Source organism: Equus asinus, chromosome 21 (genome assembly GCF_041296235.1).
Source record: "Equus asinus isolate D_3611 breed Donkey chromosome 21, EquAss-T2T_v2, whole genome shotgun sequence".
Lineage (NCBI taxonomy): Eukaryota > Metazoa > Chordata > Mammalia > Perissodactyla > Equidae > Equus > Equus asinus.
In genome coordinates, this window is record NC_091810.1 from 19,687,390 (window position 1) to 19,831,244 (window position 143,855).

A 143,855-nucleotide genomic window follows, 5' to 3' on the forward strand; every position below is an offset into this window, starting at 1 on the left:
CTGGCTACTGTGAATAATGCTGCTTTGAATAGTGGTGTGCAAGTATCTGCTTGAGTCTCTGCTTTCAATTATGTTGAGTATATGCCCAGAAGGAGAATTGCTGGATCATATGGTAATTCTGTTTAACTGTTTGAGGAATTGCCAAACCATTTTCCGCAGTGGCTGTACCATTTTAAGTTCCTACCAGCAAAGCACAAGGGTTCCAATTTCTCCACATCATTGCCAACGCTTGCTATTCTCCTTTTTATTTATTTTTTGATATGTTTGTTTTTTAATACTTGTTCAGCCAGAGGCATTAACATCAACAAGGAGCTCCACTTCTGGGATGGCAGAGGAGGCTCCTAACAGGCTGATCCTCCCTCAGAGAACAGCTGTAAACTCTGGATACAATATGACAGTCGGGACCCAAAGGCTCCAGAAAGTGCACTAAAGCGAGCAGATTTTGAAGCAGGTCAAAACGTGAAAGAAGGGCCAAACACCGAGTAGTTTCCAATTTTTACGGCTTTAGCTTGAAGGCAGGGTGCGATGACAAGTTTTCCCGAATTGGTCAATGAATTCAACACAATCCCAATCAAAATCTCAGCAGGAACTTTTGTAGAAACTAATGGTCTAATTCTCAAGTTTGTGTGGAAATGCAAATGATCTAGAGTCAACCAAAACAATTTTGGAAAAGAACACAGTTGGAACGCTTACACGACCCGGTCTCAAGGCTTGCTATAAAACCACAGCAATCAAGACAGTGTGGTATTGGTGAAGGATGGATGTATGGATCCGTGGAACAGAAGAGAGTCCAAAATAGACGCACACACATATGATCAACTGATTTTCAACAAAGGTGCCAAAACAATGCAATGGAGAAAAAATAGTCATTGCATTCTTTGGCCAAAACAGGTCACAAGAGTAGTCGAGAATCAAGGAATAGGGAAATAGCTCTACCTGTTGATGGAATGGGGATGGGAGGGGCAGCAACATCACATTGCAAGGGGTGTGGAGACAGGCAGACATGAACGACTGGATTCATTTTGGAATCTACCACCCCAGGCAACCCGGATGATCCTTTGGGACCCCTCATCAGACAACAGTGCTTGTCCGCCCAGGGTTCAGCTCAAAGGCCACCTCCTCTGAGAAGCCTTGCCAGATGGCTCTGTCTCGTGGTGACGCCCAATTACCATTTATTACACTGCCCCTGTTCAGCTCCTTCATAGCTCTTCCACAGTCTCCTTCATTTCTTTCTCCATTTGCTCATTGTCTGTCTTCCCCATCAGGACGTGATTCTAGTTTAAGATGGCTTTGAAGTAAGTGAAAATAATTGAGGCTGGAAAGGTAGCCAGAGACCAGGCCATGAAGGACCAGAATGCCCCAGTAAGGAGTTTAGACATTTAGTTGTAGAAAAACAGAGGATGAAGTTTAGCACAAGGACGTGACCCAGTAAAATTGATATATTCTAACAAGACTGCTGAGGCGAGGGCCCTGGAGTAGAAGTCTTTGGGAGGTGGTGTGAAGGGAGAATCGGAGAGGCGGAGCACAGGGCCGAGTGCAGTCCATTGGAGGGCGGCTGTGATGGTCTGAGTGAGTGTGGACGGCCTGGGAGAAGGGGTCAGCGTGGACTGGGAGGCAGGTCCCCGAAGGCTGATAAGGCCGGACCTTCTGACTTTTCAACAGAGTACGGACATTTAGATGTTCTCTGTGGAATCTCATAAGTTTTCATTGTTGGCAGCTAATGAAAATGCTTCAACTGGGCTGTGGCCTGAGCCCCACTGGACGGCCTCTCTGCCAAGCATAATATAATCATGATTTCACAGGCGTAATTATAACTTCACTTGAATGCCTGGAATCCAGGTTGTTGCTCTGAATGGCTTGTGTGTGCAACCCAAGATCCAGCACCCGGGAGACAAGGTCAGGAGGTGGGAGGGCAAGGAGCAGGAGGGGAATGTGAGCCCCCTGGGGAGTCGGAGGCCCAGCTCTCCGCCCTCACTGGGAGGAACCTGGGATTCTAACCCATGACGAGGGGTCAAGGCGCAGCTCTGCCACTTCCTCGCTCTGGGAGCTTGGGCAAGCTGCTGCTTCATTTCAGTGTCTTCCCCTGCAGAACGGGAATAGTAACCCCTGCTTCTCAGAGCTGGTTGGCGGAGAAAACAAGAACATGTAATTACTTATATGGTGACAACCTTGAAGCGCGTGCAGTTCTGTACCCTCTGCCTGAACGAATTCACTTAACACTCTCAGCAATTCTATGAGGTCATCATTATGCATTTCTTTTTCATATGGGGAAACTGAGGCACAAAGAAGTTAAATAACTTGTCCAAGTCTAATGGCTAGAAAGTGGCAGAACAGGATTCAACGCAGGCTTCAAGATCCGCAGTCCCACCTGCTATGCTGTTCTCCTGGATGTGAAGCTTTCTGGCACTTAGTAGGCCCTCAGTGAAGTTATTAATTTGTTCAACTGATAGTTATTATACAGCTCCTGTGTGCCAGGCTGTGGGCTAAGCTCTGGAGGTGGAGCAGTGGATGGGATAGACATGGCTCCTGCCCTCGTTTGATCTTTGTTGAGGGTTTGCTGACTGCCAGGCTCTGTGTTTGGGGTAGAGGACTGCATTAAAATGTAGGTTTTATTATTATCCATGTATGATGAGGCCAACAGATCATGAGATGACCGCCATTGAAAGATAGTTCATTACTCACAGGTTCCAAGAGGAGGAGCATGCCACACTTTGGGGGCCACATGGGTGAGCACAGGCTGGGTCAGGAGGCAGAGGGAGCGAGGGGAAAGCCTGGGCAGGAGGCTTTATCGTGGGTTTTTCAGGAGGAACGGGTGGAGGAGGGTAAGCATTTGGGATTGGATAGTTTGGATAATTTCGGCAGGCTCTGGGCTATAGGGGTGGTCCTTGTTGTCCGGTACCTGGCCTTGCTGTGGGTTAGGGCAGGGGGATTGTGTCCTGAACTTCAGGAGCTTGGTAATAGGAGGCGATGGGGGCATGGACTCAGATCGGTTGGTTTGCATGTCAAAGGTGTGTGTTTGTTGCTATCTCTAAGAATGGGCTAGCCCTGGGAGAGCAGTCCCTCCCGTCACTGAGGCCCCAGATGCCAGAGCATCAAGAATACAGAAAAGAAGAAGTGATAGTTAATACAGAGACACATTCTCTGGTGTGGAACAGACACGGTTCTGCCAGGAGGGGAGGACAGTCATGTAGGTCATAAATGTTAGCGAACACACACAGGAGTTCTTTTCTTGGTCATTCCTTTATCAAACATTTATTCATTCATTCAGCACATATTTACTGAGTGCCTGCTCTGTGCCAGGCACTGATCAAGGTCCTGAAGGTATGGGCGATAGAGCACAGACAAGGCCCCTGCTCCATGAAGCTGACATTCTAGTAGGGGAGACAATGAGTAAGTAAACAAGAAAATAAATGAGGCACGCTCCTACCATGAGATCTTGTACAGAGACAATAAGGCATTGAGATTATTAAATAGTAAGAAATATGTATATATATTGGTCCCTGCCCTCTGTTCCTAATACAGAGCTCCTGAATCCCTTGGAATTTCCTGGGTGAGCGGAGCATCTTTTGTTCCAAGGAGGTGACTCTTGGTGGGCTCCCGGATTGGCACTGGTCACCAGAAAGACCAAGCCATGATAAGAAACTTAGAACTTTCAGCCCTGCCCCCATTTCACAGAGAGGGGAGAGACACTGGAAATTGTGTTAACAATCAGTCATGTCTAAGTGATGACGCCTCCCTAAAAATCCTGAATGTATGGGGTTGGAGGGCTTCCAGGTTGGTAAACACAGCCACACACCAGGAGGGTGGTGCACCCCAACTCCACAGGACAGAAGCTCCTATACTCAGAACCTTCCAGATCTCACCCTATGTGCCTCTTCATCTGGCTGTTCACTGTATCCTTTATCACATCCTTTATGATAAACTTGTAAATGTAAATCAGCCATTCTAGGAAGTTATCAACCCCACGGAGGGGGTCGTGGGAACCCTGATCTCTATCCAGTTGGTCAGAAGTACAAGTGACAACCTGGGATGTGCAATTGGTGTCTGGAGTAGGGGCAGTCTTGTGGGACTGAGCCCTTAGCTTGTGGAGTCTGCACTGACTCTGGTTAGTGCCAGAACCGCATTGAATTGTAGGACACCCAGCTGGTGTTGGAGAATTGGTCAGTGCGGGAAAAACTCCACACACCTGGTCACAGACGTGTTCTGTGCGTAGTGAGTAGTACAAAACAGAGTTGTCCTTTAGTTGGTGTAGAGGACTTTTTCCCTTATAGGGATATAACATAGATTGACTGGGGATGGGCCTTTCAGATAAGGTGGTCAGGGACGGCCTCTCTGAAGAGGTTACACTTGAGTTAATGCTGGAAGGCAAGACAGAGCCAACCATGTGACAATCTGGGGAAGGAAGGAGCGTCCCATTGCACGCAAGTCCAGAGGTCCTGAGCCTGAAAAAGGCTTTGTGTGCTCCATCTCAGGCACCAGAGCAGGGCCTGTATGGCTGGAGCATAGGGAGGGAGGGAGGGAGTAGGGGGAGATGAAATTGGAGAGGTTGGCAGGCACCAGATCTTACAGACTACAATAAGAAGACTGGATTTTATTCTATGGGGACGTCACAAGGCTGTATGTAGGAAGTGACTTGAGCATGTCAAAACATCAGCTTGTGGGGAATGGGTCATCGTGGGGAAAAGAGTGGAGACCAGTTGGGAGGCAGTTAAAGTCACCACGGAGGGATGACAAGTGCCTACAGAGCCCCAGGGACCCCGCTGGGTGATGAAGCCACCACAGTCCTGGTCCTCAGGGGTCACAGTGTTGAGAGCAGACCACGAGGGAACAGACCCTCACAAACCTGGGTCAAAGACCAACAGCTCATCTCCCGCCATGCCGGCTTCATAAGACTTGTCTTCCTAACTGGCCATGGGGTCCCCCAAAGCATCCACCTTTCTCTCTGGAATTGCTCTCTTGCTGGGAGAAACCAGCAGAGCCTCTGGTGAAGTGGCCCCGTGCAGAGCCTTCCTAAGGACTTGCAGACTGGGCTCTGCCTGTCGTGCCAGGGCCCCAGCTCCCTGGGGGAGAGAGCATGCTGTGGAATGTTCTGGGCCCCGAGCTTCCCTCTCCACTGCCGTCTGGTGAACTGTGAACAGGGCTCCAGGACCCTGGGTGTGAGCCTTGGATCCGGGCGGCTCTGCTGGGGTCTCAGTCATTTTTTCTGCCTCCTGCTACACATTCTCGTTGGAGTATCTGGCTCCTCAGTATTTCCCCGGGGCCAGTCAATACTTTAGTGTGGACTCTGCGAGAATGGAAGTCAGACCTGTCTCCAGTGGTCCATGGAACCACAGTCAAGCTGGCTAACACAGGAACTCTATCAGCGGGCAGGGACCAGGCTCCCTGCCTGATTAAACCAACTGGCGTGCCGGGATTTTTGGTTTAAGCAGAGAGTGCAGGACCAAATTGCATTGCAGGCAGAATCTATGGGAAGAATTACAATAAAACAAGAAAAATGAGTGTTTGTTTTGGATCAATTCTTCCTTTGCTTACCTACCTCATTTAAAGTCTCTGAACTTTGGTTAAAAAATGACGAGAAAAACAATAAAAATATCCACAACATCATCCTTAATTATTGCTACTTGTTTCACTAGTGGCTTCCACCATTCTTTTTTTTAAAACATTTTTTATTGAGATATCACTGATGTATTACATTGTGTAAGTTTAAGGCGTACATTGTTGGTTTGATACATTATCTATTGTGGTACTGTAGCGTCAGCTAGCACCTCCGTCATATCACATAATCACTTTCTTTTTTGTAGTGAGAACAATTAAGTGTAACTTTTCCCACATCTGCTGGTTCTCGATGGCTCAAAATAATGGGTGTGCGAAAGAGGCGTAGTTATTCTGGTATCCTCGTCAGTTTAGGCTTAAATTCTTAAGCCACCCTTCTTCAAGAGGAGTAGAAAGATCTCACGACCAGGAACCAGGAAAACCGGATCCAGTTCCACTACCTGCTAGTAACGTGGTCTCGAGCAAGTCACATTTCTCCCAGGTCTCCATTTCCTCATGTACAAAACCCCTACAACACATTTGATCGTCCGTGAAATGCAGCGACATCTCTCCTGGTTCGCCAGCTACCCACCACTTGACCTTGGGCTTGTTCCAAAACCTTTCTGAGCCAGAGTTTCATCATTTGCAAAAAAGCGATTCAAACAGCGTCTTGCAGGTCCCTGGACACACTATTTCTGTAAGGCTATCTTGCTGACAGTGATGCCTGCTTGCTTGAACGGTCTTGACATTTTCTCCTGTATAATTTTCCTCCGCTCCACACTGAAAATCTCGTGATTGACGATGACGCAGTCAGGAAACAAACACAGTTTTTTTGAGCTTGTTTTTCCAAGCGCCGTGGGGTCTATCGGTTTTGGGGAAAAACAGGACTGAACAAGTCCTCCCTCAGCAGTTCTGTGAGGCCAGGAGCCGCCATCGTGTTTCGCATGTGGGATCTGTTGTCTCCTGATCAGAGGCCAAAGTTGTTCGGACAGAAGGGGTCACCCTGGGTTAGCTCCGCGCCCTTTTCAAAGCTGCTTTCCTTCCTGACATCAGGATCTTGGGTGAGACAGGGGGCCCAGTCCTTTACCTGGAAGACCCTGAAGCTGGTCTGGCAACTGGCAGCTCTGGGGCCAAAATGCTGCTCCAGCTGGTTGGCTGGTTAAGAAAAACCACTGTGGGGCAGTTTCCCGTAGCTCTCCCCTGCTCCTCCCCACATGGGGCATGTGGACAGAGTTTGGGTGGTAGTTTTCACTTGCAGCCGGTCGATGAAAGGCTGAGCTAGACAGGACTTGAGAGGGATTCAATAAACGTGGCCTTCACAACCTTTGCCCAAAGTTCCAGCCTCATCTCCAGCCACTGGACTTTTCACAGGCCCCTCCCCCCCAGTGACACCCCCTTTCCTGCCCTCTGATTGACCCATGTGGTCAAGTGGTCTGCCGTGCCTTCTCTCCACTCTCAATGTCTTTCCTTAAGGCACTCCCAGAAGGAGACGGCCTGGCATCCTGGGAGGACACAGCAAGCTCCTGCTCCGGCCTTGTTGATGAAGCTCCTGCTAGCCAGGGGGAGCCTTGTGGCGAGGTCTGGTCTAGAGGGCTTCCCCTGGTTCCCGGGAGCCCTGGGGTCTGTGGGGAGGCCTCTGCTGCCACCACCAGTTTGAGGCAGAAGCTGAATGAGAGGGGGGTCTCCAGCTGCCTTCCTTCTGCTAATTCTTACAGGCCTACTTTCATTTATTTCATGGATAAGACTGAATAAAATTTCATTGATGTGAACAGTTCAAAAACCGTTTGAACATGCCAGAGTTCGCCACTCAGGTGCTCCTGAAAGGATGTTCGTCTCAAACCACATTAGGAGAAACCTATTTCTTCTGGGAATATCAAACCAGCAGGCTGTGTGTGAACAGGGCTCTTTACAATTTGCACAAGGCTCTCCTCTCTACTCCCTGTCAGAGCCATAGTGATCCTGAGAGGCGGGCGGGGTGGGCGTTCCCAACCCCAATTTACAGGTGACTGCTGAGGTTTAGGGAGGTCCCGCGACTTGCCGCTAAGTAGGAAAGCTCAGACCGAGCTGGGGCTTTCTGCTTGCTAGGCCAGGCCTCTTTTAGTTTCATATTTAGAAAGAAGAACTGGGAGCCCTGGGTGGTCGAAAGAGGACCCTAGTTAGAAAAAGCCCAGCTCATGAAGGGTACCAGAATATGCCACCCTAAAATGAGCTAAAGGCCACTGAGAACCAGAAGATGCAGGAAAAGCTTTCAAAACAAGGCAAAAAAGGAAATTCATATTTATAAAGGAAATTTCTATTTGTAAATTTTCTCTCCTATAATAGGAAGAGGAAGACCGAATAACTTTTGTCAGTGGAGAGAGCTGGGACCTAAATCTGCACAAGGCTCTAAACAACCCCCGCTTTCCTGGTCCCCTTCTCATGACTTGCCTCCCCTCCCAGAAGCCCCCAACCCCTTCTCCTTTCTTTAGACTGAGATGCTCTATAAGCCTCGTTCATCTGACACCTCCTTGGGCCCCATTTTTCTTTGTGCACGCCTGTCCATAGGTACGTAATTAAAATTGTTTTTTTTCTTTTAATCTGTCTGTTATCAGTTTCATTTGTGGGCCCCAGCCCATGAACCTAAGATGGGGAGAGGGAAAGAGAATTCTTTTCCTTCCCTACACGCCTCTGCCAGCAGTGCCCAGATGCAGGGCGGCGGTGGGATGGGGGCAGCGAGCAGAGCATCAGAATGGTGCCCTCGTCTTCAGTCTCAGAAAGTTCCTCTCTCCAAGTAACAACTGGGGCTGACTCCTTCGATCGGTCATTGGGTGCTGGGGTGTTGCTACATGCTGTCAAGTTGGCTCCAACTCCTGGTGACCCTATGAATGAGTGCTGTCCACAGTGTCCCATCCTCAACAGCCTTCCTCAGCTCCTGTAGACTTGCGCCTGTGGCTTCCTTTATGGAGTCAGTCCCTCTCATATTTGGTCTTCTTAATTTCCCGCTGCCTTCTACTTTTCCCAGCATTCTTGTCTTTTCCAAAGAACCCTGCCTTCCCATGATGTGCCCAAAGTAGGACAGCCTCAGTTTTACCATTTTTGCCTCCAGCGATAGATAGTTCAGGCTTAATTTGCTCTAGGACCCTCTTGTTCATCACTCTGGCAGTCCGGGACATCCACAGAGCTCTCCCAAACACTGTATTTCAAACGAGTCGATGCTTTTTCTGTCCGCCTTCTTCACCATCCAGCTTTCACACCTGTGTATAGTGAGTGGGAATACAAGCGTGTGCATCATCTTGGCCTTGGTCTCTAATGACACTTCCTTACACTTGACGATCTTTCCTAAAGCTTTCACGGCTGCCCTTCTGAGTCTCAGTCTAGATTTCTTGTCTGCAGTCTCCATTTAGATCGATGACTGAACCAAGGGAACAGAATCTTTCACAATTTCAATGTTTTCCTTGTCTGTGTTAAAGTTGTGTGGTTCTTCTGTAGTCAGGATTTTTGTCTTCTTGGTGGGGTATCGTGTCTGCCATTTTTCCGCCTCAACCTTCTCCTGCATGCTGCAGTTAAAGAGTGTTTGCAAGAGGAGAGAACGCCCGGGAAGTCGGCCTCAAGTGAGGGGGGATCCCTCCTCCCTCCCAGAAAGGAAGCAGGAGGCTGCACGTGTCTCTCACGTGTTAGATAACCATTCAGACCACTTGATGCCCAGTTGGCTGCAGATGACTTAGCATTTTGGAAAAAGCCTTTTAATTCTAAAGAATTAGAGAAAATAGCTCTAATTTTGAGTTATAATTGGAACAGACAAGATGCAGGTTAGCCCCAGTTTCTTCTTATTTATTTCCTTTCGGAAAGTTTCCTAGCACGGAGGATGCTACATGGTGTCATCAAACCTTTGTCTGCAGCTAGATTTGCCTTTAAACTTTGGGATAGAGAGAAGTTTCCTAGAGTCAACAGTGCCCTGACCCCAGAGTGAAATTTGTCCCCAGGTCCCTCTCCGTAGGAAACGGACAGCCCATAAATAGGGCCACGTGTGCATTCTCACGAGGGGGATTTCGGCACAAGACAATAAAAAGCGATCACAGTTTGGGCGAATCTGGAGGATCTCACTCTAACGGGCAGATTAATAGCCTAACAACAACGGAAACAAAACAAATATGCGTCCGCAGCGGAAGGCGCTTGTGACTCTGCCTATGGAAGAAGAAATGAGAGTCAGGAGAAAAGCTGGCCTCCCGAGGCCGGCTGTGGGCTGCCAGATATTTTCTGGCTCCAACAATTCGGCTTCTCGCTAGTTCACAGGAAGTGTCTCTGGAGCCATTTGAACTGTTGTTCCGTTGTTCCAGAATGAGGTGTTTTCGTTTTAGGCTGTGGGTGTTTCATCTAGAATATTTGGCACTTTCTTCCAGGTCCCTATTTTAACGACCCTTTGATTAAAAAAATGTGAATATACAGAGGTACAATGATGGCTTGTTCTCTCAGATCCACATGCTAATGTGGAGTTTGAGATGATTTAGCCACCACTGAATTGATTTCCTTTTGTGAAGATACACTGGTCGTATATGGTATGAAAACCCCTTGCAAGGCAGCGGGGGTGGGTGGAGGGAGGAGGAGAAGTGTAACTTCTCAAAGGAGATGAATTTTCAATTGCTGGTTCCCCGTGAACCCAGTCCATTCACTGAAGCAAGCCGTGCCGTTTCTCCTCGATGGAAAAGCATGGCCCTGACTTAGAGAAGCCGCCTGTCACACCCGTCACATTGTCAACTGAGAGGCCAAAGGACACCATCTTAAACCAGCTCCCTCCCCGGGGGCGGATTTCTTTATATGAGTCGTTTCCAATTGATCTGATGTCACCTGATACGTGGATTTTCCCTCACTGTGCACACTGCCCAGTTAATTAACAACTTTGTAGGGGGCTGGAGTGAGAAACTACCACATTAAATGTGCACTGTAGCTCTAAGATGAATCCCCCTTTTAGGAATGTGATGTATTCATTTAACGTGCACCTTGGAAGTGAAGAAACAAGAGGGTCAACTTCTGCCCCCGTTTCTACAGACTCACAGACTACAGCACTTTACTGACTTTGAAAGACACAAGCTGCATTTTCAAAATACTGTTTTATAAATAACAGTTTGCATAAACAGCGACCATTCTCCCTGCCCCCCGCACCCCCCCTTTGTCTAATCAGCCGAGGCAGGGGTTAGCAAATTACAGCCCACTGGCCAATCAGGCCCATGTCCTGATTTTGTAAATAAAGTTTTATTGGAACCCAGCCACGCCCACTTGTTTGTGTATTATCTGTGGCTGCTTTCCCACTACAACAGCAGAATCGAGTAGTTGCAACATAGGCCACATGGCTTGCGAAGCCTAAAATATTTACTATCTGGCTCTTCACGGTAAAAGTTAGCTGACCCCTGGTCTAAGGTTATAGAAGATGCAAACTGGCCACCCACAGACCCATCGTAGCCTACCCGTATGTTTTGCTGGTGTTTTAAAAAGTGAAGCAACAAGCGGCCGTACAAGCGGCACGGCCCCTGCCGTGGGCGCCTGGCCTGCTTCATGGGGTCGCCTCCTGGCTGGCTCCTATCGGGGCTGGAATCCCATCCCCCGGGTAGCAGATTCAGGAGGGGTGTTGACTCGGAAGTCAGGAGACAGGCTGTGGTCTTGGCTCTCCCTTGAGCTTGCTGTGTGACCTTAAAAAAGCTTCTTCTACTGGCTGGCCTCAGTTTCCCCACTTCTCAGGCAAGGTGTCAGATTACCTGGCCTCTAACTAGCCTTTTCAACTCTAACATGTTCCAGTCTTGCTGTTCCAAGTGTGGTCCTCAGACAGCACCACAGCATCACCCAGAGCTTGTTAGAAATGCGAAATCTCAGGCTCTAATCCAGACCTGCTGAACCAGAGCTCACATTTTAACCAGCTCCCAGGTGATGCTTATGAACACCAGGTCTGAGAAGCATGTCTCTAGAATATTGCCTTCTGAGTGTGATGTTAGCAGCGAATGCTGGTCTCCACTAAATTGGAGGCCTTTGGGGATTTCAATTTCTGAGATGTTTTAGTCCCAGGGCAAGTCAGGTGAGACATAAAATGCATGGTCCTATTAGTATAGGATTTCTCTGGTCTTCCGCCAGGTACTCTCTTAGCACTTTGTGGGACCCATTGTAAGTCTGAGGGTCAAGAGAGCCACTAGCCATTCTTAAAACATGCCCAGCACAAGTGCAGGACAGGCATCACCTGGCTTTGAAAGGGCAGGCTGACTTACCAATTAAAAAAATGTACAGTCACAACTTGTGAGTGTGTGTGAGTGGGTGTGCGTGTGTGTGTGTGCGTGCAGGCACATGTAGCTGGATGCTGAAATGTCTCTCTCAGCGGGGAGGTCATTTTGGGCATTTGCCAGAAGATCTCAGAGATTAGAAATAAGGAAAGCAAGTTTGCTGATGCACTGTAAAAAACATCACAGAATTTTTAAAATATCACTGTTTCTAAGAGTAGAGGAGACTGCAATTGAATCATCTTCCTGGGCTCACTGTTGGGTAATACAAATAACAACAATGATGATAATAGGGGCCGGCTCCGTGGCCGAGTGGTTAAGTTCGCAAGCTCCGCTGCAGTGGCCCAGGGTTCGGATCCTGGGCACGGACATGGCACCGCTTGTCAGGCCACATTGAGGCGGCGTCCCACATCCCACAAGTAGAAGGACCTGCAACTAAGATATACAACTGTGTACAGGGGGGTTTGGGGAGATAAAGCAGGAAAAAAAAATAATGATAATAGCTGGTACTTATTGAGAACTTACCATGAGCTGGGAGCTGTCCTAAATCTTTAACATGTGTGAACCGTTTAATCCTCAGAGCAACCCTATAAGGTAAATACCATTACTATCCTCATAATGGAGAAATATGAACTGAGTGAAATGACTCATCTAAGGCCACACAGTAGAGTCAGGATGTCACTCCAAAGCCCACACTGTCAGTGACAATGTGACGCTGCCAGACGTGTTGGATCTGTTTGGTGAGTGAGTGAGGGAGAGTGGGGCTGAAGTGGCCTGTTAGCGAGGGGGCCGGGGCATCCCGGAAGGAATACAGCTGGGATTCTGCTGGAGCAGGCCTGTGTCAGCAGATCATTGTCTGTTACTCGTCGCTCTGCTCCGATGGACTGTAACTCCTTTAGGGCGGGACCCGTGTCTCCTTTGTCCGCTGTTGTATTTCCAACACCCGGCACAGTCTTGAGCCATAGCAGAAGGTGAGTAACTGCATGGTGAACAGATGAACCAAAGAATGAACTAGTGAGTGGGTGAGCTGCCTATGTTTGGAAGACAAACCACAGAATCTGACATAAGTGCAGTCTGGACAAAGGCCAAATCAATCACACAGTCAGTTGAGACTCTGAACATCTCGAGGAATCAGCAAGGGCTTCCTGGAGGAGGGAGCACTTGTGCCGAGGCTTGAAGCAAAGGTAGCAGAGGGTGGCCTTTCGGGTGAGAACAAGCTCAGAAAGCTCACTGTTTGCAAGCTCTGGCTTAAGATGTCACAGACACCTCCCCTTCAGTGGCGGACCACACAGGCAACAGACAAACACCTTCCTCCTTGGCCTGGCGCTTTGGCCGGAGCATGGTCTTCCCTCCAGCTTCGGCATCAGACGGTCCCTTTGTGTTGGCCAAGGATGCCCTGCTGTCCTCTTCTGCCCCCTCTCCCCTTATCAGCTGAAGATGAACTCCACAGGGCTCTCCTGTCAACCGAAGCACAAACCATGTCCTTGTAGGGCAAAGGCTTGCGATTGCTTGCAACAATATTTCATAATTTATATATTTGATTAAAAACCGGAACCTGTGCCAGCAGCCTGCATAATCTAACATATTGGGATCATTAGCTGCTTGTGTCACTCTTCTATTTTCAAACTTTCCATATTTGAACTCATGGAAGTACATCCTTCACATTTATTAAACTTTTCCCATAAAAACAATTAGCAAGTCTCCATCATCTTGCACAGGATGAAAAAAAAAAAGAAGGCCATAATAAAACCTTTTAGACATTTCCTTTAGGGAATACCATTTTATTTAGGCCTTTAAAAACATTTGTCTTTTCTTGCCAGTAATTAAAAAAATATCAAGACAAATGAGATTTTTAGTGGCATGATAATTACTTCAAGATGAGCTCTGCGACTTGGCCTCCATCCTGGCTCTTTGCTGCGGCCCCTCCTCGGCCTCTCAGGAGCCTGCATTCCCCAGTCCTGGGACGGCCTGAGTCCCTTAGATTCCAAGGGTTGTTTCTCTTCCAGCTTCACAGATGCTCCTCTGCACTTCGCCCCTGTAGTTTATCCACCCTCCTTCTCTTTACAGACCTGAGCCAGCTCCACTTTGCCCAGAAGGCTTTTTCCCTACCTGCACCTCTAACAGGGCCTATCTTTCCTTTTTTTTTTTTTTTTTACAAGAGGCCTATGTTATGTGATTTGGGTGTGGCTGTCTTTTCCAATCCCTTCTCCTGCCCCTCAGAGGTTGGTGGGTGGCACACGCTCAAGGCACTGCCAATTCCAGTACCCCAATCCCCTGGGCACAGTCACTGGTCGAGGGACAGGTACATGACCCATGTTAGTCCAGTCAAAGTCATTCCCAGAAAGCCCCAGAAAGAGACACTCCCTTTTCATTGAGCTCACTACCTCTAAGGGCAAAGGTGACCCTAGCTGCTGCTGATGGCCATGTCTGCCACCATTGGGGTGAGCCTGCCTGAGGTTGAGGCCAACATGGAGGAAAACAGAGATGAGAGATGAGAAAGGAAGAAGATTCTTGACTAGATAATTTGAACTACAGGATCCGGTTGTTCCTGAAGCTGGCACTTCTCTTGAAGTTTCTGACTAGAAAGTAGATTCTAGAATGTAAATTCCCTCTATTTTTTTCTTTTTTTGGTTTAAACTGGTTTGAATTGGACTTCCCTCACTTGCAACGAGAGGGCTGGATAATATTTCTTCCGTCTGTAAGTCCAAATCATTTCTGTTGTCCGAGAGTCAACATTGTACCAAACTCAGACCAAAGAAACACTTTATGCTGATGCTTGCAGTTTCTATTATTATAGAATGGAGGAAATCAGACAAAAAGATCATTTTGCTTCAAACTAGTAGAAGCTGATTGAATGCAAATAGTGGGGGTTGAGAAAAAGGAGCAAACATATTTCTTCTTTTAAGAGCATCATCTTTAGCCTCGGCTTGTCAAAGGCAGAGACGTGTGAATGGCAAATACATATGCCATTGCACAGTCTCGTCTTTCATGTAACTTTCTCATGTTTGAAGCCAAACACTTGGAGCCAAATTCTGATAACCCAGTGAGTCAAACACTCACGTCACTATCACGTGTGTCTCCACGGGACAAACTTGATTAAAAATCCAAATGAACTAGGAGTGTAAAGTCTTCAGAAACGTGTAATTCACTCAGGCTGAAAGGTGAGGCTGGCTCCATGGCCGAATGGTTAGGTTCACGCGCTCCACCAGCAGTCCAGGGTTTCACCGGTTTGGATCCTGGGCATAGAGATAGCACCGCTCAACAGGCCACGCTGAGGCGGTGTCCCCCATAACAGAACCAGAAGGACCTAAAACTAGAATATACAACTATGTGCTGTGGGGCTTTGGGGAGAAGGGAAAAAAAAGATTGGCAATAGATGTTAGCTCAGAGCCAATCTTAAAAGAAAAGACCATTCTTTCCCCCTGTTCTATAAAAAAAAAAAAGAATGGTGGGGACATGTCACAAGGACATAACAGCCAGCTTGAAAGAGATTTCTTTGGCCAAATTTGGGACAATTTAAGCATCAAAATAAATGATAGTAACAGATTACAAATAACGTAATAAAGTAGAAATCTATAACTCCAAACTGATATAAATAAATGAATAAATAAATAGGGAGAAGATAGAACTTTTCTTAACTAATAAACATTAAAGGAATGATTGAATTAGAAAAATCAACATTTGGCAACTATCATAGTAATAATTAATTCAGTCAGGAAACATCAATGGATACTAAAAACCAGTGGTTAGAATTTTGATGAGAAACAGGATATTAACATAGTCTCAAAGTACCTTCCCACAAAATACTGAAGAAATGCAAAGGGAGAAAGAGTAATTTTACAATGGAAAAATCTAGCTTAATCAATTGTCTAAAATTAACATCAACACTAATAGAATAAAAATCTTGTATTATCTGATAGGTTGCCATGCAAACAGCATCACTTCCATAGCATTCCTATGAAAAATGCATAACCTGAAGCTAATTATGAGAGGACAGCAGACAAACCCAATATGATGGACAAGTAAGTGGCCTCAATAAGTGGCCTTTAATCTTCTAAGATGTCAAGATCATAAATGTCAAGCAAAAAAATGAGGAACACTTGCAAATTTAAGAAGACTAAAGAGACAAGATAACTAAATGGAAAGCATAATCCTGGATTGGATTTATAAAAGACATCATTGGGACAGTTGGTGAAACTTGAATGGGATCTGAAGATTAGATGGTAGAATGTTAATTCTTGATTTTGATGGTTGTTTTGTGGTTATATAGGAGAATGTCCTTGTTTGTGGGAATTACACAGGGAAATATGCAGGGGTGACGGGGCATCGTGTCAGCAACAACCTCAAGTAGTTCAGGAAGAGAAGTTCTTTGTTCTCTGCTTATAATTCTTTTTGGTAAATTTGAAATTTTACTGAAAGGAAAAGTAAGCAGGGCTATTTCCTCCAGAGCGTCTCTTTTCGTTAAGGAAGAAGACTTTTCTAAGCAGCTCCGCGGTGGAGAAGCCCCACTGGTCACGATGGAGTCACGTGCCCTTGCTCCTGCTGTCAAAGTAGCTGGGAAAGCGAGTCCACACAGTGGGAAGCGGGCTGTTCCCACAGGAAGAAGGAGGAGGGTGTGGAGAATGGCAGCATGGAGGCAGCCAACGGCGTCTGCCTCCGCCTGAAATTTTTATACTTGATTTAGGCCGTTTTGGAACCCACTGCCATTAGCAACCGTGAATCATCCCAGGGCCCCGGGCTGTTTGTTCTTTCGTTCAGTTGCTAGGCGTTGTACTAGGATGGGGAACCAAAGATAATGAGACTGTCCTCTCAAGAAGTCCGTGGGGCGGCTTTCATGAACTAATCACTATAGCACCATAGAATCAGGGCGGCGACCACTGCGAGTCTGGGGTGTTGTGGGAGCACAGACGAGCCCACAGCACCACAGAGGGGAGGAAGCGCAGGGGAGTCTTCCTAGAGAACGGAGTGACGGGTGTGGCAGCTGTTCTTCTTGCTGACGTGGGGCGGATAAAATCATGTACTAGTTCACATGGCAAAATTTAAAGCATCCATCTTTCTGATTCTATGACAGAACCCCACTCAGCTATGGCAGCCCCGTGGGGAACTCCAGGCAAAGGGCACAGCCTGCACAATGGCGCAGAGGTAGGGAAAGCATGGGGCACATACAGGGACCTGCAAGCTATTTGTCTGGCTGCTGAAAGGGGAGCAGGAAGCAAGGTGAGTTGGGGCCAGGAATATTAAGAGACTTGATTGCAAAGGGCAGAAGTTTCCGCTTTCTTCTGTGTGAGCTACAGGGAGCCCTGAGTGTTCTGAAGAGGAGCATGCACGGTAAGACCTGTGTTTCTGAGCAGTTCATCTGAGCAGTGTGTGCAGAGGGTGAGTTCGCGGTGGGGAGACTCACCAGCAGACTCGTGTCAGGTTAAGCTTGAGAAGTACCTTAGAGGACAGACAGAATTTCAACAGACGGCGTTGGTCTTCACGTAACCGGCACAGAATTAGTAAAAGCACAAGGGCTTGATCAAAGGGAGTTTGCGAATGTCTGGGAGAAAGAGAGAAATGGAAATCTAGAGAAATAAAGGGTTCTGAGGCCGGAAAGACAATTAAGCCACGTTTTGGAAGGATCTGAGTCAGAGTGAGGACTTGGTTCTTAACTTGAGAGACAATGGGGAGCCATGGAGGGTGGGTGAGGAAGACAACACACCCACAGCTTCTCTTTGAGAAGATGGACGTGACAGGGAAACTGAGGCTGGCTGGAGAGAGGAGCTGGAAGCAGAAAGCTATCACGGGAGGAAATAGCAATAACTTTGGTCAAACTTGCAAAGTGCATGAATGGGGCATTGTAGATAAGAGATGATGAGGAAAAAACCTGGGTGGTGAAATTAAAGAAACTTGGCAACCGATGAGAAGTTAAAGAAAGAAGGCAGGCCATTGGTGATGGAGCTCTGAGCTCCTGGGACTCATGTCTTTTACGCCTTTATATCCTCAGTAGAAAAAGAGATGTCTTTTCTTAGAAATTGTGGAAAGGAAACTAATTTGGGGACTGCAAATGCTCAGAGAGGCCATAAAAAGAGGGAAAATCTGGCCCAAAGACCTATTCTATTTGGCTCATTCAATGTTCAGTTGGCAACATATAAAAATGGAGAAGTTTCTCATAAAAATCCCATATTTCTTCAGGTCTGCCACACTGGTCACCTTGTCCCATGTGGCACCCATTGGTTGAATGTAGGTGGCCCTGTTTGGCTGCTCCCCAACACTCCACCTGGTCTCCCTCCCAGCAGGGTTCACTCATTACCTGCCTGGGCTCTGGGGGAGGCTGAGTCGGGTCCCTAGTCCTTCAGCAGCTCGTCAGTTCCCAGGAGGCTGCTTTCTGGTACCATGAAACACACCCACGTTTCCATCAGCGACCAGGGGGCACCTGGAACTGGGGGATGGGGATTCCGCCCCCAGGACCTACACTCCCCGAAGAAATCTGATGAGACACAATTGATGAAGAGGCACACTAGCATTTATAGTGCCTTATGCCAGCATTCAAGGGGCTAAATGGATGCCACGAAATCACTGCTGTGGTATAAATAATTAGATCAGGGCATTTGTGGACTTTGTAAAACTTTTATTGATGTTTATCATGCCAAAAAAGTTTTTATTTAAAATTCAAATTCCATCTGGAAAGAGGCAACAGACGATCGCTGGGATCCCAGCCTGCTCTCAGGGGAGCTCCCACATTCACAAAAAAGCACGCACATTCTACAGCTATGTGATTTGATCACTCACAATTGCATTCTGGGAAACTCCTCCCAGAGATGCCTTGCAGGATGCCAATTGTGTCTTTAGTTGGTAGCTGGGAAACAACAACAACAAAAACAAAATAACTCCATCCTAAGACTTCTCAGAACATTTCTGGCTTTGAAACTGTTGACCCTCAAGGATTCACCACCACCCAGCCTAGAATATATGTGTACGTATATTCCCGGGGAAATCTCTGTTTTTGTTGCTTGCTGGCTGTCACATCAGAGCCTTAGGATGGCCTCAGCACACCGGGCTTTCCTTCTTGGTGGGATCCTGTGGATTCTGGCCGTGGACGGCAGCCCTTCAGGAGCGTCTGGACTTGCTGCAAGTTGGGCACAGAAGCTGGCCCTTGGTGATGATGTACGCCCGGCCGCTCAGTTGCTGCTCGCAGCCCTCGCAGACGAAGTGCTTTCGGTGCCAGGCCAGGTCTTCCACGCGCTGGTAGTCCGCTGAGAATATTATCTGGGGAGGGGAACAGAAGAAATGCACAACTCAGGTTCCGTCCCTCGTGGAGACAGTGCGTCGAGGACAAGCTGAAGGATAGTGGTGCATCACCCCCCACCCCCGCCCCGCCCCATTCTTGTTTTCACCTTTAAATGCTTCAGTGGAGAAATTGGACAAACAACCTAGGCAGTAAGCACAGCATTTGGTGAAGGTCATGGTTGCACCTAGCTTCTCGGATGGGAAAAAGGAATCCTCCACCATAGGCAGCGGTCCTTATCTAGCATCTGTGAGACTCTTTGGGCCAAACCCAGAGCCCAGCTGTGTTCTGAGACAGAATCACATACCCCGCTGAAGACAGCCCAATGATGGCTAAGTGGCCAATGGCCAGTTTTCCAGAGCGAGAGCCCACAGGATCACTTGGGCATTGAATAAAGTGACCCTCTGGGTTATACATATGGTAAGGAACCCCTGAGGCTCAGAAAGAAAAGAATAGCACAGTGGCTAAATGTGCCTTCTGCTTTGGGGATCAAACAGGAACCAGCTATGAGTTTTCACTTAAATACTTACCAGTTGCATGACTTTGTTTAATCGCTTTGTGCCTCAGTTTCCATATCTGTAGAATGGGCATATAAATACCACCCACTCCATCGGGTTTTATGAGTGCTACATGTGTTCCTACCTAGGAAGTACTTAGAATAGTGACTGAGACAACGTCAATGCTATATGATCACCACTGACCTCTCTGAGCCACACTTTTCTCAGATGTAAAATGGAGATCATGATTGTCTCTCCCTCAAGGACTGTTGTGAAATATAAATGGCACATCATACAACAGGTATGTAGCATATTACTGACCCGTTGTAAGTGCCTAATAAAGGATGGTGTGTCGTTACTGTGAGTACACTCCGGTCCTCACAAAACGGAGGTGAGGGGGCGGGCCTGCTGACAGCCCTTTTCCTTCTTAATATCGCGTGATCAGTTATTAGGTAAGAGGACTGAAAGGCCTGAACTTCACATGGAGGCCAACATGTGGAAGGGTGACAGAGGCAGATTCTGGCTCAATACCAAGAAGACATTTCTAACTCTCAAATGGTCCAAAGACGAAGGTAGCGAGTTTTCTGTCACAAAAGGCATGCAGAAAGTAGTTACTATCCTCATTATTATTGTCATTATTAACACACCTTAGAGTTCCTCTAGTCTAAACCCATGGTGGAGAGTTGACCTCTTTCACAGCATCCCTAACTATTGTATTGTAACGTGTACAGTGATGTTAGATTATTACATCATATTACATGATCATCAGACTCACAGCAGCTCCCATTTATTAGTCACTGGGGCAGGCCCAGTGCCAAGCATTTTCACGCACTCTTTCATCTATCCTTGGAGCAACTCCATGGGATGGACACTGTTAACTTTCCCATTTGGTAACTGACAAAACTGAGGCCCAGGCATTAGGTAACCTCATGACTGATAGACACAGTGCAAGGTCTGAACGTGGGCAACCTGCCTCCTAGTGCCCCCACCCACTCCCCGCCCCGGTAAGTTCTCCTGAGTCCTTACTAAGTGCCAGGCATTGCACCCAGGGTATGACTCACAGGGCCTCTGTGTCTGATTCGTCCCAACAACCCCATGAGTGGGAACTAATACACGCCTCATTTTGCGGATGTGAAAACAGAGGCTGGGAGCATGAAGCAAGCCCTGAGCCTCGGTTTTCCTATCTGTGGATCACCTCATCAACGAAGCCACACTCGCCTTGGCCCCTGGATCCTCTCCCCCTGCTGCGGGGCTGCCCACCTACCCCGTGCAGCCCACCCACCCCGTGCAGCCCATCGGCTCTTACCTCATCACAACCGGAGCAGCGGGGCCGCATGCTCTCACAGTAATGGCGGCCACACCAGGGAGCATTGTCCTTCCAGAAGTAGATGAGGTCCACCAGCGGCTCGGCACACTTGACGCACACAAAGCAGGCAGGATGCCACTGCTTGTCATAGCCCGCTCTGTCCGAGTAGACCACGGGGCTGTCGGCAGGGGCCGCTCCCTTGCAGAGCTCGCAGACCTGGAGGGGTGGGGAGAACCCCGAGGATACAGCAGTCAGGTAAGCATAGGACACAGGTTCGAGTCCCGACTCCAGCCTCTGTGCTTCCTGGGTGACCTCCAGCAAGTTACTACCCCTCTCTGTTCCTCAGTTTTCTCATCTGGAAAGTGGGATAATAATAATGCCCACCTAATAGGTCATTATGGGGAATAAAATACTTATTTAATACAGTGATTCGCTAGCTTTTTGGTCTCGGCACCATTTATACTATTAAAAATTAAGAACCCAATGAGTTTTTATTCATATGGATAATAGCTATTGATATCTACCATAAGAGAAATTAAAACCGAGAAAAAAATCTAAATATTTATGAATTCACTTAAAAATAACAATAATAAACCAATAACATGTTAAGATAAATATTTGTTATCAAAAAGAACTATATCTTCCAAAACAGAAAAGCTTTGTGAGAAGCGTGGCACCGTTCTACACTTTTGCACGTCTCTGTAACGACTGGCTCGACAGAGGACGGCGGGACCTCGGAGCTGCTTTGCTGTCGTCTTCTGCATTGTGTTGTTTGCTTTGAAATGTATGAAGAAGACCTGGCCTCACACTGATGGGAAGTTGGACAAGGAAGGGAGGAGTGTTTTAATAGCCTTTCCAGACAACTGTGGTTATCCTTCCTTGATACGACATCAAAGTGCGACAAGCGGTAGTTTCTCAAAAGTTAGTTACCGTGGAATCTGAAACCGTGTCAATCAGCCTTTCATCCTTGTTACATGAAAACCCGTCGTCCGCCTTGCACCGTGAATGGATTTTTACCCACGTGTGATTATTTTGTAATAAATTTTAAATTTTAGATTTACAGAAATATTGTCAAGATAGTACAGAGTTCCCATATACCCCACATCCAGTTTCCTCTCTCCTCAACTTCTTATATTACTCTGGTACATTTGTCACAATTAATTAACAACATTGATAGTTCTTATTGACTAACATCCAAACTTTATTCAGATGGTCTCAGATTTTACCTAATGTCCTTTTTCTGTTCTAGAACCCCATCCAGGACACCACATCGCATTTAGTCATCCTGTCCCCTTAGGCTCCTCCTGGCTGTGACAATTTCTCACACTTTCCTTGTTTTTGCTGACCTTGACAGTTTTGAGGAGGACTGGCCAAGTATTGTGTCCAATGTCCCTCAGCTGGGATTTGTCTGCTGTTTCTATCACGATTACGTTGGGAGGAAAAGCAGAGGTAAAGTGACATTCCCATCACATAAAACTCAAGGTACAGACTCAACCCACAAACTCTCTTGAGTCATTCTGGAGTTACCTCCTCTCCTCAAAACTCTGATGATGATGATGATGATGATGACGACAATGACAATGACAATGGCTATCATTCTGTTAGGGCAGCACTGTCTCAGGATTCTGCACTCATTACTAATACCCCTTACAGAAACCCTAGAGAGTTATTTCCCCTTCTGGAGTGATCTCCCTTTTAGGGAAATCGTTATTTCCCCCCAGACACGGCAAAACCAAGATTCAGAGAGATCCAGTGATGGTGCAGTAGTGCACAGCTCACAGGAGGCAAAGCTGGGATTTGAACATGGGCCAAGCCTGGCCCCAAAGCCAAGGTCCTTTCTCCTATCCACTGTGGCCCTCCAATCAGGTGTCAGCAAACCAGGGCTGTGGCCAAACCCGGCCGCCACTTTTCTTGAGGACCCAGCAGGATTGTAAAACCCAAGAACGGATTTCACAGTTGAAGTCCAATTAAGTGACATGTTTTCTCCCACAAAAGTATTCCATTTTTCTCATTAGTAGACCTGAGTTATGGACTGAATTGTGGCCCCCCGCCCCCCAATTGATATGTTGAAGCCCTAACCCCCAACATGACTGTATCTGGAAATAGGGCCTTTAAGGAGCAGGGAGGTAGTTAAGGTTAAACGAGGCCCCAGAATGGGGCCCTGATCCTATAGGATCCATGTCCTTAAAAGAAGAAGAGAGACTTGAGATCTCTCGCTCTCTCTCTGTCTCTGTCTCTTTCTCGCCCTCCCTCCCACTGTGTGTGCACAGAGGAGATGCTGCGTGAGGACACAGGGAGGCGGCCGTCTACACGCCAAGAGGAGGGGCCTCACCCGAAACCAACCCTGCCAGCACCCTCATCTTGGACTTCCAGCCTCCAGAGCTGTGAGAGACTAGGCGTCTGTTCTTGAGGCTGCCCCGTCTGTGGGATTGTTATTGCAGCCTGAGCCGACCTACACAAGCTGTATTATGAGAACCTGTGCTGAATTCTACTATTTTATTTTGAATTTCAAAAACCAAAAATTTGTGGAAATCTGTTTTCTCTCTTGTTACAAAAAGGACCTACATGATATCACTGATTTCAGCCCTTGGCCCACAATACCTAAAATATTTACCACCTGGCTCTCGACAGCAAATGCCTGCTGACCCCGGCCCTAGATGAGAACTCCCTCTTACTGAGCTCCAGTTCTATGTCAGCCAAAACAGAAATATTTATTGTTCTGCCATGTAGAGATGAGTAGGCATATGTTAAAAGCCTAAACACTTAGTGTCCTTAATTGACATACTTTAATTACAGACTTAGTATACTCTTGTATATAGGGAGGAAATAGACATTAAAATGATGAAAATTAGGGAAAGAAAACCAAATGACAAAGAATGTCCATGTACTGATGCTGGTCCCTAAGCACAGCAGTTGTTGAATGGATGCCCAGGTAAGGAATGTGTTTGGTGAATTGACCCTGACTGCCTGACGACGTTCCTTAGAACACACTAGATGTGTGGTTTCAGTGATGCCCACAGAACGAATGGGGTGAGCCCTTCCCCAAAATGAAAACCCCGTTCCTCTGCACATGACTGAGTCCCAGCTCGCCTGGAATTCATCACAGGATCTAAACCCAAAGTCAGTGATGACTTGCATTCGTGTGTTTTCACCATCTCTTTAGCAAAGCCGGGAAGTGTAAACCATTTGGCAAAGGCTGTGTGAGTACCAAGTGAGTTTTCTGTCTGTCTGCTTTCTAAATCTCACTGAATGAAATTTCCAGCCCTTTTCCTCCCACAGAGAAGGACTTACTGTCGAGCCACCACACCTAGCCGGGCATCACCATGATACATCAGTGGGGCTCGCCACTCCAAATTTCCAGGTGGTGGAAGCGGGGAAAGAGAGAGGGATACCAGTGCACTTGGATGTGTCTGGGGAGCATCGGCGGTACTCGTGACCCACAGAACGAGAGGGATGTGAAGTCAGAAAGCCACGTTAGGGGCCAGCCCGGTGGTGTAGTGGTTACGTTCACATGCTCTGCTTTGGCAGCTCCGGGGTTCACAGGTTCGGATCCTGGGCGTGGACTTAGCACTGCTCATCAAGCCACGCTGAGGTGGCGTCCCATGAAGAACTAAAAAATCGTACAACTAGGATATAGAACTATGTACTGGGGCTTTGGGGAGAAAAAAAAGAGGAAGATTGGCAACAGGTGTTAGCTCAGGGCCAATCTTCCTCACACACACACACACACACACAAGCATAACTTTCAAAAGAAAAAAAGGAGAAAGCCAGTTTAGGGGTGAGCATGGGTGGCTTTGCACCCAGGTTACGGGTTGGGACTTCACTCTGGGGGTGATGGGGGGCAATTACTTGTTCTCGAGGCTAGGATGCTGTGCTCAGGTTTGCACTGTAGGGAGACAAAGCTGGCGGCAGCGTGGAGGAAGGAAGAGAGATTCGTGCTCATAGAGCTTGGTCCTAACATTTCACCCGTCTGAAAGCGCTCTGTCCAGTGCCTCTCAGACGACTGTCTCTTCCCTCATCGTGTCCCCAGCACCCCTGGCTCGTGGACTCATTACACCCAGTAGCCAGCCCTTTTTTAAGCAAACAGGGTCACTGCCACTTCATGAAAACAAGATGTCTGCGTATTGAACCCTGACAACATGTGTCAGGAACCAATTTCCTCTTCTGGCCTCTGAGCTATTTTCAGTGCCCCTTTCCCTGCCATCTCAAAGGATGAGAAATCAGACAGTGTCCTGGCTCTGTCAGCCTGGTGGCCCCTCAGCCTCCAGGGACAGGCTGGCAACCAAGAGTCAAAATGCCCAGCCTGCTGGGTCATTTGATCTTGGCCCTGCCTTTCTCTGTACAAACTTGTTTTCCTACCACAATCCTTGGTATTCAGGTTTACAGTTTCTAAATTGCAGCAAATGGTTGCAAAGGGGGGCTAGCCGTGTGACCTTGGGCAAGTTACCTAACCTCTCTGTGCCTTAGTTTTTTCACCTGTTAAATGGGGATACTAACAATATTACTAATAATAACAACATCGCAGGTTTGTTGTATGGATTAAATGAGACAATGGAATTAATGGCCTTTCTAAGGGCTCAATAATGATTAGCTAAAATCTCCTTTTATTCCTACCTCCACCTCTCCTTATAGATGAGAAACCTGAGGCTCAGAGGGGTTAAGTCACTTTCCCAAGATGACAAAGACATGTTGAAGGCAGGATTTGCTTTTGGTTGGGAGGCCTGGGGTTCGGTTCCATAACACCCCGAGCGTGTCGACTGGCAGGAGGTGATTCTTCTCATCATTCTCTGTTTTTCCATCTCTGTTCTCTCGGTCCGTGCTGGCCTGAGAACCGAGTCGCGCGAGTTTCATCCTCCATGGCCACCCGACTGGGCTATACTAAGGCTTGGGCTTGGCGGGCAGCTCCCCTCTCTCCAACCCCACCCGCTCTGAGCCAGTGGCTCTCAGACTCGAGCCTACCCCAGCATCTCCTGGAGGGCTTGCGAGCAGATCGCTGTATCTCCCCTCCGCCCAGTGCGGATTCAGAAGGTGCGGCCTGGGGCATGGCAATTTGCAAGCTCCCGGGGGATGCTGGGGTAGCCAGGGGACCACTCTTTGAAAATCACTGTCAGAGTGTTTAAAAATGACCTTATATATAAGCTCAGCAAAAATGACCTCATCAGTTCAGTTCAGTTTCAGCAAAAGCCAATTTGAATTCCTGGGATGCTTAAATTCTAGACTATTTTTAAGAAAGCCCAATGTAGTCACTCTCAGGCTACTTCCCCAGGGAAGGAGACAGTGTCGTCAAGAAGTCCTCCGGGACTGTGGTAAAAGGCCGAGAGAACATTTCTCACCAGCATATCCGTTGGTTCTTATTCATACTCCCAACTATCTAAAATCAGAGCTCACTCGAGAGAAGGTTTCCACCACTCGCCACATAACCTAGTTGGCAGACTCTCTTCCCCCCAGGGGAGGACGCGTGGCACCGACCTTTCACAGGCAGAACACAGGTGACATTTCTCCCTGTGCCAGTGAAGTTTGCCCCGTCCCTGTTCAAATGGTGAGAGATTCTTAATTAAAAGGGCCTACATGAAAGAGTTTGAATAGGCTGCACTCTGGGCCTTTGAGACCTGTACACATCCGCTTTGGGAAAGAGCAGGACCATTTCAGACTGAGCTGCCTCGAAAGCTGCGACCCTGCGGGGCTGCGCTTTCCTCAGTCATGCTGAGTGGAAATGATTGTTGGAATTATTGTTGGACATGTATGGTCCTGCCTCAATGACTCACTTCTATAGGACAGACTGTGGTGGAGGGATGCTGCAGATTCTCGAGGTGGATCAGAACAGGCAACACAGCCTCCACTGGGCTCTCTTGTATGCACACCTTGGGACACCTGGGAGTCCTGAGGCCTTCGTGTGGAGACGATGCATAGAGATATTAGAAGGGGCCCAAAGAGCCCCTCTGGGTCCAGCCCCAGCTGTTAGTCTCTTCCCAGCATCAAGGCCAGACGTGCAAGTGAAGGAGCTTCAGAAGATTCCAGCCCCCAGCCTGCGAGCTGCTCCGAATGGTGCCCCATGCACAGGGACAGAGACAAGCTCTCTGGCTGAGCCCGGCCCAGACTGCCGGTTTGTGAGCCAAGCAGATGTTGCTGTTTTAAGCTGCTGCATCTTGGGGTGGTTGGATGTGCCGCACTAGTTAACGGGAACATCCCACGTGGGCGTGCAGAAGGATTAAGACTTCTGAAATGGAAGTAACCAAGACAGAAAGTGTTTTAGGCAACAGCAGATTAAGGACAGTGGCCAAGGATGACAAGGTCAAAAAACTGTCTCTAAGGATGGAGCCATGTTGGCCTTCAGAGCAGGATCGCAGATATGGAGCATCCTGTAAACCAGCAATAATCTCTCCACCGGAGTTGCCAGGAGTTCTCTCCCAATCATGCGGTTCTCTTTTGGAAGGCTCCTATCCCAAGGCCTACCTAGTCTAAACCCAGAGAGCCTTATGAAAAGCTCACTATTACAATACAGTAAATATTAACACAAGGGCCTTGAATTTAGGCACTGGGCTCGTTCCAACACAAATACTCAACAATTTATTTATAAACAGCATCTCCCCATTTCCTCTTATGGTGATTATTCACCATTTTTGCTTTACAGCCTCATATATCCTGGAGGTTTTTTTTTTTTCCTCTTTTCTTTTCTAGCCCAGTGTCAGTTCTGGCATTCTTAACCTCCTGTGTTCTGTGCCCCCACAGTCACCTTCTTGAGGCTCCTTACGATGCAGAAAGGGTAGGCTGGGAGGCAAAGGTTAGGGTCACGGGCTTTGGAATGAGGTCTGTACACAGCTTCATCACTGGTGAGCCCTTGGACCTCTCTGAGCCTCAGTTTCCTCATCTGAAACAAGTGGCAGGCCCAGGCTCATGGGAGATGCTTTACGCATGGTGGTCACTTTTGTTGGCCAACCACTTCGCCTCACATATCTTCTTGGGGCAGGGTGTTGAATATGGGGCTCTCTGCCAAGCGAGGCAAAATAGTAGGCATTTCTAATTGAAACTCCCTCCCTGGGTATCTGCTGAAGGGGGAAGAGGAAGCCAGGAAGCTTCAGAAATCCTCCCCATGTAAGAGAGAACGTCGGCCTGGGGTGTTCTCGAATCTAGCTTTGACCAGTGTGTGGCAAGGCCTGACTTTCTGCAAAAGGACACCGCCGAGTTGGGAAAAGCCGTCTACATGGTCACGTCTGCTGTCACGGCCTCCCACGGCGCCTGGAGCGGGGTGGGGCGGCGGGGGGGGGGGGGGCTCTGGCAACGGGAGCTTCTCTTATTTGGAGTTGCTGTGGGGCCTGGGGTGAGGCAGGTCTGAGTTCCAGTTCTGCCTTAACCACTCACCAGCTAACGACCAGACAATGTCCTCAACTCTGTGCTTGCTTGTGTTTTTTTGGTCTGTGATCCAGAACAGAAAATACATTTTACGGCCTGATCCAGTCCACAAACACACACATACTCACACACACACCCCTGAGACAAAAGTTCCCAGAAAAATATTTACTACCCCTGAAGTACTTTCATTTTCCAATTTTTTAAAATTCTGGTTGGTATTCAATAAATCAATTTACTATCCACTGATAGTTCGGACCTAAAGTTTGAAAGCACTTTTTAGCTTTTCTAAGAACTTCTCTTAATGTCCTAGTCTATAAAAAGGGGAATAATATGCCTTGTGGGATAATTCTTAGGATTAAATAAAATAACAATGTGGGGCCCCTGGCAGAGCCTAGGTAGTCACTGAGTGGCAGGTGACATCATTGTCATCACCACCATAATCCATTAACCTATAATAGCAAAATAAAATTGGATAAAACCTAAGTGATTTGTAAAAAGCTAAAACCATTTTTTAGGTTCCTCTGGCTCTGGGGTCAGCAAACTGCACCCATGGGCCGGATCCAGCCCGCTGTCTGTGTTTGCAAATAAAGCTTTATTGGAACACAGCCACGGTCATCTGTTTAGATACTGTCTATGACTGCGTTCATGCTACAAGGACAGAGGTGAGTAGCTGTGACGGAGACCATACGGCTCACAAAGCCTAAAATATTCACTCTTTTCCTTTTACAGAAAAAGTTTGCCAACCCCTGTTTTAGTCAATGGAATATTATGCAGCCCACTCCAGAAAAAAAAAAAAAAAAAAAAGGATGCTTGTGAAGCTTATGTGGCAACATGGAAAAGTATTTATAGCATAAAAAGTGGGACAAAGGGAATTTTCTATGGAAAAACAAGAATCTCCTTCAATATCATTAAAATATCTCCACCATAAAGGAGGAAGGCAGATGTTGAGAAGCCTGGTAACCATGGAGATTTTTGGGGGCTGCTTCTCTGTCCTCCAGCTCTGATGGGCGTGAGGCATGGGGGTGGGGTGGTGGTTTTGAAGCCCCAGAGAGGGGCTGGCAGGAAAGCCAGCCTGCCAAGCCCACAGCCGAACATCTGCTTGGACAAAGATTTGGAAGTCCTTTGCCCACAAATATGTCCCTTGTTGGGGCTGGAGTCAGGCTGAGCCGCCAGCTGCTGTAAGTTTCCATCTGAGAGGCAGACCTCAGCGGAAGGGTGGGGACCCAGGCCTCCAGTCCCTCCTCCGTGCTTTCTTGGGGGGGGGGTGCGGCAGGGGGTCCACACTGTAATTTGGGACTAAATTAACAAATCTTTACGACTTCAAGGAATGTCCTGACTTCTCTCCATCTATTCCCTCCTTCCAGTCACTCTGTTTGGTGCCATGGCTTGGACTGAAAAAGGTGGGGGGGAGGGGGTGGCTCCTGGCAGGAGTGATAAATACTAAAGGGTGGAGATTATATTAAATGCTATGTTCTGGCTTTGCTTCCCCTTTCTTCAGTTACAAGTTTGGGGTGTAGGGAAGGGCGGAAATGCCTGGGCAAAATGACATGCCCAGGAAATCTGTAGATTTGATTTCTGAGAAAATATCCAGTAAGCTCTGTAAACGCAGGGAAATGGTTTGGCGGAGCTGTTAACAATCAGAGCATTAAAGTCATTGCCAGCACAGTGCAGGCACCCATGGGTTCCACCCAGGTGGGAGAGCTGGGGAGCAGCAGGCCTGGAGAGCAGACATGGGGCTTCACCATTCTGGCATGAAATGGTCTAGGTTGCCGGAGGCAGCAGCTCCCTGGCCATGGAAACCTTAGAAGCTCCCAGGACCAACGGGAACCCACAGTGGGTGGGATTGGGGTGGGGTAGGAAGTCCTTCCTTTGCTCTTGGCAGGCAGACAAAAGGCCCCCAGATTCTTCACTGGGCCGGGCCCAAACACTACCGCTCACCCCAGCAAAGGGAAACGCACACACCCTAGAGCCATACCCGCCCTGCCTGGGCCCCAGCCCAGCACCACTCGGACTCCACATGATGGGGGACGCAGAAGGACCTGGGATGGAATCCCACCTCCCCCTCTCATCAGCAAGCCGCTTAACCTCTTTGTGCCTCCGGTTCCACATCTGTGAAATGGGTAATAACAACCCGACCTCTCTCGTTCGAGGCTTCAAGGAGACGAACGAGCCTGCTGTGCGGTAACAGCTCCCTCCCCTCTTCCCTGTTCCCAGCTTGTCTCCCGCCCCACACACACAGTGGGGCAAGTGACGGAGAAAGGAGGCAAAATCCTTAGGTCTGGGGATCGGCCTCACTGATTTAAAGGGCACGCTTCGGCGTGACAGTGGGTGAGCTGGGACCTGGGATTTCTATGCCATAGTGTTTCCTCCTGAAGAGGGATTTCTCTGAAGGCATTTCCCATGGCATCTGCCTCTCCTAACCTTGGTGTAATAATGATGCCTTGAGAGGATGCTCGAAGCTGGGCGTGTGTTCCTTTCTTGGATGTGCCCCGGCTAACTTTAGGTTGCCCTGCACTGTCAGTGGGACCTGGAGCTTGAAAAGCTGGGGGTGGGATACAGATCTTCAAACTTTACTCGGATCTGTGTAATGGGACAGCCGCGGCCACAAGGACGGGTCGGGCTCAGATGGCGCTGTTCCCGCAGTCTGGCTCTCCTGCCACTCTCTGGTTTCACTCAAAACTCAGCCCATGGGTGGGACTTCCACACAGGCAATTTGGAAAAGGCTTTTGGCCATAATGCTCCTCTGGTCTCGAAGGATAACCTCTTCCTCTGAGGACGGTGAGGTGGAGGGCCCGTGGGGGAGGCTCAGCAGCCCGACCCTGGTCTCTGAGGAAGGACGTCGCAGTAACAGGCTCACAGCAGTGCGATGGGGCCAAGTGAGCTCACAGGAGAACCATCCTACAGCGTCGGCTGAGTGCAGCAGAGACAAGTAGGGGCTCATGGCCTCCGACTGCTGGATGCAGCGTGGCCAGGGACAGGGCTGGTGGGGCGTGGGGCAGGGTATAAAGCAGTGTGTTACATTCTGTGCCTGTGCTTCCAGAACTCCCCATGGACCATGCAAGGAATGCGAGAGTGCTGGGTGGCGTTCTCAAAGCTGGACTCCCTCAGCCAGGAGGCCAAATCTACAAAGTGCCCGTGTTATCATCTCTGGGACCCTCACCATAGACCAAATGGGGGATTCAATTTTGCTGAGCTTATATATGAAATAATTTTTAACACTCTTTAGCAGTGGCTCTCAAAGTATGGCCCCCAGACCAGCGTCAGCATCAACCTGGGACCCACGAGAAATGCAGATTCTCAGGCCCCACCTGCACCACTAAGTCGGGAGCTCTGGGGCGGGACCCAGCCCTCTGGAGTTGGACCAGACTTGCGGGTGATTTTAGTTTGAGAATCACTGCTTTAGCTCTAACTAAAGACTCGGAGAAGTCCAGCCAGAAAGAAACCCACCCAGTTTCATTCACTCTAATGTTTCCCAAACTTCCGCGGCCAAATGACCCTTTTATGGCATAGGATCGGTTAGCTTTCTGAGGAGTGAGCTTTGGGAAGTAGGAAAGAGCACAGGCTTGGGGGCTGACTGAGGTTGGTTTGAATCCCGCAGCCTTTCTTCACGCTGTTCGGTGGTTGGGAGCTTTAAGTCAGACCCTCTGGTACTTAGTGCTGTCCTAGGTCCAAAGAAAGCCCTAAACGGTAGCTGCTGACAACAGTAATAATGATCACTATTCAGATGATAAACAGCGATGGTACCAATATGGTTCCAGTATAATATGTTTCACGTGTCCCTCCTTTCATAAGTCCCCGTTTGGATTTGCAGTGTCAGGCTGAGTCCTATGTCTCCTCCCATATCTGGGCTCTCCAGTTGAATGCCCTGACCACTTCTCATCATCCTCCCCAGGGGACCCAATGTCAGGCTTCGTGTCTGACACTTGGCTCTGGTCTCTGTCCTACGCTGCCCGTTTATGAGAAACAAGAGGAGCACAGGGCGCAGGGTGGCTGGCACCCACATCCACCTAACGTGGCCCCTCATGGGGGTAAGGCAGAGGAGGTCAGGGAGCGTGGCTCACATCCACACCTCACGGCGGGGCTGCTGGGGGCGGGTGGTCCAGGCTATCCAGCTATCTTTACAGGGTTTGCTCCCTGGCTTCAAGGAGACGAAAGGGAGTTAAACAAGAACACTCATGCCTCTTTCTTCCTGGAACAGATAACCAGAAGGGTTTTATAACTCAGCATCACATAGCGGAAAGAGTATCGGATCCAGGTTCTGCCCCTTAGAAACTGTGGGACCTCGGAAAAGTTACCTATTCTCTCTGAATCTCCCATTCCTCACCGGTAAAATGCGGCTGGTGAAATTCACCCCACCAGGCACTGTGTGAATTAAACAAGGACCCCAAAAGAGGGAACGCAGCACTTGGCACAGAGCAGATGCCTAATAAATGTGAACTTGGGATCTCACCATTTTCCTGGGCAAATGGCCATCCAAACTGCCCCCATCTTTCGAGGTTCAATTTAATTCAAACATTCATTTATTCATTCATGCATCACATACTTATTGAACATCTACTGTCTGTATTGATGACAGCAGCTACAGATACAGAGTTGAACAAGACAAGAGCTCAGCATCTAAAGGGGGTGATGGACATGAATCCACTTATTACATCTTTAGTTATCACACTGAGATTGCGGTTAGGGTAGGAGGGAGAAGTGTCTTCTCTCGTCAGCCCAGGCCAACCAACATTGGCTGCCTTTGGATTCTTACCTTATTTTCTGACTAGGATTTGCCACTTACTGTCTGGTCTTGTTTAAAGGCTTCCAAAGCATCAGAACTATTTCCTAAAGTGGACTGTAGACAAGGACCTGGGACCTCAGGCTGCTCTGCCCCACTTCCACCCTGAACGAATACGTGGGGCTGAGTCAAGGATAAAATACGTTCTCAGATCAGCACATCTCTTTTGGGAACAGCAACTGGAAATGTCACAAGGACTTAAAGAGGTCTCCCTCCAAGTCGGAATCACATCATGTTTATTCCTCAAGGACAGGTGGCTAATTTGAGGGTGGACGGAGGTCAGGGTTGGGCAGGAGACTAGTTTATAAAACATGGTAACTGGATCTAGTTTCTTTTTAAGTCCCTAGGACAGGTATTCTTCCTGAGAAATGCGTCTCTTCAACATCATCACCAAATTCATGGTAGAGAAAATAAGTTTTGTTCTTTGGTCTCAGTTCTCAGATAAAACAGTGTGAGGTCATAGTTCATTGGATGGCAATCCCAAATGAACACGCCAACGAGATGGGGGTCGGAGATGCAGGACACAGTTTTGGGGACCAAGTTTGAGTCACCGCAGAGAAGAAAGACCCTAGCCCTCTCTCGATGTAGCGACAGCACTGTTTGGGCTGGCATTTCCCTGGGATGTCTGGCTCATGGTGGGGACTGCCAGTCTCTTCCCAGGAAGACAGGTAATTTGCTTAAGGACTCTGTGTATTGAGACCTTTATCTCCAATGTCAAATAGAGGCAACTGAGGCCACCTGGCTGATGGAGGGTTGGGGAGCAAAAGGTAGAGGAGGAGCTGGGGGCCATGAAGCCTGGCAAACAGCAGCGCCACGTGGCATCAGCCTCAGGCGAGTCCTTTCACCTCCTGAGGGGCTGAGCAAGACAAACCCATCCAGGAGGCTCTCCCCTCCCAGATGGCGGCTTCCCTTGTGTTCTCTCAGCCTCCAGTGGCTCAAGCCCGCACAGCGCATCTTCCACGCTCCTACTAGAGGAAACTTTCTTGGAAGCACAGCTTGGATCCCATGATACCTCCCACCGAAAGCCTGCCACAGCTCCCCCCACCCTCAGAGTAAAGTCCTAAGTCCATGGCACTCTCCAATGTGGGGACAGTGTCCTCTGCTTGTTTGGCTTCTGGGGCGGGGCAGACAGTACAGGCTAATGGATGGACGGGTGGCACGACTCTCCAGGAAGCTGCCCTGCCGACCTCACCAGCCTTGTGCCCCCTCCCCCGAGCTCACCACACTTTCAGCCCCATGGGACTTGGTTCAATCCTCTGATTCCATTGTGCACTCTGGAACTTGGGGCCTTTTTGGCACATGCTCACCTCTTCAAGGCGGCACAGGCCTCCCTGCAAAGTGTGAAGGCCCAGCTGACCCCAGTTATTCTTCAGAGGCCAGCTTGGGCCTCAGCATCTCCTCCAAGCCCACCCTCACCCCCAAGCAAGCTTAGATGCCGTTTCTCTAAGCTGTGATGGTTTGGTTGGCTGTGACCTTGTACTATTTTCCATGGGACTGTACCTGGCACAGAGTAAATGAGCACCACATAGCTGCTGGAGGTATGAATGCATGGGAGAATGCATGGACGGGGCTCTGACCAGGCAGCCCCAGCCCTGGGTGGTTTCAGCCAGACCCCGAGATATGGGAGAGACTCACGTATTCTTTGGATGGGTCTGCGATGCTGCCGTTGGCGGTGGGGGCAGCGGTCTCTGTGCCCTCTGGCTTTTCCTGCTGTTTCCCTTCCTCCTTGGGCAGGCCGCCCTGCCCGGGAAGGGCCACCTCTCCCACGCCGAGGGCCTCGCTCTTATATTGCTTGACAAATTCTTCCATCAGTTTCAACTCATTCTCCAAAAGTCCGCGGCAGCGCGAGGGGTCCTGGTCGTAGATGGGGAGCTGGCGCATGAGCTGGCGGCGGCGGTAATGGGCGCCCTCGGTGCCTGTCACCGGCTGCTTCTCCTTCGGGATGAGATCCATGTACTGCAGGCCCTAGGAGGGGGAGATAAACCAACCGTGATTCTCAAGCAGAGAGCTGAGAATTGGTGAGCTATGGAATTGGTGAACAATTTCAGCTTCTTCAGGTTTTTGCAGAACCCAAGGGTTCTCCAGGATGAAATGTTGTGAATTTTGGTCAACACCCAAGAGAGGCCTAAATAAGCTGTCGCTCTCCCCAAGTTGTGGTCACAGATTCATGTTCTTGATGAGAATGGTGTAATTTAAGCAGATGTTCATTTTAGATTTTTGCTGGCTTTGCAACATGGATTTTGTTTCCTTCAAAACAATACTTTTACTTCATTTACCTCATGGCAGTGCTCCTAATTAAAAAAAAAAGTCAATCTAGTTTAAAATTGCTTTTCTTAGAAAAGCATAATTAAAGCATTATGGGCAGAAGGTATTTCATGGTTTATTAATTTAAAAACATGCAAAGGCACCTTCTAATCGAATCGACAAGGTCTCGAGTCAGTAACATTTCCACATTCATATGACCAGTAACCATCTGAATATTAATACATTCATAGATAACTGTTCAATTTGGCTTTTTTTTTTAATGAACAAAAATCTTATACTTGGTTGAGTCCCAGGGATGGGGAGTTTAGGGGGAGACAAAGGTCAAGGCCACACAGCATGAGAAAAAGAGAAAGGCAAATTGTTTATCCTCCACTACTGTTCTCCAGTTCTGCGTCTGACCTTGACCGTGACCCTGACACCCCCACTAGGCTGTCTGATTCCCACTGCTCGGATGGCTGCTGCCATATTTACCTTCTTCGAACCCGCCTGCCCACATCGCATCACTTGGGGCTGGACTCATCTTGAAACTGTGTTAATCAACATGGAAATCCATACTGCAATTCATAATGAACAGCCCCAATTATTGCCTGATTTTAGGGAGCAGGAGTGAGGAACCTGGGGGGGCCTTCTAGGCCAGGGCCTGGTATTTGCTGAGTTTCACAATAAATGAATTCTGGATAAAGAGACTTTTAAGAAACGGAAGAGACAGGTGACCTGGGTTCCTGCGGGACTCAAATTGAGGGGTGGCCGTGGATGTCCCCTTGGTGGCTCTGCCCTGGATCCTGGGGACACCTTCTGGTATGGTGGGCTTGCAGCATACCCTGTCAATCCCTGTTCATCTGCAGGGTCCCTAAGACTTTTCAAGATACTTTCTCAGATCCAGGACATGGCCTGGGAGGTGGACCGAGTCCTGGGGTGTCAGGAAATTTGAGTTTCTAGCCCCAGCCCTGCTGCTGCTCTCTGCATAAGACTGAGAAGGTACCTGACCCTCTGGGCCTCAGTTTCCTATCTGCGAAGTTCAGGGGAGATGCATGGTCGTTAGGGTCTTGAGCTTTGTGAGAAGTCTGTGGCGCCCTCACTCGATCCTCACCTCATCTAGGAGAGAGAAGAGTGGCAGCACTCGCCAGAGTCTACAGCCTGGAAAGGGGCCAAGGACGGGATGGCTTCTGGTTGGCCAAAGAGGCCACTATCCTCCACCCAAAACTTGGAAGAATGAGAATTCCCAGGGAGCCACACAGCTGACTCCACGTTTGGGAAGGGCCTATCCTTGACTCTGTCTTGGGAAGACCAGTGCGACTGTGGTGCTTCTCCTGATCAGCAGGAACCTGCAGGTGGGTTCCAGCACAAACATGCCGGACAGGGAGGTCTCCAGAACCTAGTCTGGAACTTTATGGTGCCTAAGAATCACTTGGCGACCTTGTGAAGGAGCTCCGAGGGCCCAGCCCCAGACTCTAATTTAGGAGTTTGAAAGGCCTAGAGGTGCGCAGTTTTACAGGTCCTGCGGGTGAGTCTGAAGCAGGACATCCGTGAGTCAGGGCCTCTCTGGGGACAGTGGGTGGGGGAAGGGATGTGACCATCAGAGGATCAAGGATGCAGCAACCCAACAGCCAAGAGGCTAGGCCAGGGCACAGGGCCCTAGGGGGATGGGTTAGGGGACAGCTGTGGGGGCAAATACCCACCCCAGCCCTTCTTATTTCTTGCCTGGGGCCGGCCCCGCTCCCAGGATCTAAGCAAGGATTTTGGAGAAGCAGAAACGAGAGCTTTGCTCACTCCGTCAGAATGGACATCCAGACCTGGCCAACATGTCACTCACTCCGAGTGTTGAAGCAGCCCCAGTGGCATGGCTGATTCAGCTCCTGGGAGAGTCACCACTTCTTCTGTGAAGGGTGCTGACTCCCCCAGGTTGAGTGGTTTATGCAATGGCAGGAATAGCTGACACTTACGTGGTGCTTATTATGTTCCAGGCACTCTTCCCAGTGCTTGACGTTCATTAACCCATTTAATTCTCACAACACCCCTAAGGGGAAGGTACTAATATTACCCCTTGGGAAACTGGGGCACAGAGAAGTTAAGTAACCTCCTGAAGGTCACACAGCTAGTATGTGGTAGAGAAAGCTTTGAACTCAGCAGCTTGGGTCTCAACCCCTTCTATACTACCTCTCTGAAAGATGGATGATTTGCAAAGAGACAAAAATGTCCCAGCATCTCTGGGAGAGTTTCCTTTTGTCATCATTTCAGGGTGAGGGGGCTGTGTAAGTATTGCCTGGCGCCAGGATTCCCCAGTCCCTGGATACGTCTGTGGTTCTGGCCTTCAAGGACCTGTACCGCTCCCTGATCAGCTTTACAAATAAACGCCGTGGCACAAGTCCTGGATTGGGGGCCTTGCCAGCCAGCTGACTGTTGATCCCTGTGTGCACAGTGTCCTTTCACGGCTCTGTCCTGGCTGTGGGTGTCTGTGGCCTGCAGAGAACTGGATTCCTGGCTGGGGCCCTGCAGACAGGGAGTTTTCCTTCCCAGGGACCCAGTGTTCTTGCTGCGGCTCAAAGCCCAAGCTGGGTGCCGGCTCTGCCTTTGCATTTTCGAGGCCACAGCATCCAGCTGCCACTGATGTGTGTTTTGTGATGGCTGGCCTTGCCTGGCTGGCCCGAGACTGCTGCCACCACTCCCTAGCCACACATCTGTGGCAGACATTACTAGTCAACCCTGATGGTCCCAGAATCCACCTCCACATAGCACTTCAGACAGTCACTATCGATTGGCATGGACTTGGGAAGGGGATGATGGGGAGACAGGGTTGGGTCCGCTGTCTGTGCTGCTAGGAGCCTGTCAGAGAATCTCCCAGATCTCTCTCCAGGAAGCTGACTAAGGTCACGTTCCCAAAGCCTTTAGCAAGAGGCCTTTGCTCAGACCAGCTGAAACGATAGGTTTAGGTTTTAATTTTTCCATGAGGACCTTTCTGAGGCATTTGGTGCTTTGCTGTGTGGCTGGGACATCTTGGGGGAAGGGGTTCCTGGAATCGGGTTTTATCAGGAGGGGGATCAGAAGTGCAGAGAAAAAAGTGGAAGGGAAAGGTGCTCGATTTCCAGGGTTGGGCAGTAGAACTCAGAGAGACTCTGGAATCAGGAGACCCAATCCTGATTCTGCTCTTTCTGAGTCTTCTCCAGCCACCGGACAAGGACAGCAAACGGGCTTCATCTTACATGTCAATCCTGGTCAACGGTGGCCACCTGGAGCGCTGTGTTGGGAAGGATTCAGCGGCCCGATGAGGCTCAAGGGGACAGCACTGACTGGTCAGCACTGTCCGCCACGGGTACAGGAACAGAGGTGAGGCACAAGTGAGTGCCACCTACGTAGGCGTCTCAAAGACCTGTTTGCTTGCCTGTAAGATGGGGCTGTGCGGCCTTCAGCACATAGGGAGGGGCGGAGTGTTGCTGAGATACAAACGCAAAATGCTCAACGGAGCCTGGTTCCCTTCGTCTCCTTCTTGCCTCCCCCCAAATCCTGGCTAGCTCTCAAAGACCTGCTCAAGCGCATCCCTATTTTTGGGAGCCGTCCCTAAAAATGCTAACCCAAGACACCTGCTTCTTCCTCCCTTTACTCCCACCTGCCCGGTTTCCCTGGCCTGGCTTGGTAGAGAAGGGCCTGAGTTCATGACCAGGCTCTGCCATTTAAATCAGCTGTGGGGCATCTGGCTCACAGCATCGCCTCTCTGAGCCTCAATTTCCCTCTCTGTAGATGGGGGTAATAGGAGTATGTCCCTAACAGTGTTGGAAAACCAGATGACATCGTGCATGGAGAGCTCTTAGCAGAATGCCTGGCACATAGTTAGTACTCAATAAACATTAGCAATTCGGGTTATTGTGACCAGTCTTTAAAGGCTTAAGAATTTCTCTGGCTTACATTCTGGTTGGGAATGATGACAGATAGCAAGATTCAGTCCCATTTCCAAAATACAATCAGTCCTGATCAGTTAGTAATTAAAAGAAAAAGTCAGGAAGGTGAGTAGCAAGGGCGAGCTGTTGGATCTCAGGATGGTGACTTGCTCGGGCAGGCCAGACGCAGGGCAGACAGAGGGGCCTTTATACCGTGCGGTTTTATGAGGCAGCATTAATCACGGCCTGACGATGCCTCCCTCTGATTAGTCTGGGGCTGAAGCGTTTGGGGTTTTCACCAGCCAGGTCCCGACGCCCACAGCTGGCCTTTTTTACGAGCTGCTTGCTTTAGTTTCCACTGACATCTTGGAGACCCAGTTGATGGCTTCCCCAGACCTGGGCGCTGGAGACAGACCCGCGCTCGGAACCACCCAGCACGTCCCGGCACTGCTGTTGTTCAATGCCACCCTCTGCGGCCGGGATCGGCCCCTGCCTCGCCCCTCCAACCGGCGAAGGCCAATGAACCATTCTGCGTTTCCTGACACGTGAAATAATTCCTACCTCACAGGGCGGCTGAGCTCAGGAATGCCGAAGGCTTCTTTGAAAATACACTTTTCAAAAAGTACAGCTTACAAACAAAGCTTTGCCTCTCTTCACTTTCTCTAGAAGGGATTTTCCCGTTCTTAGGCTACGGCTTAGAACTGTGCTGCTCAAACTCCCTGTGGGGAAGGATCAAGGTTTGGTTGGTTGGGTTTTCCCCCTCTGGCAGAAGCATCTGTGGGCTCACTTCATGTGAAAAGAACACAGCTCATGCCACAGATTTCCACCTGAGTCTGACTGCCGTGGAACTCTGTTCAATGGGTGAGTGCTCTGATCGCACGCTTGCATGACAATCGCTGCAAAACCGTCCCAACATTTATTCTCAGTTTCTGCACCTCTCATTGTGGACCAGTCACAAGGATTTTGCGGAGCGGCGCCAGTCCACAGACCACACATGGAGTGTCCCTGGCCTGGAGGGTGATGTAGCACAAATACTCATCAGGCCGACGGTGGACCCTGCACAGCGTGAGGTGCTGGAGAGGGCAGTGCCCAGGATGGGCATGGCACCCACCCTCGCGGGCCTCCCTTCACTCCAGCGTGGGAGAGAGATGACAATTAAGAAAAGACACACAAGACAGGTGCAGCTTGAGATAAGCTTCTAAAGAAACAAGGGAGAACTGAGAGAGAGAGGATAATGTACCAAGAGGATGGTGGCATCCACCGCAGGTGGGGCCGTTAGAGAACTGCCTGTCAGAAGGACCCAGCCACGAAAAGAGCAGGCAAAGAACACGTCATGTAGAGGGAACAGCAAGTGCAGAGTCCCTGAGAAGGGCAAGAGCTTAGTGTGTACCCGAGCAGGAAGGAGGAAGGTCAGCGCGCTGTAAGGTGCTGAGTGAGGGGGCGCAGTGGGAGCCGTGGGAGGAGCCTGTGGGGACAGGACCACGCAGGACTCCAACAGCTCCCCTTTTCTCCCAGGAGGGATGAATGAGATGCCAGGCTTGCATCTCTAAAATTGTGGGGCTTCTTTTCTCTCATTGACCTGTAGAAGTCAGCTAGGCCCTTGCTGCTCCAGGTGTGGCTGGGGGCCCGCAGCATAAGCATCACCTGGGAGCTTGTCAGGAGTGCAGAATCTCAGGACCGGCCTAAGCCCCCTGGATGCACTTCTGCAAACTCTCCAGATGATCTGCATGCCGGCTGAAATTTGAGGAAAACTGGTCTGTTCCACTGGGTGTTGGAGGTGGCTGCATGTGGCATGATCTGGAGAGTCATTTAAATACTCATGTAAATGAGCTGGTAATTCTGATCCCACAATCCAGACCTTCTGATTTAATCGTCTGGGGGAGGCCTGTGCATGGGGACTTCTTATGGGTCCTTGTAAGTGGGCAGGCAGCGTGGGACCTTGTGCAAGTCCCTTGTTCTCCCTGGGCCTTGTTGTTCTCTGGGTGCCTCTTCCCCAGAGTTGTGTAAAGCCAGTTTGGTTCCCCCTTCTAAGCCCAAGAAGCTTCAGCTGTTGAATTGAAGGCTGTTTCTCTGCTCTTCCATGGGCTCGGGAAGGGCACATCCCAGGCCACTTTGAGGGAAAATGAACATCTTACAGATGAAGATAAGCACTCTGAGAGTCCTGAATGATAAACCATCCTCTGCTCAGAAGTGGGGAGCCCAAAAAGCACCATGGACAGCTCCGTACTAGAGCTGGAAAGGCCCTCAGAATTCATATCAACACCTCTACCCACTTCATAGATGAGGACAACTGAGGCACACTCAGTGTTCACTTCAAGATGACATAGGCTACAGCAGGTTCCAAACCATAGCCATTCCCACCATTTGTGTAACCCTGCCCTCTTCTTACCTTGTCTTTGAAATTCAGGAACTTGTGCCATGGCTAATATTTACAAGGGTAGGAAAACAACCACTTGGTTGGAGGAAGCCGTCTTACCAGTTTCTGGGTGACTCCAGGGGGAGCCCACTCGTAGGTGATGGTGTCAAAGGTGGGATCTTTCCCCGTGGCAATGGGATTAGTCATGATCATCCGATTCCTCTTGTAAATCCGGATGCCATCCCCGCCTTTCACCCGGGCCGTGAGGGTGGAGTACTTTGAGTCCATCAGCAAGCGGCCAATTTTCCGATCGTCTTCCAGGTCGGAGCTCAGGCAGTGGTCCTCTTGGCTGCATTTGCATGACTTGCATATTTTCCTGGGGGGCACAGGGGATCAGGACAAGTGAGATCCAGAAAAGAGAGGCAGAGGCTCCCGCTGGCAGCATCTACCTTTTTGAAAGCAAACTCAAAGTTTGACTTTAGTAGCTTGAAACATTAGCGGCAGACAAATGGTAACCTCAGACCAAAAGGCCTTTGCGACTGGGAACTGCATCTGGAAGACTCCAGTCTTTCCATCAGTCTGTCTGTCTGTAGGGAACGTGGGATACGACTTTTGCTGGTAAAAAGAGCAATACGTCTTTCCTCATGGTGGTTGTGGTGACAAAGACCTGGCTGAACCCGGCCCACAACTTGCTGCTGTAAATAAAGTTTTATTGGAACACAGCCATGCCCATTCATTTACATATTGTCCGTGGCTGCTTTTGGGCTACAATGGCAGACTTGAGGAATTGCAACAGAGACCATGTGGCCTGCAAAATCTAAAATATCCACTATCTGACCCTTTACAAAAAAAGTGTGCTGACCCCTGTCTAAAGAATTATTGAAATTGTCTCCCAAGATTTATGAGCCTTGGAGCTTCTGCAACTTTTAAACTCTTTAGCACTCATACTTAAGTTAGAATACAGCTGGAAATTGTATTCAAGAAACTGGTGGACAGGACCCAGGGGGAAGGGAATAAGCTTAGAAAAGTCCCGGGGCTGGAGAGATCGATGTTCACTGGCAAGCCATTCTTGTGAGGCCGGGAGAAGGAACAGCATCCTGGGGAAGCTTCAAATTCACTTGAAAGCCTGACACTTCTCTCTGACAATTAAAAACAAGAGCGTTTGGCTGCTTAGCATCATGTTGTTAAGGTTTAGAAATCCAGAGAGTTCCATGGTGGGAGAGGAAAATTGTGCTCCTCCCTTCTGGCTTGTCACTGTAAGCGTGCTGTGTCTCAGATGCTCTAACGTGTGCATGTGGTTTAAGAGCTTGTTAAGTAAAGTGAGCAATGACAGGACCTACCGGGGGGACGGGGCAGGCCTATGCAGGGAGATGGCACAGCTGTTGTCTGAGCGCTCCATAGCCAGGCAAGCCCGAAGGAACCCTACTTTCTCCTCTAAACTCAGGAGGTTGATACATTTAATCATATAGCACAAATATTGATTTGGGGGCTAGCAGGGGCATGCCTTGATGGTCTACGTTAGCGGTTCCCCACCAATCCTGGCTCTCAGGGGGCATCCGCCAACATCTGGAGACTCTTTGGATTGTCACAATGGGGGGCTACCAGCTTCTATAAGCTAGAAGTCAGGGATGCCACTAAACATCCTACAATACACAGGATAGCCCCCTCCACAACAAAGAATTAGTCGGTCCAAAATGTCAATAGTGCTGAGACTGAGAAACCGTTGTATAATATGAAGAGAAGGAGGCCCCATCGTAACCTTCAAGGAGCCTACAGATGGGATGGGAGAGGGAGAGAAACTCAGATGGAAACTCTGACATAAAGTAGACTAGGTTGGGGCACAGGGGAGTTGTATATGCTCTGGGGTCATTCTGCTGGCCCGGCCCAGTTCCTCCAGGATGTAAGCATGTGGCGTGTGGCAAAAGGCTTGGTGGCGCTGAGTTTGGAACACAGTGGGTTACAGAAGGTCAGACACATTCCTTCAGGGCAAGGCTGCTGCTTGTTTTTGTGCACTGATGTGCAGCGTGACTTGGAGGGGAGGAGAAGGCAGCATCTCCACCGTGATTTAAGGAGGCACTCGCAGTCCAAGTTTACATTCAGTGGGCTGCCATTTGAGAAAGCTCAAAATAGACAATCTCAGGGAAATTCCAGCACTACAACAGAGAATACGACCCTAAAGTGATGCGAGGCAAAAACAAGAAGTCTTTTCGTTCTCATACGAAGGGGTTGCTTGCTTTGCAAAATTGGGGCATTTTGTTCATGATCGATAATATTCTCTTGCCTCTCCCTTTTACCAGCCGGGCATGGAGGAGACTACTTCCTAAGAAGAGAGGTGATAGCTCCAATGTGGGGAATGACAGCAGCAGAGCAGGAAGCAGAAGGAGGAGGAAGAGGGGGGAAGTGAAGGAAAGCCATTCAGATCCTCTGACCTCGCCAATAGCTTCCACACACGGAGCCGGGTGAAGAAGCTGCCCTTTGCTGTTTTGGCTGATGTAGACGCTCAGGATGCTATCAGAGATGTTGGGAATGCAAAACACTTTGAAATGGAAAATGTTGACAACTATGAGATGTTCTTTGAGATTGTGTCAACGCTACTTCTCCTTTTATGTTGCCAGGCACATTGCTGGGACTTCCTAGATAAGGAAGACACCCCTCGAGCCCCCTCTGCTCTTTCCAGGCACCCACACTGTAGGGGACACAGACACACTAGAAAGGTCCTCACTGGTTAAAATGGCCATTTCTGCCGTCTGTCGTGGGCAACCCAGAACTGCGGAAGAGGCACAGCCCTGGCATCTAATGCCAGCCTGCACACTAGCCCACCACAGGCCCAAGGTCAAGTTTCTTATCTGTAAAATGAGAGGTTGTTCTACATCAGGGGTCAGCAAACTATGGCCCGTGGGTCAAATCTGGCCCATCACCTATTTCTGTATGGCCCATGAAAGACTAAGAATAGTCCTTACATTTTTAAATGGTTGAAAAAAATTCAAAAGAAGATTACTATCTTGTGACACGTGAAAACGATGAGAAATTCAAATTTCAGTGTCCTTAAATAAAGTTTTATTGAAACACAATGACGTTCATTCATTTACATATTGTCTATGGATGCTTTCATGCTATAAGGGCCAAGTTGAATAGGGGTGACAGAGATCACCTGGTCTGCAAAACCTAAAATGATTACTATCTGGCCCTTTACAGAAAGCGTGCTGATCTCTGGTCTAGGTGATGAGATTTCAAACCTCGCTGGTAAACTTGGAGATGCCCTGCCCCGGCTCCAGGTGGTCAGATTCACCGGGCTGGCGTGGGATCTGGGCATGGGCACTCGTGATCACGTACCAGAGGTGATGCTGACACACACCAAGGTGCGAGAGTCGCCACTCGGTCCCTTTCAAGAATTTAAGCCCCTCGGGCTGAACTCTCTAGATCGTCCCTTGAAAAGCACAGGAAGCCCAGCTCTTACAGCAGAGTTATCTGTCCCCTGCCCCAGAGAGAAGAGGCAGAGGTAACAGTGCGGTTCCCAGGGCAGTTGCTGAAGCTGGCCTGGAGACAGGCCCTCATCAGAAGGGGTGCTGCCCGAGGAGGGTGGGAGGAGGGATCAAAAGCCAGCCTGGAAGAAGGTAAACTTTTGTAATTTAAGAGCCAGGCGTCTCTCTTCCGTTTTTGTACGATGTCCCCTGCTCTCCTCAAATCAAGGTTTTTTTCTCTACTCACTGAAGTCACTATACATTTAAAAAAGAAAGCTATTAGAAGAAAAAGAAAATCTCCGCAGGCAAGGAAGAGACCTTGCGTTGGGCTCTCTTGAAAAGCCTGGAGGCCTGGAGGCATGTTTTCCTCTGCCCTGAGTGGCAATTCAGCATCCTGCGAAGTTGGCCAGATGGGCAGGGAGCCCAGGAGGGCGATGCGGAAAGCAGGATGCTGAGGCTGCTGGGCGAACTTCCTCCTTATGTTTTCATGATATTTTGTTCCGAAAGTCTGCTCTTGTCTTCACTCTGTACCCTCCTCTCTAAGCACTCCTGCTTCTGTGCTACTAATACTAAGCCCAATCTAATTCGACAACCATGGGAATCATTAATGCGATTACAGACAATTTGCCTGAAACTATGGAATTAACTGTAAAGCCGGACGGGGATCCTAGAGCACTTCAGCTCCAACGCTCCCATTTTTCAGATGGGAAATCTGAGGCTTCGAGAAGGGAAATGTCTTGTTCAAGCAGAGTCAGCATGTGAATTCTAATAAAGTCGAGGGACTTTCCCACTAAACCAGGCTGGCTGCCACTTTGATCATTTAAATATCTTTCAAACTATTGAGATTGTGAGAACTGGAACATAAAAATGGCTTGACAAGGTTTCCCCTCTAAGGTTCTGGGATCTTCCTGCCCCAAGAGGGCTTGAATTTAGGTCCCTGTTAAGGTTGCTCAAACCAAAGATGACACTTGATATACAGGACCTACAAGCCTAGTTCTCAAGGATAAATTCACTTGATGTTCAAATCATTTGCAGGATGATGAGGAAATGCAGGAATTAAAACTAAGGCTGAAAGACTTCTGCTTCCAGCCATGAGAAACAGGGTCCAGAATTGCTCTCCTGCCATAAACAACTAGAAAACCAGACAAAGTATATTAAACGATCATTTTCAGGTGTCAGACAACAGGCAACGCGGGACTGTGGTCCTTAAGAGAAGGGAAATATTATTGAGCTGACTTGGTGTGTGCATTTCCGGAACCTTATCCCCCTGCCCTAAGAACTCTGAAAGGAGGTGACCCAGCTGGCTTCAGAGAGCTGAGGAGTCAACATTGTTCTACGACACCCTGATGGCAGATTCAGGACCACTGGGGTGAAACGATACGGAAGCTGACTCTTCAAGGCCAGAAAGAGCTTAAGTGCTCAAAGTAGATGGGTGGGGAGTTCCGCCTTCTGGGAGTGTTTTAGCTGTGGGAGGAATTCGTGGGAGGAACAGGGGATGGGAGCCGGGACTAGATGACCTTGAAGGTCCCTTGCATCGAGAAGACCACATGAGCTCCTGAGGTGAGGACCGCCAGAGAATGGAGGCAAGGAACAGCCCTGTGCTCTGAAAGCTCAGGGCCTGCAGTGCTGCAGACCAGTAGTGAGCATGGGCTGGGGTTTCACGCAGCCCCGAGTTTGAACCCTGCCATTTAGCAGCACTCCCCATTGCTCACTCTCAGTTTCCTGATCGACAAAATGGAGATATGAATACCTACTGCTTAGGGTTATTTCACCATTTAAATAGAAAAGATTTAGCTCAGCTCAATAAATATTTTTGTAATGGCCATCTCACAATGGAAGCCGACATCTCTGAGATGAACACCTCCCAAATTTTGTTCCCCCGCTGAGTGCCCAAGGCAACCCTCTGGCAGTGGAGACAAAAGCTCCTTCTTTGCTGTTGTGCCTTACAGAGCCTCTCTCTCCTCGGGCTGCAGGGATGTCACACAGGCTGCGCCCCGCACAACTCCAGGGGGTGCCATCCACATAGATGCTGATGTGAACAGTGCCCGGGAGACGTGCCGTGAGGCAGCCCCACCTCTTGTTTCCAGAGTCCTCAATGAAAAGAAGAAAGAAAAGCTCTGCATAGCCAAGTCCAGCTGGAGCTCACGGCCCTCCCGCATGGGGATGAATACCAGGTCCTAGTTTTTAAGTACAGCGGACCCAAAGACTTTCACTTCTGTCCCAGGGGCACTCTTAGATCAAAACCCACCAACAGGGATGCTGGTGCAGGAGGGGGAGATCAAGCACAAACACCAACCCCCAGGACAGACAGTTCTACCCGGAACGGACGAGGCACCAGCTAACAACGGGCCACATCTTCCCAGGGCAGTTCTTGCTGGGCTGATCTATGCAGCCTCCACCTGGAAGTGGTTTACGAAGCACTAAACTTCTTCATCTTGGCTCCCCGAGGGCTTTTCTGTCATTTCTGAATCAGGCCAAGCAGGAGTGCATTCATGCCCGAGCCAGTCCTCCCGCAACGCATGCGTCCTAAGCAGTCCCAGCAGAGAATGACCAGGGTTCCCAGAAAGGACAGCCAAGAAATGAAGGCAGGCAGAGCCTCTCCTGACAAACTCTGTTACCTCCATGGATGTGGCTCGAAGCCTGAACACGTCCCCTTGCATCTCAAACAAGGCACACCTCTCGCTGACTGTTGCTGGCCCAGGGACATCTGGAAAAGGAGACAGAAAAGAGGGCGTTTTCCTTCTAAACATCTTGGACAGCGGACGCTTGACCTCTAAAAGACTTGGCATGCCAGCAAAGGGATTGTGTGGGGTTCAAAGGGCTCGAGATGAATAAGCCATCACTTACTGTTTACCAGGAATGGAGAAGACCAGCCGGGAAAGTGGCCATGGGGCAGGCAAGTATGGAAGGGTGGGGCGCTTCCCAGTAAAAATGCAGCGGGAGCTCCTGCCCGGCCTCCAGGGCTGTCAGCAGACACCAAGGCCGTGTTGGAAACCCTCCACCGTGAGGGATCATCTGCTCCTTCCCCAACCCTCACCCACTCCCCTGATCCACTTGTCACCGGAATGGAATCTCCCAGCCCGTGTCTCCTCTGCCTCATCTATTTGTGATTTATTGATAGGGTGCGACTAAACCAAAGCTACAGGCACAAACAAACGTCCATCCTGCCAAATGTTTATAGCTCAAAGCATAACTTAAATATTTTGCTAAAACACGGTAAATCAGGGGCATTGGAAGCCTAGTCGTCCTTTGGAAGGAGAGCAACCAGCATGAGGCAGGTTTTATTATTCGTTACCAGCCAAAGGTAACCAAAGTGCATTGGTGGCTGCTGCTGATGTGTTTACACCCAAATGGCTCTCAAATGGGGCCTTCAAACCAGCAGCATCACCGGAAGCTGGCCAGAAACGCAACCCCTCAGGCCCCAGCCCAGCTCTTTTGAATCAGAATCTGCACTTTACCAAAATTCAGATTTGTATCACCCTAAAATTGGAGAAGCAGGCAGTTAGTATATGGGTCTGCTGGCTGAGAAACTGACTAACTCTCTCTGGGGGTTGGGGGGGAGGAGGATGCGCTACAGGTATGCACAGGTACGGGGATTTTATGAGAAGCAGGGCTCCATCAACTAGCGAGATAAAGGGATAAGTTCCTCATTCATCAAACTACTGAGTCACTTAACCATTTATTTAGCATCTACTATGTGCCAGGCAAAAGGATGCGTCATAAGACTCTGGGGTGCCATGGAGGAGCTCACAGTCTAGGTGGAGATGCAGAGGGAAACACATGCTTATCACCTGCTCCTGGAAGGGGTAAGTTTGAGGCAAGGGAAGCTGCCTGTTGTGGCGTAGAAAGGTCCGGACTTTGGAGCCTGAGAGGCCAGGATTCCAATCCCAGCTTCACGACTTAACAGCCACAGTGGCCTTGGGACAACTGAGCCTCCAGTTTTCTCATCTGCCAAATGGGTACAGAGATAATGTATGTAAAGTGCAGATGACATTAGGTACTAAAAATGGCAGGTGCTACTATTTCGCACACAGACCTTAGGAGCACAGAGGGAGGTGTGAATAAACCAATGTGGGAAGTCCAGGGAGCCTTCTCAGAGGAGGTGACTCTGGATTGGAGCTGTGCAAGATGAACAGGCAGAAAAGGAGGAGAAAGAGATTCCTAGCAGGAGGAGGAGAAAGCACGAGGGCAAAAAGGTACAAAGGAGCTTGATGGGCAGGGTGTCGCCATCTGAGCACACGCTTTGGGACATGCCTCGTCCACCCTCTTTGCTTTTAAGCGAGGAGGGGGAAAACAAGTAATGAAACTTGTGAGGCCGTCCTCGTTGCGAATGTTAGAATTCAAGGAAGGACACGAAATGAAATGTTTTTCTTCTGCACCCCAAATCTTCCCACATAACAGCTCCATGCCTCCCACTTGGCACCCGCTGTTCACACCATGTCTTCCCAGACTATGCTGTTCTGTCTAATACTCGGGGAGTAAGGGCCACGTTGCAATCATTTGAAGGGAAGCACATTCATAGTCATGCCTGTTCAGTGCTAGATTCATGGTCAAATTGAAAAACAAGACGATGCTCACCACCAAGTCGTCACCCTAAGTTCAGGAACTTTCAAGAGCAGGCAGACCTTCGCTCCCTCAAGCCGCTGGCATTTAAACCCTGCAAACTTCCGCCTCTTGCTCTTGACACCTTGGATTCTACTAGTTGAAATACACCCATCCTTTCACACTTAATATTTGAGTGATTCAAAGGTTATTTTGGGAGGTATACAATTTATGAATAAGGCTTCGCTGTTGGACCGTGTCAGATAGACCCAGAGGCGGCGAGGCCTGGAAACAGATGAGCTATGTGAAACATTTCGTAAGTGGCGAAGCTCCCTGCATGCTTGAGCATCATTGTTCTTCTAATGAGCGGCTGATTTAACAGTCAGCCTACAAGGGGATTAGTCCTGATGCTTGGCTGTGGGAGTTGAGCTGCTGGCTCGGGGTTTGGTTCAGAAATAGTGACGTAAGGCAACACGGCACAGCAGGGCCCTGGCCTACGGGCTGGGGCTGGACCTATGGTGCCAACTCTGACATTTATTAGCTGTGCAGCTAGAGGCAACTCATTTCCTTGGCCTGCCTTGGTTGCCTCTCCGTAAAATGAGAAAACTGGCCTGGATCAGGGTTGCCCAAATTCTGTTCCGCAGAATCATTGTTCTGTGACATGTTTCAAAGTGGTTTACAGCTGGGGGCGGGAAGGATTACAGGATCAAATGAAAATGGCAGATGCCAGATGTGCAGGTACTTCCAGAGCCTTTGAGCACCAGGCTACATGAGAAGAGGAGAGGAGAGGAGGAGGGCAGGCAGCTATTTTGGGTTAAGAGGTCTAGGCTTGGGGACCAGAAGTTCTGGGCTTTCCTCTCAATTTTGTCCCCTTCTTCTGCTGGGCTTGGGCAAGTGACTGGACTTGCAGAGGGTCAGTTTCTTCATCTATGTCATGGGGATAACAAGAACCAACCTGCCTCCTGGAGTTAAATGGGTTAACGCCACATGGAAAGGGCTTAGGATGCACTTATCATGCACTGCGTGTTTGTCGTTGTTGTCATCACCTTGTGTAAACAGTCTGAGAGACCCTGAATCAGACGTTCTCCATTTTTTTTTCCCAGCTGCAGAATTCTAGGGAACTTCAGAGGAGCGACTTTTCTAACTGCACACCTCATACACTTTCTAATGCTCTACTTTGTTTCGTGTGTCGCTTCTCTGACTAGGTGCAGGAAGCAGAGGTGGCCTTGGTTTCCATCCTGCTAGTGGGATAGTTTCCATGGCGACAGAAATCCGTGGGAGAGAAAAATAAAAGGCCTTGCGAGGAAGAAATAGATTTGGGCCATCAGGCCGGCTCACAGCCGGTTCCCTGGCCAACTGCTGAACACAGTAAATAGCCATTTGTCCATCGCATGCCATTCATCCAGGAGCCAGACAGACCCAGAGATCTCTGACACAGAAATGATGATCCTGTTTATTGAGGAGGGGAACACATCAACCAGAAATAGTGTTTCAAATGAGATATTCCGGTTTATAAACAGCAGGTTTCTCTGATGTGGACTCCATCTCAGATGAAAGATGTCGCAGTGGCTCACAGTAGCTGAGACTAGAAGAGCTTAAAAGGAGCCATCATTTAAAAAAATTGGGTTCTTGGAATGCAGCATCTATTCTGTCCTTTTTCCTGAGGGGAGGATAAAATGTTTTGACAGTTTTCTTTGGCTCAAGCTAGGAGGATGTGCTTCAAATGATGTTGTGGAACTGAATCATGGCAGGGACTTAAAAGGACTTAGATGAGACCAGGAGCCCCCGGGGATGTGCGAGGCAGGGCAGCATGGGATTCCTCCCTCCTTTGAGCATTTACTTTCAGGTGAACCCCAACGGAAGTCCTAAGGGGAAAAATGTCACCAAGAACAGTGTAGGACTGAGATGAAGAGGAAGTGAAAGGGAGAAATGAGACATGGAGTTAGGGATGAGTATGGGTCTCAGGGCTAGAAAACAGGGATTCTTCCTTCAGCTCAGCTCCCCCTCCTTGTGTAACAGTTTCCTCCCCTGGAAAATGGGTTTTCCTGCCCTTTTTGCTTCAACAGGGCTATTAAAGCATCGTGTAAGATTAAAACGTTGTTTGTAAAGTTAAATAAGTATTTATTATTGTTAAAAAACAATTATCAAAAACCTGGACATAAGAGAGAAAGGTGGGTGGCACAGCCTTTCAACGTCATATGGTGGCACTATGACATTGGCTCCCCTCCCCCCATCCCCAAAAGGATTATCTAGAGAAATTGACTTTGCTCTACTCCAAGACTTGCTGAAGTTACATGTTAACTTGTAAATTTTTGTCTAGTAGAGATATAAATACAAATAATTTTTGTTCTTTCAGAAAAGATAACCCCAAAGGTTATGGCTTATTGTCCTGTAGGACATTAACTAGTTACGGACCTAACCCATCAACCTTGTCCTAACATTAAATTACCTATAAGTACCTAGCTCCTCAAAAGCTTTTTGAACTGGCCTAAATATCTTACTGATTCCTTCATTAATTAATGAGTTGAATAAGTTTCATTTTGTATTTGCGCTAGAGTCATGATTTCACCTTTTTGAAAACTGTGCCTTAAAACCACCACATGCCTTCCTGACTATCCATGGATTTGTTTCCTGAGCTGGGGTATTCTGAATTGACACTGAATTCTCTTCCAAGTCAAATACTCTTTGTCTTTTACACGTAAGCGCTGTAATCATATGTGTTAGTAAAGATTATTGGTCAACATGCTTTATTACTTAAAAACAAACCCTGCCCTCGGGGGTCCCAGGAGAGAAGGTAGAGTGAGGGTGGAGATGGGTGGGATGGGGTGAAGTTACAGGAAGGTCCAGAAAAGAACTGTGATCATATACAGAAAAATGATACTGGAGAGTACCCTACTACCATCAACAACCCCAAAATAAGAACAGCCTGGCAGTCCACACAGCGATTTCACTTACTTAAGAGTCCTCTTCTTTAACAATTATGACAACCCTGTAGGTATAATCATCACTCCTAGTCAACAGGAGATGCACGACAGCGAACCCGAGAGAGGGGAAGCAACCTGCCCATTCAGAGTGGTCTGGACTGGCGCTCCCATGGGGGAGGGCGTCTCCTAACATTACCCTTACCAGTACCGGTTTTTGAGCAAAAATATTACATCTTTCCTATTAATGATGACTGTAGCCAACGTTTATTGAGTACGCCTCATGTGCCAGGCATAGGCCAAACATTTTAATAATATTTAATTTAAGCTTCTTGATGAACCTACAAGAGAGGTACTTTCAGTAACCTCATTTTCAGATGAGGAAACAGGCTCAGAGAGGTTAAGCCTCGTCTTCAAAATCCAATAGCTAGTAAGTGGAGCCAGGATGTGAAACCAGGCAGGCCTTACTTCATTGCTACACTCTCATCCAATCTGCTGCGGCACTTTCCGCCGAGGGGACACCACTTGACAGTTTACAAAGTATATTCACATCCCTTATCTGCCTTGGTTTTCACAACCACCCTAGGATGTAGATATCTCACATTTGGTTCATGAGAAAAACAAGCTCATGGAACTGATGGGATTTGATGCTCAGGACGTAATTCATACTCATGACTTTGGAATCCAGATCCTGTGACTGTCTACCACACTAGGAGTCTCCAGAGTCCAAACAGCCTCCTACGAGTCTAGCCTTGACTCTGGGCATCAGGCCAGTAGGATCCAATGGGGACAGTGTGTCTATAGGGGTAGGAGGTCCTGGAAGGCTTAGAGTCGGGAGTAGGACAAGGTCATGATCACCTTGGTCCCCACATTCCTATCATCCAACCCTGATCTGCTAAGTAAACTAAAGTGTAGATGTTCAAGGCAATGGACAAGCTTCAAGGGCCGTTGGAGAGGCAGCAGCCAGAGGAGAAAGTGGATCAGAACCACAGGGAGCGCCTGTGAGAGAAAAGCACCAGGACACTGGCTTCACCTGGTTTATCTGCGCCCTCCCTGGAAGCCTGAAATGACTACAGCTCATGTCTGCTTAGTACCAGAGCAGGGAGCTGGAGCTCACCCTCCGACCCAAGTTGTGGAGATGGTTGGACTGACAGTGGCTTAGGGGACACATTGGAGACTGTTTCCTAGAAACTGTTACCACTTAAAAATAAGAACAAAAACTATAATAACCAAGTAGCAAGCCATTTCTGGGTTTGTTCCCAGCTCTTAATAGTTTGTCTATATTAAGGATATTAGCACACATCTCATTCTGAAGTTATGCTGAACCACCTTTTTTGTTTTTTTTTGAGGAAGATTAGCTCTGAGCTAACATCTGCCAGTCCTCCTCTTTTTGCTGAGGAAGACTGGCCCTGAGCTAACATCCATGCCCATCTTCCTCTACTTTATACGTGGGACGCCTACCACAGCATGGCTTTTGCCAAGTGGTGCCATGTCCACACCCGAGATCTGAACTGGCTAACCTCGGGCCACTGAAGCAGAACGTGTGCACTTAACCGCTGCGCCACCGGGCCAGCCCCTGCTGAACCACTTTTAAAGGGATAAAGTTTGTTGAGTGTTAGATGTCATGGGGTTCCCATGATTTGGCCCCTCTCACCTGTCCAAATTTATCTATTTCTATTTCCATATCATCTACTGTTTCTACCCAGATTCTCTCCCCATCACCTGGGCCTCTTGCAGTCCTAAACATACACTTGGGGTCTTGCTCATGCCCATCTAAACCTCAGAGAGCTTCGACCCCACCCACTGTTTAGGGACCAGCTTAAGTCCCATCTCTTCCATAGTAAAAAGAATTAACAGCGGCTGTAACAAGTACTAGGCTTTGTGGTTTTCCAGTCACTGTGTTAAGCCCAAGTTCGTGCAAATCCTACAACACCTCTGTGAGGCTGGTATCTTGTGTTGGTTCTCAAGGTGCGGTCCCCAAGCAGCACCTGAGAACTTGTTAGCACTACAAATCCTCAGTCCTCACCCCAGACCTACCGCATCAGGCACCGTGCGCGGGGAGCCCTGCCCTCGCAGTTCAAGCCCTCCAGGGGATCTGGATGCACAAGTGAAGTCTGAGGACCCTTCACCTTGGCTGGCATCCCCGGGCTGCACTGGAGTTAACTGAAGAGGAGCATTGTCTTGGTTTGCCCGAGACTGATTCAGGACCGGGATGCGACACACCTCCAGGGCTAAAACCAGGAAAGCTCTAGGCAAACCAGGATGAGTTGGGCTCCCTAAATAGCAGATTCAAAGAGGTTAAATTAGAGTACTAGAGCTTGGATTTGACCTCATGTTTCTCTGAATCCCGAATCTCCATTTTAATTTAGCCAATGCACTGCAGGCGATGCAGAAGCCTTTTCCAGATATTTTGGGGCCCTTCCACTTAAATGTAGAATTACGAAAGCAATCAGTACCAGGAAGGAGAAAGAGCGTGCCAGGAGACTGTCCTGTAGCAGGGGGATTTGGCCTGGCCTGGCTGTGTACGGGGACAGTGCTTCTCAAACTAATCGGACATTCTGATTAGCATAAAGATCACCTGGGATCTAGGTGACATGCAAATTCTGGTCTAGCAAGTCTTGGGTGAGTTCTACAGACCTCCCAGGAGAAGCCAATGCTACTGATCCAGGGACCACACTCTGAAGAGCGAGGGGCCACATCGGTGGTTCCCAAACTTGCACATTAGAATCACCTGGGATCTCTTAACACTTCCAAAGCCTGAGCCACAACGCAGAGCAATTTAGCCACAATCTCTGGGGATGGGCCCCAGGCCTCAGTCATTTTGGAAGTTCCCCAGGGAATTCCAATGTGCAGACAACTTTGGGAACAACCAGGTCTCACCATTGTACCCTAAGCTGCTCCAGCCTGGACTGTAAGTCTCTCAGCTCATTAGCTCAACATCTCTTCCTCCGAGACTACTCGCAGACCACCATCCCTGCAAGGTGAGTTTTTACAGCATGTCTGAATTTTGTTACTGTCATTTCATTTTGGTTCCATCTGCCCTGGCACAAGCCCGCCTCATTAACAGCTGACAAAGCAGCCACTGCCCTTTCTCTTCCTCTTCCTCTAAATTTCACTGGCTGGCTGACTCCCCTCGGGGGCTTTCACTGATATTGAGACCCTCTGCCAGGCTTGAGATCAGGAATGGTCCTCCCCACCCCCTGGGGCCAAAGAGGGGACCGAAGGATCCTGCCAGACAGAGAAGCCCAACCTGGGACACCTAAGACCAAAATGTTATAAGCCACATCAAGGAAAACTGGCTTTTCTTTGTTTGCTGAAGGAGGATGATTCTTTTGGGGAGAGGCCTGGCTGGGCGGTATCACAGGGTCCTTGCACTTCACTTTCTGGCTCGATAACCCCAGGGTCTTGACAGGAGTCTGGACTACTTCTACTTTTTATTTTTGGTGAGGAAGATTAGCCCTGAGCTAACATCCATTTCCAACCTTCCTGTTTTTGCTGGAGGAAGATTGTCGCTGAGCTAACATCTGTGCCAATCTCCCTCTATTTTGCATGTGGGACACTGCCACAGCATGGCTTGATCAGCAGTGTGTAGGTCTGTGTCCAGGATCCAAACCTGTGAACCCCAGGCCACCAAAGTGGAACGTGTGAACTTAACCACTACGTGACCAGGCTGGCCCCTTCTTCTACTTTTTGAAGCTTCTCCAACAATTGAAAAAATGAGTTGCCAAAACAGGGTTACAAAAATCCTAACAGGGTAACGAAATCAACACACTCACCAGCACAATGACTCCCCGTCTATAGACTTCAAGTCTACATTTGCCACCCATCCTGAAGGTAAACCCTCCCTGTGACACGTCCCATGTGCCGCCAGAAGTGGAGGCCAGGGCCGGAAACCCAGGGATGCTGGGGGAACAACACAAACTCTTTCCAGTCTATTCGCTCTGACATTAGGGTGATGGCTGGCCACCTATTCCATAATATATAGTTACTGTTTTAATGTAAAATGCGTGCTCCCTATCTTGCCCCCTCCAATCAAGCCGAACTGTTGCTCTGTGCTTATCCTCTGGCTTCTGGCTCACTCACCTCCCCACTGATGCTCCTGTTCCAGGGAAGCCTTGAGCTAGGGCTCCAGGTTGTGGCCAAGAGAATCCTGTCCCCCGAAATAAGGGGTGAAGGAGCGGCACTTGGGGCCAAATCCTAGAGGGTCCTATCTTTTATCCAATCTGGGCTTAAGATGACTGGCTTAGAATATGGTGCAGCAGGCAGAGGAATGTGCAGACCAGGCTGCTGGCAGTCTTTCTCCTTATTTGAATCTCCATTCTGCACCGTCCGACCTATGCTCTCTTCGATGACCTGGAAATCAGCCATGGAAACAACTTTGCATAAAGCACTGCATATCTTACTCAGGCAGCAGCAAAGACCTTGTCTACATTACAGGTCATAGCTGGGGGCAAAAATGTTCTTCAGGGGGCTGTGTGTGCAAGTGTGTGCACGTGTGTGCATGTGCGTGTGTATGCGTCCAAGCCTACCGTTTCTGCCTCAGAGCTGCTCTCGGGCATTTCTAGTCCGGTGTCTGGACAAGCACAGATGCGAAAAACATCTCTTCAACTTAGATACCCTTTTCCTAAATTGTGTAATGCGGATAAAAATGCACAGACTAAACAAATTGAGATTATCCCGACTGATCCACTACTTCGAGTTCTACGCAGGGAAAACTTTTTCTTTTTTGTTTTAAAAGGCCAATCCTATTTAAAGCAACACAGAACAGGAAAACATTTGGTGGGTGACGAGCTGATTGCAGAAGTGCCCGAGTCATCAGTATTTGAGGGTACAGATTCAAGGCTTTTTCCTGTTGAATGGTTTGTGTGTGGCCGAGTGCCTTTGTCTGATGGATTTAGCTCTGGATGTCAGGAGTGTCCCCAGTAAAGTGTTAAACAAAGGCCCAAGAAAAAGAGTACTTTTTACTGTCTAGAAATGGTGTTTTGTTTTTGTTTTGTTTCTGTCTGTCCGGGTAGTCCATCCAGGCCTAACTCTAGGAGAACCTGGGTTTGGGGCAAAGTATACCAGGAGCTCCTTACTGCCCTCCCTCTCTCAACATGTCACGTTTAACAGGCAAAATTAAGTTAGCTTCAAAGCGGCCAGGACGGAGCACTGAAGTCACAGAATCCCAACACACGCTGCTCCGGGGCGCGTGAAAGGTTAGCAGGACACAGGATGGCCCCAGACCTTTGTGGGGCAAAGGGGCCTGTTCCTTCTGTGTCTCCTAGACCAAGCTGGCCCTGAAGTGGGTCCCAACCATCTCTTCAGGCTCCTTGATGAACACGCCCCTGGGGAAGTTCTGGAAACTGCCGTCCAATTCCTACTCTCACTTCTTCAAGGAGATCCTTGATTTTCCTCCACTAGGTACCCCTTCTCCCCCCTACAATCTCCTAATCACCACATAAGACCCTTTACGGAACATTTCCACAGTTGTAATCACTAGTTTGGTTCTGTCTTCCCCTGCAGGGAGGAAATTATTGGAGATCCCCAAGGTACATGCCGTGTGTGAACAAAAAGGGTTAATCTGGCTATGAAAACCGAGCAGAAAAGCAAATCCATATGTGGATAAGGAACACAAAATGAAAGGTTTCTCTGTTTAAGTTCCTGCTTTTGCCTCCCCCTTCCCCACTACCCCCTCCTTCCATCAGCCTAGCTTCACTGATTGGAGGCTGGTTCCAGAAAAGCAGGATTGCCCAGACCCAGAGTCATGAAAGGAGGTCCATGAAGCGTGGCAGCCCGCCTTCGGGGTGGCTGGTTCTAAAACCGCACCCCAGCCCAACAGCCGAGCCTATCCTTAACTGTCTGCAGCCTGGAAATCTCCTCCTGATTAAAAACAAGTAATTGCAGTCATAGTTCCCTCTGTTATCTGGCCCGGTCGGCCCACTGAGTCTATTCGTAACGTCTACCTCTTAGTGCATTATCGCTTGGCCTAATAGAGCAGACACCGCGGGGTCTCTGCTGGCCAGATAGGGGATTATCTACCACTTTTTCTTTTCTTCTTTCTGTCTGCCTTTTCGGTAATTTTACTCTCTTGCATTTTTGGGACTTTCATCAAAAAGTAGGCAAAGAAGAGATAAGACTTCACTCAGCAAATTTTTTCAAGCGTTTGCAGCTCTTGGAAAGGTCTAACATGAGGGACGTTTGAATGGAAGAACCATAGCACTTCTGTGAAATGATCTGCGTGGCTGGGCTCCTCTCCTAGCCGGCAGTGGCAAGAGCCCTTGAAGGTGGGCAGCCTCGAAACATGGCAGAATATCTCTTTTATCTTCCAAAGGTGATAGCACTGGGGTCGCTTTGAAAAAAGAGGAGTTCCAAACAAAGCAAAAATTTCCAAATCCTAATTTGAGTGATTGATGGCTGGATGACTGAATCTGTGTCAAGGCCCATGGAAAATCTAGGAAGTTGTCAGTCCCCACCCACGACTCCGACTCCTTTGTTTAACATTCCATTGGCAGGGTGAAAATGATGCTGACTGGGGCAGAAGGGAAACCAGCCCCTTCGGCTGCCAGCTTCTTGCTGATAGCTGATGTTTACACGTGATTGTATCCAAAGCAGCTCCACAAATCTTATTTATACGGGACCCTGCTGGACTGAAGTGGTAGGACTTTTAGGACTGAACTAATATTTTCCTTCGACACCAGCTCCCTTTGAACTAGCCACAGGCACTGCCCAGGCTAACGTGAACAGGGAATTGCACCAACACAGACTGGCCAAACCAGCAGAGGGGGCACAACTAGTCTCCCCGGTTTTTGAGAAGTGCCCCACGTTTCTAGAAAAGTCAGTCAATTATTTGAAGGACTGGCTGCTTAATTCAAATAGTTAGTAGGAGGAGGGTCCTCCTGCCTCCCCCACCTCCAGACTTTTTATGGATCTTTGGAGACCACTAAGGTTCCCGGAGTGTGGGCAGTGTTCTCATTGACTATGAAAGGGATTCCCGAGCTGGCATTTCTTGCCAAGCTACCTGTTTCCAGAGGCTCCAATGCAATCTTTTTTCCCTTGAAGTTGTCTTTTTTCTTTCTTGGGTAGGCCCTGCCCGGTTTTGGGGAAGATGTAGTAAAGCCACCAGGCTCACTCTGAGCCAGAAGTTATCGAAACCCCTTGGGAGACTTTTTTCTAGAGGTTTACCAAGTAAGTAGCTTGGAGAAAGTCCATATAGAGACTCTTTACTCCCCCTCCCCCCATTTCCTAAATGAGAACAAGCTGTTGGGGTCCCTAATATCTTCAGGTTACACTTGGAAATTAAAATCTAATTGGCTCCATGGTTCTTAGGTTTCGGGCTTTAATAGACTCCATCTCAAGTAGAAAACTGTAAGCTCGAGGCTGACAATGCTTATTACGTCTCCCCAGTTTTATAAGACTCCCCTGATTTTAGTGGCCTGATGTCTTAAGAATGTTAAAATTACATCCTTTCTATAAGGAGGTAATTTGGTCCATCCGTGTGTGTGTGTGTCTGGTGTGTGTGGTGCACGTGCGTGTGAATTCTTAACTTGCAGCGTTACTGACCTTTCCGAGGATGACACACTTCTATGAGAGTTCACTTTGCAGATAGGGGAGACCCAGTACACTAAGCTGGAGGGTTTCTAACTGAGCCTCTCTGAATCTTAACATCTTCAAAGGCAACGTGCTGTGTACATGTTCAGCATGTTATTAAAAGTCTGAAGGCTTTCCTTATGCAAATGATTCCTGCTGGGGATCTCCTGCCTAAATTCTTAGGCTAACTTACATGACAATGGAAGGACTGAGACACACACACCCCTCCTTCAGCCAACAGGGGTGCTGTGATGGTAACAACCCACTTGCGTTTTAGTGTAGTGCCTTTAGCAAGACATTTTCTTGTTTTAAAACAAGTAGCCTTCTTATAAATGACTTCCTTCTTCTCTCTTCTTTGTTACCATGTTTTAAAAACCAACATTCAATACACTTTTTAGTTCAAATATTCCATCCTTTCCCCCTACATAATGAACTAGTTGTACCTACTGTATATAGCTGAATTCTCCGTATAAGAAAATCTGACACAAGAAAATGATAGATTCTTAGAAATGAAAACACCTTAAAGAGGATTTAGGCCAAGTTTTTCTAAGCCCAGTTTTATGAAACAGAAATTAGCAGATGGTCATTCGCTTTGCAAATAACTCACTTTCAAGGTCTCACCTTTGAAGCTCATCTAACACAATTAAATCATAAAATCAGAACTATAGAAGCCAAGGTACCTTCCAGAAAATTATCTCGAGTAAATTTAGAATTATTCATTGAACCATATGGCCCAGGAAAGATGCCAAATTCCTGTATGCCTCTGAGCCTGCTGGAATGCAGTTCCCTCTGCTTGGTCCAGTTCTCTCTCCACCTAACAAACTCCTATTCGTCCTTCAGGTACCCTTATCATGTGGTCTTAGAAAACTATCTTGTACTTCCTGTAGTATCCATCATGATTCTAATTATTCAATCGTGTACATAACTCTTTAACGTCATTCTTTCCTGCTAGACTGTAAGTTCTATGGGGCCAGAGGCCCCGTGTATCTAGTCCATTGCTCTATCACCAGTGCTTGGAATAATGCCTTGCACATGGTAGCTCCTCAATAAACATTTGTTTGAATAGCTTCTTTTATAACACTTCTGTTTTTGCCTTTTATCAATGCTTCTTGGCGATTAAAAGCCAACACACAATAGGTACCCTGTGTCTGAGGCTGATGCCTGCAGGAGGAGTTGGAAGAAAAAAGCACTACCCTGGTCTCTAAGATTCTAGCTTCTCCTGGTCGCCCAAACCCCTCCAGCCAACTCTTCTCTGTCCCCTTAAATGGCTCCCCTCTCCCCTCCAAGGTTCTGGCACTGGTTCTCCTCTCGGCTCGGTTCTCAACATGCTCTTCTCTTACGCAGGAACCTACTCGCTTGGCTTCAGCTCTTCCCTCCAGCTCTCAGCTTTATCTCCAGGGCTGTTTTCAGCTCCTGGAATCTCTTCGTGGACAGACTGATGGAACGGCCAGCTTGCCTTCTTTGCCTTCCAAACCCACCAATTCTCCTATGTTTATGATATCCCTGCCTGTCCAGTCACGCGGACCTGTGGTCTGAATCCCAGTCAACTGCTCAAGGTCAGCAGACTTGGAAAGCAAGCTCTTCTTATTGGTCAGAATCTGGCTTTTTCCTCATTGAGGGAGCCACTGCTAGCTTGTGTCAGCCTTTCTCGGTGTACCCCAGAAGGTAGAGATGTTCTCCCGGTGGGAGAACCAGTTTCTGAAACTTCTGGAAGGGGACTCGCTAGAGAGAGAAAATCAGACTTCTCTAGAGAAACTCAGAATGTAGCAACCACAGGCTTCTCCATGAAACAGAATATAGACAAGCAGTGGGAAATTGTGAAAACTCAGGCCAATCCGTGAGAGTCAGTAAGCTCCGCAGGCTCTCCATGGCATTTCTGGTCTTGGCTCATGGCTTCGAAATCTCCCTTTATCCACTCCTGCCCTTGAGACGATCTGCTGGCAGAGGGCTAGAGGAACGCTGGTCATGCTGGAGCCTGGGGAGTTGAACCTGAGCCCCGGCTCCTTTTTTCACTTTCTGTGTGACCCAGCGAGCAGTTTCCACTCTCTGAACCTTGACTTTTCTCATCTGTAGAATGGGTCATAATCCTTACCAGCTTGGTCCCTGCCAGCATAATCCCTACTGTAATCTCTGGGTGGTGGTGAGAATCAAATATGAGAATGCATACAAAATGTTCTGAAAACTGTAAAGTGCTGTAGAGATCAGGGATCACCAAATATTAGATGTTTACGAAACCCCATGATCCTCCTTCGTGAATTTTGTCCTCAATATACTATCTGTGTGATTATGTACTTATAATTTTTCTTTAAAAAAATCACTTTTTAAAAACTTATTTTTTGAAAAATAATAACCTTTATCCCTAAGATATATAAAAAAATAAATGGTAACCATGAACAATACAATCAATATGAAAGCACATCATTAAATTCTAGCTAATACTATTGCCTTTTGAAAGCTCTGAGCCTGAGGACCACTCTCCATCTGTTTCAGGTGAAGCTGGGCAAGCGTTGGAGGTGTTGAAGACATTTTAGCTCCAGATGGAGACTTTCTCCTTGACATAATCAGAAGGATGAAAGAACTAAAAAAAGGAGAAAGATCCTGCTGACATGGTTCGAAGTTGTTAACACACGTCTGTGTACCAACTAAATTCACCTCGTGACAGACAAGTTCTCCGTCCACACCCCTGGAACCCTGTAAACACATTAGGTATAGACAAGAAATGGTATAGAGGGGAAGAGGGGGAGCTGTGTATTGAATATCCTACATTTAATTCACATGCATCATATGAGCTATGTCACTACGGCATTTACTTAATCCCGCTGAACCTCAGTTTACTCATCTGTAAAATGGGATTGGTGTAAAGATTAGGAAAAAACTATGTAGCACAATGCCTGGCGCATGGCCCGTGCTTAGTAAGAGCAGTTAATACGCCTTGTTCGAGAGCAGGTCTTCTATTTCAGCCCCTCACATCAAGGGCAGAACTGGTTGCAGTTTCTGGTGTTTTGGTTCTGAAGAGTATGGAATGACTAATAAAACGGAGGAGAAAATTTGGGGCCATTTCTCTACCAGCAAAGTAAAGAGGAGAATTAAAGTAATTAACTGGACCATTCAGATTTTTAAAAGACGGGAAAAATATCGACCAACAAAGCAACTTCACCCAGCAAAACCCTGAACAGACTTATCCTCTCTTTCAAAAAGAGAGTTCACGGTCAGCATGGTGTCAAGGGCTTGGCTAAAATTATAAAGCACCGAGAGGTGTTGATATTAACCGTTTTTTAAAAAAGGGAGTGCCAACTCTAAGGCTTCAGGATAAGAAGAAATGTAATGGGTCCAGGGCCTTCTCAGAATTTCTTGTACTTCAAAGAGCATGTACTTGGCAAAGATTCCCCCACTTTCCTGAGTTTGGTCAACGTGGCTGAGGAAAGGCAAAACTCTTAAAATCCACACAGATGGAACTTTTCCACTGGCCCTATTTTGGTATAAATATTCATCAAGGACTAGAAACTTAAAGTAGATATGGGTCTGAGCAATGAGTGGTTTGGACTCAGTTTCAGCTGATTTTCAGTCATCCCGCTGGCTCCCGTCTCTCAGGAGGGCCAACTCTCCTGAGATGTGGCTGCTGTTGTCCAGAGATCTGAGCCAACTCCTCCCCAGACCACGGAAATCATCGGAGTTTGTTCTCAAGAGACTTCCAGCCAGAAATAAGGGGCCTCAAGGTTCAGATGAAGGTTCAAGTCAGTTGTTTGAAGGAGGGAAGGAAATCAAGGCTTGGCTCATCCGCCATCCTCAAGTCAACCCTTTTGTAGGCAAGTCTGAAGGAGGACAGTAAAACTTGTGACCAGACATTACAAATTCAGGGTCTGGTTTGGAACGGTGCCTTCCCCATCCCTCTGACTTTCATTTCCTTTTCATCTTAAGATCCTTGCTAAATACTATCAAGGAGTCTCCCTCCCACTCCTCTGGTCCCTGCCTATCTTGCCAGTTCTGATCTTGGTCCATGAGTCAGAAGGGTTTAGATTAAGCAATATGTATGGGGTGCTGGGAGAGGTTAATGGTCTCACCAGCTCTATTCCATGTCTGTCTCGTGTCCCCCGCCCTCATGTTCTCTCCCCTCCTATCCCCTCAGGATTCCTCATCTCTGTCAGAAATGAGAAGCAAGCTGCTCTTACCTCTTCTTCTATCTTTCCTTCTCTCCCATATACTGATTCCATTTCCTTTTCTATCCATTAATATTATTGAGCCCTTACCAGATGCCAGGCTTTCCGAGGGGGACAGCGAGGAGAATAAGGCACGGTCCCTGCCCTCAACGAGCTTACGCATGGAGATAATTACAGTGCAGGAGTTAAGAAAGGACAGCGAATGCTCACGTTCCAGGGCCATTCAGAAAACTAAACGTGCACTCAGTAGGAGAGGAAATCCATGCCGGGAGTTCAGAGGAGAAAGAACTTGGTCTGCACTGAGGGCTTCACGAAGGAGGGCCCTGAGGAAGGGAGAGGATTTGGGCCCAGGGAGAAGGCCATTCAGCATGTATGTGAGGAAGAAAAAGTATGTTCCGGGAACGAGTGATACATCAGTTTGGGGGAAGCAGAATGTTGTAGTGAGAGAGGAGGCTGAGCAGGGACCCAGCAGGTGGAAACTTTAATGCCAGACTGAAGTCAATGGAAAGACTCGGATGAGTCCTAGCGGCAGCTCCTGGGGACAAAGTTGTCCACCAACATGATACCTCCATGGGGCTGTGGCAGGAACTTATCCCTCAACCCCTGGGTCCCCACATCCTTCTACTGCTTGCATATATAACACTTTCCCATTATCTATCAAATAGTGTCTTTTGTATTTTCTAACGGTACTTCAAGGTAAAATTTACATATAGTAAAAATTCACAAATCTCAAGTATTCCCTTGATTACTTTATATGTATATCCCATGTGACCACTATCTAGATAAAGATATAGAATACTTCCTGTGCCCCAGAGGGTTCCCTCATGCCCCTTTCTAGTCAATAACAACCTCATCTTATAAAGGTAGCTAATATTCTGACTTCTAGCATCATAGATTGGTTTTGCCTGTTTTCAAATAACACATAAATGGAATTATGTATTATACATCTTTTGTGTCTGACTTCTTCTGTCCAACGTATTTAAGATTACCCATGTTGTTGCATATATTAGATTTTTTTTTTACTAAGTAGTTTTCTGTTGTATAAATACAAAATAATTTGTTTATCCATTCTCCTATTGATGGAGGTTTGAATTATTTCCAGTGTTTAGCTATTATGTGCTCCTTTCTCTTGGATACCTACCTAGAAGAGAACCTGCTAGGTCATACGGTAGCTATACATTTAACTTTATTAGAAGAAACCAAACCGTTTTCCAAAGTGGTTGTATCATTTTACAATCTCCTGGCAATGTACATGAGTTCCTGTTGCTCCACCTCCTTGTCAACACTTGCGATTGTCAGTATGTAATTTTACTGTTCTTCTGGGGGTATAATCCTATCTCATTGTGCTTTTAACTTGTATTTCTCCAATGACTAATGATGTTGAGCACCTTTTCCTATACTTATTAGCCATTTAGATGTCTTCTTTTGTGATATGCCTGTTCAAGTCTTCATCTATTTTTTAAAAAATTAGATTGCTTTTTTAAAATTATTTATTTGTAGGACTCATTTATATATTTTAGATTACAATCCTTTGTCAGATATAAGTACTGTGAATGTTTTCTCACCGTGGATTGTCTTTCACTTTCTTAGTGGTATCTTTTAATGAATGCAAGTTAAAATTTTGATGACCATCTTTCCTATTTGTCTATTGAGCATTCCCTTCAGATGGAAAAGTCACAAGGACATAATACTTAGATTACTCTCTTATTGTTCTAGCATTCCATATAGTAATAAGCTATGACAACTTTGCAAATAATTTTTAAAAGCTTCTTAAAAAGACATTACCTCTTTTACCAAGGTTTTCTTCTTCTCATTCATAGCCTTCTCTGATTTCATATTACCCTCGCTCCCTTCTTATCAATCAGGTTCTTTGTATGGGGAGCAGCACTGATTTTTCATGAGTGCTTATGACATGGGTTTGGAGTTCTCTTGGTGCTTTAAAATGTCCTATTCCCTTGTCTCTTGACATGTTTTTCCACTTTAAAAACTCTCTTCCAAGAAACAGGGTAGTTTGGTGGCACAGAAGTGACCTTTCCAACTGGGTGAGGACAGAAGGAGAGGGAAACATCCTGCCCAGAGGGAAGAGGTGACAGAAGTCACAAAACTGATGGCAAAGCAAAGACTAGGGGCTCTCTGTTAGCCATCTCACTCAGCTAAACGCGGACAGTAGGCCTCCCAGAAGATGGAAGTAACCCAAGAAATAGATGCTTTGACCTTAATCCTGATCAACATGTAGGATTTGGTTGGTAAAGCAGAAATGGAACATTAGAGAAAGTGGCCATGGCCATTCCCTAAGAGAATAAATGGGGAAAAGTTGCAGAGAGAAGATTTTAGCTTAAAAGAAAGAGCTATCTAATAATTAGAGGGGTTCAAAAAAACATCCCCTTAGGAGGTGTAAGTGCTCGTAAATGGTATTCTCACAGCATCTGGGTGTCCAATTTTCCTCATGTGTAAGGTTTTGGATGGGGTACCTGGACAAAATAGAGTTTTTAAGTCTTTCTGAACCTGAAATGCTATGACACCCCAAATCCTTACCCCAACTCTTCTAATAACTAGCTCTGTCACCTTGAGCAGGTCACCTAACCTGCTGGATCTGTCTGACTGTTAAACAAGGAAGTGGACCTAGAGAATCTCTAAGGCTCATTTCACCTCTTAAAAATTAATCCTAATTGCTGAGATATACAGTACAAGCATTTTTCAAGTAAGCATATCCTCATTCCCTTGTGATGGTCCCAGAGCTGGGCTGGGTCCAAGGAAAGGTACAGAGGCAGGAGAAAATAGCCACTCCAACTGGCGTGAATCTTATTACAGGTGTGTTCTCCCCATGGGCTGTTTGGGCCTGCCGGCTGAGCAGGAGAACAGACACGAGGAAACACAGCTTTTCCAGCAAACCTGGCCTCTTCTTCAGGTCCTTGTAAACACAGAGATGATCCCTATAATTCCTTTTCCCAGATAATTGGCAAGGAGTCACTGAGGATATTTTCTCCCTTTGTTTAACACACCATATGCAACCGACAAAAATCAAGAACTATTATCCCAGTGGCATTTCGATATCCAAACCACGTGTTTTTCATGTTGATGCATCACCTGCTCCAAACCATGGCGAGAAGGAATCCACATTTTCAGACCAAGTCAGAAATCTGAAGTAAGAACTGTGCAAAAGGAACTGTTTTTTGTTGTTGTTGTTTTTTGTGGGTTTTTGTTCTGCTTTATTTCCCAAACCCCCCAGTACACAGTTGTATATCTTAGTTGCAGGTCCTTCTAGTTGTGGGATGTGGGACGCCGCCTCAACGTGGCCTGACGAGCGGTGCCATGTCCGTGCCCAGGATCCAAACCCTGGGCCGCCGCAGCGGAGTGCACGAACTTAACCACTCGGCCACGGAGCCGGCCCCCAAAAGGAACTGTTTTGATGCAAGATTTTGAATCTTGCTCATGAAGTTCCTATATTTCAAAAAGCTGATTTTCTTCCTCACAGTTCATCGAGGAATCCTAGTTGAGATTTCTTTTCCTTTAACTATCAATTAAATGGCTTCAGAGTTTAAACGCGAATGAAACTCGGGGCGCACACGCACATCCCGTAACGCTGTGAATTGTTTTCGTGTTCTGCTCACACGCGCCGTGTGCTGAATCTCACAGAGTGTGTGTGCGTTCCTTGCTTTCCATATAGCGTATGTCCTCAGTTATCTATTGTTTTCCTTCCGTCACAACAAGAATCTACATCTTTCTGCAAAAATTCACACTCAGTGGGGGTGGGTTTGCTGGAACTCCATTGCTGGTTTGGGAGTCTCCAGCCACGGCCGTAAGGAGCTTTCTGCAGGCCACCTTGGCAACCCCTGCTGTCCTGCCACCCTAAGGGGTGTTGGTTGAGAAGCAAGAGGAATGAGTTCTCAGATGAGAAAATAATAGATGTGCATCATGGGTGGATGGAGACATGGGAACGTACTTCTCCACAGTTCTAGGTGGATGATATGCCCCAAGTTAGAAGTCAAATAGGATGCAGAATATGCGTGTCATACTTGGAAGGCATAAACGGGTCTGGGACCCAATCCTAAGAGCTCATTCATCCTTGTCTTTCAACAGTCAGCTCAAATGTCGCCTCCTGGGTCAGCCTTCCTAACCTCCCCAGGTGAGGTTAAGTGCTTCCTCTCCTGAGCACCTCGGTCCCACCTCCCACCTGTGATGGAGGCCTTTAGGCACGGCCGTGATTCTCTGACGGCCAGACTGGCTGATCCTTTTCCGAAACCATTCGCCTCTGGCATTCCTTTCCTTTTACTTCTCCACTTCCCAGCTCCGTCCCTGGCATGTAATCGTTGCATAATATATGTTTGTACAAAATGAATTCTTAAAGTTGGCCAACTCAGAGCTGGGTAATAAATTTCATCAAAATAATGTTTTTATTCTCTTTACCATTTCACTCTCATTAGCTCTTTTAAGAGTGATAACTCAAGTTTAACACACATTTGTTATTTGTCAAGTACTGTGCTAAGAACTTAACAGATTATTATTGTGAGGATGATAACTTTGAGGCCCATTTTATTGATGAAGAAACTGAGGCTCAGAGGTCATCTGACTTGTCCAAGGCATTAGGAAATAAGTGGCAGAGCTGGATTTGCACCCAGTTTGCCTAGCGTAAGAACCTCAGATCGCAAGCCACTATAGTTGTGCGTGTGTGTTTATATATGCATATATTTGTGGATGTGTGTATAGAAAAACTGCTAAAGCTTTATTTCGACAGAGGTCTCAATACATTTGGGCTCTTTTGGCTGTCTGACATGAAAGTATTCGTTTCTCAGAACACTGTTTTAAATGCATAAAATAAAATATGTAGGATTACAAAGGAACCCAGTATTACTGAAATAGTGTCAGTGCACGACAAATCTGTGATTCGGCAGCATACACGCCTTTATTAAGTCAATTAGCAAGATCTTCAGCGGATTTAATTACTGTTATTTCAGAACAGGACGAGCCTAAGTGGTACACGGGGCACCTAGTGCAACAGTGATAGGATAGGAAAATACCCGATTTCCATTGGTACCCAGGGCACAGGGCCCACACCCAGCTGTCTTTTCCTAACATAAATGTGGAATACAACAGCTTCATTTGATTTAAAACAAAGGCACAGGGGCTGCTAAATTGCCAGGACTTTTGCCTTCACTCATAATGGAAAGGAATGCTAAGTTTCAGGTAGAGGTTGGGGATGCAAGGATGCAATGTTTTTCTTCATTTACATACTGTGATACCCTCCATTCTATCCACAAATCCCTGGTTAAAAACCTCTCCTCTATTTACTAACAAGATTTTAAAAAATCTCCCTCCCAGACTTCCTCTAAAATAAGAAGCCCCTAATACTGCCGCTCGCCCCCCACCCCCCGCCCTCGGCTGAGAGCGGAATCCCTTTAACAAGGGCACCAGCGGCCACAGGGCCAGGGCTGGGGTGGGGAGCACCAGGGAGCCTCCGTAGGTGGATGGCTCTCCTCCAGGATAAGGGCAGGGCTGGGATCCACTTTCCCTCCACCTCTTCCAGCCGACGGATTAGCCGGGTCAGTCTCCTCAGTGGTCAGCCTCCCGAATCAGTACCTGGAAATGCCACTTAGTCATACAGCCCAAATAGATGCTGTCTTCTTGGGGCAGGCTTCCTCCGGGGGGGTTAGTCAGCCAAGAGCTCTTTCCCCATGCTCCTGCCCTTTGGTGCCCCTGACACCAGCACCATGAAGGAAAGAGCTGGGGTGTCAAACTGCCTGAGGACACAGGCTGAGCAGATTACTCGTCTACCACGTGTCTGCAAGGAGGCTGAAAGGGCCCCTGGGTGCTGGTGGTCCCTGAGAGCTGCCTGTCGTCCCCCTTGCCTCAGACCTCTCCCCACTCAACACCCTATTTGAAGTGCAACAACTCGGAGAGGAATAGCATACTCATTCCACCGACACTGTAGAGATGACTGGGGTTGGCATGTGGCTCAGAGGTGGACAGTGCTGGGAAATGTGAGAGTGGGGAACAAAGGAGGAGAAAGGGGGGGGGGTGTGTGGAGGAGGTCAAGAATCACACAGAATCATGGAACACTGACATTATTTGGCCTTTCTCCCACCTTTATGAGAAACGAATTCCACCAGACTCAAGTATACATGGCAGGGACCAAGTTTCTCACTTATTGTCTTGTACGCAGTGCTCAGCACAATGCCTGACCCATAACAAATGCTAAATAAATATTTGCTAAGGGAAGAAATGAATGATTATTACCCTGTCTCATAAGCAAGACATCTGAGGCTCGCGAGGGTAAGTCCCTGTGTAAGGTCACACCCCTGGGGCCAACAACCGTCTCCAGCAAGGGGAGGGCTGTTTTTTAGAAGTGTAGCAACCAGACACTCAAAGCAAATTGTTGCCATTGCCACAGTTTTGCATACAATGTGGCCTGGATATATTTATGGCTAGGTCTAAGTTTAGCTACAAAGAGAAGCTCCTGCAATCTGATATCTTAGAAGCCACGCGTGACGTAGGTAAGCTGTACTTGGTCTTCCACGTTCCAGTACGAAACCAGCTATGGGATTTCTGCCCTGTGCTGAGGAGAGGGGATACCAATGACAGCAGGAGGAAATATTTTTTGAGCACTTACAGTACATCCAGGCACTTTATGTGCTTTCTCTCATTAACAGTGGTTTAAATGTAGAACTATTGTTAATTGTCTCTCTCAAATGAGGAACCAGAGTTCCGGAGAGGATAAGCAACTTGGCGAAGGCTGCAGACCTAGCAAATAGCAGAACTAGGAGTCACATCTAGACCTCCATGCTCGCAAAGGTTGTGTGTTTAACCGCTCCTCAAAATGGCCTCTAAACTTTTTGGCCAAAGCTAAGTTCATAGCCAAAATGTGCAGTTGACCTTCTGAAGCTTGAGGGTAGGAAGTTGCCATGACATCAGAGTACTCTGGGCATAGAAGTGACAGAATATAGAAGATACCCTTTTCTTCTCCATGCGGAAAAGATGCTGTGAGTCAGTGCCCGTCTCGGTGATGTCACGTGTAAATTTTAGATACGCCATTTCTCTTCTATGTCGCATCTACAACAAGAAGGGACTGACCAGGCAGATCACTGGATTCTGCTCAGCTCTTTTATACAATGATTCATTCGTGTTTTTCTCCAAAGATTAATTTTACAAAGGATCCAATGTTTTAAAACAAGAGAAGAAAAAAAAGAAAACAATCCATAAATAAATCATGTGGATTTAAAACAGCCGCCATGGGATGGACCCTGGTGCTCCTTTGTCCTTCAAAAGAGTGACTTGCCAAATGGAGCCTTTGGTTTCTTCCCCCTCAGCGATCTTATTTCCTTTTAAAGCGGGCGCTGGTGGGGGCTCGGGCTGTGTTTTGCTTGGTCTTGATTCACGTGTTATTGGGTAGACTGTGAGTCAGGCTGACCAGGCGTGTAGAGATACACATTCCAGAAGCCAAGCTTATCCCTAGGCTAGAATTTCCTGGAAGCTCTGGGACTAGGATCTCTAGGATTTGTTTTCTTTTTTGTCAAGTGTCACTGCTTCTTCAGTAATTTCATGACAATATTGCATGATTCCTTAGATTGTCTCTCTACCAGCCTCCTCCCTAGAGCGTTCCATCAGTCTTCTAGAAAACCAGGAACCAGGAGAAATTTAGAAAGCCCTTGTTCTATCCCTGGGAAGTGGCTTTGACTTGGTGTGGGTGACAGTATACACTTGGTAGTGACCAAGAGATATCAGAGAGGTGCACTTGGCAAATGCTGGGCACCTCCTGAATCGGACTGTCAGTGTGTAGGAAGACCTTGATCCTGGTGTGAAGCTCATAGTAGTAATCATAGTCCCTCTCTCCCAGGCTTCTGCTTCCAATGAAGCCTTCTTGTTTCTTCTTATAGCGGAAAGAGCATAAATTTTGGAATCAGAGAAGACCGTATTTGAGTTCTTAACCTGCCATCATACGATCTTAGGCAGGTCATTTAAACTCTTAGTCTTAATTTACTCATGTGTAAAAGGACATTAATATTTTTGCATGATAGTCCTTAAGGCTATAGGAGATAAGATGGGAGAAAATGGCAAGCCCCCTGCACGCAATCAAGAGATGCCTTTCTTTCCTCTTTCTTGCCTTTCCCCAAACTTGTCTGTCCTAACAGAGAACAGACGAGTGTTCCTGCAGAGTCCTTAGAAGGCAAGAGACCAAATAAATGATAAAAGTAAGACCAAATACGTCCCTTCTGAGAAAAAATGTAAAAGGGTTTGCTTCTCATATTAAAGAGCAGACAATGAGCCAAAGAGTTGATTTGGGAATTTTGCAAAGCTTTGTAATTATATTATTGTTTCCGTTTTCGTGAAAACACAATTGCATTCCCACATCAAACGTTTAGGCTTAGATACCAAATACAAGTTTCGGCCTCTAAAAGAGTCTTGGTGGGGCTGGACTGGTGGTGCAGTGATTAAATTCGCACGTTCCACTTCGGCGGCCTGGGGTTGGCCAGTTTGGACCCGGGACGCACTGCTTGTCCAGCCATGCTATGGCAGGCGTCCCACATATAAAGTAGAGGAAGATGGGCACAGATGTTAGCTCAGGGCTAATCTTCCTCAAAAAAAAAACAAAAAAAAAAACAAAAAAAGAGTCTTGGTACACATATGAGACCCAAGTTCTTGTTTAACTCTTTCTATAAAAGCTTTATAGAAAGCATTTCTAGAACTTCTGCAGATCTGTGCCAATGATATGTGTGAAGCTCCAAGAAGGGGTGCAGGACGCCCGGAACATTTCATGTGAAGTTAAGGGAATGTCATGATCTTGAGGGACTCCTGTGGAAGGGGCTGGTGGCCTTGCACCTGGTGAGATCATGGCAGCTGCCAGCCAAACCCTCTTCCTGTTAGCAAACGAAAGCAGGAGGGAAGACAATTCCAAATGAAGACACTTACAGAGAAACAGCTGTCCCTTCCTTCTGGATGTCTTGAAAAGCCGTTCCACAATTCTGCTTTCAGTGGAACGAAGTTTTAGGCCTATTTTTCCATAATCGCTTGTTATTTTGGAGACAGCCTGGTGTAGAGGAAAAGCCAGCGGAGTGGAGCGAGAAGGCAGTCTGCTTCCCATCCAGAGGCTGCCACTTTTAGGAAAAGGGACCTGTCCAAAGTCACCCGGTGAGTAAACGCCTGCAGTTACTACAATGACTCAACCCCTGGCCAGAAAACTTTTCTTATAATAAACATTTTTAAATGGTGTTGGATGAACACTAAGGAGATAAGAACTCCCAGGGTCTTACTCATCATGACAGATTTCCACTTTATTATACATACACTATTTTGGATATGCAAGTTGAAAAGAACGAATGATTCTTCTTCCCAAAGTCAAATCAAATCCTCCTCTGCAGCCCAGTTGACTGCCCTGGGTTGCCAGAGGAACTGTTCCCTCACTTCTCTGCCCCTTCCCTTATCCTCACCAGAACTGGCCTGAGGAGGGGCGCGAAAGAAAGACACACACGAGCCTGTGTGGCTGTCCCTCCTTTCCGGGCCCCCGCCTTTGCTGAATTCAGCCCATCCTTTTGCTTCCTTGTCACCTTTCATCAGTGAATGTGGCGAGAAGATCAAACTACAGGATCTTCAGAGGGGAATACCCAAGTCAATTTTCCCCTGTCCTGCTTGTAGAACCGTGGGGAAGCCCTGGGCTCGGAGAGGTTCTGGAGCTGGATGGCCTAGGTGAAAGCCGGGAGATGATCTGAGATTCAGCCTCCCCCTGCCTCTCACCACAGGTGGCAGGCGCACTGCTGGAAGTCAATCGCCAGCCCCCAAGCCCACATGTTCAGACACATCTGCACAATATGACAAGCATCTGCCATTTACAAAGCAATGGCTTCAGCATCTGTTTTTGGAGATCCTTGAAGAAGGACTTGGATGTCTTTCTCTTTTTCTTTTTTAAATAAGGTTCTCTTTTGGGCCAAGCTGCTTATACACCTATGGGCAGGTCCCCAGTGCCTTGGCTATTAATGTCTCTAAGGGACAGCTTAATATATTTTTACGATTGAGGGAGCCAACGACAATTCTCGAGGAGCCATGTTTACGTTGGATCGGCTCACCCAGGCAAGATGCCAGCAGTTTTGCACGCTGCAGGAACTGGAGGTGAAAGCAGGAAGGGCTGAGTACAGAGGGGAGGACGAAGCTTTAGGACAGGAAAGCCAAGAGGGATGTGATGTGGAGAAGGCTTGAGGGAGACGCCCAGCTGAATCTGGCAACGCACTTAGAAGAACCATCATTTAATGCTCCTCCGACACTGTGTTGAGGGGTGAAAAACAGAACCCTTTGGAGCCAGCCCACTGGCACAGGCACAGTCAACAGTGAACATGCTTAGATCTCTTTGTTCTAGTCCTGCCTAAATCTCTGCAAATGGCTCCTTGGCAGCCAAGGGGCCTGTATTCCTGCAGAGCCTGATGCGCTGCGGCACTCCGTCTCGGCGATCTCAAATAAGGAGACTGACCCCTCTGGGACTCAGTTTCCTTACCTAAAAAGCGCAAAGAGCTCCACGTCCCCTTCCAGGCCTAAAAATCTATGACTCCAGAGTGAAAGGCTCAATAACTGGTAATCTCTGTTTGGTGTAAGCAGATTTTGTATCTGTTGGGCTGGAACGAAGACAAGATCATTGGTCACTGTCTTAAATTATCAAGGCTGAGCAATTGCCTTTGCTTCAGCTGAATGAAAATTAGTTGCTCTTCAGGCAGGACGGTCATAAAGAAAAGTGTGTCCTTCATTCACCAAAAGACGCCTTTCAGCATTCACACACCCATCAAAATATACCGCCGCCACCAACAATAACAATGGCTAACTCCATACGAGAGCTCACATGCTGAGCCCTTTATAGACATTATCTCACCTAATGATCACAGACACCTGGGGAGGGTGATGCCGCTGCTGTCTCCCTAATTTTCTGATGAGGACACAGGGTCAGAAGTTAATTACCTTGACCAAGAGCACGGAGCCAGTAAGTGGTGGAGCTAAAATTTGAACCCAGATCTGGTTACAAGAATACCAGCAACCAGTATTCTTAAACACACTCAATAAACAACAGAAGAACAAATCCACAATAGTGGTTGATTCCACTATAAGAAACGGAGCATCTGACTTAGCAGATGAGAGGAGGTAGGGAGCTGTTTCTAAGCTTTGCTGCTAACTGTGTCTGTGACCCACGGTGAGTCCCTCCGTCTCTCTGGGTTTGCTTAGAGAATCTTGAAGGCTACTCCAGTTTTTGGATTTGCTGTTCTCTCTTGAAGACCTTTTTATGACTTTCTGGCTGCTGGGGATTCCCTGTACCCTCCTCCCCTTGGAGCATGGTGGTGGAGACAGCTTGCTTGCCATTTTAAACCATTTCTCATTTTGTAAATAGGTCCCTTGTAGCTCTAAGAGTCTATGAAATCGTTTCAAAATGCCTAAGTGTGATTACGCATCCTGAAGCCAAATGTTATAAAACTCCCCACTGTTGCAGATTTGAAAAGTAAATATGCAGTAAAAGCTTTTCAGCATGCTGTTGACGGCCACAGCATTTAATCAGCGCTGTGACTGCAGCGTGGAGAGCGGCTCCTCCACTCCCTCCCCTGCCCGCGGCTTCTTGAAGACATTGGTTAATCTACAAAGTGGTGATCTTCCTCCTGATTGTCACGGTCCCAAGAGGTAAAAAATATCCGCCCTTTCATCTCTACCCACCACATTCTTTCTCTAAGCCTGTAATTGGATCTAAATGGAAAATAAACCCTTTGCGGGCCAAGGAAGTTGGCACTCAAGAGTGACAAGGAGGAGAACATGTTCTGCCTCTAATCCAGATAATCGCACTCTCCTCTGCACAGGAAAATAAAAACGAGGCTTCTCCCAAGTGGTGGCCTCCGCAGGCGGGAGGCGGGTATTCCACGAACCCCATCTCACTTCACACATTAACCATCAACCAGCTTGTAGCAAAGCCACCCAAATCATCTGACTTTCCAGAGGACACAGGGACTCTGCCCTTTTAGCTCTGAACTCTTACCTCAGCTGAATTTGCTGAATTCAGACACACAAATACCCCGATGCGACAATTTAAAAAAGAAGAATGCACAAAATGTACTGTCTGCACACACTATGGTCTTCGCTGGACGGATATTCAGCGGTTCACTTACAGTTTGCTGAGTCCTGCTGTGGATGGCATGCTGTGTTGGAACAGAGATGAGCAAGGAAGGTTTGCCCTCAAGGAGTTTAGAAAGATGTGTAGAGAAGTAAGAGCAGTGCATGCCTGGCTCACTACTAGGTGGAAATTAATAGGTATCTTACCAAGGTTTAAAGGGTTATGAGAATTCCACAGAAGGAGAGATGACTTGATTCTGCAAATAGTCTGGCAAATGCAACGGGGGCATGGTACATTCCAGAGAGATGCCCAGATAAAGTCTGACTTGGTGTACACATTCAGAAGGGTTCCCTGGACTCTGTGTGCGGGAGTCTGGGGCAGATCCGCCGTGCAATTGTGCAGCTATAAATCACATCCATGAATGCTGAGCCTCTAAGTGGCTGGCTTGCATTTTTATTTTGATTCTGACATAAGGTTTTTTTTTCGCCACTCATTCTACCCCACAGGTGATGACAGATGTCTAAGGAAGTCTTTGCCCTGCAAGACCAAATCCCCTGAAATCAGAGTTTAAAAACGACTGCTTTGCGAGATTAACCCACAGTTAATCTCAGTACCGTGGCTGTTTCTGCTGCTTTGCGGGAGGCGCGGCCTAACATCCCCACATCTGAGACAAGGAAACTGAGGCTCAGAAAAGTGTCTTGGTCAATATGGTGCAGATATAAAGTGGCAGGCCAGGGTTTCAATGCCTAAGGCTTTCCTTAAGCTCAGCAGCCTGATGGAATCCAGGCTCTGTGACCCTGGGCCTCAGTTTCTTCATTGGCTGTCTCACTACTCCCTTCCAGCTCACATGTCCTCTAAGATTCCCGCCTGTGCCATCTCCCAACTGCTTTCAGGTAGGTAACCAGCCAGTGGGCGAGCTACAGGCACAGGGCAGGCCCCTCCCGTGGTAATTGACCCGTGACCTTCTGGGCTCCCGGCCAGCCCTCTTGAAAGAGAAACGTGCAGACCCTGGGGATGGAAATTAGTTCCCGGGTGCTGGATCTGCTGCCATTGCCGATATCACCAACTAAAGAAACTCTGTGTGTGTACGTGTGTGTGAAAAACACAAAACAGTGGGATGACGGCAAAAGGGGAGATTCCTTGTGAGTAAATATTACACGCCCTCCCCCTTCACTTCAATCATAGGACGGGGAAGAGAGAGGGAAAGGTTGAGTTTTTCCCCCTACAAACCACAGGATTACCATTTAAAAAGGTTTTTTACCTTATTTAAATTTTAATTAGCATCACCAAAGAACTAAGGTCCTTTGCCAATACTTTACACAATGGCTTTTAAAAGCAAATTTTGCGGTGCGTGCCTGTTAGCTCAAACTTGTATTCCCAACTCTTCCGTCTCCTGTGAAGTCTTGGAATTGTGTCCGTCTCTAGGTAAGTTTCCGCAAACACATGGGAAAGGGAAACGGGGAAAAGAAGGAATCTAAGTACAGACAGATCTCAGCTCACCTTTTGAACTCCTGGGTTGAGGTCCTTGGCCACCTTTGCCATCTTCTTCTGGGCCGGAGAAACAGCGCCTGGCTTCTCAGGCAGAGGCGCGAGGGCGCGCAGCGGGGACAGCGGTGGCTGAATGGCCAGGTTCACGGGCCCAGGGGGAGCTCTGCGCGCAGCCGGGCGCAGCGGGGCCCTTTAATTGGAGAGTGGGACTCCCTCTAAAACCTCGCCAGCCAATCCACGAGGGCGCTCGCACTTGGCCAGCCAATCCCAGCTCGCGGCTCCCCCCCCCCGCCCTCCGGGGGGCCTCGGCCCGACTGGGAGGCTGCAGCGGGGCGAGCGCTGCCCTGACGTCAGTGTGGCCGCGGCCCCTGCCTGCCCGGCCGGCGGCTCGCATCTGTCCCTCGAGCGAGCGGCAGGAATCCGTCCCCACGCCCTTTTCCTTTAAAGGACAACGGGCAGAGGGTGGGGCGGGCTGCTGGGCCCCGCGATCCATTCAGGTCAAAAGGGAGAGTGATCAAACGGGAAAGCCGAGGTATTTTTAGTGAGCTGGCTCCAAAAATAAATGCTGAGCTGTGTTCCCCTTCCCACTCTTTCTGCCTTGTCGTAGGGAGGGTCCGAGCAGAGGGGGGAGGCAGTTAGTAGGCAGCAGCGTTGATTTGGCCCGCGAACTTTTCCCGAACTTAGTTAAGTTTTCTAATCACCAGAGAGGAGGTGCGATTCCAGTGAGTTAGGCTTTAAAAAAAAAATTAGTGTTTGTAAAGTATTATTCTGTCTTTCATAACTTGCTTTAGGGTCAGTCCTCCCGATTATAAATGCCAAAATGTACATCTTTACCCCTTTAGCCATATTTTCTCATTATAGCCTCATGGTTATCTCAGGTATTATTGTTAATACCATGATGGTGATGATGTTGATCACTCCCATTTAATAGATGGGGAAATAGGATCCGAGAGGGTAACTGGTCCAAAGTTGAATTCTCCAGCAAGGCTTTAACTTGAGAGACTGAGAATGAGAGCTCACCTGGGGAGAAGGGCCACAGAATTACAAGCCGTACACTAGGAAATGAGTATTTTTCAGAAAAATTGGGTGACGCAAGTCTGGACAAGCAAGATGCCATCTGTGGATTTCGCACGTCCTTGAGATGGAGTGTATTGCAACATCTAACATAACTCCTATAAGACACAATTGGCCGGTCTTCCCGCTCTCTGCCGTGTTGTCTGCCTGTAAATGCACGTCTCCCCACTGAGCCACTTCCAGAGACCTGGGTTTCCCAAGGCATTTTCCCTGCAGGACAGAGGACTAAACACGAGCCCTTTTTCACCCTGGGAAGAATACTGCTCTGTTGAGGTTTTCGTCCTGTAACCCACGATGGCAGCGCCCCCTGCCAGAATCCAGGGCTCAAGTGGGCTAAAATAAAATTGGGTTGCAGGGAGACTGAAGGGTCATCTCAAAGTACATCATGTGGGACTGAATTGGGGGGCCGAGGGAGCTGCAGGTCACATTCTGGGGCTTTCTCTCATTTTGGAGGTGCTTTCCTTCTTAAAGCCTCCTGCAATTTGGTTAACACATCATCATCTCCATCCATCCCAAATCTTGACCAGTGATCTCAAGTTGTGATTCCTTTTTCGGATTCCTAGAAAGGGCTTTCTGTTTGGGATTCCTCTTTTCCAGGACAAGAGGTGGCCTCTTCTTCTTCCATGGATTTCTGCTCTAATTGATGTTTGTTTTGCTGGCCCCCACCCATAGCCCCCACACCTGGCGCGTGATAGACCCGCAGAACACATTTGTGGAATGAAGGGAGCTTGGGTTCCAGCTTTTAATCAGCGGCCAGCAGGCAAGGCTGGACTAGGAAGAGGTGGCACAGTGCTACACCTGGTCTGGTTTGTCCAAACTTCCAAGGTGGGCTGCGTGTTAAACCCGTGTGTAAATAAACTGGAGGCCAACAGAAGCCTGGCCTGGGGAGGTTTCTACGTGAATAGCTCTTTCAGTAGCAAATCCTAGGAACAATAGTGCTGAACTGCTGGGCTGTCAAGCCAGAAGCCTTTCTATTTCAGAACTCCGGGAACAGAAGCCAGGAGAATAACAAAGACAAGCTTTATCCCTTGCAAACCAGGCAGAAGCCTCCCCAGTGAAGTCATTTCCATTCCCTTCCCAGCTGCCCTCCTTGCCCCATCCTGAGAAATCATTGTTCCGCAGAATAATTCTAATTTTATTAACTTTCACACTGTTTAGCTCCAAACACGAGACCCTCTTCCCCTTCCTTATTTTTACCCTTGGGCCTGGTTTCAATTAAGGAGGCAGATATTGTGGCCGTTTCTCAGAACATGAGAATCAGGAGCGACTGCTTGGAGTGGTCCAGTCTCTCCTTTCTGGAAAGAACCTGTTGTGGGCAGAAAGGTGATCCGCACTCCCCGCGAGAGCTTGCCCTCTCCCCGGCTGAGGATGCTGACTCTGACTCTCTAAGCCCTGCTCTCCAGCCAAATGTTCCAGGGGTCCTATAGTCAGAGTCTTGGCTGGACACCCGGGCAGACTGTTAGAATTTGGGACTGTTCTGGGAAATGGAGGAAGTGTGGCCATGACACCTTAGCCTCACTCCGGCTCTGAGGTCCTTTTGCTTCTCTTTGGAAGAAAATGGGGTATCTTTTCCAGGTTGGAACAGTAGAGAGATCTGATTTTCCCAAGGTTCATTGCCTTGTGGTGCTGGGGCTTATTAGAAGCTTCGTTCATCCATCAAGCAGTTTGGGGGCCCCTGCCTTGAGCCAAGCCCTGTGCTAGGTGCTAGGGACACCCAGGCAAATACAAGAGTCCTTCCATTTCAAGAATGTCTTGGTCTAATAAATATTACTAGAGCGCTCTGGTTGATAAAGCTCTTATCTCACTTGAACTTCAAGACAACTGTGGAATAATTCTGGTTGTTCCATAATAATTCTAATTATTTCTCTGGGAGAAAACAGAGATTTGGGACAGTCAGGAACTCCATCCAAGGTCACACAGCCAGTAGGCAGGACAGCTGAAATTTGAAATCAGAGCTTCTAACTCCAGACTGTGTCCTTTCACCTATATCACACTACCTCCCATAACGACTCTTGAGGATTGATTATAGAGAAAAGAGTTAGCACTGGGACTAAGATGGTGATATCGTCATCATTACCAGTGGGTTTGTCCTAAGTGGGATTTTTGACTCTGAGTTTCATGCTCTTTTCACTGTTCATTCATTCATTCAACAAACATTGAACTGAGAACTACAATGGGTTAGGCACTGGCTGAGGATACAACAGACAGTGAGTAAGACAGGAAAGGTTCTTGCCCTCACACAGCTTCTATTCTATTGGGGGGAGACCGGCATTAGACAGGTGAACAGATAATTGGATTAGGTAACTGAGGGTGCTAATGGGTGCCTTGGAGGAGATAAACAGAGACTCACTGGATGTGTGGTCCATTCAGATCAGGTATCCAGGAAGCCTGACTGAAGGGGTCATGTGAGCTGAGACCTGAAGAAGGAGAATGAGTCAACTATGAGTAGAGCCACCAAGGAAAGAACATTCCAGAAGGATGGAGTCATGAATGCAAAGACCCTAAGGTGGGTGCATGCTTGCTGTGTCTGAGGGATCATAAGGTTAGCGTGGCTGGAGGGTAATGAGGGACAGGGAGAATGCCTGAGGGGACCTGAGAGAGAGAGGTGAGGACCAGATCACAGTGGACCCTGCTAAGGAGGTTAATTCTCCTCTGAGGCCAGTGGGAGCTACAGATCAGTGCTTTCCAACTGAAATATAATGTGTGCCACCTGTGTCATTAAAAATTTTCTAATAGCCACGTTAAAGAGAAAGTGAAAAGAAACAAATGAACTATTTATAGTAAATTTATTTAATCCAAGATATCCAAAATGTTGTCATTTTCACCTGTGATCCACGTAGAACATTACTGAGATGTTCTATAGTCTTTTTTTCATGTTACATCTTTGAAATCTCGTGTGTTTTTTACGCTTACAGTACATCTCAATTGAGCTCAACCACATGTGGCTGGTGGCTACCGTAGTGGACAGACCAGTTAGGGAGCGTTTTAAGCAGGGGAGTGACAGCATCTGATTTGCTATTTAACTCCCAGCAAGGCCACCCAAGACGTACTAATAGAAACCTAGGTGGTAACTAACAACCCCTCATCAGAACCAATAGCTGCTTGTCTGGTCCACTGTGTGTTTCAAGCATTCGCTGGGAGGGACAAGTGAATCGCCCAAAGTCATAAAGCTCGAAAGAGGCCAAGGAAAACCTTGAACCCAGATCTTTTCCTGCCAGACACTTCAGGAAATCCCCAATAATCACAGTTTATAATGATGATGTTTTTATTGTTACAATGTGGCAAGCATGGTTTTGTTGTTTTAATATGCAAACATGAGTGGTAGCTTCTATTTGGTTATGAGTTTTTAAACATACTGTATTCATTAAAAACACCCAATACTTAAGAGTGGGTAGATATAAATAATCCATGAACCACATAGCATATTTTAATGTGTGTTAATTGATATAAATACACCATAATTACATAATATATTTTAACTTGTATCAACTTGGACCACCATATATATGTGAATTGTTCACAACTTAAATTTTTTGGTTTCTTTCCTGCCATTCTTACAGTAACTTTAATTTTAGAATAACTATCTAATTTTCTCCAGACTTTTGGATGGCCTCCTAGATCAAGAAAGGCTTTGCCTATAAGGCCAAAACATCTGGATAAAAACAAACGTGATTGTTGGATCCAAGTACTCTCCTGCCTTGTAGCCTGTCTTTGACAGGAACAGTGAAAGACACAAGGAAAATCGGCGCATTGTGAAGGAACCGTGGACAGAGTCCAGAGCCCTGCATTTTGATCCCAGCTCTGCTGGAAATGGGATGGCTGACTGTTATCTGTAAGGCCACTTGCAACCCAAGTTTGTTATTTACTGGGAGCAATGATCAATGCTCTGAACATCAGATATATATCCCACCTGAGGGTGCAATGGAGCCGTTCTCTCCTTTACCAGGTTGACAAAGGAGTAGAAAGAGCACAAGCTTTAGACCTAGAAAATCTCTGTGTGTGTTTCAGAGGTTAATCAAAAGGGAGATTATTCTGTGGGGGCCAGACCTAATCAGGTGAGCCCTTTACAAGAAGACCTAGAAGTCAGAGACAGAAGAAATCTCTACCACTGTCCTGCTGGCCTTAAAGTAAGCTGCCAGGGGCCGGCCTGATGGCGCAGCGGTTAAGTGCGCATGTTCCGCTTCAACGGCCCGGGGTTCACCAGTTCAGATCACAGGTGCAGACGTGGCGCTGTTTGTCAAGCCATGCTGTGGTCGGCATCCCACATATAAAGTAGAGGAAGATGGGCACGGATGTTAGCTGAGGGCCAGTCTTCCTCAGCAAAAAGAGGAGGCTTGGCGGCAGATGTTAACTCAGGGCTAATCTTCCTCAAAAATAAATAAATAAATTTAAAAAAGTAAGCTGCCCCGAGTTCCACATCTGTAAGGAAATGAATTCTGCAGACAACCACGTGGCAGAATGATAAATGAGTATTGTTCTAAGTTGCTAAGTTTGTGGTAATTTGTTATACAGCATAGAAAACGAATACATTATTATCCTCATCGTTCTTGAATCTGTTTTAAAGATTTAATTCTCTGCTACTTCCCGGGGCAAAGAAGTTTGGTACCTCTTTTTAAAAGAAATACTTCTGTGCCCCTCAACCCTTAACACTTCATGGGGCAATAAGTTATGCGAGTTGTGTGTGTACTTCTTACCAAGGAGAGAGTTCTAGTTATGATCCTGGAGGCTTGAACCATAGCACACACTTGATTTCCACAGGTGTGATAATTAATGCTACACTCAGCCTGTCCATCCTCTCAGTGTGTGTGTGTGCCTGGACCAAGGTGGAGAGACAGGACTCTCAGCCTTTCGGGATCATTCTGGATCTTCTCCACGTTTGCCTCCAGACCCATTCCTTCCCCCTCCTGCAGCTTTGTCCTGGGAAGCTGACCGCGGACTCTGTGCACAGGCCCCTTTGCTGTCTTCACTTTCAGTTGAGCCAGTGGGAGGCTAAGGTAGGAGGCCGAATAGGTGTATTTAATCTCCCCACTTCCTCCCTGTTGGCCTGAGATTTGGAGGTGGTTGTGTTCCTCTCCCTGCAGCCATGGCTCCTGTCAGCCTGGGGACAGCTCTCTCCCTCGGCCCCTTCAGGCCTTCGGCAAGGGTGGTCCTTGCTGTCGCTGGTCCCCAGCATGCTTCCTCCTCCCAGGTGGGTTCATTGAACCCTGTTTTCTCCATCATTGATAGTCGCTTCATTAAACTCCCTTTAGTTACCCCTTCAAGTGTTTCCAGCCAGGACCTTGACCCCTACAGAAGCCAAAATGGGTTTTAGAGATGATCCCACGGCAGCCTTCACTAGGTTATTGAGATACACGCTGCCCCACGGGTTTCTCATATTGTCTTTTTGCCTATTGGCATGTGAATTTCTTAAAAAGACTTGAGGCTTGGCAGCTAATTAAAATAGGAAAACCAGTTAGAGGTACTGGGAAAAGCAAGACAGACATTTGAGGACCTTCTCCTGGGCAGGGCTATTGCATTGTGAGGAGAACACTGACCATGGAGTTCCCCTTCGGCCACCAACTGTGACTTTCAGTCTATAACGCCCCTGTGCCTTGGTCTCCCCGTTTGTAGAAATGGGGCTTACTGTGAGGAGTGAACGTGGGGCTGGATGTCTAAGCCCTGATGGCTCCTCCAAGTGTCAGGCGATCCCATGCCAGGGTTCCAGCTCACATGCTCTAGTCTGCAGTCTTTGGGGATGAGGCTTGAGTGTGAGACACTGGGGAGCTTGGAGCAATTTGCTGAGCTGGACCCTCTTCCTAAGCTTGAATCACTGTAATTTGCTGAGCTGCATGGAGTTTGCAGCCAAAATGTAGCAAAATACCCATTGTGTTCTACGTGGCCAACTGCGAGTGAGGTGGTGGTCTGACTCGCTAAGGAGAACGCATATTGAATAGGATTCAGAGGCGATGCTGCAGCTCCAAGTTCCCAGTCTAAGCATGATTTGGATCCTTGGGGGAGGGTGGCTAGTGGGAGAGGTGGACTGGGTTGGAGGAGGCTGGGGGGGTAACTCTACAGTGGCCTCTCAAACAGGGGATTGCTCAGCTTCAAGGGACACACTCAGGATAATTGGTACCAAATGGCATTTCTAGGCTATCACCACCATGGCTGCCAGGCTCTCACCTTCCGGAGGCAGGAGGTCTTATCCCCATTTTACAGAAGAGTGAACTGAGCCCTGGGATGTTAAGGAATTTTCCCAAGGTCACACAGCCAGTTGCAGAGCCTGAATTTGGACCCATATGTGTCAGACTCCAAAGATGGTATTGATAAAAACTGCAAAACAACAGCTAAGGCACAGCAACCGTTTCTCGGAGTGTCTCCCGTGGGCCAAGCTACACTCATCACGTTTCATTCCTACAGTATAGGGTTGCACAGAAATAAAAACCAGTTTATCCTCCTCTCCACACACACACTTAACACCAATGGTCTGATTGTAGTTAATCCTCAACAACCTAATTTTGGGGACTATTTAGAATAAAGTTCTATTTTAGAATAACTTTCTACACACCAGATAATGGGGAAAATCAGGCCTATTTAACCCATCAGGAAATCTCTAATTATCAACAGGTTGGGGGGAGCATTGTAGTACCCCTGTTCCCAAGAGAACTTAGAAGATAGAGAGGAGACACAAATCAGTATAGTTAAAACTGTTGTTAACATTTTTTCTCATTATAACATTTTCTATTCTGTTTGCCTTGTCAGCATTTTAATTTTCTGAAGCCTTGAGAGCCTGCATTACATGGTAACATCTGCCCACGGGATATTGAAATCATTCTCTACTCTGGAAAAAAATAGTGAAGGTGCCTCTGTATGTTACCTTTGGGGGCACAGCTGACATATGTGGGTTTTGTTCAGACTGTAGTGTCTGAGGTCCTATCTATGAGCCTGCGTCATTTGCGATTTGCAGTTCTGTGGCCTGGGCTCAAGGCCAAAACTGGACTGCGTTGTGAAGGAGGTGATGTCTGGCTTGATCCATCTCCCCTCGGAGTCTTGCCTTTCCTCAAGGATTACATTGACCTGTCTGAGCATCCCATTCTGACCTACTCCCCGTGTCTTACTCCATGCTGCAGCCTTATTATTCCTTTTCCAGCCATCAAATCTACCTGCCCTAAGTGCCCTGCTCTCTACCCTGGCCAGCCTCCCGCTCGCTGGGTTCTGTAGCATACTGCTGAGAAAAGAGTGAGGGATTTGAAGTCAGGCATATCTGAGTTTGAACCCTGGTTCTACCACTTAACTACGTGGCCAGGGGCAAATTAACCTCTCTCTTAGATTGTTCTGGCTGTAAGATGGAAGTGATCAGCCCTACTTCAGGAGGGTGGGACCCAGCTTAGTGAGGGACTCTGTGTCAAGCACCCAACCCATCGCTTGCCACACAGTAATACCATAGTTTCCTTCTGCTCCCAAGATTCCTCTCCCCTCTAATGTCCATTAATTCTTCCTTGTTCATCGCAGGTAGATTCAGAATAACAGTTCCCCACTGCTGCGTCCTCCATCATCAGGGAGATGAAACTGTCGCATCGAACTGGTTCTGCAAAGATTCTTTTACTTGCATGCCCACAGCAGGTAGCAGTTGGGTGCAGACAAGGGCAAACTTTCTCAGCTGATTAGGGAGCATCTACCCAAAGTAGAGGGACTGGGAGCTGGACAGGACCTCAGAGGTATCCAAGCGCCCCCTCTGTGGTGTGTGAAAGATGTTTCTCACTCTGCCCTTGAATGCTTTCCATGTCCAAGAGCTCATTGCTTGATACCTGGTAGCTGTGTAATTATTTGCTAATTTCCAGGTACGTGTAATTATTTGCTGATTTCCGGGTACGCAGTCATCATGCTTGGTTCTCTTGGAAAATCTTCCCAGTGACCCTCAAGGTTTTGCTTAGCCTGAATTTGGGCGTCCTTTCCTCCCTCACCACAGGAAAATGGGATTAAATATGTTTCACTTATGTCATTACAATCACAGATTCCTAGGGGGAGAGGGTAGTCAAAACACTGTTCAATGGTCATTTTAAGTATGTTCATTCGAGACAAGTTATAATTTAAAAACATAATTTGGATCTATTGTGGCTAACCATGCACATCCTAAGAGGCCCTCTGGGAATGCAGTGGAATGTCCAGTCGTCTCGTCTGTGGGCAGGATTCCAGAGCTTCTGAAAGATGAGTGTGTCCTGTGTCTGATGAACAAGGTATGAAGACACCAAATCTCCCTGACGAAGTCCAGCAATGCTTTGCCACTGATCAGTCTTTCTGGAAAGACTGGATGAGCTCACCCAGAAGAAGGGGGTGGGTGGGAGATTTCAGGAGAGATTCCTAGTTATCAGAAATGAGGCAGTGAAATCTGGGGCTTCCTGTTGATTCCCCCAGTCGTTCTCACAGCCCAGGACACATGGTTTGGCCATGATGTCATCTGACATGGATAGGCATGCTGAGGCCAGAAGCTGTCAAGCAGATCCTGGGTTATGATGGAGGGTGGGAGGGATGTTCAGTTGGAGGGTCACGTGAGTGTGGAGTGAGTAATGCTTTCCGGTAGGGTATTATCATCCATCCCATCATTGATGGCGGGTGAGGAGGGGGCGAGAATTAAATTCTTCATGATATGCAAAAACACTTCTTATATATCCCCCCTCAAATTCTACTTTTCCAAGTTAAAATCTTGTATTTAGTAATCTCATCTTTTGTCATGCTAGGAAAGTATTCTCATAGTATCCAGTCGAATTTAGATGACTAATTCTATCGTTAGCTCATTCATTCATTCCTTCAATCACTCAGCTGCTCATTCAGTCATCTGGTCGTGGTTCATTCATTCATTCAGTCTGTCGTTCCATTGGTCTATCGGTCGTTCTGTCAGTCATTCAACAAATACCAGTTGCGCATCTCTTTCTGTCCCAAGAGCTCTGCTGAGTGTTGGGCGTGGAGCAGTGAAAAACAGTCGCGGGACCTGCTCTCTCCTGGGAAGACGGCTGTTGAGCAATTACAACCAAAGGTGCTGAATGGGGAGCATTCTGATAGGAAGAGCCTGGGCCCGGAGGCGAAAGAAGGTCAATTTGGCCAGAGCTTACTGTTTTCTATTCCCTAAAACATCAGATTCCAGTGGCTTAATGTCTAGGGTCACTGAATAAATAACTCCAAACACTGCTCCACTAGAAAGAAGAGCTAACATGTGTGGAACTCTTTCCATGTGGCTGGGCACTGAGCCAAGTCCTTTACAAAGATGGTCTCCCTTAATCCTCCCAGGAATCCTGAGTTCGGAACCCCATATCACAGATGAAGAAGCTGAGGCTGAAAGAGGATAAGCAAGTTGTCTGTGGTCACATCGAATGAAGTGGCACAGCCACGAATTAAACCCTGGTCTGTCTGATTCCAGAGCTCACGGTAATAACCATGGATGCTTTTTCCCCCCACATGCCCAGGAACTGGAAAACCTGTAACAAAAGGCACTGAGAACTCAGGGCCAAGAGAGCCTCTGCACCTTCCCAGCTTACTCCCAAAGAGCCACGAGCTGTGCAAAGTTGGTCTCAGCCCATGGGAACAAGAGCGGGAACTTGGGGTGACCACGTCAGAGAGCGTCTCGGGGTAAGCCATGTTCCTGCATCCCAGAAGGCATGAGAAAGCTTTGCAGGAAGTTATTTGTAATAGTGGAAAGACCTTAGGCAATCCAACCGAGAAATGAATCAATCTTATGCTCGCATGTGCATTTTAAATGTAGCTAGAATAACATAAACCAAATTAGAAAGCCTAGTGCTCACATGACATCTTTATTTGGTTGTAAAGCAATCCTTTGGACACAGTCTCTTTCCTTTTTAATGATCAGAAAAATAAAAAGTGTTAGTCATTTTTGCAAAAATAGGTCCTATATTTCAAAAGAAAAGAAATAGCTTTCTTAGAGAACATAGCCTTCTATTTTTTCTCTCCCTGTGTCCCCTCCTCCAACTCAGCACTATGTATCTCCTGTCTAGATGTTAGATCATTTTGAGCTAATTTGGAAATCTTTGTGCTGAATTTAGAGATGATTCATCTACAAATTGAGTAGTCCCTAAGTTTGACCCGGGATGGGGAGAGTAGCTAGCGGTGCTGGTGGTGATTCGGGCTTGCCAGTGAGTGACCTGTCTTCTATCACATGAGATGTTCCTGAATTGCTACCATGACTCAGCTTGAGTCTGTACAACCGTGAATACAACCGTGAGCTTCCTCAGCAGCCTCTCTTCACGCCCCCCACGTGGTTTGAGATGAGTCTGTGCTCATGGGCACTGCTGAGTTTGTGTCACGTATTCTCAGTGAAGGCATGAGTGAGTCATGTTTCCATGTGTCTCCCCGTCAGTTCTATTTGCTGTTCTGTAGTTACCACAGGCTTAGTCCATACACCATCTCCTTCCTCGGAGGGATTCTTTTACCCCATATCTCAATTATTGTTAAATATGTCGCCTTCCTTTCCAGACTCAAGCACAGTGAGCCTCAGAGTTGAATTAATCTGCCTAAACCCCACTAACTACAGGGGTACTGCCTCTTCTTGACAACAGCTAGTACTACTCTACTGGTGCAATACTGCAACTACCACCACCACCACCACCACCACCACCACTACCACCACTACCGCCGTCACTGCCGCCATCACCACTACCATCACCAACACCATCCCTACCACCGCCATCACCATCACTACCACCACTGCCATCGCCACTACCACCACTGACATCACCACTACCATCACCACCACCACCACCATCACCACCACCATCCCTACCACCGCCATCACCATCACCACCACCACTGCCATCACCACTACCATCACCACCACCACCACCATCACCACCACCATCCCTACCACTGCCATCACCATCACCACCACCACTGCCGTCACCACTACCATCACCACCACCACCACCATCACCACTACCATCCCTACCACTGCCATCACCATCACCACCACCACTGCCGTCATCACTACCACCACCACCACCACCATCACCACCACCATCCCTACCACCGCCATCACCATCACCACCACCACTACCACCACCACCACCGCCACCACCACCATCACCACCACCATCCCTACCACCGCCGTCACCACCACCACTACCACCATCACTACCACCACCACCACTGCCATCACCACCACCATCCCCACCACCACCGTCCCCACCACCACCACCACTGCCACCACCATGACCACCACCACCACCATCATCACCTCTGCTTCTCTCACTACCAGTAAGCAATATTTTGGAACATTTACAATGTTACAGACACTGTTGAGTTCTTTGTATGCTTTATCTCAGTCTTCATACCAACCACATGTGGTAGGTGCTTTTTGGATCCCGATTTTCCTTCTGAAGAAAACAGGCTCAAATAAGCAGAGTAACTCACGTAGGTCTCACTGTAGGTAAGTGGCAGAGGCATTATCTAAACCCAGCTTAGCTGACACTATGCTTTTAACCATGACGTCAGTGTTTTCTGCTTTCATGATCTTTATCGCCACCTCATATTGTATCTCCTCTGTGCTATTATTTATGTAATGCTGGCTGCCTGGCGCTCGCCACACTCATATGAATAAGGCTGCAAGGGCAGACGAGTCATTTTTAACATGCCGTACTTTGAACCTCCTGATACATCGACCATAATGTGCATCATCGATCGATATAAATCCCATGAAGGAAACCAGAAACCCGCACGAGCATGGACTCGGAAGGATGACTTTGTCAAGCTCCTGGTCCCCTCTCTGTGGCCGATATTTTTCTCATCAGTCTTCAGGCAAGAGACCCATTCTCCAAGTAGCTTGTCCTCTTTGCTGCATGACTTCTTTTCCCCACTGTGCTATCATTTCATTCCTCTAGTGAGGACCTTACTTCGTCCCTTCTAGGAATATTCTGAGAGCATCTGTAAGGTTTTGTGCAAACTTTACTGCTCTGGTTGAGTAACTCTAACCTCTGTCCAGGAGGACCTGCTGGTGTGTTTGGAAATTGGAAATTATCTCATGATTTCTAATTTCAAGGGGCCTCCGGTGAGTGGTGACTCCAGTATTGCCTTTAGACTCAGGCAAGAGTGGCTCTTGTCCTGGGACCCCACTCTGACCCTCTGGTCACCCACCTCTTCCAGCCCAGGCTTAGGTTCCCTGGACCCCAGAATTCCCTGCTTGATGAGCCTAATCCCACTTCCAGAGCAGAGTGGGCCTCTTCCCTGGGGCCATTCTCCTCCAAGGATGGACTCTGGCACAGTTTACCTTAGGCCCCAGGGGGAACCAAGATATGGCTTTTTGTGGGGTGTGGATGGAGTTTGAGTATCTGCACATACATGAGCAAGACCCCTTGAGGAGCGGGACGAGAAGGTGGAGACAGACCAGAAGCCAGAGGGGAGTCCAAGAGCTCGGAACTCAAACTTCTCAAATTCGGCCTTCTGGGTTGTTTTGAAGGTATTTATCATGGTGGGAGGATAAAACATATTTTTATCGAGCAGTTAATTAGCTTAATTTATAACTTCTGTGTATTTAGACCTACACAGATATAGGGCTCCACTTATACCCTTTTGCTCTGAGTCCCTCAAGTGTCAGGGATAGGCCTGTTAGCTCCTTCTAGAGCCACCAGTTGTCCCATTTTACCCAGGACTGAGGGGTTTCCCCAGGATGCAGGATTCTCGGTGCTGATGGAGAAAGACCCAGGCAAAGTGGAACAAGGGGAGTTGACCACGCTAGACCACCCACTGTCTGCAATATAGAGACTCCTATTGATTTGTATAACTGTACAGAACTCAGACTCCTTTTTTCTGGGGCAAGAAAGAACTTCTGTTTACATTTTCATCGTAATAGCACGCTAGAAATCCCATTTAATGATAGACCTGCTCTCAGAGTCAGGAGATAATTAAAGGTCGTGTAACCATGAGAAGGCCTCCTGTCTCCAGAGCAGGATGCAGCCGTTAACACTGGCCTTTGTAAAATTGCCACCAAAATCACAATGAGCATTCATTGGCCACTAGAAGAAGAAAGATCATCTAAATTGTTGCTGGAAGTCAAAATAGATTTCTCTATCTTGACCTGTATTAGTCCTCCTAGAACAAGGAGACTGGGGATGGCTCCAAGTGACATTATTCCTGTCAATCCCCACTTTTAACTTGGCTGCAATTGTCTAACGCAATTCCTTTCCAGAGAGCCTACAGGTAACTAAGAGCTGTGGATATTTCGAGGTATTTGGCAACTAAAAAGAGTGGATGGAAGCATCTTTAGCCAAACAACTTTCTAGGCAGAATTGAGAAGTAGGCAAAGTTATCTCTACCCATGCTGCTGATTCTACTTTTCCCACCATCTTGTCTCCTGAGTTCTTGGGAATAAGACCTCCGTTCATTCATTCAGCAAATGAGGCCAAGAGTAGTAGCACTCCAAGCAAAAGGAAATGCAAGAGCACAGGCCCTGTGGCTGGCACATTCTCACTTGAAGATCTAAAAGCAGACCAGAGGGGTGGGCTAAGAGAGGAGGGACATGGAGCCAGGTGGGGTCTGACAGGTGGGTAGGACTTTCGATTTTATCAAATGCAATGGGAAGGCAGTGTGGTGGGCTGAACGCTAATCCCCAAAGATATCCACAGCCTCGTCCCTGGAACCTGTACATGTTAACTGATACGCAAAAAACAGACTTTGCAGACGTGATTAAGTTAAGGATCTTGAGATGGGGAGGTTAACCTGGATTATCCAGGGGGATGCTGAGTGCCATCACATGTATCTCTGGAAAGAGAGATACAGAGGGAGAGTTGACACAGACAGGAGAGGAGAAAGCAATGTGACCGCAGAGGCAGAGATGGGAGTGATGTGCCACAAGCCGAGGAACGCTGGCAGCCTCCAGAAGCCGGAAGGGGCAAAGAGCAGAGTCTCCTCCAGAGCCTCCAGAGGGATGATGGCCCGACCACATGCTGATGTCAACCCAGTGATGCTGATTTTGGACCTCTGGCCTCCAGAACTGTGAGACAATAAATTTTTGTTGGTTTAAACCACCATGTTTGTGGTCATTTGTTACAGCAGCCAAAGGAAACTGATACAGGCAGTTCTTAGCGTTAGGCTGGGAGGTGTATGACATGATGTGACTTGCATCTCTCAGTGATCTCTTTGGCTGCTGCGTGCAGCAGAGATCAGAGAGGCAGGAGAAGGAGTGGAGAGAGCAGCTGGGACGTTCTCGCGGGCATGCAAATGCGACAGGACGCCGCAGTGGAGGTGGAGACAGGTGGAACTTTCAAGATTTTCTTTGCAAATAGAATGACAAGACTTGCTGACAGATTGCCATTAGGAAAAGCAGGCTCTGAAAAGTCAACAACAACTCAGTTTGAATGTAAATGTGCTTTTTCTTCTGAGAAAACTTTTAAAAGAAGCACGGGATCCCCTAGCAGTGGGATTTTCGGCTGTATAATACCCCGATTGTGGAGGAAGGTGCTGAGTGGGGTGTGGGCTTGTGGAGTGTCCCTACAATCCTTTCTGTTATGTTACTTAGCTGACCACCTGCTCTGTTTATAAGCTGTCACACATCCTTTTTTTAGGAGGAGAACCTGGGGAGTTTGTATGTCAAGCAGGTTCGAGAAAGGTAGTGCCAGAGATTCTGATCCTAGTCAGAGCACCCTCTACGACAGCACTTTCAGACGTCAAAGATTCTGATACAGCAGGTCTGGGTGGAGCCTGAGACTCTGTATTTCTGACGTTCTCCCAGGTGATGCTAATGCTGCTGGGCTCTGGACCGCACATGGAGTAGCAAGGTTCACAGGGATTGTTTTCAGGGCTTTAAGCTCCTGTGTGCCAAGGATGAGCCTGACTCCAGTTTGGATGTGGTATCACATGTGTCAGAAACAGAAGTGGCTCAGACATGCCGCCAAGCCATTTTGTGCGATGGCCCAGCTCTGATCTTGGGGCAGCAGATCCTTTTCCTCTCGAAACTAGTGACACTCTACATTCTCTCCTGCTGAGCTCATAAATGCTTCCTTGCCAAACCCAACAGGGACCAGCTTCCCAGACTGGGTTACCATGCTGAGGTTTGCCAGGTTCACCCCTTCCGGGAGTACTGTGGGCCAGGCGACTTCCTCAGCCCGGCGGTGTCTGTCTTGTTTGGGCCACTGAGGGTTGGCATGCCACAGTCAGCATGCTGTCTTGACATACAGTCCTGGCCATGCTCCTCCCCCACTTCAAACCCTACCCTGGCCTTGGTCAAGCTCATTGGCCTACCCACAAACCTCTGCTTCCGTCTCCAGGCTTTATAATCTACAACCCACCCATATGGAACCACCACTAGTTTCTTGTTTCATCTGCTTGCTTTCTCTCCTCTCCAGGCCTGAGGAGTCACAGTTTAACTCGGAAACCATCCTTATATGATGGGGAAGGATGTACAGGGTGAGGAGAGAGAGGAACGGGATATAGGCATAGAGAGATGCAGTGCAAGCTAGCGGTTAAGAGTGCAGCCTTCAGCATCAAGTCCCTGCTTGGTCACACCTCAGCTCTGTGACCTTGGACAAGTCTCTGAGGCTCCCTTTTCTCATCTATAAAATGGGGAAAAGAAACTTTTCTCCCAGGGCTGTTGAAAGCGTTCAGTGAACTAATGCGCTTAAAAGACTTAGCTCTGCCCCAGGCACATAACGAGGGTGGAGATGAGCAATTGGGGTTAGCCTTTGCTGTCCCGCACGCTCTCCTCTCTCCCTTCGCTCCTTCTCCCCTCTCTCCTTGCTCTTACCCTCCGGATCTTGGGGCCTCCACAGGGGTACCATTCTTGGCATTTCCTCTAGGTGAGTTTCCACAGGGGTGGGAAGTATTGATTGTATTCCAGAGACTGTTTTTGATAACTGACCAGTAGGAGTGGTTTTGTGCTGTCCACTTAGCTACATTATCAGCAGCACTTTAAAAGGAAATGAATGGAAATGCTCATTATTCCGGCCATTAGTCTAAACTTGGAGCAAACAGGAATCTCTAGGTCCAAACATTTCCCCTGTAAAGCTTTGTTTATCTTGGAGACCAATATCAACACAAAACGAGGTTTCAGTATCAACAACACAGGAAGGTTTGAAGTCAAGGGCAGCAGAAACCTTTTATACATCTGGTGTCCGGGCCACCTACTCTTCCTTTCTAGACCAGGAGTAGGGGGGCATTTCAGGGTTGCGCCATCAGATTAAATAACCAGGAGCTGACATTAGATTCCCGATGTTGTTATCTCTAGAATTATGGAGGAGACTTTGAATCTGTGCAGATAAGGTCCAAAGATGAGTGTTTGCTGAGGCCCAGTCACCTCCCCTGCCAGCCCCATGAGACATCATTTGTCCATGGGTCAGCTAAGGAAAAGAAATAGAGGCTGTGGCTAGGGTTCCTTCACCCCTATTCATCAACAAATGTTTCACAAGCACCTCGTATGTGTCAGCCACTATTGTCAATGCTGGTGGTGCAGCAATGAAGCAAACACAGAGATCCTTGCCTTCCTAGAGCCCATGTTCTAGTTAGGGTACGTCTTGAAGTCTTATAAAACGTCTACTTGTCCCAGCCTGAATTCAGAGACACAAAGGATTCCAGGTCCTGGGGTTTCGTGGCAGGAGAAACCTTAAAGATCACCTAGTCTAAGGGTTCATTACCTTTCTTAGGGTTCACACGCTTCTTTGAGAATGCTGTAGAAGCTGTGAACCTGCACTTGGGTTATGCAAACTTCTACCATCAGTTTCAGGGAGTTTCACTCTCATCCTCTCTACCTCCCCAACTTGAGAGAACATTCCCCAGCATCCTTGCTAAGAGGGTCTTACCACAGGGTAGGGCTATTTTCTAAGAGACGGGCAACTTGCTCCTTCTCCAGGCAGCCGATTCCATCCTAGAGCTCCGTAGGCTGCACTCTCGACCAATTTCTTTTTCAACCCTGTTCTCTGCCTCTAAGTCCTGAGACTGGGATCTGGTGCAAATATGTCTGGCACCCATTCACAGGGGTTCTGATTTTTTTCTTGAAGGTGCAAAGAGAAGTGCCTGTGTCTGCTACCCTCCTGGGTTTTGGGGCTATTATGGGCATGGCTACTATCCTTTTCCCTGAAAGGGAAAGACTCCAGTAACATTTCTTCCCCCGGTCTCTCTATAAAGATACTGGCCTAAGATAGGCCTCCTTAGACTCCTCCACCCTCTGTTTACCTTCTTATCTGAAAATATGACTGGATTTGCAAATTAGCCAAAGGAAACAGAGACATGTTTTCAAGGCTGGCGACTTGCTTTCTGAGCCTGCCAGTATTTATAAGGCTTCAATGACTTCTCTGTTCCTTGTGTTGTGTGGGAGGAAAAAGAAAACTCTTACCTACGGGGTGGGAAAGCAGTGTCAACAACTCTGCTGAAAGCCAGTTTTTCTTTCAACCCAAAGTCCAGGCCAGGTGAAGTCCTTCAAAAGGACGGAGCTGGAGACCCAGCTGTAAGACGGCCTTCTCAAGGGAAGGAAGTGTACCACGCGGCAGCACCTTAAAGAGCTTGCTCTTCAAAAATGTTGGCTGTAGAGTGTGGAAGTTACTGGTCTCGTTATCTACCGGCCCAGAGGGGTGTGATCTTTAAAAGCACGGGCCCCAGGAGAGTGAGTGGACAGATGGTATTGATTCACAAAATCAGGTGAGCCACAAGGCAGAGGGGGTCGGACTGAGAGGGATTTTATTTTCTTTAGCTTGCTTCAAGGTATTTTTGAGCCACATGTACGTGGAACAAGCACTGCCCCAGAGCTGGCTGTTTTTATGGACCTACTGTGTGCTAGGGAGGTGCCTAGGAGCTGAGCCATTCATTCTGAATTCTCACAGCATCCCCGCCAAGAAGGAATCGTTGTTGTCATTGTCATTGGTCCTCAGCTTCACGGAATCAAATTAATAATGACTCTGGGTTCATGATACGCACTAAAAATTACATATTTAATAAGACAGACTCTGGAATCAGACTCGTGTTCAAATTCTGGCTGTACTACTTATTAGCTATGTGATCTTAGGCAAGTTACTTAACCTCTCTGAGCTTAACCTTTTTCCTCTGTGAAATGAGGATAACACTATCATTGAGAAGACTAGATGAGACAATGCCTGTAAAACTTAGCCCGGGGAGAGAGCAGACCCAGTCTTTGTCCTTAGGAAGTTAATATTAAAATGACTACTAATAAAATGGACAAACCCCTAGAGTGTGGTACAGCAAGAATGCAAACAATGGCTTCTAGCTCAGTCTGGGTTCCAACCCTGACTGGCTACTTAACAACTACGTGGACTTAGCTCCCTGAGTTTTACTATTCTCATTTGTAAAATGGGGATAAGGACAACACCTTGCAGAGTGAGGAGGCAGATTAAGGCAGTTTATGTAAACTGCTTGGCACGAAGTGAGCGCTCAGCCAGGGGTACTATCTTTCCCTTCCCTTTCCTTCTGAGAAGCTGGGCCTGGCTGGCATCCCTGGGCTGGGGGTAGGGTGGCTGCTATCGGTATGGCACAAACCAGCTGAGTTCACTGCGGGTGAGCAGAGAGGGTATTCACAGCACATCTCAGCTCTGGCATCTCCATGCTGAAATCCACCACATGCCCACCTCTGGGGACCTAGAAAGTGCTCATTACATTATTTCCCCTTTGGACAGGCTTTGACTTGCAGGACAGATGCCTCTGCTGTGCCCACTGCAAGCATCATTCACCACATAGGGAAGCCACATGCCGATGACCGGGGGTAACCTCAGTTTCCCTGCATGGCCAGGATTGTCCCGTGGCCGCTAACATGTTACCCAGGCTGCCTGCCCCAAGTCCCCAGGCAGCTCTGAGAGCATAGCCTGTGTGGCATTTTACTGCTGTGACCCCACCCCAATGAGAGCCCTTCAGGAACGATTAATTACATGGGAGGAATCTGGGTGGGAGTGGTTGTTTCCAGCGTGAATTATTCATTCGATACAAACAGTTCCCAGCCACCTCCCACCGAGAGGATGCTGCTTTTCCTCCTGGCCCTGCTGCAGAGCTCGGGCTTGCTGAGTAAGAGGCACATCACAGGCAGCATGGTCAGAAGCAGGGACAGATGAAGGTGAAGATGGGTTTGCCTGGGTTTGCAAATTCCCTTTGGAGGCTGTCAGCAGTGCAGGCAGTGAGGGTGCAGCGTGATGCTTGCTGCCCGTCTCTTCCACCCCAGCCTGTTGTCTCTTTTCTGCTCAAGCCCACACTCATCCTTCCTTCCTGTCTTGCTTCCTGCTCTGTCCTCCGTGTCTTTCTCGTCACCTGACCCAGTAGTGACTCCCAGGGCAGCCCTGCTCCCAGTTGGCGAGGGAGAAGTAGCGAGCTCCTCATCCCCCGAGCTGAGCCCCCTTAAACTATGTTCCTCACCGTCTCCTTGCAAAAGCCTGAAAGTCCTGCTCTGCCATACGACTCTGGGATTTCGGGAGGCTCATGTTGGAGGGAAAATAGATCACCCAGGAGACGAGCACCCAAGTCCACTGATGCCCAGTGTACTGGTCATCCAATGCTGTGCAACAAGCCCACCCAGAATCTTGTGCTGTACAATGAGGACTGATTTTGCTCATAGGAATGTGCATCAGCTTAGGTGGCTGGCTTGGCTCTGCTCCACCTGTGTTCATTCTGGGACCAGGCTGAAGGGGCAGCGTGTCCCCAGGGGAGCCCATCTCATGGGGATGGCAGAGGTGTCAGGATAAGCTTGACCTGCACAAGCACATTTCAAGCCCCTGTTTGAGTCACTTCCGCTAACATCCTATTGGCTAAAGCAAGTCACGTGACCAAGCTCAAAGAAAAGGGATGGGGCCATATCGTCTGCCTTTTGTGGAGGAACTGCATGGCTTCATGACAAGGGTACCAGTTATAGGGAGGGGAGAAGAATTGGGGCCGGTAAGTCAATTTCTGACAACTGTTAACACCTGAGTGTGAATTAGGTGGCTTGGTCTGGAGAAAGTAGTGATAAAAGGCTGGCAGATACAACTCATACAATTCCATGAGGGGAGGTGAGAAGAATATGGACAAAGCCTGGTTATTCCTGAGATGGAGCAGCGACTGGACACCTCAGAGACGACCTGAGGGTACTGGATACCCGAATGCAGTGGTTCTCACACTTGAGCTTGTTTCAGAGTCCCCAGGAGGGCTGGTTAACACACACTGCTGGGCCCCACCCCTAGAATTTCTGATGCAGTAGGCCCGGGGTGGGGCCCGAGAATTTGTACTTTCAACAAATTTCTGAGTAATGCAGATGCTGTTCATCAGGAACTACACTTTGAGAACCACTTCTCCAGGGCAATGGTCACTACTGAGGGCAAGCTGATATTCGTGAGTGACGGTCTTGCCTAAGCGTGGTCTAGCCCTCTCCCTTTTGATTTCATGCCAATCCTATTCCAATGACTTTTCTCCCTCATTCCTGTTCCTCTCCCTCCTGATTCTGCAACCCCTTTTTCTTCCCAGAGAGCTCCTCAGTCCTCTTGTTCCCTTAACGTGTGTTCCCTTCTCCTTGCTCCTAAAGGTCACAGAACCCAGGGTGTGGCTGGAGCATGCCTGACAGACACACCAGGCAGCTGACTCATAACCTCGGAGGAAAACGCTCCATGTTTTGGATGGAGATTCCCAGTATCTATGAAGATAATATCCTAGGACATATACAGATCCCTCGGCTCTATTTATGATGAGTTATATTTTTGCCTCTGTGCTACATATTTGTACTTTCACTTGAAAAATATATTTGGTGCCTGGTGGCAGCCATCACAAGGCACTGACTTTAATGACTTGTGAGAGATGGAGATAGTCCCCACGGGACCATAACAAGTGTGTCGTGAAACTTCCCCAGGAGTTTGGGAAGTGGTTGGACCTAAAACCCCACTCACTTTCAGAATTCAGCCCGGTGCTGGTACTTTCCAGCATCGTCATATAACTTCCGGTGAGCCCAGCTCAACCTACTGGACTGGAGTGCCAGGGAGCCCATGACCATAGGTGCCCTGCATGCCCTTCAACTCCTGCCTGAGCAAGTCCGTGATCTGAAGATGTTTACAACTGGTTCACAGAGAGAGACGAAAGAGAAGGTAGCTACTACGCTGGGGCCCACCGGTGGCTCCTTTATTGCTAAGCACCTCTTTCCATTTGGGGCCCATGTTGTGCACAAAAAAATGTTGTCTTTCTTTCCCTTCCCACAGGCCCCAGGGTCTCAGTCTGCTCCGTTCTCTTCTCAGTAGCGGCCACTACTTACACCATCCCTGGGGACTCTGTCCCTCCCACGCCTGGCTGGGGAGTGGAGCGAGTCTTCCTGACCTGCTTTCTCCTGCCATTCCAGATGACAAGTCCATAGGGACATTTTGCTTAAGTTAATGCTAACTACCAGGGAACATCATAACCATATTGGCCGTTGATTAACAAACTTTGCCTCTGGGATCATAAATAAAAGCATCATGTTCTTTGTTTTCTTGACTGCAGGGATCTGTAAATCCCAGTTTTTTCTGAGCCAGCCTTAGCGCAGAGATCTTTAGCGAAGGGGACTTTCTTTCTACAAATGAATGAATGACTTCAGTCTCTTCTGTATTAGTTTTTTATTGCTGTGTAACAATTTACCGCAAATTTAGTGGCTTAAAACAACACAAATGTTAATTACCTCACAGCGTCTGTGGATTCCGAGCCCGGGCGCAGTTTAGCTGGGTCCCCTGCTCAGAGTCTCATCAGCCAGGGCTGGGGTCTCGTCAGAGGCTCAATTGTGGAAAAAATCACTTCTGAGGTTCCTCAGGTTGTTGGCAGAATCCGTCTGCTGTGGTTGTAGGACAGAGGCCCCGTTTTCTCTCTGGTTGTCATCTGGGGGCCACCCTCAGCTCCTAGGGGCCACCTGCGGTTCCTTGCCACATGGCTCTCTGCATCGGCCCTCTTACAGCATAGCAGCCAGCAGCAGAGAGAGAGTCTTTTGCTCCATCTGCTGAGATGGAGTCTTTATCTAACACACTGTAATCGCAGGAGGGAACGCCCATCTCCTTTGCCGTATTCAATTGATTAGAAGCAAGTCACAGGTCCTGCCATACTTACACAAAGGCGTGACGAGCAGAGGGTCTGTCTGTCACCTCCTCCTTCCAATCTGAAGATGTAGTGCAGGCAGAATGGCAGATCCCTCGTAGCCCCACAAGACACTTTGCTTTGCTGAGGACCTCCCACTAGACGTCACTCAGTTCTAGGGACCTCTTCCTCCATTCAGAAGTGGTACCACGAAACATTTCTACAACAACCTACTATTTGGGAAAGGAACTCCTAGACCGTCAGACACTGGGTGGGTGTCATCACTGTTGTGTATTCATTTTCATCACTTATTATTAGTTCGTTCAATAAATATTGAATACATGTCAGGTAGTGGCACTGTTTCACACACTGGAGAGACAATTGTGACTTGAGAAAGTCCCTGCTCTCATGCAGTTTACATTCTAGCCACTGGAGAGAACCAATAAACAATTAAATGAAGAAATGGCATAAGCACGTGGCAAGTATCATGAAGGAAATAAAACATGGATAGAATGTGCCAGGGGAGTGTTTTAAATGGAGCAGTCAAGGACGGTGCTCTGAAGAAGTGGTATTTGAGTTGAGCCTTGAATGAAGACAAGGAGCCAGCCATATCACCATTTGGGTGGAATAAAAACATTTAAGGTAGAGAAACAGCAGGTGCAAAGGCCCTGAGGTTTAAAAACAAATTTGGCCTCTTTGAGGAACTGAACGAAAGCCCATTGGTTGGAGCTGTGAGAATAAAGGTGGGAGACGAGGTCGAGGATATTGGCTGAGGGCTGATCACTTGGGGTTTCATCAACCATGGCAAAGGTTTGGATCTGATTCTTGTATGAGGGCTTCAGTAAGGGTGTTCTGGCATGTAATCCGTACTTCCCGAGGCTCAGTGTGGTTGCTTTATGGAGAACAGGGTTTGGGGCAGCAGGAGTGGGAGCCGGGAGACCCGTCAGGAGGCCACCGTGGTTTCCAGGCAGTGGTCCACCAGCCGGGGCTAAGGTTGCAGCAGTGGACGTGGGGAGGGGCGATTGGAATTGTGCTCTATCTGAACTTGCTTCATCTACCTCCTAAATGTGTGAGTTGAACACTCTCCAGTTTTTTACTGGGTAAAGAAGTCCATCCTTGAATCAAAAATGATCATTTTCTTTCGTTTTGTGAATATTTGAAAGTTTGCATAATAAAAAATTAAAAAGGGGATACAGCTCTTTCCCATGCCCCACGCTGGCTGCCCGCTCGAGGCTCCAGCCGTCAACCCTCAGCAGCGCGACAGCTTGCTTCAAAGTGGAGGCTCAAGAAATGACTAGCATTTTGCTGACTGAAGAGTCCCGCATGCCAGGCCCTTGTGCAAACTGACTTCTGCCCGCATGGTGCGCTTGTGGGGCGTCCACAAATATTTCCTCTGTCATTCAAGGAGTGAAAAAAGTGCTGCTAAGTTCCCAGGGCAAAGGAGGGGGGCAGATTTTGTGCTGAAGCTTGACTCAAATGCTTCTTGTTAATGGAGAGACACAGTCCAGCCCCATGGCTAAGAACACAGATTCTGCAGTTAGAGTATCTGGGTTCACTCTCTGTTCTGCTGTGTGACCCTGAACAAGTTACTCAGCTTCCCTCTGCCTCAGTTAACTCATCCATAAAGTGGGACAATAAGGAGAAATACCTTATAGGATTTAATGAGTTAACACTTGTGAAGCATGGTTAGAGAGTAAATGCTAAAGTTCAAAACAATAGGTCAGATATTTTGACTCTCTTTAGGACCCTCGTGATACATAAGGAACCTATTAAAAACACAGGTTGCTTCCTCTTCCTTTACTTTATTTATATATTTTAAAGTATGCTTTTTGGTGAGGAAGATTGGCCCTGAGCTAACATCTGCTGCCAGTGTTACTCTTTTCTTTTTCTCCCTAAAGCCCCAGTACATAGTTGTATATCCCAGTTGTAGTTCATTCTAGTTTTCCTCGGTGGGGTGCTGCCACAGCCTGGCAAGATGAGCCGTCCGTAGGTCCACACCCAGGATCCGAACTGGCGAACCCTGGGCCGCTGAAGCAGAGCGTGTGAACTTAACCACTCGGCCACGGGGCTGGCCCCCAACCTCTTCCTTTACTTTAAATGTCAACACATTTATTGTGGAAAAAACCATGGGATTTGTAGTGAGATGGACCTGATTGAAGCCCTAACTCTGCCGTTTACCGGCTGTGTGACCTTGGATAAGTCACTTAACCTCTCCAGAAGCCTCATCGCTTCAGTGGGAAAATAGAAAGAATAATTAGAGTGATATGCTGGTAAATAGTTAATAACTAGCTCTCTGAAAATAAGTAGTCCTTATTAGGAGTGTTTTCTGATTTCCGTGATTTAAATTCGTCCACTTTATCTGATTTCAAGCTATCTGTGTGAAGTCACTAAGCACAGAGATGGGACGAAATGCACATAGTCGACTCTTGGGAGCCAGTGTGTTTGTTCCAGCACGCTCATGAATGACAGCAAGATCTACCATTTACTGAGCACTTAATGTTCAGACAGTCCTAAGCGGATCTCAGTGAAATAGAGTATTTTCCTTAGTCTCTGAAGCAACGCTACGAAGAAGGTGTTATTATGATCTGTATCCTACAGTAGATATAGTCGAGGCATAGATAGGTATTTGCCCAAGGTCACACTGCTAGCAGGGGTGCAAATGACTCCTTCAGTGCCTGGCCCCTGGGAGGCACTCAAGAAGAGATAGACATTGATATTATTGCTTCTGCAACAGAAGAAAGGATACTTCTCAACATTCAGCCATTTCTATAATATTCCATGCATTTTCATAAAGTTCACTCTCATTTGTTATACTTCTAAAGGAGCTAATAAAATTTCTCCCTTTCCATTAAAGTCGGGATGAAAGGATGAGGTTCAGAGAATCACTCTCAGTTGTTAAAATAAAAGCTGAGGATTTGACTCTGCTACATGCTTGGAAGAAGGATTCGGGATGGAGAGAAGATGTGGATGTTCATTGAGTACCTACTATGTGCTAGGCACTTCATATCCATTCCATCATTTCCCAGAGGTAGAAAGAATTATCCTGACCCTACCCTCTGTTCGGCAGATGAAGATGCTAAGCCTTAGAGAAACGCAGTGAATTGCCCAATATTACATCACTAATAAGTGGCTCTGCTTGGGTTTGAACCCAAGAGAATGGCCAAACTTGGCTCTTTTCATTGTACCATGCTGCTCATACTCGGGCTCCCCCGTCCAAGGAAGCTGTTTTCTAGAACTCAGGTTGGGACCCTGAAATAACAAACAGAGCCTCACTGATCGCAGAGCATCTCTTGGCAGCTGGCCCAGCCCTCCTCCTTCTGACCACCGTCAGTAAGAGCAGTGGCACAGCCAATGTCACGATTGGTGGCCCAGAAAAACACAGGGGCCCCTGTGTGGGCCTCTGGTACTGTTTATATGAAACTGCTCAGCCCATGCCCCTGGGAAGCCCGAAGTCCTGGCCGGTTGTTGAAGGAAAATATCAGGCAGTGCTCCATTTCTGGAGCACGCATTCCGAAAGACAAGCAGTCCATTTTTGCTCATGGCCGAGTTAACTGCAGGCCCGCAGAGCCGCAGACTTACTCGTCTGTACGCACGTTCATCTTATTTGCTTTAGGTCCACGGCCAGCGTCCAGAGCAATCCTGAATTTAACTTCTTATCTGCATGGCCAGAGGGCCTAAGTGGATGAGATTACATATGAAAATATCTTTGGAAACACTGACAAAAATATTACTACCGTGGTATCTGGGGTTTTCTGACCCAACAAATTGAATGGGGAATTGTCTTTTTCCTGCTGAAGGGCATAGCAAGGTGGTGTATTTTTCAGTTTTTACAAGGAGGCCTAGGATGTCCAAGTGGAAAGGGTCTTCATTTTCCTTATTCATTCATTCCTCACTCATCAATTATTATTTGAGCATCTGCCTTGTTTCAGAAATTGCTGGGTGTTTAGGTTAAAAGATGAATTTGGCATGATTCTCATGAACACGAAGCTTGTGGTCTAGGCGGAGAGGAGATTCATAAAACAATCCTATAAATACATTTAAAATTGCCACTGTGAAAAGAATTATGAAAGGGAAGTACCAATGAAAGCACTTAATTAAGGGACCTGACCCAAACTGTGGGGCTCATGGTAGGCTTCCCCAAGGAAGTGACATTTGAGTAGTGAGCTGGAGAATGACGGTGGGTAGTGGGGATAGAACCTCGGGTAGAAGGAAGAGGCATATGCAAGTCCTGAAGGCTGAAGATAACATGGCTTGTTTAAGAGTGGAAAGAAGATCAGAGTGGCTGGATCACTGAGTCTAAGTGAGAGGGTGGGCTAAGACGAGACCGGGGAGGCAGGCAGGGGCCAGGTCATGGAGGGACTTGCCAAGTTACGGATATCGCTCCGTCCCCTGAGAACGATGGGAAGGCATTGAGGATTTCCAAGCACCATGGTAACGTGATTGATGCTGTCCTTATAACAGAGCATCTGTGGAGGATAGTCTGGAGGGAGGGAAAGATGGGTGGGGTGTGGGGCTGGGGAGTTCAGATATTTCATTTGAGAAGTCAAGGGAAGAGATGATAGTGGTCTGACCTAAGATAGTGGTATTGCAGATGAAGAGAGAAGGGGAGGCATTCCATTCTAGGGAGATTTAGGAAGTGCACTGACAGGACTTGGAATTTTTTTGGTCGGAGCAGAAGAAGCACCAGAGATAAATTCCAGATTCATGGCTTATGTGGCTAGATGGACGTTAATCTCATTCACTGACATGGGACCATCGAAAAAAGACCAGGTTTGTGGAGTTCGTTAGTCAGCTTAAGCTAATTTATGTTGAGGTAACAAACGACCCCCAAATCTCAGTGACTTACAAAAACAAAGGTTCATTTCTTTCTTCTGCTCTTTGGCCCCATGCATGGGTCAGCTGCATTTCTCTTCCATGTCGTCTTTGCTCTGGGACCCAGGGTGATGGAGCAGAGGCTGCTCAGAGGGTAAAGACACAGGGCAAACCACTTGCTGGTCCTTAAAGCTTTGGAAATGACACATGTCACTTCTTACTTTTCATAGGACAATACAAGTCACATAGCCATGCCTGAGTGTATAATCCTCTTCTAGGGAGGGGCACCCCAGGGTGGGCCACAACAAAAAACTGCAGAAGGGAGACTTAAATTTCAACTTCGTCATCTGTAAAATGTGGATGATAGCGGTGTTTACTTTGTAGGGTTCTTGTGATGATTGAATGAGTTAATGCGCGGAAAGTGGTTAGAACACACACGCCATATACCCTGTGGCTCAGAAAGGAAAAGGAATTTGTCCAGCGGTTCCTATTAACATATACACCCACTGCACCTAACTCCCAGGTGTGTGGTAAAAGTAAAATTCCATCTGACAAACATTTACTGAGCAGATGCTGTGTACCCGGCATTGTGCTCAGCTGAGATTCAGACTGGAAGAATTTTCCCTTTAAGGAATTTACGGTATAATAGGGCCTAGGGATGTGCCAACAAGTACAAAACCCAGGGATCATGTAAGAGTGCTAAATGAGAGTGGGCAGCTCCGGACTTCCATTTTTCCCTTTGGATGAGTAAACATGTCCTAGATCCCCAAGATTTCTCAGAAGTGGTGACTCTTGACCTGGGTCTTGAAACCTTAAATGGTTCATCAGATAGGGAATGTGGGAAGGGCACTCCAGGAGGAGGGAACGGCATGTACACTCCCAGAGTCAGAACTGCCTGGTGTGTTTGTAAATTACACGGTGAGTGAATTGAGCATCAGCAACTCTCCCCAACCTGGAATGCTGGGTCATCAGGGTCTGCCTAATGATCTGGTTTCAACCTCTCAGCTGGCTGCCTGGCCCTTATTTTGTTCAGTGGATATTTGAGCTAAGGTTAGGATGAGGAGAAAGAGTTAACTTCAACTGGAGAACAGTTTTTGCATAAACAGGGGAGAGAGACATTTGACAGTTGTCATAGGGAAAGAAATTTTGAGGAAATATTTTAAAGGGAAATTTTAAAGGACATTTGGCCAAACAATGCACAGTCTAATCCCCTTCTTCAGTCTTCTCTCTACAGACCTTCAGTAAAATTGTACTTTACTGTCCGAAAGCTATAGGGAATGGATTTTTGTGTCTATGTATTTGCATATATGTGCGTGTAAGTGTTTGTGTGTTTGGGAGGAGGTGATATGTTGAACTTGACTATAATACAATGGCGGGCTGGCCATGAAAGCCTAGGTACATTTGGGTCCCAGATAAGCAGCTTGGTATTATTAGAATGTAAAGTAAAATGTAGGCAGTGTTAGGATATGAAAATATAGATGCAGGCAGGGCCAATTGTGAATGGCCTTGAACACCAAGCTAACAACTTGGACTCTAGCACTCAAAGTTAAAAACTATTGACAAGTACACAGGATTAGTATCATATGAGGGACTAGAGGAATGGCTACAATTCCTTGGTAAAGATGGCTAAGATGTCCTCACGTGCCCTCAGGAGAGCCTGCCAACACTGGTGTGATTGTGGATTGAGAGAAAAAGGGGGAGAATTCTGTTCCGTTTCAAGATAAATAGCATTGCTTTAAAAAAAAAAAACCCAAACCTGCCATATCTCTATGTGGTGTTGCCATGGAAAGAGCTATTTTCATCCCATGTGAGAGCAGGAAGCCACATAAAACAGAAAGAAATGGCCAGAATGCAGGCTTGAAATATCCCTGGGCTGCCCTAACTTAGCAGCATTTTTAGAGAGGGCAGTTTCTTCATGTTTATATGACAGGAATGAGAGAAATGAAAGGTCTCAATGACCTATTCCTTCCATTTTCCCATTGAATGAGAAAACATGCCTAAAATCCATGGAATGGAGAAGATAGTCCAAATAAATGACAACTTACTGAATGAAGAATCATCTCCAGACGGCACGTCTACGATCTCACACCCATCATGCCTTCCCCTCCAAGGACCACTACCATCTTTGAAGGATGTAGCATAGCTCATTGCCTTCCTGTTCAATGCATGCATTGAAGCGTTTTAATCGGTTGTGGTTGGCATTTTAAGGGGCGTGTCATGTTCCGGTGCAAGCTGAAAGATTGTAATGAGGACATACGGATCTTTCCAAGAAAAGTATGTTTTAAAAAAGAAGCACATTCCTAATGTTAGGAAAAAAGGAAGCATAGTCAGATCTTGGAATGAGATGCTGGGGCCACCTTAGGTGTCTGAGAAAATGACTGGTGCCCGAGTGAGTGGTGAAGTTATGGGTTGGGACAGGAATTTGCAGAGTCTTGGGACTCTGGGAGCTGAAGGCTCCTGTCGAATGCACCAGAAACCAGGGAAGCAAATAATGTTTTGTTAGCATGTCTGGTTCCTCTGTGGCCCTGTGGTCAGGATCTTAAAGTTGACATAGTCCCTGAGGCTGAAGAAGGGAAAGGTTGGCAATTTTAGGCAGCAAAAGGCTAGGACATTAGGTCTTGTGTTTTCTGAACAATTTTGGGGGGAAACAAACCTCAGCTTGAGAAGTGAATGTGAAGACACATCCGTTTCAGAGAGAGGCTAAAGGCCCAGATGCAAACCAAATGTTGTTCCCCGTTCATTCTGTGCAATCACGCTAATAAACGGGTTAGAAGGGCAGCGTGCACAGACTAGACACTTGATTGAAAACAATTCTGCTTGGTGTGGTAATGTGGGGCATGATTATTTTCTCATGGCTGGCAACATTTCTTCTTAAGGTTTTGCTTAAGACGTGAGCCATATGGGTTTGCTTTCTCTAGATAGTTGCGGGCCAAGGAGAAGGAGTACAGAAGCCACTCGAATGCCGCGGTCATGTTGGAATGGCATTCAATTGAATTTGACAAGCACAGATTGAGCACTTACTGTGTTTGAGGCAAAATGCAAGACATGAGAATGCAAAGAGAAACAGCATGGTATCCCTTCCCTGTAGAATTCACGCCTGTCGGTGCCCACACGTCCACAAATAGCTGTGATTAATGCTAGAATTCGAAAACAATCGTGTGAGGTGCTGGGGCTGGACATTTTCTATGTACTTAATCTCATTTACTTCTCCCAGAAATTCTGTTGGTTCATGTTTTTATGATCTCCATTTTTTCAGATGAGGAAACTGAGGCCCAGAGAAAAGACACAGTTTCCTGAACCTGTAGCTAGCATTGGAGACAAGATTCAAATGTGGGGCTGCCTGAGTCTGACCCTGTGCTATGTCTGTTATACTGTACCCCTGACCTTACTGGGTGAGATCAGAGGGAGGCAGGAGCACTCAAGGGTGACAGGATGGGGGTGGGAGCAGAATTGATGCTGTCATGGGCTGAGGTGGGGGTTGAGGCAAGCTACAGAAAGAAGGTGACCTTGGCTGAGCCCAAGAAGAATGAATGGGGTTCATTAGGTTGTCCAAGGGCGTGAGAGTGGGGAAGTCTGTGCACTTCCAGTAGAGAGAACAGCCTAGGCAAGGCTTGGGAGGCATAAAAGGACACAGCAACAAGAATTCTGCTATGGCCCCTTCTGGGCTAAGTATCAGGGGGAAGGAGCCAGGGATAGTTGATTCATTTTTTCAACAAATATTCGAGTGGCAGTGCTGTGCCAGTCGCTGGTAGAGGCACTGGTCATACACTGGCCACCAAGACTGGACCACGGCTCTGCCTGTATGGGACCACCCTTGAGCCAGAACATAAATGAGTCCACAGACAAGCCAACAAACCAAATACGTGTCAGCTGGTGAGATGCTGAGAATCCAAATAGTACCAGGAGAACTAGATCTTATGGTCAGGCATCTCTGACAAGGTGACTTTTAGGTTGAGATTGAAGACGAGGCCTGAGCCAGCCACACTGAGATCCTGGGGAAGGGCATTCTGGGTGGGAGATCAGCAAGGACAAAAGCCTTAACGTGGTAAAATTGGGCCAAAGAATACATCACAACCAAACCTACATGGCATTGTGTTCCTATGTTTGTCATGTGATCTCTGGGGGGCTGTCATGTTTGGTGCCTCCTATAGGCTCATGCGGGAGGACCCCATTTTGGAAATCCTCCTGAAATTAGTGCGTTTGCTGTGGGTTCCGAATTACATAAAAACCACGCACGTGTTCAACCCAACTCCTTTTCCAAATGGACAGGCGGCTTGGCATGTTACTCAGCCTGCACATTGTTAAAACCTGCCTGCCGTGTTTTCTCTGCGCTGGCCCTGTCCTCACCCTTTCCCATCTCAACAAATCTGCCAATGATTAAATTGCCTCATTGTAACCAAATGGCACCAATTACACTTCCTCCTTGATTTTCACTGTAGCCACGGAAAACAAAACCTCATTAACAACCTCCTAAGTGTTCCCTTTCAAAACCCAGGTTAAATGAGGTCTTTACCACTGAGGTCATTTGAAGACTGTCAGTTTCCATTAATTAAACATGAACTTCATCCCCCATCCACCCACCCCCCTCTTGGTGGGGAATGGTTCTTGGAAGTGAGTTCTGTTGTTCAGCAGGGAGAGGAGACTGCTGACATGCACAGACTGTTCAATTGTTTCCTCCTTACCCAAGAAAACTCAGGTGGAGGGAGTGAGGAAACGACGGAAGGCGCCAAAGGGGGCCAAGCCACACCCTTTCTCCAGCCTCTACCTGCCTCTCTCACCTCATGCCTGCTCTGCCTTTATGTCCCCTTCTGCTCCTTACCTCTGAGTACCCACCCTCCCCCTCCGTCCCCTGCGCATGGGGTGGTCATGTGACCCAGACCTGGTGGGCCTGTGACCCAGAGCTGAGCCGTCATCCCCCTCACGGCCTCAGGGATTGGGTCAGGGATGGGCACGTGGTCTGAGGAAGGCCATTGAGTGTCAGAGCAGGGCCCTGTGCTGGCGGGTGGGCGGGGGGGCCCTTCCTCTGGGGCTTGTTGAGCTGGGAGGACTTGGGCCTGCAGCTGCGGTTGACCATCTTGTGAAAAGCAGAGTTGAGAGACGACCTGAGACAGCGTCCTGGAGATATTATTTGGATACCAGGATCCAGCCGTGTCCTGAAGCCAGTGCAGTCTCAGCCTTCTCAATTATGTGAACCAATACATACAATTTACTCTTCTCTGAAGCCTAGTTTTGAATTTAGTCTCTATTTCTTGCAACTTGAAGGGTTCTGTGTCCACAGCTGCCCCACCTCTTGCAACCCTCCTGACTGACTTGCTTGTTCCTTTTCCTCATTCAGAAAAAACCCATTGAGCTCCTACTATGTGCCAGCCGCGTGGCTCCTGAGGCAGACAGTGACCTTTATCTGTTTCTCAGCTCCCCCACTGTTCCCGGCTGGCAGAGCCCCGTGGTTCCCTTTGCTCTTCTCCGCAGAGCCATGGGGCGGGTGTGGAGACACCTACTCCATTCCCCACAGCGGGTCTAGTCCAAGAAACTCTCTTTCTCTTCTTTAACCAAACTTTGACTTAATTATAAGGGGCATGTGGCCCATTTTTGGCCAAGATGTGTGAAGGGGAATCTTTTGGTGGAAGGGGCACTTCGGGGAATAAAAAAGGGGCAGGAAAAGTCCTTTTTTCTGATGGGTACTATCTTTGCGTGAGACACCAGGAGCTGTAGCAAGGCAATGGCAGAGCAAAAATGTGAGGAAAAAATCTGCTACTTGATGACATCGTTGAACTACTGAATTAAATCACTCTGGGTCCTCTGAACTTTCTGATATGAGAAATAATAAATTCCCTTATTGCTTAAGACTTTGGGTTGGGTTTTCTGTTACTCACAATTGAAAGAATTCTAACAGATGCAGATGCTCAGTGAATACTGATGCACTAACTGGCAGCGCTGTGCCTCCTGGGGTGGTTACCCATCCCAACCAGAGGGGTCCATGCAGTGAGGGCACCATGTTCTACATCTGGTTTTTCACTGCGTGAGTGTGGAAGCTCAAGTGACCGGGCTCCAGGGGACTGTTTGACTGGTGATAAGCTGACTCATTTGAGAGCCATAGGTAAGAACTGGAAAGTCAATTTATTAATTTACATTTGAATTAATTCCTACCTGGACATTCTTTCCCTGTAGACAAGCTTCCATGGGAAGCCAATGATAACTGGGGAGTAGCTGAATGAGCTTGGAGCTGGAGCCAGAACCAGGAGACTTAGTTCATTGTTGTAAGATTGTAGTGGCTCATATCATCCAGCCCCAAAGGACTGAGGCCTCCACCTCCACCCTCCACCATCCCAGGAAGCCTTCCTTGACTGCACTCTCCCTCCCGCTAGGCGGTATCAGGTCCCCTCACAGATTCCTATGGTTCCTCTGTGTTAATCTAAGCATCTCATTTCTCCCAGTGGATTCTAACTGTCTATTGGCGTGCTGCCTTCTCCTCAACCGTGAGCTCCCGGGAGGGCGGGACTCTATCCACCTTGGCTCCCATTCTACCCCCAGTTCCCACGGCTTTGCTTGGCGTTCCAGGTGATCAGTCCACGGTTGTCGAATGAACAGTGAATGAACGAAGGTGAAGATATTCACCCAGCCTCTCCTGCCTCGTCTTACGTGGTGGGCGCTGCCAGTGGCCTCTCGTGACTGTTTTCTTGCGCATCAGTAGCTGAATTGAGTTTTCAGTCCTTCTGTAGTCACTACAATTCCCTTAGCTGGTTATTTCCAGTTGCTCCTAGTCGATCTGGGAGTCCTGGTGGGGATGCAAACAGACCCGTGTGGAAGATCCCTCCTCTGTCACTTACTTGTGGCCTTGGGAACTTCAGTGTCACCATCTGTAAAATGAGGCTGAGGGCAACACCCTATCTCGTAAGCGTATGGTGAGAATTAAAAGAAAAAAAATGCATATGAAATGCTTTACACAGCACCTGAAATACACTAAGTGTTCCTCTAATGTCCTCGGTTATTATCCCTCTGGAACTTTGTGCCAGCCCTCGGGGCTGGGGCTGAGAGGGGAGCGTCTCTCCTGGAATTGTAGATGCTGACATTTTGTGCCCTGCATCACAGAGGAAGAAAGAATCAGGGTTTCCACCTAGCATTTCCGATGATGATGTTTTTCCATAAATAGTTTTTTGAAAAAACAAAATGTAAGAATGTTTGAGTCCAGCCCAAGAATGTATGCTATGTTCTTTAAAAAGGAAATGTCAACAGAGAGTTGGGTGACAACCAGTCTCATGCCGATCCTTCAAACAAAGCAAAGAGGGCGTTCCATGGGAAATATTTAGACAGGACCTTATCTGAAGGAAGTTAGTTTTAAGTTTCCTTCTACTTCAGGGGACAAGGAGGTCAGACCATTAGATGTAGCAGGACTTTTGGAATGAGCATTGTAAGAGCTGAAAGGACACAGCCCCTCCCTCTGGAGCACGGTGTGGGAGGCCGCTGACCTGATGGCGACGCTCCAGGAACTGGCAACGCATCACAGTCACGGTCCAAACTCTACCACCTCCCTGCACAGGTCGACATCTGCAAGCCTCAGCTTTCCCATCTGTAAAATGGGCATAATGCTAGACAGCCATCTACCAAGAGAGTTGTGAGCAGTGAGTGCGCTAGACACATGGGCACAGCGCCTGGCACACGGGGGTCGTCGCCGAATGTTGGTGCTTTTACTCCCTCCTGCCTCTGCCTCTTTCCCTCCCTCCCCTCCTTCCTTGAGGACTGCTTCTTTTATTGCTACTACCACTACTTCTTCTTCTATTACTACTACTACTGCTTCTATTACTATGACCACTATTATTACTGCTGGAATTTCTAATACTGGAAGTAGTATTAGTACTACTTCTTTTATCACTGCTATTACTATTTCTTTTTCTCCTCCTCCTCGTCCTCCTTCTTCTCCTATTACTGACTTCTACTACTACTTCTATTACTGCTACTACTATTACTACTTCTATTACTACTTCTATTATTACTCCTATTACTATTGCATCTACTGTTACTTCTATTACTACAAGTACTACTTCCACTACCACTTTTAATATTCCGACTACTGATACTCCTACTACTTCGACTACTACTACGACTACTACTACCGCCACTGCTACATGAGTTCCTCATTTCTATCAATCAGGTCATTTCATAAATGGGAAGCGTAGGCTAGGAGATAGGGACGAACCTGCCCAAGATCCGAATTTGCTTGAATTGAGACCAGAAGTGGGACCGGAAAGCAGGTCTCCTAACTCACAGTACAGTGTTCCTTTCCTTCTTCCGTGACCCGGCGCTGCTGGACTCGGCCCCACAGCGGTAATTCATGGTCACGGAAACTGGCTTATTAACTCATTAGAGGTGAGACTCAGGGGAACGCCTGCTGGCTGTGTGGCTGAGGGTGAATCATTTAACCTGTCTGCACCTCACTTTTCTCGCCTGCAAAATGGGGATTATAAAGTTCCTATCTCGTGGGGCTATTGTGGGATCGAATGAGTCAATACAAGTCAGAAGTGCTTATACCAGGAACTAGCATGCTCCTAAGCCACGGGGAACGCGCTCATCCTTGTCCCCCAGCCCCTAGCCCCCCGCCCACCATCTCTCTCTTCAATTCTCTCTGCTCCCTACGAGAGGAAGGAAGAACTCAGGCACTGCCTGGGCAGGTGTCAGACTGGAAAACCAGATGACCAGTTCCCTTACTTGTAGGCACCACTGGCTGACAACCCCTGCCGTCTCTGTCTGTCTGTCTGTCTCTCCCTCTTTTCCTCCCTCTCCGTCCTTCCTTCCCTCTCTCTTTTCCATCACCTGCCTCTGTCTCCCGCATCTCTGTGCGGCCGGGGCTGGGTTGAACAAGTGACAGTGGGGATCCCTGATGCCTCCAAGTCATCAGAGACCAAGAGCAAGAGGCTGCAGCCTACCTGGGTGCAGATCTTCATGCTGACGTTTACCTGCTTCGTGACCTTGGCAAAGTGACTTCATCTGGCCGAACCTCGGTTTCCACGTCTGTCCTGGGGGTTAAGGAGCTGAATAGATGTAAAGTTCTTAGTATCGTGCCTGGGACATTTTAAGTGCTAAGTCAGAGAAAGTCCCACTTCACGTTGTATGTGTGTGTGAGGGAGGAATCCCAGCACACCAGACTTTCCCTGCCTGTTTATGCATTTCCACCTTTCGATGCTGGCAGAAGCGACGTGGGGTTTGTGGAGCAGTTTCCGTGCCCTGGGAGAGCGTGGAGCAGGCTTAGGCCTCCCAGTCCTCCACCTCCTCCGTTTCTGTGAAGCCAGACCAGAAGGGCGCAAAGAGCCTCAGGCTATGGGGCGGCAGTGACCTTTGGGTGTGAGGCCCGACTCTGCGGCCAGCTCCGCAACACCGCGGACATATCAAGAAGGAGAGAGGGCACCAAGCAGTGGCTTTGGAAGGGGCTTGAGAGGGCATTGTGTCCAAGCACCTCACATCACAGAAGAAGAAACTGAAGCTCACGGAGGTGAAAGACTTAAGACTCGTAAGAGTAATAAGGACTCAAACTGGTGATGAAGAATACAAACTCTGGACCCGGGCTGCCTGAGTTTGGGTCCTGCTTGTGTTGCTTACTGGCTGTGGGATGTTGGGCTGGTTGCTTAGCCTCTCTGTTCCTCAGTTTCCTCATCTCTGACAACGGCACGGAATGCACTGAGTTGTGACTAGCGTTAGATGAGTTAACATGTGCGAAGTGCATGGAACAGTGCCTGCTGTGTACTTAGTGCCGTATAATTGCTAGCTGTTACAATTGCTGTTAATTGCTATCTCATCAAACCCTCACAGAGTCCATTCCTTCGACTTGTGCAGCTTTGCGAAGCCCGCTCCGATAGACCCCCAGAGAGGATGGATTTCCTGGCGGCAGACCCTGGGATGTTCATCCTTGCACGTGATGTTAGTTAGGGGCCAACACCATCGAAAGGATGGGGAGGAAGCGAGATTGGGCAGAGGGAGGAGCTGAACTGCTCTGCAGGCCCCACAAGCCCCCTCAACTCAGTGGGAGCTCAGGAGCCAGTGCTACCTGTTGGAGGTGTCCCGTGTGGTGTAGAAAGGGCCAGGCCTTTACCGCCTACCTCACTCAGCCATGGGCTGCTCCCAAGGCCGTGACCTGGGGTGGGACAGCTCTCCGGAGCTGGGTGGACCCACAAGAGCCGAGAGCTAGAGACAGCCAATTCTCAGAGGGCAGGTCTGCAAAGCACAGCTCGGACTCTGCAGGGACCCACAGCTTTTGCATTTTTAGGGATGCACGCTCTACTGATCTCTTAAAAGATGGCTCCTCCTGCATTTTTCTTCTAAGACGGACTGCAGAACAGAGAACAGTGGAGCAGGAGAGCTCTCGCGATGTTTTTGTCAGCCCCTTATTTACCCAGAGGGATTCTGAGGCCTGGAGGGAGGTGATTCCTCTAAGCAAGTCTCTGAGCTGCGATCAGAACCCAATGTAACTCAAGAACTGAATTTTAAATTTTATTTAATTGTAAATAATTTACATTTAAATAGCCACGTGTGGCTAGTGGCTGCTGTTCCACCCTTGGAAGAACGCATCCTCTTAGCTGCACTGAGAGCCCTTAGTGTCGTTACCGGACAAGCAGCGCAGAAGGCAGAGAAGTTTTGAAGGCAGGAGTGTTTTGAACTCTCTTCCCTTCCCGCCTGAGATGGCTCTCTGCCCTGGTCCAGGCCTCTCTTAACATCTTTAATCTGATTCCAGCCCACTCGAAGGACTGTGTTCACACGTCGTGAAGGTTGCTTACGCTCCTTTGCTCATCTCTGCTGCTTGCAAACATCTCACTTTCTTATCTGCAGACTTGTCCTCTCTTAGGTTTCACTCGCAAGGCATGCATCTCAGCCTCGCGCTTTAGCTGCAGTAATTTACACAAGGAACTAGCAATTCAGCTCCCCGGGGGTCCACGCTTGGGTTTCTCCGGTGCCTTCCCCCATCTCATTTCTGTGACGAAGCGACACAATTTTCCTGCACAGGATCTCTTCCTGCCTGGAGGAGCTGGCTGCCTCCGGGATGCTGCCTAAGGCTCTGCGGCAGGGGCGATTCTGCTGTGTGTGCTGATGAAGATGAGAAAGCGCCAACCTGTTATGGACGATTCGAAAGCATCTTGGAGCCGTACGTCTGCTTCTGCTTGTGGAGCTGTGCTTCTGGATAACAGACGGCCCGCTACCACCCTTCGGAGTCCGCTGGGTTGGGGCGCTTCCTGGCTGCTACTTCTTAGCTAACTCAGATTCTGAGAGCTTGTCTTTCTTTCTTTCTTTCTTTCTGTTTACTCTTATTGACTGTTGAAAGGTTTACCATGTGCTTTTTAACTAAAAACAGCAAGGTGAAGGTACTCACAACTTTATAAATTGTAAGTGTGCCACTCACCTTCCTACGAACCCACACTTTCTGGATTCACCCTGAAAGGTGAATTTGTTCAGCTCGAATTAATTTATAGGAAGAGTTTTCATTGATCGGTGAAGAAAAAATTCTTTATTGAATTATTAGTAGTCCTGGCAGCTGCATTTAATGAGTATTCGTAAAGGACTCCACACCAGAACAGAGGCTTCTTAGTCTTCCCTTTTGATCCTCAAGACCACCCTGTGAGGTGGGTCCTGACATCATGCCCATTTTATAAACGAAAAGGGAAAAACCTGGGGAAATGACTCGCCTAAAGTTGCACAGTGGTAAAACCAGGGTTCAAACCCGGGTTTGACTGCAAAGCCCGTGCACTTAACCCTGGGCCACCCAGGAACCTGTCACGTGTAAGGGACACCTGGGCAAGCGGGTTCATGTCGTTCTGATGGATCCCTGTTGTTCTTGACTCTCCAGCCATCTCCCCGCCGCCTTCTTTTGGTAACAGCATCTTGTCTGTGGCCAGGTTCCCAAAAGCAGAGCCTGAGAGGGGATTTGGGTACCAAAGAGTTGTTAAGATAGTGTTCCCAGGAGAGCCGGTAAGGAAGTGGGAAGGAGGACTGGGAAGAGGAGAGATGCCAAGCAAGGGAGCAATCTAACTAAGGTCCCAGCCTCAGCCTGATCCCTGCAGGCTCTGGAAAGTAAATTGCACCTGACTCGAGGCAAGAGAGCTGGGTTTTCCTACCCATCCCTCCCACTGCCACTATGGGTCACCCATGGCAGATGTCAACTCCTAGGCTCTCCCAGCTCTCTGAGCTTACACGTGGCTCCAGCAGCCTGAGGACTATCCTTTAAAGAAAGTCACAGGCAGGAGCTGGAAGAAGCAAAACTGGGGCAGGGGAAAAGAGAAATGGCCAAGGGGATTCAAGGGAATCTGGGCGGAGAGGACGGTGGACGCGTCCTCCATGCACCTGTGCTTTCTACTAAGGACATGTCCCTTTTGCGTTCTGTTGGGCCACTGAGTCAGGATCAGCGTTTCGCTACCTTGACACTCTTGGCATGTGGGGCAGGAGGATTCTTTGTCGTAGGGGCTGTCCTGTGTGTTGTAGGATATTGAGCAGCATCCCAAGTTGTGTCAACGTACTGATGCCCAAAAATGTCTCCAGACAGTGCCAAGTGTCTCCTGGGGGCAAATTCACCCCCCGTTGAGAACACCTGGTTGAGATGATCGGCCTTCCTCTGGCCAGAGGATGGACATTTGACCCAGATTCGCCTCCCAGGAATTTCACCCTTGCCTTGTGATACAAGGGCACACGTGGTCGGGGGTGATGCCTCAAGAGTGATGCTCACAGATGCCCTGATTTCTGCCTTCCTGGGGCCTTGTGTTTTCCCCCAGTTTTCTTCTGGTTGTATGAGTCACCCCAAATCTTTCCATAAATTCCTTCTCTGCTTAAATTAACCTGAGTCAGTTTCTTTTGCCTCTGATGAAAGATCTTAATGGACACAATGATTAATCTGTTCAATTTTATGACTTGATAGCTCTAATCCACGGACTAGAAAGTATCTTTAGACACGGAATGGAATGGAAAACTCTGCTCAACCATGATCACTTCTCCTGGCTTCTAAACCTCCACCTTCTCCCTCTTTCTCACCTTCATATACATTTGTTTGACAATTTTCCTGTCACTCCAGGGTATGTTGGATTAGTTAACTAAAATAGTCAGCAATCTCCTTTGAAGAAAGCCTCTTTCTTGGCTACTCCACCAAGCCTTGGCTACAGAACAATCTATTGCTTTAGGAAACATCATCCTACTAGGAGACATATATCTGGATACTTTCCGAGGATTTATCTTTTCCGTGTCTAAGATACAGTTCTTCCTCTCCAAAAAAGGAGTTATTCATTTTTTCTTTCTTTTTTTTTGGACTTGGATACTATTCATTCTGTTTTTCTGGAGAGCTAAGACCCTGGAATTGTTCCACTCCCAGAGATGTGTAGCGTAGACTCTAGTTGATGCTTTGGAATGGCTCCACTGGGGATGGGTGTGGCTGAATGTGGGAGCCCTCTAAGTCCTTCCCACAAGACTCCTAATATGCTCTCTCCTCTTAGATGTAGCACATAGCTTTCTGAGTTTGCATGGGGCTGCCCTACTGCAAAATATTATGGGAAAGCATTGATGGCATACTGGCAGTTTTCAGAAGAACTTATAAAATCTTTATGTTTAAATCATTAGGAGACATTTTAACTGTTTGAGAATGTTCTTTGGGAATTTGCCATTAAGAAAAACCTTTCTTTCTTGAGGATTTGTAAAGAATCACTGGTCTTGATACTATGAATTATGTAGTATTTCCTTTTTCCCCTTGGCTGCCAGGAAGCTCACTGCCAAATTTGATGCTACTCATAGATTCTATGTTATATGTACTATCCTATGTCTCATATTTTCTCTCTCTCCTTTTTCTTTGTCTAGATTTACTCTTCCTGTGTTTATTTTACTAACCTTGTTATACTCTATTGTAGGCTTCTCCATAACCCTTTTGAGAAAGAAGCAGGGTATGAACAAACAAATAATTTTTAGCCAATTGTTGCTCCTGTGAGGTTGATGATATTCTGCCAGGTATTTTATCATTTTATTCTCTGATTCTACCGTTTCCCCACTTCTGTATCTTTGAGTTTAGCAAAGGGACCAGCTCCAGACACATAACGGACGCTCATTCAAGACTTGATCGTTTTCCTTTGTTTTGTTTATCTTTGGGTCTTTGGATTGGAGAGGATCATGCACCAAGATGCTTAGTTTATTTTAAAATGAGGGAAGGAATATTTTACATACCAATCATAAACTGGAAGCTTGGGTGAGGGCTGGCACAGCCCACGGAAGTGTTGCATGCTGCCATTTTGTTTGGTCTGCCCAGTATTTTAAGAAGCAACATAACAAGGCAGGGGTTACATTTGGTTGTACAGTGAGCAGCTCAGCCCTGTTATCTTTCACTCCTTTGGATTCAACATTTATGTTAGCTGTTTGGCCTTTGTGGTTATCTGTATTTGAGGTGCCTGCTTTGTAGCTATTAACCCTTTTTACCAGCAGGTAACAAATGTGTAAGAACAGAAATAGGTTGTGACTTATAGGAAATGTCCAATACTGAAGTCATTCCAGATTCCCATTGAATGGGTACATATTTACTTTCTTTCTGCAAGTTCTGTACCAGAAATTTAGTGGAAGATTTTCCATTGCTGAAAGTCTAACTTTGAATGCGTTAAACTCTGTGGATGTGTTACATGTTGACTTTTGAGAGGAAGTAACGTTCTACAGGTGTGTTTCCGTGCCCTTAACATCCCAGACATAAAATGGCTACATATGCATATGTGTGTGTTTGCGTGTGCATGTCGAGTGTTCCCTAACTCCCTTCCAATACAGGTGACTTCCCATGAGCCCTTGGAGCAGCCAGTGTAGCTCTTCGGGCCTCAGGTTCTTGGGAGAGCTTTTGACCAGATGTGTTCCAAGCCCTCATCTGTTATTAACTCCTGCAGTACTGCCATTGCCTTGCAATTTAATTAATCTTCAAAATCAAGAGACGAAAAGACAACCCACAAAAGGGGATAAAATATTTGATAATCATATATCTGAGAAGGGGCTGGTATCAAGAATATATAAATAACTCTTCCAACTCAACAATGACAAAACAACCCAATTAAAATGTGGGCAAAGGACTTGAATAGACATTTCTCCAAAGAAGGTATATAAATGGTCAACAAGCACGTGAAAAGATGCTCGACGTCATTAGTCATTAGTGAAATACTAAATCAAAAGCACAGTGAGATAACAGTTCATACCCACAAGGATGGCCATAATAAAATGAATAAATAACCAGTGTTGGTGAGGATGTGGAGAAATTGCAACCCTTATACATTGCTGGTTGGAATGTAAAATGGTGCATCTCTTTGGAAAACAAGTTGACAGTTCCTCAATAAGTTAAACATAGGCTTATCCTTTGACTCAGCAATTTTACTCCTAGATGTATACTTGAAAGAATTGGTAACAGGTATTCAAAGGAAATCTGTACGTGAGTGTTTACAGCAGCACTATTAACAACAGCCAAAAGGGGGAAACAACCTAAATATCCAGCAACTGATGAGTGCATAAACAAAATATGGTATAGCCATACGTGGAATATTAGTCAGCCGTAAAAAGGAATGAAGTATTGACGATACATGCTACGACATGGATGAACCTTGAAAATATTCTGCTAAGTGGAAGAAACCAGACACAAAATGTCACAAGTTGTATGATTCCATTTATATAAAATGTCCAGAACAGGCAGATCCATAGAGAGAGAAAGGAGAATAGCGGTTGAAGGGGACTGAGGGCAGGCGAGAATGGGAAGTGACTGCTTAAGGAGTAGGGGGTTTCCTTTTGGGGTGATACAAAGTTCTGGAACTAAATAACGGTGATTGGTGCACGACATTGTGAATGTACTAAGTACCCATTGAACTGTAGACTTTAAAATGGTCAAATTTCATCTTACGTGTATTTAATACACAACTCCAAGAGGTCCATGGTGACCACTTTTCTAGATTAAAAGAGATTTAACAGACATAATTGAATAAAGAAGGGCATGGCCATGTTTGTTTCCATAGGATTTATATAGATTCTTGAAATATAGGTGGATTTTAAAAAATATAGAATTGGGCCAGCCCGGTGGCACAGCGGTTAAGTGCGCACATTCTGCTTTGGTGGCCAGGGGTTCGCCGGTTCAGATCCCAGGTGCGGACATGGCACTGCTTGCCACGCCATGCTGTGGTGGGCATCCCACGTATAAAGTAGAGGAAGATGGGCATGGATGTTAGCTCAGGTCCAGTCTTCCTTGGAAAAAAGAGGAGGATTGGCAGCAGTTGGCTCAGGGCTAATCTTCCTCAAAAAAAAAAAAAAAAAGAATAAAAAAAGTAAAAAATATAGAACAATATCTGTTTTACAGCAATGCTACTCACAATGTGATCTGCAGAGCAGCAGCATCTCCATCACTTGGAAGTTTGTTAGGACTATAAATTCTTGGGTCCCTCCCCAGCCCGACCGAACCAGTGTGAATAAGAATCCCCTGGAGAGCTGGTAACACACGCTGGTCTTTGGGCCTGGAGAGTAAGATCCTTCAGCTGTGGGTAATGCTCAGAAACCACATTTCTGCAGCCATCCAGGAGACTCCAATGCAGGTGGTCCAAGAACCCATTTAAGAAATGAAAAAACAATGGAGAGGGAATTGATTTTCAAGCTTTATTGGGTGTGAATATCACCTGGGAAATTTCTAACACGACGGGTGTCTGAGTCCCACCCCCAGATGTTCCGATTCTACAAATCTAGCACTGGGCCTAGGAACCTGCATTGTAGACAATAACCTCAGTTAATTCTGATTCAGGGAGTTAGGAGACCACACTTCTCCAGACGGCAAGCTCCCTGAGGACAGAGGATAGCTTTCAAATGATTTCGCTAGACTGGAGCTATGGCCCAATCTTACAAAATGGGATTAACTGGGATGGTTGACAAGTCCAGGACGTAAATCCAGATCATCAATTACATCAGCAAAAAATGCAGGAGAGGTGGATTAGCTGCAGTTCATGTAAAAAATAAAAAGAATCACTTTGTGGTTTTATTCAGTACTGAGAAAGCTAAGGCGGCTTTAGGCTTCCTTAATAGAAATATTATTCCTAGAATGAGGGAGGGGATAGTCTTATATGTGATGTTCAAACCATATGTTGAATATCTTTAGTTCTGGAAGCCACACATACGGACACACTGGAGTAGGAAGTGAAAGTAACATTTATTGAGCGCCTCCTGTATGCCAACTACATGTTTATCTCATTTATTAACTTATTTCACCCCATTGAATGCTCACAGTGACATGTAGATTAGATTCATTTTAAAGATGAGCAGAATTGAGGCTGCCAGAAAGGGCCAGCAACTTGCCCACTGATTTCCTATTTCTCTCGAGAGTAACTTGACATCTCCCTTGCCACCAGTACCTATAGCCTGGGAAGGGTACATGCCACGAGATACTCATTATAGCAAAATCTCACTATAGCAAAATGTCGAGATGCCCCCTTGTCAGCCCTGTTGTATTGGGAGATGGTCCTTTGTAACGTGGAAACCAAGCTGCACAGTTTCCAAGGTCAACATTTCCTCGTGGAACTATTCCAGCGCAGCGTCGGCGTGACTTGCTGTTTGCTGTGCGTCTCTGGTATGTGCCTGGTGTAATATTTACCAACTGGTTGACTCTGGACACAGTGGGCCGTGAGACTGTCTGTGTTTGCCCTGCTCGGCTTCCTGGCTGTTACCATGGTAACGGCCTTTCCTGTCAGCGGCCTTGAAGAGAGACATAAAGAACACACTGTCGGGTATTGGGCTCTGGGGCCTATTGGGGTTGGAGTTTTGTCTCGGATCCTGAACAAGGAAAGAGAAGTCCACCTCTTAAGCATTCTCCCTGTATTTCCCTGTGCCCGGAAAACCATCTTTTCAGCTTTGTGTTCTGTGTCAGCCGGGGCGGGGGTTGGTTATATGATTTGGTGAGAAGTAAGAATTTCCCTCCAAAGGACTGTGGATGGATGGTGCGTCTTTTTGCAGTACGGTCATCTGAATTTGACCCGCCAGGTGTTTTCTTTTCTCCTAAATAGCTCTCCCAATTTCCCTTCTCTGCTTTGTTCAGACCTAAACATTTCTGATTAAGGAAATTGTGATGATCCCTGGGGTGCTCTCCCGGAGCACGGCTTTACCGCTCCAGTCTACAAGCACAGAGGATGTTTCTAAACCTTCAGCATATTAAATTGCTCCTCTCCTGCAAACCTCTGATGACTTCTCTTGCTACGAGATGAGCCTCAAACCCCTTACGATGGCGTTAGCTGCCCTCATGCTTGAATGAGCCCAGCACTGTCCACTGGAGATGATAATGTTGTCACCCATGCCATCTTAGATTTTCTAGGAGTCACATTAAAATAGTAAAAATAAGCAGGTGAAATTAATTTTAATAATACATTTTATTTCGCTCAATATATCCCAAATATTATCGTCTCAACAGGCAAGCAATATAAAAACATTAAGGAGGTATTTTGCTTTCTTTGTTCCTACTGCGTCTTCAAAATCTGCTGTGTATTTTATATTTGCAGCACGTGTCAGTTTGGACCAGCCACATTTCAAGTGGCTAGTGGCACCGTGTCTAGGCCCCATCTCCCTCCAGTCTCCTCTCATTCCGCCTTCCCAATATCCCAAATTTCCCAGTCCCCCAGGCACACCAGAACTTTTGCCATCCTGTGACCTTTTCATGTCCTTGTGCCTCTGTGCCTTTGCACCTGCCCATTCTGTTGGTTGGTATGCCCTTCTGTACCTGAACTTTTATTCATCTTTTAAACCCAGATCCTGTTTCTAAGGTCACTTCCTCTCTCGTCTCTTCTTTTCTCTCCTCCCCGCTCTCCTTCTTCCTTCCGCTGGCGCTCCGTGTGGATCTCAAATATAGCACTGTGTGCATAGGACTGTGATTGCTTCCTCAGAGGTCTTCTCCAGCGTGGGTACTGGCCCTAAAGGCAAGGGCACGCCTGGGCCACTCGTGTGGCTCTCAGGAGATGTTTGAATGAGTGAATGAGGGATGAGTACATTGAAGGCTGCTCTGGTGTTGGAATTTTCCAGTTTGTCTTCCGGTATATGCAGGATCACGCTCCATTCCAAACTCTGTTGCCCCTTGACTTGATGCTTGAGGGGCAAAGTTTGAACCTAGCTGAGCTTCAAGGCCTCCTACTAGGCTGTTTTTCTCTTTCTGTCTACATTCTCATCTAGCTCCTGTGTCAGACAACATACGCACTCAGATGAATGTTAGCCCACACTGAACATTAGGAAGCTAAATGGGTGGTGACAGCAGGTCACATCCCTAGGATGGATGTCATGGTGTAGGTGGTAGAGCCCAGATGCAAAGTCCGAGAGACCTGAGTTCGGACCTAGGTCAGCCACTTCCCAGCTGTGACAACTTGAGTAGGTAAGAACCTCTCAGGCCCTCAGTGTTCTCACCTGTAAAATGGGGCTGGTGGTGGTACTGTGCCTCTGGGACGTTCTGAGGGTTTCCTGAGATAGCACGTGCCTGAGATACAGAAGCCAAGGCACCAGGGTCGTGGCATCTCCTTTGGCGACAGTCGTGAAAATCAGTCCTCCTTGACCTAGAGTGACCTGGGTGTGGCATTCCTTAGCTTTAAGACTTTTCCAGGCCTGAGTCCAGGAATTCTTTAGGATCCAGACTCCCGGGCTGCATCTCTCGTTGAGTTTCCGGCGGGTTTTGTGTTTGGTGACATCTAGTGGTTCCATGAGGTATTGTCAAAACTGAATGCAAAAGTCTCAGATTTGTTCTTCCCTCCCCCTCTCCTTTCCCCATCCGGCCTGCTCCACCCGTGACAAGCTGCCCCCTCCCGTCTGCCACCGTTGTGTCTCTTTTCCTCCATCTCTCTGGACTCAGGCAGCCTCTGTCCTCCGACATTCCTCAGCAGTCGAACCTACCTGGTCCCCGTCCCGTCCCCTGTCCTCCAGAAGGACACTGCTGGGATGACCAGAGTGGAGGTTTTGGTGCTGGATGACGGACAGTGTTCTCTTTGCCTGGGATCCGGAGGCCATCTTCCCTGCCTGCAAAGCCGTTCTTCATATCACCGCCCGCAGCCCCCTACCCCAGGAATCTTCCCCGCTCTGCCCAGGCCAGGCCAGGCACCTGCTTCTCTGGGGTTTCAAGACATTCCTTAGTTCCCTTTATTTTAACTCTTTGTTCATCTTCTCATTTGGTCAATACTATTTACTAAAAAACCGCTCCATACCAGGCCCTTATGACATGGAATCGTGGTAACGTATTCACAGGCCCGTGTACCCCCCTAAACATTGAGATCCCCCCCACTTTCTTCCCCCCCCTTCCCCTCACTTTCATTCTCTCTCCATCTCTTTTGTATTCTGGGTGCCAACACATCACTGGCACACAGTGTGTTCTTAACAACAATTTACATTTTAATACCTTTCTTCAGTGTTAAACGCAAAAGAGTCCTAAGTGTAGAGAATGTCAGTCCCCTCGGCACTTGAGATGGGTGATATTTTTGGCCAGTCGGAGCTGGCCTGGAACTCTTCAGATTCTGCCCTGAGTGATGGCGTATCTGACCAATAATCAGAAGGGACACAAATCCCTGGCTACTGTGACTTAGATAAAACAGCGAACTAAGTGACCAGGTAATTGGAGGAAAAGTGCAATGGATTTGGAGGGGGGGCTATAAATCTCCGGAGAACAGGAAGTCACATTGCGGACTTTGACCACTTCATCTCCCCTCTTAAAAAAATTAAGCTCGCCTTTGCCAGATGCAGTGATTTCCAGTTTTTTGACTATGCCTCAACTGTAAAAAGCCCCCGAGCCCCAGTATACGTATGTCACTTATGAACTGTATGTGTACCCTACTGCACTAATGTGTTATTTTCATTATAAAGCATACCAAAAGAGAAATTTAAGAATAATGATATAAAGTAAACATAAGTAGGGTGTGATGCTTTCCTCCTGTGCCCCAGGCATCCTCTCCATCCTCCTGGGCTGTGTTGTCCCTTTCTGAAGACCGCTGAGGAGTACTGGGCTCGAGAGCCTCTGCCATTTGGGCCCAACGCCCTGACACAAATTCTCCCCTCCAGTCAAGGTAGCCTATTCACACCTCCCGCACACACTCCCGCTGTCTCTTCCCCCTGCCTTGGTTCATGCTATTCCACCTTGCTGGGACTGTCTTCCTCTCTCCTCCTTGCCCAGTCAAAGTCTACCCATCTTTGAAGGTCTAGCTCCAGATCCTTCTACTTCAGAAAAGCTTGGGGAAACCGAGGCCCAAGACAATAGGTTGTGGTGCAAGTTAGAGTGCAGGGAAAAAGGATGTGGACTCAGCGTTCCCAATTGATTGTTCAATCAACAGATATTTACTGAGGACTTGCCCTGTGCCAGGCACGGAACCTGGCTCTATTCTATTCTAGAAAGTTCTCAAAGGTTGGTGAGCCAGTATTTACTGCCCTTGAAGTATTTGGAGGCTGGAATGATATTTGAATAAACTGTGAAGCTGGTTGGATGTCAGGTCATGGGCTGGTTGGGTAGGCTTGGTCTCTGCAATCAGACTCGTCTTGATTTAAATCTTGCCAAACGACCACCTTTCTACGTGGCTTTAGGCAAGGCTTGACCTTTCTGAGCCTCAGTTTCTTCATCTGTAAATTGCGGCTCCTAGGATCTACGTCGTAGGACCATTGTGAGGATTAAATGAGATAATGTAAGTAGGATGGCCAACATGCCCCTGTTTGCCTGGGACTTTCCTGATTTTAGCTGTGAATTTCTTGCGTCCTGGGAACCCAGTCAGTCCAGGGCAACCAGAATGGTTGGTCACCCTAAAGGTAGGGATGTTGCCTGGAGAGTCCCTATCATGTAGTAGATGCTCCATAGATGCTTGTTTCTGTCCCCGGCTTCTCTGTTTACTCTTCTATTTTCTTACACCCTTGAGCCTTCTTTCTTCCCTGTGTCTCGTGAGATGTTTGACTTTCGATCCGGGCTGAGAGGATAACTCCTCAGTGCTGAAGGTTTGTCTTCTCCCAGGAATTGTGCATTTTACTAGGAGATCTTTTGTTTAAGTTCAAAGGAATGAATTTATAATGACAAAATGTCAGAGACAGCAAGGGGGTTATGGAAAGTCTCTGGGACAGGAGACTTTCATTTTCCATTAATTCTGTGAGGTTTATTGAGTGCTTGCTATGTGCTAGGCTCTGGGCCAGGCCCCAGGGGTACTGCAGGGAATAAATAGAGCCAACCGCCCCTTCCCGCTGGCAGACTGGCGAACACCAGTTTCTGACCCGCCTCGTTTGCGTGGAGCCATGGCACTTTATCATGAACCTTTACACAAAAACTCTGCAATCCTTTTCCCCATTCCCCACCAAATGGAATATCTCTGAGGGATCTTCTTTTCTCAAGATGCTTTTCAGAAGTGAGAGAACATAGGAAATATGATGAAGGGGCTGAAAGGCATGTCTAGAATTTAGTGGGGGTTGCCAGACTATGACACAAATGTCCCCTAAGCCATCTGGGGGACTTCAGAAACCTTCTTGGGACTTTGTGTCCCACTTGTTGTACAGAGGGGACAAACTGTGGCCTCTGTCGGCATTCCTGCTGGGTCCCTTGAGGAGCCCTCCATTCTGATCTGATACATTGTGGTTAGAGTTGCAGCAGGGGATGGCCTGGTCATGGCTTCTCCATGGGCTTGGAGAAGGTCATGGCCTTTTCCATGACTCGGTGAAGAGCTTACATCACTCGTCACAAATCCGGCCTGAGCAAAGAGCAAAGTTTGGATCAATTTGGCCACAGAGGTTAGAAAAGCAACAGTCAGTGAAGAGTCCCCTTGGGCAGATGGTCATCCCTCTTTGGGGATCGAACTTTGTCATAGCTCTAAATGGTCTAAAAGTTCAGGACCTAAGTATAAATCTAGAAGTTTGTGTGTGTGTGTGTTTGTGTGTGTGTGTGTGCGGGCATGTGTGGTCATGGGGGCCTCTGGGAGGCACACAGGACGCTGTTTAAGAACCCAGCATTGGATTCAGTCCTGGCTCCACCAATGCATAAGGTGAATCTTGAGTAAGATACTTGGTACCTCGATTTCTCCATCTGTAAAATGGGGATAGCTTGTAGGTTTGTTGTGAAGACCAAACTGCCCTATTTCATGATTGGACAACAGACATTTTAACATCTCTTAATGCAGGCACATCTTCCAAGCAACGACATTGTATTAGTTTGCTATGGCTGCCGTAACAAAGTGCAACAAATTGCGTGGCTTACACAACAGACATTTATCCTCCCACGGTTCTGGAGCCCGGAAGTCTGAGCTCCAGGTGTCACGGGGCCGCGCTCCCTCTGAAGGCTTTGGGTAGGATCTGCTCCAGGCGTCGCTCCCGGCTTCTGCTAGTTCCTTGGCTCGCGGCAGCATAACTCCAGTCTTCACATAGCGTTCTCCCTGTGGGCATCTGTCTCTTGACATGACGCTTTTTTCCTGTGGACACCAGTCACATTAGAGCAGCGGCGCACTGTGCTCCAGGATGACCTCATGTTAACTTAACCGATTGCATCTGCAGTGCGTCTATTTCCAAATAAGGTCATATTCCGAGGTGCTGGGGGTTAGGACTTCAATATATGAATTGTGGGAGCACATAATTCAACCCGTAACAAATGTCTTACTATTATAATTGATCACATTTTTTCTTTTAAATTAATCATGTGTCTTACAGATGAAGGTAACAATTTAGAATCAGTGAAATACAGTAGATTAATACTATGAAGCTCTCAGCACAACACCTGCCATATAGTAAACACTCGGCTAACGATGATGATTATTGTTACCCCCGTTGTAAATACATCCTTTGTACCTCAGTTTTATTATCTGTAAAATTGGGACAAGAACACCTACTTGGCAGAATATATTTTTTAAACTATAGTCACCATGCTATACATTACATCCCCATATTTATGTTTTAACTGAAACTTTGCACCTTTTGATGCTCTTCACCCATTTTGCCCATCCCCAACCCCCTGCCTCTGGCAAACACCAATCTGTTTTCTGTATCTATGATCTTGCTTTTTTAAATTTATTTATTTTAGATTCTCTATATAAGTGAGATCATATGGTGTTTGTCTTTCTCTGTCTGACTTATTTCACTTTGCATAATGTCCTCGAGGTCTATCCATGGTGTCACAAATGGCAAGATTTCATTCTTTCTTATGGCTGAATAATATTCCATTATATACCTATATACACCACATCTTCTCTATCCAGGCATGCCTCGATGAGCTCCCAGGTTTCCCCCCTAATTTGGCTGTTGTAAATAATGCTGCTATGGACATAGGGTGCAGATATTTTTTCAAGTTAGTGTTTTAGTTTCCTCTGGAGAAATACCCAGAGGTGGGATTGCTGGATGGTAGTTCTATCTTTAATTTTTTGAGGAACCTCCATACAGTTTTTCACAGTAAATTGGTGCCTCCACCAATTTGCATTCCCCCCAACAGTGCATGAGGATTCCCTTTTCTCCACATCGGTGCCAACACTTGTTGCCTCTTGTCTCTTTGATAATAGTCATTCTAACATGTGTGGGATGAAATCTCATTGTAGTTTTGATTTGCGTTTTCCTGATGACTGATGATGTTGAGCATCTTTTCGTGGACCTGTTGGCCAGCGGTATGTTTGGCAGAACTCTTACCGCACTTAGATGAAGCATTACATGTGCATGTGCTCAGCGCGTGTTTTGTATTTAGCAGACATGTAGCCCGTGACCTTTCCTTTCTTCTTCCAAAGTGCCTAGTCCAGTGCCCACTTGAAGTCCACAGGGCTTGGCTTATATTGAGCACTCAATACAAGCTGCCGGATGAATGAATAAATGATTGGTGAGCTAGATGATTGCATTAATTGAGTTTCTTTTGTTTGGAAATAACAGGAATGCAACTTGAACTAGCTTAGTCAATGAAGGGACTTGGTTGGCTCATAAAACCAAACTACAGCAAGAGTGGGGACGGGACTGGCCTGAGCAGCCACTGGGACCGGGCGCTCACAGCCTGGCAGCCTTCCCGAGTCTCCTCTCTGCCTCTCTCTGCATAGTGGCTTCATCTTCTCTGTCTGGGTGCAGGTTCCCTCCGCATGGGCGGATAGAGCTGCCAGTAGACCCCACTCTCATCCTGAGAACTTCCTCGTCAGAGCAGAAGGCATGTCCTCCATAGATTCTGCTGGAAAAATCCCAAGAAGGATGCTGGTTGGTCTGGGGGCGCTAGATGGAAGCCATATCCCCTCCACCCTGAACCACGTGGATGGAGATGTTAAGAATCAATTCCCTCAATTTTTTTTATCGCAAGAAAAAAACTTTTTTGTAACCATGTATGGTGACAGATATTGACTAGACTTATTGTGGTGATCATTTTGCAATATATACAAGTATCAAGTCATTACCTTGTACACTTGGAACTAATATAGCGTTATATATCAATTACGCCCCCACCCAAAAGAATCAATTGCCCCAAAGACATAGTGTGGTGATGGCCACTGGGGAAAGGTGGCCTGGGCAGCCACCCCAACTGGTGCCACCTACGGCAATGAAGACTGGAAAACTAGACTGGGATGAGAAGAGCTCAGGAGACATCACAAGGCAATACTGGCAGCTAGTAGCCATTATAGGCTTACTCACTTACTCAACAACTTTTTATTAAGTGGCTGCCCCATCCCAGGCTATCAGCCAGGCCTGTTAAGCATATTATTTCGTATCAATCCTTAGAGTCCTATTGGGTGGGTGGAATAAGCCACATCGGACCAGTGAGGAAACCTAGATACAGAGAGTTAAAGTCCCTTGTCCCAGCTGAGCCCGATAGCAGGTGGCAGAGCTAGGGTCTGATTCAGCGTTTGAATCATGGCTTCACCGCCCATTGGTTGTGACCTGGGGAAAGGAACTTGACTTGGTGCCTCAGTTTCCTTATTTTCTCTCCACTAAGATGGGGATTTCCATAGTGCCTGCATCACAGGTTGCGAGACAGCACGTGTATGGCAGAGAGCGCGTCGCAGAGTGACTGTTTAATACATATCAGATCACCTATTAGTACTGGTTGTTATTGTTAGTATTTTGCTGTTATCTTGTCTCCAAATCACATGCTTTGCTCAGTACCTAGAAGTGTGACATATGTAAGCAGCGGAGAAGGCAAATAGTGTGAGATCCATGGAGGAAAATATTATTAAGGAAGGGGCACCCAGGGAAGGCTTCCTGGGGGAGGAGAGAATCCAGCTGCTGTTTTCTGAAAAACTAGGAGGAGGAGGCTAGTCTCCTCTCTGTTGTTAGGATTCCTGACGCCGACTGCCTAGGCAGGAAGGGCCCTGGTTGGTCTAACGCTTCCCTTATTCTGCCCCCAAGGAGCCTGGCACCAGGGTGTGTCAGGCCTCAGGATTCAGGACTCCCTTGTGCTCTTGCTGGGGGCTCCATCTCCCTCCCTACTCTGGACTGTTGGTGGGGACAGGAGTCTGCTGTCTTGCCCCACCAAGGTCCCCCTCTGTTAGCATCAGTCAATCTTAGTACCCCTGTCTATGTTTATTTAGTCATGGGCCTCAATGTTTCCACCTGCAGCTAGTTCTATCTGGGGAACCGCAGGGGCCACAGCAGCAAACAGGATGTGTTCCCACCTGCTGACCAAGAATTCAGGTCAGCCTTGAGCCATGTCTGCATCCTTTCTCAACCCGCTCCTCTCCCTGGTTCCCTCCCCATTCGGAGCCCAGCCTCAGGCTCTGCATTCCCCTCTCTTCTCCCACCCTTCCCCGCTCCCCTCCCCACCGTGGCAAACAGCTGACTCGGCTGTTCACTGTCCCGTTCCTTTGGGCGAATATGAGGAGCATCCAATTACCACAGGCAAGTGGAGGCTCTGGGTCTCCCCCTCACCGCCTCACCTCTGGGTGGTTTATCCTGTCATCCCTGAGCTCTGCCACAGACACACCTGCTGCTAAGCAAGTGGCCACGGAAACGGCCCTTAGCTCTCCTGCAAGCTCGTGAACGCGCAGCCTGCGGTGCTTTTAGGCTCTTCAGCAAGGCCCTTCTGTGAAAGGATCAATGAGACAGCAGCTACACTTTCTAATCAGGTCAGGCACTGGACAGGAAAGATCCGAAGACAAAGGTGGGAGAGAGACAGGACCAAATGGGATTCCAGACACAGGTGCCATTCTGCTGCCTGCTCAGCAGATGCCTGGTCTGTGTTTACCAAGGATGGAGGGTCTGTATCATCATATTTCCAGCCTCCCATGCACCCTGAGCTCCACTCATTTAATCAGTGAAAAATTATTTCTAACATCTCTTCTGCTAATTAATGACCGTTTAAAGCAGATTCAAATAGAGATGTGTGAGATGCTTGAGGTGGCAGCTTCTGGAGTTGGGACGCCTGATGAGAGAGTCCATCAGATGCTAACCACCCACCCCTCTGTGGTGTGGATTCCTGATTAGGGAATTTCAAATGTTAATGAGCTGCCCCTAGGGTGTAGACCAAAGGTAACTTGCATGCTTACATATCTATGTCTGTAGCTCTCTCTCTGTCAGTATTATAACTAGTACTTTAAAGTAAAGTAGAATAGCCCCCTCGTCCTCATCCTGTTTATGTAGCTGGTAGAGCTTTGTAACCACAAGCTCAGGTTTGTAGGGAATATCACATTTCCCCTTCGCTTGCCTCTCCCAAGGAAGCCCCGGACTTTACTCAGATGTCCCCGCTTTCTACACCAATGCCTTCTTCTGTTCTAGGATCCGATCCGGGGTGGCACGTTGCGTTTAGCTGGTGTGTCTCTTAGGCTCGTCTGCTCTGTGTTTCTCAGTCTTTCCTTGTTTTTCACGACTCTGACCGTTTTTGTTAGATTCCCCTCGATTTGGGTTTGTGTGATGTTTCTCATGATCAGGGTTCCGGGCCTTGGGAAAGAATATCACACTTCACAGAGGGGTGGTTAAGGTCCACCTCTGGGAGGGAGGGACATCATTTCTATTATATCCGTAAAGGAAGATTTGTCCCTCTTCCCGTTTATTTATTTATTCAATTGTTTCTATCAGTGTGGACTTGTATAACTTGCATATTTATTTTACACTTGGGGTTGTAATCCAATACTGTGCTATTTATTTTCTTGTTCAAATTGTTCCAGGTTTGGCCTTTGGGAGCTAGCTCTTTTGGGTTGGCTCCCGTGTTAGTTTGCTATGGCTGTTGTAACAAATTACCACAAACTTTATGGCTTAAAACAACACAGATTTATTGTCTTATGGTTCTGGAGGTCAGACGTCTCAGAGGGAGCTCACCGGCTAAAATCAAGGTGTCCAGGGGCCACCATCCTTTCTGGAGGCTCCAGGAGAGAACGCCTACCTCGCCTTTTGCAGCGTCTGAGATCGCCACCTTCCTTGGCTCCTGGTCCCTTTCCATCTTCAAAGCCAGCCATCGCATCTCTCTGACCTCTGCTCCCATCTCTGACTCTGACCCGCCTGCCTCCTCTTTCCTTTATAAGGAGCCTTGTGGTTACTCTGGGCCATCTGGATAATCCAGGATAGTCTCCCTGTCTTGGTCTGCTTGGGCTACCATGACAAAATGCCACAGACGGGGTGGTTTGAACAACAGACGTTTATTTCTCACAGTGCTGGAGGCTGGAAATCCAGATCAAGGTGGCAGCCGATTTGGTTCCTAATGAGGGCTCACTTCCTGGCTTGCAGTTGGCCACCTTCCCGCTGTGTCCTCACATGGTGCGGAGAGACAGGATACGAGCTCTCTCTGGTGTCTCTTCTTCTAAGGGCACTAATCCCATCACATCAGGGCCCCGCCTTCATGACCTCATTTACCTCCATGACCTCCTTATATGTCTCCAAATACAGTCACATTGGGGGTTAGGGCTTCAACATATGCATTTTGAGGGGGAGACAGTTCAGTCCATAGCACTCCCCATCTCAAGATCTTTAGCTTAATTCCGTTGGCAAACTCCCTTTTGCCATGGGAGGTAACATATTCACAGGTTCCGGCAATTATGGTGCGGACATCTTTGGGGAGGAGGCCCTGATCTTGCCTACCACAGCTCCTGTGTCCTTTGACCTGACCCCATCAAGTTTATTTTTTATTTAGTTTAATTAATCTCTGAGCTTCCACCGCACAGGGTGCTGATATGTTCCATCTCATGATTATCGTGGCTCCTCCCCCTAAGGCCTTCTATGGTCCTGGGTGGCAGGAGGTCTTAGGTAGCTTCAAAGCACTGGTCCACACTGGTTACTCCGGAGTGGCCCAGTGTTGCAGCCCACCTGGTCCTTGGAGTCTGGGGACTCTGCTGTCAAGCTCGTGGCTAGGCCTAGAGGTTGGGGTCCCACCGATGTCTTGTCACCCCTGGGGGGTTGCATCTCTTGGGAACCTCTGGGAACTTCCCTTCCATCTTCCTCACTACCCTTAAGACAGAATGCCCACCCTTCCCTTCCCCCTTGGGGATGTCTAACATGATCACGACAATTAATTTAAGTTTACCCAAAATATGGGAAAAGCTGTTGACTTCAAGCAGGGTCTGCTTTCTTCCAAAATTCTCCAAGTCAAGGAAATACACTGGGAATTAGGCGAATGGAGAAAAAAGTGAATGAAGAAAAAATAATAACATCTTAATAAATTGTCCTGTCACATTAAGTCAGGGAAAGCTTTGGGAAAATAAGCTAAAAAAAGGGAAATCCACTCGGAAAATGGGGTTTTCCTAGCCTGGCTCAGGACTGGCAGCTGCTTGGACAGTTCTTAATTGTATAGGCTGACCCTTGATGGGATTGTTCTAAAAACTGTGCTGGCATTTGTCTTAACCAGGTATGGTACCGAGGTGGAAATGACTATCACAGAGGAAAAAGTTTACACACAGGGATCTCTAGAAACAGGAGGCGGGGCACACCACACAGGGCCACGTGGGGGAACAGCCAGCTCTGTCAGGAGGCAGAAGAGGGGAAGGCCCGGAGCCTTTATTGAGGTTTTCACTCGAAGGAACGGGCAGACAGGGTAGGAACTCTGAGTAAGTCTCAGATAGTTTGGATGATTTTGGTGGGCTCTGGACTGTATGGGGGGTGCCTAGTCATGGAGTACCTGGCCCTGGGTGATCTGGGCAGGGGGAATATTGGCTTGGTATGTGGGAGTTTGATAAAGGAGGCGGTTGCCAGTGGGGGCTCTGGATTGGTTGGTTTCTATCAAAGGATCACCCCCCAGCGAGTCAGTTTGGCATCTCCGAGAATTAGCTAGCCCTGGGAGAGGCCTTCTCTCTAGGATCAGGGCCTCCAGTGCCAGAGCATCAAATACAGAAAATAAGAAATATAGTCAATGCAGAGGCCCACCAGACAAGGGGTCAGCTGACCACCATAGTCACGAGGGAGGAAAAAGAGTGGGATTTCTCCCAATAGGTGTGGCTTTTTCTCAGGAAGATGTTCCAGTGCTCTCTTGTTTGGATGTTAAATACTTGGAAAGCTTTTGTGTTTGCAAAGTCTTCCTCCAAGAACTGGCTGTCTGTCTTCCTCATGCTAAGTCATCTTTGACACTGGATGGAGTTGGGGCGACCCACCAACAAGCTGACAATTCTAAAATCCCAGGCCAAGGACAGTGCCATTCTGCTTCGTAAGCTCCCAAACTCCACTATCCTCATGAGTGTACAGGATGGGTGATGTGGCAAACCTCCCCATGCTGAGGGTCAAGAGACACTTGGTCTGCTCGTGAACTGCACCCAAATGTGTGGATGGGCTCTGCCTTCTGTGTGTTTCCCTGTGGCTCATGTTGCCTTGAGCATAAACTGGCTGATTGCTAAGGGAGGGTGTCTCTGTTTGGATTCTCCTAGAAGCCGACCCTGAGCTGAGGATTTGAATTCAAGCTTTTACTTGGGACACAGAAGGAAGTGCAGTGGGGGATGGGGAGGTGGTGCAGGGAAGGGAAGGCAGCCAGTCGGGGTCACTATGACACCAGCAGTGGTGATGCACGATCGGAGCTCGCTGGGATATGGTGCCAGACACATACATCAAAATGATCCCAATGAGGGAGCTGGGCTATGCCTACACTGATTCCTGAGAGTCCTTGCAGGAGGCCTAATTCCTCTGTACTTCTGGCCTGCTAGGTGCACTGGCAGCTCGACTGTGCACAGTTCTAGAAAAAGGTAGTCCTCCAGTGCAGAGATGCAGATACTGGCAGGAGCCCATAGAAAGGTCTGAGGATGTGGATGGTGCCTTGACGGTGTCTGCTTCAGGGGAAAGACTGGAGGTTGTGCCCACAAACCTGGTTATGAGTTCCCCAGATTCTCATCATTTAGGAATGTGCACTTTGGGGGCCAGAGTCTTCGGGGTGGCTGTGGGCATCACAGGGTGTTATGGAGTGAATTGTGTCCCCCTCAAATACAGATATTGTACTCCTAACCCCCAATGTGACTGTATTTGCACTCTATGGAGGTAATTAAGGTTAAGTGAGGTCATAAGGGTGGGGCCCTGGTCCCACAGGAATCGTGCCCTAAGGAGAATAAGAGCTCCCTCTCTCTCTCTGCCGTGTGAGCACACAATGAGAAGGCGGCTGCCTACAAGCCACGTGAAGAGGCCTCAGAATGAACCCCACCTTGAAGACACCTTGATCTAGCCTTCCTCAGTTTCCAGAATGAGAGAAAGAAATGTCTGTTGGTGCAGCCACCCAGTCTGTGGTATTTTACGGCAGCCCAACCTAAGATGCTCAATTTGATCAGGAAATCTACAGCGCTGCCCACATCGTCGCTGTCACGTCCATCTGGTTGACAGCAGAAGAGGTGCTTTGACACCAGGTAGGGTGGATATGAGGGCTATATAGACCCTGCCTATGTTTCCATGGTCATGCTTTTTCTTTCTAGCTTCTGGTGCTTGGACAAACTTGGAACCCATTCTCATCCTACTCACCTGTAGGTAACCCACCCTGAAGCAGACACCACTGCGCCAAGAGAAGGTTTCCTAGGTCAGAGAGAAAGGGGAGTGGACCGTCAGTGTCAGGGCCAGATACGGTCCTCACTACGCCTTCCCGTGCCTCTCGGGGTCACTGAACAGGGAGTCACGATGCACACCTTGAGGGGCTTGTGCCTGCCCGAGATAATGAGTGCACACTGCTCAGTAGGGCACCTGGCACTCAGAAAGGCCTCAGTGAACACAGGCATCTGCCTTCCCCGCTTTCTTCTGTCCATCGCTGTCTCCAGTATGTTCCACCGATACTCTCCCCTGCTAGGGAGGGAATGGTCATCCCAATTTTCATCAGATATGGATTCAGATATGGGATCCAGATATTTTCTCAAAATAGATCTCTGATGGTTACTAAGCCCCCCCTTGACTAGTCCAGTTAACTAGGACCAGAATGCAGTCCTTTCTCTGCCCAGCAGGATTATCAAGGCATTCCATTCCAGGGCATCCCCGGGCTGACTTTCCTGACTGGGCACTATCCTCCAGTGAAGACATCCGCCCCACCAGGGCCTTCTGCCGTAGGACAGATCCAGGCACACCTTGGAGATGTTGCAGGTTCTGTTCCAGACCACACAATAGAGCAAATATCACAATAAAGTGAGTCACACTAGTTTTTTGGTTTCCCAGCGCATATAAAAGTTATGTTTACACTATACTGTAGTCTGTGAAGTGTGCAATAGCATTACGTCTAAAAACACAATGTGCATACCTTAATTAAAAAATACTTTATTCTAAAAAATGCTAACCATCACCTGAGGCTTCAGTGAGTCAGATCTCTTTGCTGCTGGAGGGTCTTGTAAAAAGCACGGTATCTGCGACGCGCAATAAAGCAAAGCGCAATAAAATGAGGTATGCCTATAGACGTAAAATCAAACCAATACTGAGTGATAGAATTTGGAAGGGATCTTATATTCAGGTCAACCATCTGGCCTGACAGATGGAGGCACTGAGACCCAGGGAATACGTACCTCCCCTAATCTGTGATTTCTCTTTCCACAGTTTCAGTTAGCCACGGTCAACTGCAGTCCGAATATATGAAATGGAAAATTCCAGAAATAAACAATTCGTATGTTTTAAATTGCACACTGTTCTTAGTAGCATGACGGGATCTTGCGCCGTCCCACTCCATCGGGCCTTGAGCCTGAATCATCCCTTTGTCTGGTGTATCCACGCTGTGTATGCTACCCACTCGTAGTCACTTAGTAGCCTTCTCCATTATCAGATTGACTGTCGTGGTTGACTGTCATGGTATTGCAGTGCTTGTGTTCAGGTAACCCTTATTTTACTTAATAATGTCCCCAAAATGCAAGAGTAGTGATGCTGGCAATTTGGATATGCCAAAGAGAAGCTATTGTTGTTAATTTCTTACTGTGCTTAATTTTTAAATTAAACTTTACCATAGGTATGTATGTACAGGAAAAAACACAGTGTATATAGAGTTTGGTACTATCCTAGGTTTTAGGCATTCACTGGGGGTCTTGGAACGTATCCCCCGCAGATAAGGGGGGGACTGCTGTATTAAAAGAGCTGATAATAGTGAGTTCTCAATAAATGGCAGCTACGTGTTAGGATGGTGCTAGTGCTTTATACACATCCGCTCACTCAGTCCCTATCACAGCTCTGTGAGGTGGGTACCGGTCTTCAGGGGAGAAGCCTGAGGCTCTGGGAGACTACGGGTATTAGGTACGATGGGTGAGGCTGTGAGGAGGGATGTTCTGTTCATGGAGAGTTTGCAGTAGGTTGGGTAGCCCTCCTACCCAAGGCTTGGAGCCCTGCCCCCTGGAAGGCCGGCGAAGACAGAGATGGAGGAGGCACGCTGGCTTTGTAGGGGAGCGTGGGCATTTGAGCATTAGAAATCTCTGTGACCCCCAGTAACTCGGTCATGGCAGAGCTGGTAAGAGGTGACAGTGGAAACTAGAGTTAGACATGTCAGATTCGGAAGAAAAAGGTTCAGAGGTCTGGTCCATCAGTATCACCTGGGACATCTGGCCGAAAAACAGGTTTCCTGGTCCAACCTCAGATTTACTAAATTATTGGGTTGAACCTTATGAAATTGCCATTTGTGAACTTAAAAATAGTCAACCATGGGCCATTTCATATGGTTCCATCTAAGACTCTCTTGGAGGCGCGAGCTTTTAAAGCCTACTCTCAGCTAATTGTTACGCTCACTGGAGGCCCACTGCCCCCAAGCCTGAGTTCCCAGGCCCCATGTGGCACCCGACCACCTGGGGGTGGGGGGATGTGGACTATCACAGGAACCCCAGGGGATAGGGGCTGGTGCCTGACTGTGTAGCCCAGGGCCGTTTCTCCGTTGCATGGCTGCCTCTGAGAACACTTTGACATGTGCAAAGTGAAGCCTAGGTCTGCTGTTTTTTTTTTGAGGAAGATTAGCCCTGAGCTAACTACTGCCAATCCTCCTCTTTTTGCTGAGGAAGACTGGCCCTGAGCTAATAACATCCGTGTCCATCTTCCTCAACTTTATATGTGGGATGCTTGCCACAGCATGGCTTTTGCTAAGCGGTGCCATGTCTGCACCCGGGATCCGGACCTCGAACTCTGGGCCGCTGAGAAGTGGAAAGTGCGCACTTAACCACTGCGCCATCGGGCGGCCCCAGCCTAGGTCTGCTTTTAACCATTATCTCTTATATGTCCATTTGGCCTTTGGAGAAACACAGGTCATGAGACCCAGGCACTGACCCCTTCCTCCATTATGAAAAACATTCTTTTTAAAATATAATGTTTGTATTAAGACAAATATGTTAACATCATGTATTAAAACATTTTCTTCAACCTAAACTTTCATTTTTTTCCTTTTTATTTTAAAATATATAACATGTTTAAGGTCCCCTAAAAATACTGCCGTGGGCTTTGGGCACTGCGTCTGGTGTCCAGTGGATAAGCTGGCCCTGGGTAAAGGTACCCTCAGGGCAAGGCGGCTGATCTGGCTCCTCTCTGCCATCTGATTTCCTGGCGGGAAGATCCCGCCTGCCGCGAACATGTGGGCGGAGACACTCGCGGGGGCTCGGGGGGAAACGTGAAAAGAAGCCCGTCTCCCAGCTAATCCTCTGACAGAGTTAAGCCGCCTTTATGGAGTAACTGTTTTGCTAGATGCCAAGGAATTACAAACCTTCAAAGACCTTGTCTCCAGGCCGGGTACCACTGCTCCTCGAGGCATCTTTGAAATGCAAACTTGTTCTCTCAGGGGACTCAATGCATCTCAGCCTTTAAGATAAATGCTTCAAACCGGCCGCAGACCCACTTGAGTTCGGTGCCTGGCTTTCCGACATATTAATGGTATCGATTGCCGGCTGTTTGTTTGGCTTCGTGGCCATCTCTCCCTTGTTGCTTCGCATTTGCTTTCTCCCACCATCTCAGCTCTGCGGCTCTGCCTTGAAGCTGACAAACACCGATTCGACACGCGGGCGCGCGGGGCACTGCAAACCCGTCTGCTCTCGACCGGCTTGAGGGGCAAGGCTGGATTTCCAAATCCTTTCCTTTCTGATGGGTTTTGGGAATTCCTTTGGAGCCCGGAGCTCTGATGTGCCTTTGGAATGAGCAGATACCCCAGCTGGCTGGGCAGCGAAGGGCACGTGGCAAGATGAAGCCACACCTACTCCAGCAGAGTCTGCTTGAGGCAGCCAGACGCGCGGATCGGAGTCTCCATTTAGGCCCCTTATGCGCGAGCTGTGTGGCTTTGCTCTGGGGGGATCCTTTGCTTCTCTCATCTGCAAAATGGTGATAATAATGGAGGCTAATATTTACTGAACTCTTAAGGTGCGCCGGGAACTGCGCTAAACGCTGTGCAAGTATTAGCCTTTTAACCCTCAGCTTCAGAGGCTGAGGCTTCCAGAGGTGAAGGGACTCAGCCAAGGTCAAGAACCGGCCGGGCTGAGCCCAACGTTCAAGGCAAAGCCTCACTTTGAGGTGGTGCTAATCTCAGAGTGGCCAGCAGGGGGCGCTCAAACTCGATGTTTTGAGAGAGTGGATTTCGCCATGCGTCCTGGTGGCTTTCACATTTCCCAGGTGTGGTGGAAAGTTCTAGTCACAGTGTTTTCAGCGTAGTGGAGTGGCTTTGCTTACAGACACTGTAGCCAGCCAGCCTGCCTGCCTTTAAATCCTGTTCTATTACTGACTAGCTGTGTGACCTTGGACAAGTGATTCGACCTCTCTGTGCTTTGCTTTTCTCATCAGCAAAATGTAGCTAATTATAATGATAGCTACCTCAAAGGGTTATTACAAGGATTATAAGAATTAGTGCTTATAAAGCGTTTAGAGCAGTGCCTTGCACATAGAACGCATGATGTGTTTGTTAAAATATTTAATTATCCTTCATAAATAAACATGCAGTTCCAGGAACTGAATCTAGGAAATGTCGTGTCTCCTGTTAGCTTAGTCTGGTGGGTTTTCATGGCCTCATAACCTTGAGTGCAGAGACTGTGATTTTCATACCAAGTGGAACAGTCAGGTGTTGCTGGGCTGGGAAAGGGGGGCATTCTACAGCCTGTGACCCATTGCACCTCATGTTATTTAGCAATTAACAGGAACAAATGCACAATTAAGAGTGAAAATTAAAACCTAGGGCGTGCTTTTTGTTAATGAGAATTTTCTCATTTTGATATGACGATGGGTCCTCAGGGTGGGGCAGTCACTTAGGGGAGGGGACTCAGGGAGCTGACTAGTGCAGCCCTGGGAGGAAGCCCCAGCTCACGCTCCAGCCGGGAAAATGAAACTCAGACCTGGATACAGGAAAGTCTGGAGAAGAAGATTAGACAGAAACCGGGAAGCAAAGGGAGCTTACACATGTCTTCCAGGGCTTTGAAAACTGCCCCAGGCCAGAGAGATGCTTCTGGCAGGATTAAGAAGTCGGGGCAGGCTGAGACTTTTCCAGAGGATGGCTGTTTCCATGTTAGTGCATCTGTTTTCCTTTCCTTGGGTACACGCCTTCTCAGGTGGCTCCCAGCCCAGCTCAGGATGCCGCCCAGTGACTCCTGGAACTGGTCCCTGGCCATTGGCCTGAGTCCTGGCCCCAGGATGGATCTCAGGACTGCCCATCCTGCTCCACTCCCGCCCGTGCCTGGCCCTCATCTGCCAGACTTGCAGTAGATTGGGAGTGATGCTTGGGTTCTACTTGGTGACTGTGGGGGACTGGAATTGGCCACCCCAAGATATGCCTCTTTGGCATGAGGATTATTTTGGGCTGGTTACTTTTAAAAACTTCAGACAGGAAAGAAACTCTGAAAAGTAGAATTTACTTACCCTTTGTTAAGAGACATTCACATTTGTAAAGGAAATCTCCATCTGTAAAGGTGTCTCCCTCTCTGTACCAGGAGGAAGGGGGCATGACCTTATCTCTAGGAACTCTCATCAATGTGGAAGGCAAGGACTCAAGTCTGCATAATAACCTTACTCTTGGTTACTGTGCTCTTCTGGTAACCTCCTGTAACTGACTCCCCCACATCCCCATCATCCTCCTTTGTCTTTAGCTGAAGATGATATTTAAGGTGGTGGCTTCAGCCGTTCTGGCTGAGCTGCTCTGTTTGCCTGAGCCTCTCCCATGTATACATGTTATAAAACTTTGTTTAATTTTCTCCTGTTATTCTGTCTCATGTGAATTTAATTCATTTTCCGGCCAGAAGGATCCAGAGCCAGTCGAGGAAATGTCTTCCTCCCCTACATGACCAAGCACAGCCTGTTTTTATAATGGAAAGGCAAAAAGAGGTGGCACAGGGAGTCACAGGGCCCTTGCCCAGAGAGGAGGGCTTGCCCGTGAGTGAAAAAGGGGGACACGGAATGTGTTACTTGGTGGATGGGTCCAAATGATTGAAAAGGACCATCAAGATGCTGATAGTGGGGGCCGGCCCTGTGGCCGAGTGGTTAAGTTCATGTGCTCTGCTTAGGCAGCCCAGGGTTTCACTGGTTCGGATCCTGGGCGCTGACATGGCACCGCTCATCAGGCCACACTGAGGTGGCATCCTACATGCCACAACTAGAAGGACCCACAACTAAAATATACAACTATGTACTGGGGGGATTTGGGGAGAAAAAGCAAAAAAAAAAAAAAAAAAGAAGATTGGTAGCAGTTGTTAGCTCAGGTGCCAATCTTTAAAAAAAAAAAAATAAGATGCTGATGGTGAGCATGTTTTAAGTGCTCCGCGAGGCCCTCCCACATTTTATGACTAATCCTCTGACAGTTTATTATCTCTATTTTGTAGATAGGAAAACTAAGGTACAGGGGCTAAGGGTCAATCTGACGGGACCTCTGTGAACTTGAGATGTGTCTATATGTACTGAACACCAGGACGTGAAGTTAATGAGGTTTACAAAAGGGGTGTGGATGAGCTGAGAAAGGGAGGGGTGTGAGGGAGCAATGGATATTAATAATATTAATTAATGACAGTCATGATGGCATTAAGTATTAATTAATTATTAATAAGTAATAGTAGCTACCATTTATTGGGAAATTCGGAGGCACCGAGGATAGTGTCAAACTCATTCTGGGCGTCA

General features: G+C 47.7%; 1 protein-coding gene and 1 long non-coding RNA gene across 6 annotated transcripts in view; one reads left to right on the forward strand and one right to left on the reverse strand.

Moving 5' to 3' along the window:
* Positions 1 to 577, forward strand: part of LOC123279442 (uncharacterized) — a 10,149-nt gene extending 9,572 nt beyond the window's left edge. For all 4 annotated transcript variants that reach the window (XR_011496386.1, XR_011496384.1, XR_011496385.1 and 1 more), the window contains one exon: positions 1 to 577. This exon is cut by the window's left edge and continues 443 nt beyond it. This is a non-coding gene — a long non-coding RNA (uncharacterized lncRNA).
* Positions 578 to 18,360: 17,783 nt separating this feature from the next.
* On the reverse strand, positions 18,361 to 78,080 carry LMCD1 (LIM and cysteine rich domains 1). 2 transcript variants are annotated; one of them, XM_014857922.3, is made up of 6 exons: positions 77,679 to 78,080; positions 47,544 to 47,632; positions 41,585 to 41,840; positions 34,607 to 34,936; positions 20,842 to 21,057; positions 18,361 to 19,019 (listed from the first exon to the last, which is right to left on the reverse strand). In XM_014857922.3, exons 1-6 carry the CDS (start codon positions 77,718 to 77,720, stop codon positions 18,861 to 18,863), a joined length of 1,092 nt encoding a protein of 363 aa, XP_014713408.1. In that variant the 5' UTR covers positions 77,721 to 78,080; the 3' UTR covers positions 18,361 to 18,860. The 2 variants fall into 2 exon arrangements, with proteins under 2 accessions (XP_014713408.1, XP_014713407.2); XM_014857921.3 differs by lacking the exon at positions 77,679 to 78,080 and adding an exon at positions 76,234 to 76,270.
* Positions 78,081 to 143,855: the final 65,775 nt, after the last annotated feature.

Coding starts and splice junctions, on each gene's coding strand:
- LMCD1 (XM_014857922.3), bottom strand. CDS start 77,720: ATGGCAAAGGTGGCCAAGGACCTCAACCCAGGAGTTCAAAAG. Junction 47,633..77,678: donor TCAACCCAGGAGTTCAAAAG/GTGAGCTGAGAT, acceptor CTCCTTTTCCAG/ATGTCCCTGGGCCAGCAACA. Junction 19,020..20,841: donor GCTGCTCCGGTTGTGATGAG/GTAAGAGCCGAT, acceptor TCCCCTCCCCAG/ATAATATTCTCAGCGGACTA.